Source organism: Pezoporus occidentalis, unplaced genomic scaffold (genome assembly GCF_034315485.1).
Source record: "Pezoporus occidentalis ecotype Australia unplaced genomic scaffold, CSIRO_AGI_Poc_V1 ctg18, whole genome shotgun sequence".
NCBI lineage: Eukaryota > Metazoa > Chordata > Aves > Psittaciformes > Psittacidae > Pezoporus > Pezoporus occidentalis.
In genome coordinates, this window is record NW_026913640.1 from 6,042,755 (window position 1) to 6,172,258 (window position 129,504).

At 40.6% G+C, this 129,504-nt stretch overlaps 2 protein-coding genes across 10 annotated transcripts; one reads left to right on the forward strand and one right to left on the reverse strand.

Moving 5' to 3' along the window:
• Positions 1–22,238: 22,238 nt before the first annotated feature.
• On the forward strand, positions 22,239–24,307 carry GPR12 (G protein-coupled receptor 12). 4 transcript variants are annotated; one of them, XM_062615140.1, is made up of 2 exons: positions 22,239–22,408; positions 22,971–24,307. In XM_062615140.1, the coding sequence occupies exon 2, from the start codon at positions 22,983–22,985 to the stop codon at positions 23,985–23,987; it is 1,005 nt and encodes a 334-aa protein (XP_062471124.1). In that variant the 5' UTR covers positions 22,239–22,408; positions 22,971–22,982; the 3' UTR covers positions 23,988–24,307. The 4 variants fall into 4 exon arrangements, with proteins under 4 accessions (XP_062471124.1, XP_062471126.1, XP_062471127.1 ...); XM_062615142.1 differs by having other exon boundaries at positions 22,241–22,408; positions 22,975–24,307; XM_062615143.1 differs by having other exon boundaries at positions 22,243–22,437.
• Positions 24,308–54,171: 29,864 nt separating this feature from the next.
• WASF3 (WASP family member 3) lies at positions 54,172–119,356 on the reverse strand. Of its 6 annotated transcripts, none has more exons than XM_062615150.1 (11): positions 119,221–119,356; positions 96,356–96,447; positions 95,569–95,640; positions 79,600–79,742; positions 72,393–72,527; positions 70,327–70,480; positions 68,155–68,272; positions 60,497–60,663; positions 59,382–59,645; positions 57,403–57,776; positions 54,172–56,736 (listed from the first exon to the last, which is right to left on the reverse strand). In XM_062615150.1, the coding sequence occupies exons 4-11, from the start codon at positions 79,730–79,732 to the stop codon at positions 56,579–56,581; spliced, it is 1,503 nt and encodes a 500-aa protein (XP_062471134.1). In that variant the 5' UTR covers positions 79,733–79,742; positions 95,569–95,640; positions 96,356–96,447; positions 119,221–119,356; the 3' UTR covers positions 54,172–56,578. The 6 variants fall into 6 exon arrangements, with proteins under 6 accessions (XP_062471134.1, XP_062471129.1, XP_062471131.1 ...); XM_062615145.1 differs by lacking the exon at positions 60,497–60,663 and adding an exon at positions 62,464–62,639; XM_062615147.1 differs by lacking the exons at positions 60,497–60,663; positions 95,569–95,640 and adding an exon at positions 62,464–62,639.
• Between the last annotated feature and the right edge of the window lie 10,148 nt (positions 119,357–129,504).

A 129,504-nucleotide genomic window follows, 5' to 3' on the forward strand; every position in this document is an offset into this window, starting at 1 on the left:
AGGATTTGCCAGTTAAGGTATTTCACTAAACCTCTGGTTTCACAGTTGTAACTTGAAAAGAAATTATATTCCAAACCTCTAGGTGGGTTTGTTATAGGTTGTGCAAATGATAAAGTGATGCCTACACACAGCATAATGAGGATCAAAAGGAATGGAATTCTCAGAGTGAAACACCTACATACCACCTACGTACCACATCACAAGCAGCCCATTAGCAGTAGCAGTGCATGGGTGTGCTCCTGGAAGGCACCTTTCGGTTTAGTCATGTTCAAAGGAATCCAATCTGTGTGCTCCAAAACCAATTTTTGATGTAAACCAAAGCACACTAAGGGGACAGTTGCTCCTAAAGCACACTCTTACTCTGAACTGACATATCGCTGGTACATTGCCCGCAGGCACCAGTTTGCTCTGCTGGGTTCAGAAACGGAGTAGCAACTTAATGATTCTGGCAGGACTTGAAACCAGGTTTACTAGGTCTCTTTGGGATCTCTAATATAAGTTCAATACTCTGTTACCAGAGGGAAAGATCAGGCCTTCAGATGTTTTACTATAGCAAGCTGCCATAGCAAGCCAAGGTAGGCACAAGGGACTTCAGCACCATATTATGAACTGGAAAGAGAAACCAATCCCCCTCAGGCTTTGTACAGAGACTGAAAGTTTCACAAATAATCCACAGTGGAAAGTTTCCAAAAACTGGGATAGGGACTAGAGTTTGTGATTAGAGCACATGGGCATACCCAAAAAATTACTGAGAAAATCATGCAAGGGCTCACTTGCTCTCAGTAAAATTCATTCTTAGCCTTCAGCAGAACTTGGAGGACTGAGGTCTTCAACTGAAGGACAGAAACACAGTGAGGGCTGAAGGTGAGAACCATGAGTGACCTTCTTTGATATTTGAGTTCCAAAAGAGACCAGTGATACAGAATAGTAACTTCTCTAGCAGCAGTAGAAGGCTTCGCTCTCCCCTCCCCACATCTCTTTCCTGTTCTCCTGCTATAAGTTTCTATGTTGGCACTGATGCATGCTAACTGCCTGAGCAATTGTGTTATACATACATGGTCTTGACATAAAAAAGGCTATAAGGATTTCTTAGATTTTATCATTTGGTTTCTTCTAGGGAAGTTTTTGCCTGGCATTGGAAAGACTTAGCCATGGCCAAACTGATGGTGCGTAGAATAAAGTGTTACACAGTTACATGTGCTCAGTGATCAGCACAGATTAACTTCACACCAGTCGTGTATCACTCATCCCACTCGTAATTTACTGCCAGAAATTCTCCATTCCTCTCTGTTAGCTCAGGTTCTGCTCCCAGCGTTCTCTTGCACTGACCTATGAAAAGGGAGCTGAAGAGCGAGGATGGCCCTGGAGCCTGTGGTGCTTCATTGCTGCCTCATTTGTGCTCCCTCCTTGAGGTTGGGCGTACCCCATTTCCCAGCACAGCTGCTGCCTTCCACAGCCTGCCCTGGAATGGCTTATGTCCACTTGTCTGCCTTGCCCCTAGTTTCCCATACCAGGACAGACACCCCACATATGCTCCCCACACAGCTCATTAGTGGGGGATCAAAACAGAGAATTTATACAGCAAGTTTCTAGCTGTAGCTCTCCGAGACACTGTGTTTTCAGGACATGGTTTTGGATACAAACATCACTCTCCTACCCTGGCCGTTGACAACCTTGAATGTACCTTAGCAACACAGCCGAAAATAAGAAGCCTCAGGCACACAGACCAGTTACCATCGGTGACAAGTTGCTGTGTGTCAGATACCCTGCAATGACTGCCTGCACTGACGCTGTTAATAAATGCCTTCAAAGAAAGACTTGTGACTGTGATTTGCTATGCCACAGGCTGAACATGTATACAGTTACTGCGCATCAGCTGATAGGAGGTCATTTCTTTTCAGCTTTCATCCTGCCTGGCCCTGTAGTATTTTTCTGGTTGATTTGACAGTCCCTGTGTAGATACCGCCTGTGGATGGCTGGAAGCTTGTTTCTGTAATTTCCCACTTCCCTCCTGTCTGAAGGACAATCTTGCAGTGTGTATGCAGATGTGGGTCTGGCAGATGCTGGTTGGCAGATAGCCTAAGGAAGCACCCCTGGAGTGGGAAGGAAACTGGCTGTGGTTTAGTGGTTGGGCAGGGGTGGGAGACATAAGAATAGAGAGGGAAAACTTATGCAGATGCTTCTCAGTGCAGTGGAGACAATGAGGGTTCACTGGAGCTGGAAGATAGTAACTGATGGTGTGTGATTGCAGTTCTGAGGGCACTGATGAGAGAAAAAGCTGTCATGTCAAACCAGATCCTCAGCTCTCAATAAAAGCATAAAGATATTGGAGAGGGAAGCAAACCCTTCTTTTTTTTCACTTCCTCTTTGAAGGCTGGTGCAGTAAAATAGGAAATTTAGAAGCACACTGAAAAGAAATTTCAGTGAAGTATCTTGTCTGAGAACAAACTGAATTCACTTGAAGACTAAAGTTCAAAATTACTGCTGCACCTCTTTCTGTACCAAAGATATTCTACCACTACTCAGTGTTTCAAATCAGCACGTTTCAAAGCTTACAGTATTACCTAGTTACATTTCCCATATATTCAGAACCTGCCCACCTTATATATCTAGTTAACGCTTTCAATAATAAAGAAATAAATTGTTTCAGTGGGAAAATAACTATTGCAGATATTTGCTTGCATTACAAAAGTGTTTGGGTCAGAGAAGAACTCCCTCAAGATGTGTGTGTGGGCAGAATAGACTGAAGTAAAACCAGAGACGTACACAGAAACCTGGATTACATCTTTATTTATCACAGTAACCAGCACAAGAGTTCAACAAATCTGCACTGAACAACATCCAACTCAAGATTGAGCATTTTGCATTGTTATTTATCTGTTCGGATGAAAGTGTTGGATTTTTTGCCTGTAATGTTTTAAGTGACTGGGACATGCCTCTCACAAATTAAACTCTCCTGCTCTCTTAAAGATGCTGGAAGGTGCTGGCTGGCAGGTCACACAGATTCCACCAGAAACCTGCACTGACTGCATACAACAGCAGAGATCAAACCAAGCAAAGCCCCATGGGGATAATAGATGGGAAAAGGCACACATTCCAGAATTCACTGGATTATTTACAAGATGTGATCACTTTAAATAAGCTGTTCTTGTAGCAGCTCATGGATCTTTCGTATTTCTGAGATTTAGGTTGGGGGATTTTTTTGTCTCCTGGGTGTCTCACAATATAAGTTGGAGTTTTCTGTTTGTTTGCCTTCTTTCTCCTAATACCAACAAAATGTCTGGAATTGGTACTGACACTCTGGATGCCTGAAGAAGCAATTTTTCAAATTGAGCCATATGCAATTTAATTTATCTTGGGGTCTTAATAATCACAATATTCTTCAAACATAAGGTACAAAGCTTCTTTTCAAAAAGAAAGCTTCAGTTTTTATGCATGTCTTATTCCCCTGCTGAAGAGCTCAGACTCTCAAAGCAACAAAGGCAGAAGCAACTACTTAGTTATCTGAATTTGTATATCATCATTGTTTATTATTTACATCCCAGTGGCATTGTACAATATAGATGAAGACAGTCCTCTCTGCATGATACAGCCTACAGTCATAACTATAGCTAATAACAAAAAGGAAAGGGAAAAGGGTCTCTTTGCCTCAATTCATCACCTTTAAAATACTGGCATTTGGGCTCAGGATTCCTGGTCTGTATCCATGGAAAATAGTGATAGTTACACACTTAAATAGCTGAGATTTTTAGAGACTTCACCAGAGATGTAATTTCAGCACTTTCAGCTTCATTGCTTTATGTGGAAGACCCAGCAAGTCAGTTACAAACATGGGCTACCTATTCCTGTGAATCCTAACGCTCAAAGACAGAGGGCAAGTCAGACAACCCCAAGTTATTACATAAATAAAACAAACAAGCCCCACCTTGTATCATGCAGGTTATTCTCATGAGTTTTAGATGTGCAAGTCATAGTTTCAGGAGCTGCAGACTTTGCCCCTGCATTTGCTACAGCTGCCTCTGAGTGGGGCAGCAGTCTCATCACTGACAGCCTTCTTTAAGTTATTATGCAATGCATCAAGAACTGCGTCATTAAAATCTGTACTTTCAAAAGGATTAATCAGCAAAAATCTTACCTTTTACTGTTATAGAATGTTTAAACAAATTACCAATGCAACCTCAAATGATGGGCAATAAACACTCAGTGAACATTGAACTGGTTGATTTCTGGTTTATAAGAGGTTGCATTGAGGTCCCATCAGCAGGAGGATCAGATACGTCAAGCATAATTAAAAATGTCATTTGCAAATACAATTAACAGTTCCTTTATGATGGGAATTGTTTGTTTCTTACCCCTCAGGAACTTCCACTTGGTTGGCTGCTGAATGAAAGGTTTCTTCATTTTAAGACTTGTATATAGAAAAAGGATCTGTCGTGGTTTAAACCCAGCCAGGTAATTCGTTCGCTCACTTTCCCCCCCTTTTCTTGCCCTCCCCCTGCTCTCGGAGGGACGGAGAGGAAAATCGAAAAGAATACAACTCCCACGGGTTGAGATAAGAACAGTTTAGTAACTAAGGTATAACACAAATCACTACTGCTACCACCAATGATAACGATGATAAAGGAAATAACAAGGGAAGAGAATACATCATCTCACCACCAGCCGACCGATAACTCGCCCCCCAAGCCCGACCAAGCTCTGACCGATACCTCCTCCAACCCTGCAGTCCCCCAGCCCTTCCGGCTAACTCCCAGTTACATCCTGGGCATGACGTGCTGTGGTATGGAATACCTCTTTGGTCAGTTTGGGTCAGGTGTCCTGTCTCTGCTTCCTCCCGGCTTCCCCTCCTCCCTGGCAGAGCATGAGGCTCACAAAGTCCTTGGCCAAACCAAAACATCGCTTGTTATCAGCTCTGTTCCCGAGCTGAAAGTCAAAACACTGCACTGCACCAGCTACCAAGAAGGGGAAAAATGACTGCTACTGCTGAACCCAGGACATTATCCTAATGTATTTTTTTTCATAATCCCTTTTTTTCCTCACTTTTCCCTTTTTACCTTTGCTACATAACACTGTCATCTCATGCACTGCCATTTAGCAAGGAGGAGATGGGTGCACTTTGCTCCAGAACACACCACCACTAGGAAAAGACACATAAGCGCTAACCATGGGGAAAAAAGGACTGAAAAAAAGAAACTCCAACTCTAGAGCCAAGCTGTGTGAATCTCTGTGTGAAATATCTATGCAATTAATTAAACATTAAAAGAGAGGACTCAAAGCTGCCAGCTGGGTCATCCAGTAACAAAAGGTGCAAGAGGACAATAGGGAGTCCTCTATAGTGATCACCTAAACCAGAAGTTACCTTCACTGCCTCCTTGCTACCTAATACATCTCAAGAATTCAGGGTAAAATCTGACTGACAGCTTAATTCTCCCTTCTGTCAGGACTTCCTATGATTCTGCCTTTCATATGTGACATAAGTCCTTCCTCACCAAGCCACTGAATTCCTCAAGACTGAGCTCTGTTACGTAGTCCAGCTCAGCATACACAGCATACTGCTACATGGGCACAGCTAATGAACAGATTTACAAAAACCTGCCGCACTGTCATCTTGTCCCTCCTCTCATACACCGCCTCTTTGCTGGCTCACCTGTTTAGGGTTTTTTTTACCCCATCCATCTGTTTTGCCTTCCACTGTCTTCACTGGTAAGCTCTGTGCTACATCCTTTTACAGTAACTAGCACAAAATGACACCTGCCAGCACTGAGGTATTAAGTTAGCAGTAGGGTGACAATATCAGGACCTTGGTCCAGTACTGTTACCACCTGAATCAGCTGAACTTGCTTACCTAAAGGAAACAAAGGCTGCTACTCCAGCCTTTTAATTATTCAGGGGTTTTATTCATGGCGCAATTAACCATTTCTACATTACATTACAGATTTTATTTGCACAGCAGTACATCTGTCCTGCATTAATCAGCAAAGCAGTGACCTCTTGGTAGGTAACAACAGACGGGCTTGCTTTTGCTCTGTGGCAGTGACAGCTCCCTGCAACGCTGTAATAAGCATGCTGTGATAACCAGTAATGACACCAGCCAGAAGACAATCTGAAAAACACTACAGTAATGTTGAAGTGAATTATATATTTAACTCTGTAATCTCTCTACAGAAAACACAGCACTGAACCCACATCCAGCCTCTCTCTGCAGGCAGGACAGCATGCAGCTGCACAGAGCTATACTGGGACCTGCCCGCTTTGGGTGGCCAGAATAAGGCTGGAAGGGAACTGTGTGAAGGCTGGAGGTTTTGATTCCTTCTCTAGCAAGTGGAAGAGTGTCCCTTGAATGCTACACACAATGGTATGTCTATACAGATATATATTTATGTATGTCCACAGAGGTAATTACCTCAGCATAACATAACTGGGGAACCAGCTGCCTTTTCTCCATATTTCCCAGTCAAGTATGTGTCATATGGCCAAGGCCTGGACAAGTTCCTGTGTGATGTACTCTAGGTTGCCCTGCTCTTGCAGGGGTGTTGGACTAGATGATCTTTTGAGGTCTCTTCCAACCATTGGGATTCTGTGATTCTGTGAAGGCGCCAAGTAAGCAGCAGAGTATTTGTTACCCTCTCATCTAACAAAGCTTAAGCTACTAGTATTTTTTTCTTTTATACTTCTGTGTTACATTTGCAGGAAGGAATTTCTCCTGAAAAGTGTCTGGAAGTCTTTGATTTATGGAGGAAATAACCATTTCTCATAACTTTGACCTCAATTATAAAGCAATCTGACTGTTTGGTCAGGGTTGAAAAAGGCTAGTGAGGAAAACACAGCAGCTTCCTAGGACCATTCAAACTTTTCACTCAGCATTGGCCAAGTAAATCCCAATTACTAACTCCCTTACTGGCTCAAGAATGTGTCCTACAAAAGGTGCATAATCAGGAAAATAACCATGACTGCTACCTTTAATCTCCCCATCATGTACATGCCTAATCAAGGTACTGAAACCCAACAACCTTAGAAAATAAAAAGTACTTATTGGTTTGATGGGTTTGATTTCTAGGGCAGGACTTCACAGGGGACCTGCTCAAAACAGAGCAAAGAGGGGGGACCTACTCAAAACAGAGTAAAGAGAGGGGATGAAACAAAGTGCTCCAAGACTCCCAGCACTGGGTTAATTTTCCCTTACAGCAATGTTGTGATACAAGTAATATTTTTCATGCAGATATATTGGCACTTTTTGAAGTTCAGTTTACATCTGAACAGCTTCAGGTCAGTGCCGCAGAACAAGAGAAGCAAGGTGGGCCAGGGCCCTCTCCCAAAGTCCTGGTTGTTTTAAACAGGCTTTTTTAGTTAGTTACAAAGAAATGGAATTCTCCATTCATGAAATGTTGCAGTACAGACCATTTCTTTTTAGTTACTGAGGACATACAGCCTCTTAATACTTTTCTTTCCCATTCACTCCATCCTGTTTGTAACACAGATTTCTGCTACTTTTCTTACAAACCATGGCTCTAACTTAAGGTTTTCAGAGTTCTTTTCATCTTCATTGTAAATACAAAAGAGCCGATTGCTCTGTAAGAAAATGCACATGAAATAAAATGCTTTTTCCCCGAGTCACACAGCTTGTTCCATGAGAAAAGTAACCAAATGCTTCTGACATTGCTAATAGGTGCCTAATACAAATGAGAGTACACAAAAGAGAAGTAGCCTGCTCTACAAACTACTGGCACAGACACAAGTGTCACTCTGTGCAGGTATTCAAAATGCAACACTAGGGTCAAATCCATATTTGCCTGCAGCTTTGATAAAGTTACAATAGGAATGCTTTTGTCTCCTCTGCTTTCTTTAATTAGTGTCACTTCCATTACCAAGCTGCAGCAATACTGACATTCCAGGAAACAATGTCTGGCTCTCGCTAATCAGAAAGAGAGCTGTAAATCAGAGAGCAAGGAGAGATTGATTTTAATTTATGCTTATGGGAGTCTGATACTGAAATATTGACCTTAAATATCTGTTCCATAGGGAGCTACTGTTGCACATTAATCCTAAACTTACCAGTCATTGAGGTGCAAACGAACAAAAAGAGCAAGGAGTGACATAATGCTGAGTGACTTAGCACTGGGAATGCCATACCCTATGCAGGAGTGCACTCACCAGTATTCACCCCAACACACAGCCTGTACTATTCCCGCTGAGGAGGAACTAGCTTCAGACAGCCCCACTTTAGCACACATCCACTCCCACATGCACAAAAAAGAAAGTTATGTGGAACAGCCCATTAGAGAGAGTTATGAGGTTAACATCAGTTTTGCCACTTGGTACAAGATATTCCTCGGCTATGATGATTCATACTGAGACACTTCATTGAGTCATCTTCCATACAGTCTCTACACCAAAAAAAAAAAAAAGAGAGGTATAAACTTAGGAAAGTTTTCTGGAGTACCTCCCTCCAGTTTAACACACTTTTTGATTATGCATCTTCCTATCTTTATTGCAAGGTGCTATGAGGTCACCATGATCCATTCAAGCTGGTTGTGTTTTACAACATTCCCTGCTGGAAATGGCACTCCAGAACACAGATTCCCTTTGAAGTCCACAGTCAAGAAGAAAACCTCCGTAACATATTTAGCAAGTCTCAAGTTCCTCTTTGCTGTGGCCCATTATACTGGGAGTTTTCATAGGAATGGTTGTAAAATGGATTGCTGAATATTTTTTTAGGTGCAGTAACACAGTTTAAGGGCCTGTCCTTTCTTTAGAAGTCTCAGTAAAATACATAACATTACATTTTGGTTTTTAAATAAGCCTGTAAAAATCTTTCCAATACATATGGGATACTTCCCATATTCTGTATGCAAAAACCTTTCTAAAATCAGATTGTAGAAAACATATCTTTGGTAAATGCAAAAGTACAAGGAAGTCTCAATTGGACAGAGATAGAAGCACTCCTTTTTTCCATAAGATAAATATTTATATTCATATAACGTCTATTATGATTCATTAATATCTCATAATTATAATTAACAACCTTGTGGCACCTTCCTGAGGCATGGTGATGTTGTTTTGTGCACTTTAGAGAGGAGGAGCTGAAACACTGAAAGGCTAAGGTTCACCTCATTAGACTTTAAATCGCTTTGTCTAAAAGAATATCCTGGGCTCCATTCACCATGAAGAGAAAGAGAAGCAAGCACATCCAAAAGGTGACTGGTCCTTCCTAAAATAAGTAAATTGAAATTATTCTCAGGGATTATCTAACCCTAAACTAGATAAAGAGAAAAACTGGATGGCTGGAGAATACAAGGCACTAACTTTGTTCCCAGGTTGGGTCTCATGAGAGTAGAGTAGAGGGAGAGAATTATCTTATATTTCTCAAATGGCAAGCCCACATTTTAACTAGTGAGTAACATAAAATAGTGGGAAAGACACTAAAATAAATGTTTGCTAAAAATCTTCTTCAATGGATTTGATGCAATAAGGAAATTACGAATTTAGTTTATCACCAATTCTATAATACAGCTGTTAGAGATGCAGACTAAAGTGGCTTCTTTGAAAGTGCTTTATAGGTACAATGACATGTGAGAACATTATTGCATCTAAAAATGGTAAAACTAGTGACAAAGTTGAATACTAGAAACAGCTTTTCAAACATGCATGCAGTAAGTCATCAAACAGACAGGTCATGCAGCTCTTGAATCCACCAGAATAGAAAATGAAAAAGTAAGGTCAAAAAGCCTGGATTTTTGGACAAAAACGTACCAGTCAACTCATAATGTGGATTTAAGGAATCATCTGGTTTGTTTGTGAAACATATTTTTTCTTATTTTCCTTTACTTTGCTTCTATTTCCTTAAAATATTCCCGTCACAAATGTTTCCTGGAGCTCTCATATGAAATATGGCAGCTTTTAAGTAACACAAAGGCAGAAGAAAGTGAGCTTGCACCTCAACAGAGAGAATGAAGCTACAAGCGCACAGTTGGGCTTTAAGTGTATTAGAGTCATCTAAGAAAATTCCTGATAGTTTGGCTAGTTATACTGTAGTTTTTCCATAACATTTTTTCCAGAAGAAATGAAGTGTGATACCATGAGCTGTGTTCAAAACCAACTGCTATCGCTGATTTTAGTGGAGTCATTTGGAGGGCAAAGCTAGTGCAGTATTTCTAACTGAAAACAGGTGTTTAGAACAGACAGAAATGGGATGGCCAAACCATAGGTCTATTCAAACTAGTATTAAATGTATTCCACATTTTGGAAAGCAAGTTGCAGCCAAAGTGGTTTGGGTTTAACATAGTGAGCAGGTTTCTGTATTTTACTTTTGCAACAGTTTGATAACATCCAAGGCAATCAATCATGAATTTCAGATAGAGATCTAATTTCTGAAGAGCTTGTTTTTGCATGCTGTGGTGTAGCTGAGAAATCCATGAGGAAGATTCTTTTCTTTTCCAAACCTGGCTGGTTTTCAACATTTGTAAATTCAGATTGACTCACTTCTAATTAGCAGGCTCATATATATCTACTAACTCAAAGAGAAACTGAAATGCTTTAAAATAAATGTATTCCAAATATTGTTTAACTCTGGCAACCATAGTTTATACACTGTACAGGCAGTGAAATGTCAAAGCACTAAAAAACAGACCTAAGAAACCATTCTGTGGAACTGATACACAGCTACACCACAGCAGCTACAGAGCAAAAAAGAGCAGAGTGTTCCTATGGTTTAGAGTAGTTCCAGGCAGCTTCTCAATACACTGTCCACACAATCTCTTGCACTTGTTTTTACAAGAGGGGAAGCCATGCAAGGATATTTAGGTCAAATAAATAATATATATGTCATAAATAGTACAAGTCAGTGGGTGTGTCCTTGGAGGTTTCTCTTTAATGGACAACATTTGTATCCTGAATATAGATACAAGTGTGTTTTAGCCATTCATATCAAGATGTGCTGGCTTTGGATGGTGTAAAATTGATTTTCTTCATAGTAGCTGGTATGGGGATGTGTTTTGGATTTGTGCTGGAAACAGTGCTGATAATTCAGGGATGTTTTAGTTGTTGCTGAGCAGCGCACACAGAGCCAAGGCCTTTTCTGCTCCTCACACCACCCCTCCAGTGAGTGGGCTGCAGGTACAAAAGGAGTTCAGAGGGGACACAGCCAGGACAGCTGATCACAGCTGACCAAAGGGGTATTTCAATGCTTTATGACATCATGCTCAGCATGTAAGCTAGAGGGAAAGTTGGCTGGGGGGGCACCACTTGGGGACTGGGGGGGCATCTGTTGATTGGTGGTGAGTAGCTGTTTTCCATCTGCATCCCTTGTCTTTCTTGGGTTTTATTTCTCTCTCCCTTCTTCATTATTTTCCTTTTGATTATAATAATTATTATTGTTGTTTTTATTAGCAGTATTAGTATTGTTTCAATTATTAAACTGTTCTTATCTCAACCCACAAGTTTGATCACTTTTACCCTTCCAATTCTTTTCCTCCCATCCTGCTGGGGGAGCGAGCAAGTGGCTGTGTTGTGCTTAGTTGCCACTGGGATTAAACCATAACACAAGAATACTAATGATTTGTATCATGCTCCTGTTATTTTATCTATATATCCACAAGGATGCACTTAGCAAAACAAACAAAAACACTGGAAAAATAAAAATTAAGGGAATACATTCTAGGCATAAATGAAAATATCCTGCGTCAGTTACTGGTTGTTAGATCTCTCATAAGCAGGACTCTTATCCACACTTGTCTGGTTACTTAGTGGTGCACAATTTTCTTCTTTCACTAGCCACAGATCCAAATTCATCCTGAAACAAGGACTAAACTTAAGACCAGGTTCATCACTTGAAGAAGAACACCCAAAAAAACATGGCAAGTTAGGAATCAAAATGCAGACAGAGAGGTGGAACCATCCTGAGTACAACGACTGCACATTCTACCTCCTGTTGTATATTTATTTATGGCTTCTTTACATCATATTCATTTTTTTACATTCCTATTCACTGTCAGCCACCTACTATCAGGGATGACCATGCATTCTCTAACTCACTTCTGCTCACAACTTGTCCTGCTTAGCACGCAAGTGAAGAATACAAAAACAGGCTGGTCTCAAGGTGCCAATAAATATCCACAGAATTGCTCAAAAACATCTAGGAGGAAGAAGGACTTAAGCTGGAATGCCTACAGTTCATGGCTTTGAGCATTTCTGCTACAGGAATGTTACAGTTGCAAGGACATAAGCAAAGGTACATTTACTTTTTCTCATACAATAGACTCCATATGGGAATTCAGAAACTTCTCATGTTGCAGTAGGTCAGCATTGTACTCCGTCTGACCACTTAGCTCTCTTCTGTCCTGTTTCATGGGCTATAAACCATCACTGTGCCACAGAGGTTTTGAAAGAGAAAGATGGAAAGAAGAAATGTATCAGTCATTGCATTCATAAATGAGGATGGAGGATTATTATAGCTTCTGTTCAGGCCATCTTTAGAGTGGTTATTGGCACATATAGCAGCTTTCCTGGGATCAGCTGAAACCCAACAGGTTACAGCAGCCTTTGTAGCAAGACTGCTAAAAGCAGAGCTAGTGGAAGTGACAAAAATACAAAAAGCAAGGCTAGATTCTGCAGTGCTGTGAACGAGTTCGTTACAGTGTGTTAAGCTATCAGTATGGGCTAATTTTACACAAAAGCACTAGAACAGCATTACTCTAGATTCAGAAGTGGTGTTTTCCCCTGGGAAAGCTCTCAGGAGAGCCATTTCCGATGGCTTTTGTCCCACCCCCTTCCCTCTCAACCCAGGGAAGGAGTGCTGTATTTCCACCCCTGCCAGAGAGAGAAAAATGAGAGAAAAATCATTCTACTGGGCTTGAAATCCCCGAATGCTTTTAGTGGTTGTGATTTTCCCAGTGAGCAATTTTTAACAGAATAGGCCGATAAAATTACACTGCAAGCCATCAAACTGAAGGATAGAACCTTCATCATAATCAAGCATCATTCTCACAAACGTTTCATCTCTGAATATTCATCTTGAATATTCACTCTTAAAGCAAGGGACAGAGAATGCTGAAGGCATCTACATTCACACTGTATGCAAGAACTATGTCTATGCTTATTGTGATGAAAAACACTGTATGTACTTATTGGGCACGTATTTACTGTTCCATCAGGGTAAGCCAAGGCCTCCCAGTATTCTCAGTGACATGTGTACAGCAGCTGTACAGTTGTGCTGTTTACACAATTGCTGCATCAGCCCTGAGTTCCCTAACAGAACTGTGGGATAATTAAATATCAGTCAGACACTGAACCCAAAAATGTAGAAGTAACATTGAGCAGTTACAGATTTACAGTCGTGTAAATGAAATCATGATGGACTACCAGCTCTGCTCATCACCCTTTTCCTCCTGAACCTGAATCCTTCTTCCTAGTGCTATTTTTTATTCACATGACTGCTGTGAGTAATGATTTCTCTTATAAATCTTCACAGGTTCAGATACTTAATCACACATCTCCTGCATCCATGACCAGGGTAGCACCCTTACAGACCTGACTTTTTAAGGCCAGCTTTCAATTATCAGCTCTATGGATGCATATTTTACCATTCCTCTTTCCTTCACAGTTTCTAAATGTCAGATGTATAAAGCATTTGACATTTAGGGGTATGCCAGCATTATAACAACTCCCCCAAGTTATGACCATGAACCCATTTTTAGACAACACATGCTAATAAGCACATAATTTTCAAGCCTTAATTTCAACCCTAATATATATAATTTTAAATTATCAATTTAAAGCATTTTAAAATTTAAATGTGAACTGTTGCTAGTATAAAAATATCAAATTATAAGCATGATCACTGAAACAAAAATATGAGTGAGCATCTAATTAGCATGCGTGCATATAAATGACATAGTAAGAACTGACACTGGTTACAAATAATTGATTTTTGGCTACATATGTTCTCTGTGAACTTCAGAAATCTGTGACCCAAAATCACTCTCATTACAGAGACTGGCCATCTTAGCTAAAAATATTCTTATGGATGAATAAGCCATGAAAATTAATCACTTTTAAGGCCATAGAAAGAGGTTGTTCTGGGTCACTCCCCAGATAGTAAAATGTTGGAAGCCTGTGATCTAGTTTATTATTCATCATAGCCTATAGTTAGTCCTACAGACATTAAAAATAATTTTCTGTCTCTTCCTGAAACAGAAATTGCTCTTGAGACTTCTGTGGCTCAAGAAGCTTGAATGCAGAGTCCAATAATTTGATTAATACTTGTCTGTAAAATAGAAAATGTATTAGTAAATTGTTTATTAGTATTTGAGATGGGCATCCCAAAACAAAACACATCTCCAAACCTAGCTCTTGAAACTTCAGTATTGCTGCAATCACATGGAAATTCAGAAGTTAATCATTATCAGTATGATTTACAGTACAATTATTCTGAAATACTTGAGCCCAGCAGTTCTTCAGCAAACCTCAGTAGATGCTTTGATAGTGTATGAAGGCTAAAGTTAATGTGTAAAAGAGAAGGGCAGAAATTAGCATATAAACCAAAATCAAATCATATGACTATTAAAAAATGTGCTCATAACTGGCTTGCTCCCAGAGGCATGAAAAGACAAATGAATGCCAAATAGTATATGCAATAATTTCCTCATATAAATTAAAATTTCACTGATGTTTAACACATAAAAATATGTTAACAAGGGAGATAAAATTTTACTGTCTTTACTTCTAATGTACAGGACACACATTAAGCAAACTTCATTATGAATACATCTCTAATCACAGCATTTCTTGGCCTGTGCTAAAGGTATTATGTGAAGACTTCTCCATGATTTTGAACAAGCCCCAAATTATTTCCTTCTCAACCCCAGAAAGTTATTATCAGTGCTTTATATTTTTATCACTTGGAACAATAGCAAAAAATATTTTTAAGCACCAAAAGAAACCTAGCAACATTTACTTCTTTACCATGCTAAAAAAGCAATGCAATATTGCCCATTACAAAGTCTTACTGATTTTTATTATGTTGCTTTCAATATTTAACTTTGGTGAAATTTATACAGTTTATACATTTGTTGCCTAGAGAGCTATTGGAATTGCCATCTCTGGAAATACTCAAACTGGACACGGCCCTGGGTAACCAGCTGTATCACGGGACCTGCTTCCTGCTAGGGTTTGGTCTACAGCACTTCTCAGTACTAAATGTAACATTTCCTGAAGGGTTTTTGAGGAGAAAATGAGCTTCTTGCATTTAAAGCTTGCAAGGCAAGGATCAGTGGAGGTTTGTTAAGAGAGGATTAAAGTGTTGAAAGCACTGCTGTAGGAAAGTGACCTCTGCAAGCAGCATTCTGCAATGATACCAGCTGGAGAAGGCTGCATTTGTTGAGCTTGGATAGAATTATGCTGCAATAATGAGAGACTAGGCAAGACCTATCATCATGCAGGTGGTCAAGAAAGGCAGTATCATAATCTAAAGGGCATAGATTAAGTCTGAATGCGAGGAGACAAACAGATCTGAGTTGGACAGTAATATCTGAAAAACAGGTGGGATGGTGATCAGTGTCCAAGTCAGGAAGTAACTGGGAAAGTCAAGAAAGGAGTGGAGACTAGCCTTGTCAATCTAGGGCAGTTTTATATCATTACTAAATGTGCTCCCTTTCAATAAAGTGGACTGAAAATCTTCTGCTCCTGTCCAGAATTTGTTCCTTCACTCACGCAGCCCCTCATAAATATATACATATGTGTTTATATGTGTATATATCTGTCTTAAAGCACAAATTTTAACTTGTCTTTGTCATCATGTCTTGACAGAAAACTTAAAAGCAGTTCTGCTACTGCTGCTCTATAAACGTGGTCATATATGGCACCCAGCGCTGGTATGGTAGTAAAATTATTAACATTTAAGATTTGAGAGGTCTGGCTAAGAAGTTTATTCTATCTAAAAGAACATTCCTTTCACGTAAAAGCTAACAAAGATTATTCTAACTCTCTGCATCATTAATTATGATCACTGTTAATAAAGCTTCTGCATGAGGAGTGCATCATGTTGGACAGCCCTCACCCAACCTCTGCGCATAGCTAACATTTTCCATGGCATGCACTGAAGTACATTTCACCTGGATAATTTTTTAGATGACATTTGTGATTTTACAAACAGTTTCAGGGATGCCATGCTTTCTTTTGCAGCTTGATCAGCGCAGGGGTTTGTTAAGACACCATAGCAGCGTTGCCTGCAACAGTTGCTAGTTCCTGCATTCAAACATGGTAACATTACCTTTAAGCATTGCTACCACAGTTTCCACCAAGGTACAAGCATAAACATTTAAATCACCCTCTGTATGTCATGGCAATGTAGTCACCTGCCCTTCTGTCAGAGAAGTTGATTGTCTCATCTATTATAACTGAACACGATTTTCAGAAATGTTCTCATAAATATTCCCCACACTCTTAAGAGCCATGATGCCCATTAACTCATTTAAAATAACTAGAATTACCAACATACCTCGAATCATTTTCAACTGTGGGATATTACTCTGGCAGCAAGCAGAGCAAGCCAATATAGCTGGAAGCCATCCTCTCCACTTCAAGACAGTCAGGATAATGGTCTATAGTACAAACTTTTCCCAGGATAACACACACCTTTTAGTATTTTTATTATGCTTGCCTTGTGGGCTAAGAACCCTGTGAAATGAGCGCACTGCTCATGTCCTCTGTGGTCTTTTGAAGAACTTCAAGTACTTTGTGGTGGCCTAAAGGAGCTCAGTGTCTCTTGCATTCATCTTATGTTTTGTTCCCAATAAGCAAATGAAGGCTGTCAGGAAAGCACTTTTTGTAGATGTAATAGCCAAAAGTTGCACACAGAAGTAAAAACAAAGTGCCTTGTCCTCAGTTCCAGAAAAATTCAGCCATGATAGGTCATCCAAAAATGGAAGAGAAAAAGGTTATTCGAAGTACATATGCAGAAGAAGCAAATCAGTAGGTTGTGTTAAAGGAAGCAGGAAACAGTCACAGTAGCTACCAAAAAAAGCATGAGATGTACATGCAAGGAAACAGATTATTGTGAAAACACTGAATATTGAGCTCTTTATCAGACAGGAAAGAAAGCAGAAGACAACCCAGAGCAGCCTTGGATGCTGAGATCATTTGGCACTCAAGGGAAAAAGGTTTCCAGACACTCTTTTCTGTTAAATTCAGGAACCATGCAAAACTCTGGTAAAAATACGCTGCAATCCGCTCATCTCTTGATCTTCTTTTAAACTCACTGAAGAGAGTAACTTCTATAAATCCTTCACCAAGAGACATTTTCTAAGGTATTCAGTATAATTTCTGTGAATTTTTCCACTTTGTCTCTCACTTCTCAGTAGCTTTTTAAAACATGTTGACCTGAACTGCACCCAGCTTTCAAACACTGATCTCATTAGTTCCCTATCCAGAAGCAATATTACCTCCCTGTGTCTGTTAATGATTCTTCTTATACCACAGCAGCCCTCTGTGTCACAACTCTGCACAGGGAACTTGTACACAACCAACTACCTCCTGTGCAATGCTTTCCAGTGCTTGAAACCCCATGATGTAGGTACAATTACATCACCTCTTCTTAGAAATAGTTATGCGTTTAGCTAAATGTATTAAAAAGCAAGTTTTCTGATCAAGCTGTGTGCCCCAAAGCCTCCCTTTCAGTGTGCTGCCTTTCTCTTCACATCCCACTATATCCATCTTTGTAACATGTCCATTCTTTTCTAGCGGTCCTGTAGGTTATTGAGTAATTGTGAGGCTGGCACAGGCTCTGCTGGAAACTAGTGTTGCAAGAGGTTGTAGCAAAACAGGTATTAACCCCCTGCACAAGTATTTTAATGAAAATTGGTACTTGTGTTATAATGACATGTGATAAGACAAGTGCCTTTCAAAAATCTGTTGCATCTGTGGAGGAACAAAATATATCTTCCCATTGTAATAACATCATGTCTGTGTGACAAGACTTATTTTCTATTATACTGATATAGATTGGCAAGTGTTCTTTTATTTTCCATTTTCTTTCTTTCCTTCCAAAATGGACAAAGGACTGATTTAAGATAAAGGAATAAACCCAAAGCATTCGCTACATAACTCTGCCTTTAATTATACTCAGAACTATTTTCAGCTTGCCTAGCAGTTCAGAAAATATGAGTGAAGGCTTCAACATTTGGTTCACCAATGGTAGGTAAAATGTGCTGTGGAGTACTCAGGGTGTTCCATTTCAAAGATTCAGAAAGGTCAGTAGTAACTGCACAATTTTGTGCATGGGCAGAGTTTGGCTCATTACATGGCCTGAGTGTCTAAATGACACTCATGTAACACTGAAGATTAAATCAAAGTGAAGCTAGCTGCCTGTCAAAATAACAAGAAATGGCAAAGAGGAAGGAATTAAAAAGAGGTGACAAGCGCAGTTACAGAACCTCAATTCACTTCTCACTTTGCAGGAGAATATCCTTAAGGTAATTAAAGGCAGGCCCAAGCTAGGGAGAGAGCGTTCATAGAGAAGATGGGTGTGCATCTGAAAGCAAAACTTGCCCATATTTATATTGCTATCTAAAATGTTTAATGCTCAGCGAAAGAGGATTTGCAGAGAAAAGCTCAGGAACACAGTAACTGAGCTGTAAGTACTTTAATACTGCCTCAGTGTGACAGAAAAGAAACATTATAACAACTCTTTATACATACGCCTATAGAATTCTATCGATATGCTACCTTGCCACTTTACTGGATGCTTGTTTTTCAACAAATTTTGTGCTTAATAAGTTCATCATTCAAAGCTTTAATGTTTTTCTGACATTTAAAATTCCTATTTCATACCACTGGGGATACTTAAAGATTTTAAATCTCCTGAAAGAAAATTCTAACTAAAACAATTTCTAAAATGCACACAGGCTGCTGTCATATATTTGGGTTCTTCACACTTCCTTTATACAGCTCACCATTACTACCTAGAAGAGTTGTTACTAGAATATGAACTTTATTAATTTTTTCTTTTTTTAAATACTATGAGACTGTGTATGGGGAAAAATCCAAAGGAAAAATAACTCCAGATAAGAGTGTACTGAGGACTGCAACTTGACCAGGTGCTCCCTGAGGGTGGTTTTGGTTACTATATGGATTAAAATCTAGGAGCCTATAAAAAGGGATTAAGAACGGTGGGGTTTAGGAAGGAATAAGAGAGGTCTGCTGGATTTGCTGAAGGAAGGCCTGATAGCTGGTAAGGCTCCTGGTGAAGAACATACCAATGTTACTTTGGGATAACATTTTCATCTTTGAACTGTGCTGTTTGGTTTCTATGGACAGCTCTATACTTACTGCATCCCAAAGCCTGATGCTCATACTGTTCAGACCAGGAAGTCACTGGACCAGGTGAGGTTCCATCCATGGTACACAGGATCCTGGAAACAGACTTGCCTCTCAGGAGGACATGGCTGGGGCACGGCCCTGCAGGAGCAGTTTCCATGTACTGACAGTCACAGCTACCCAAGGGGAAGAAGTGCATGTGCCTGAACTCATCCAGATCTCCTGGACATGACAGACCACAGACTGCCTGAAGAGTAACCTCAAAGTATGCCCTGAGATAGATAACATCACTACACCTCATAGCTGATGCCTCAGGATATTGCAGTATTATGCAAAGTCGTATTGTGTTACCCAAGATAGGCAGGAGTGCCGCTGTGCATCACCATGGCAGTCGCAGTATCAGGCAGGGATCCTAGCTCAAGCCCAAAAGCCAGCACAGCCTGACCTCTGCTTCTTGTTCCAGGACCAAGCTATTCTGTGCTAGCTGGGTCAGCAAACATCATCTGTAATCAGCATGCCCATGAAAGACAGACAAGAATCAGTAGCAAGGCAGTGGTGCAAGAGGTCTTTAATGACAACCATCACTAATTTTTGCATCTGTTAATATTTACAATGCCTAAAAAGGGATTTTCCTCAAAATTACAACTGTTCTGTAGTGCTACAGGGTGAAATCCATGCCTGTGCCATCTGCCCTAATGACGACAGTCCCCCATCTCACTAAAAAGTGACAAAGTGGCAATACAGTATACAAGCATTAGCTTGTTTATAACGTGTTGTAATTGGAATGGAAATCATCCGCAAATTAACTAAGTGAATAAACACAGCTCTCCAAAGTTATAAATTAAAATATTTAATTGAAATGCTGGTCTTCTCCATTTGTGAAACAAATGTTAAAACAGGATGAAGAAAAGCTTTTGCATTTTTTAATGCCACCATTCTAAATGTAAGAGTGCCAGTGCTGAAACACACCAAATATACTCACTATAGATCACAAGAAAGCTTTTGTTACACTATCACACATAAGAAATCAGTGGATAAAACAGGAAGACAGCAATCAGCAGCAAGGTAATATCCATTTTTAACCCATGTTATAAAGCAGATGGGTCACCAGAAAGATGAACGAATCATCGGGAATCAGCAAGGTTTCACAACAGCTGGGGTAGACCTGAATGGAGGATGTACACATGCTGATGCTGTTACCCAGCAAGGGAGAAAGAAAACTTCTCTTCGGATTCCAGTCACTCACCAGGGCCAGATTCTCCAAAGTGCTTTAGATACATGGTGGTGTAAACGAGGACAAAGCATGTTTTCTTAAAATGGCCTAGGCTCCTCTAAAGACCAACTCATCCCGCTATTTTGATGTATCCTGGAGGACATGCTTGTCTCCACTGACATACAGTGGACCCTGGGAGACTATCCTGTGCATGCAAACATGTACATCTGGTGTTTGAAGCTGTTCGGTGCTCCTCCGACCCAGTTGCTTCTTTGCAAGTTCAGCCTATAACACACTCAAGCCCCACTGGGTTGCCTGCACTATCCAGTATGTAACAGCTCTGCAAATCTGGCCATGTGTCCCTAATATCACCTTCTGAAGAAAGCAGGCATCCCCATGCCCAGGCTTCCTCAGCAGGCTCTCTGCATGCTGTTAGGTGCTACCTGCTCTAGACCTTATACTGTGCATCCCTGCTTTAAATCTCTTATATTGTCATTTTCATATGAATCACAGCATCACAGAACAGTTGAGTCTTTCGGGTGCCTCTGGAGACGGTCTGGTCCATTCTGGTTCTCAAAGCATGGTCAGTCAGGAGCATGCCATCAGGTTTTGAGTATCTCCAGGGGTGACTAAACACCCCCAGTTCCCTCAGCTGCTCCTCATAGCACCTGTGCTCCAGACCCTTCACCAGCTTTGTTGCCCTTTTCTGGACCTGCTCCAGCACCTCAGTGTCTGTCTTGTAGTGAGGAGCTCAGAACTGAACACAGGATTTGAGGTGTGGCTTTACCAGTGCTGAGTACAGAGGGGTCATCACTGCCCTGGCCCTGCTGGACACACTGTGTCTGATACAGGCCAGGTGCCACTGGCCTTCTTGGCTGCCTGGACGCAAGCTGGCTCATGTTCAGCAGCTGACAATCAGCACCCTTAGGTCCTTTTCCACTGAGCAGCTTTCCAGCCACTCTGCCCCAGGTCCGTAGCATTGCATGGGGTTGTTTTTCTTTCATGCGCCTACCAAGAGTGCAAAGATGACAATAGTCTTACAGTGAGTGTTCAGTGCCACTTGACTTCACCTCCATATACTCTGAACACTGAAAAAGTGACTTATGAGAAAAAGAGGCTCAGGGGGAACCTTATTGCTCTCTACAACTGCCTGTACTTAGGATGGAGTGAGGTGGCCTGACTCCTCTCCCAAGTAACAAGAGATAGGATAGGAGGTAATTGCTTCGAGCTGCACCAGGGGAGCTTTAGATAGGATATTAGGAAAAATGTATTCATTGAAAGGGTGATCAGGTATGGTACAGGCTGCCCAGGGCAATGGAGGAATCACCGTCCCTGGAAGCGTTCAAAACCCGTGTAGATGAATCCCTCAGTGACATGCTTTAGTGGTGGTCTTGGCACTGCTGGGAGTCGATGCTCTTAAAGGTCCTTTCCAAGCTAAATGATGCCATGATTTTAACTTCTGTGGGCCACACGGGCGATCCAAACCCTCCTTCGCCTCAGGGCGGTCGCGGCGGTCCCTCAGGGGTAAGGGGCGGGGGGGGGGCTGAGAGGGGCGGGGAAGAGCGGGAGGAGCACCCCCCACCCCCACCCCCCCCCTTCCCCGCCCCTCTCTCCCCCCTTCCCCCCCCCAACCCCGAGCGCGCGGCGCGGCGGGAAGCACCTGCGCAGGCGCGCGCGCAGGGGCGGGGGGCGCGCACCTGCGCTGCGCCCTCGGCCTCGCGCCGTGAGGGCGGCGGGCTGCCGCTTCGAAGGGATCGCGGCAACCCTCTGTTGTTGTTGTTTTTCCTCCTCCTCCTCCTCCTCCTCCTTCTTCTTCTTCCTCCTCCTCCTCCTCCTCCTCCTCCTCCTCCTCCATTCCTTCCTCCGACCCGCCGGGGGAAAGCCCAGGTGACCGCCGCCGGGGGGTGTGTGGTGGGGTGTGTGCTGGGGTATGTGGTGTGTGTGTGTGGTTTTCGCGTAGAGTTTATAAGTTCTCCCCCCTCGTCAGCCCGGGCGGGGTTTCCTCACAGGGGGTCGGTGAAGGATATACCCCCCCCCCCCCGACCGCTCCCTCCGTGACTGAAATAACCCCACTTTGAAATGGTGGCTGCTGAATAACGGGGTTTACAGCGCCCCGCAGCCGGTCCCCACCCCAAATTGCAGCACTTGGGCGGGGGTTTGCTGTTCTATGGGCTCCTTCCCATGCCTGTGCCTTCTGTCTATGCAGGTGAAGGGAATTGCCGTTAGGAGCACTCAGCCTCCGTGTGTGAGTTCTTTTAGCGGGTAATCTCGGGCAGTTTAAAATACCCCTCTCTGTTTTGTTTGTTTGGTTTTTATTGTCACGTTTATGTAACAAGTGCCTGCCTGCACATTTAGGCTGGTGGTGTTGTCTAGGGCATTGCATGCTCTGGGGGTGCTGTGTCCAGTGCTGTGTCTGAACATTAAAAACCATGTCTTTCTGTTGGAGAAGACAGGGGTTAAAATGAATGAAGATCTGAAGGTTAATTTGAGCTGGCTGCCTCAGGATCATGTAGAAGCCAGCTCTACCGAGAATGCCTCAGCCACAGGCTCCTCCCTGGTTCCTGTCGTAGACCCAGAGCCAGAGCTTTTGGTAAACCCCTGGGACATTGTCTTGTGTACTTCAGGGACCCTTATCTCCTGCGAAAATGCCGTTGTGGTTCTTATAATTTTCCATAACCCCAGTCTTCGTGCCCCCATGTTCCTCCTGATAGGCAGCCTGGCGCTGGCAGATCTCTTAGCAGGCATTGGACTGATCATCAATTTCGTTTTTGCATACCTTCTGCAATCAGAAGCTACGAAACTGGTTACGGTTGGACTGATTGTTGCCTCTTTCTCAGCATCTGTCGGCAGCTTGCTGGCTATTACTGTTGACCGTTATCTCTCACTGTATTACGCTTTGACTTACAATTCAGAGAGGACTGTCACTTTTACCTATGTCATGCTTATATTGCTCTGGGGAGCGTCTATCTGTGTTGGACTGCTGCCTGTAATGGGCTGGAACTGCCTCAGAGATGAATCCACCTGCAGTGTTATCAGACCACTCACTAAAAATAATGCAGCTGTTCTTTCGGTCTCTTTCTTGCTTATGTTTGCCCTCATGCTGCAGCTCTACATTCAGATCTGTAAAATTGTGATGCGCCATGCCCATCAGATTGCCTTGCAACACCATTTCCTGGCCACTTCCCACTATGTGACCACCCGAAAAGGAGTGTCTACTTTGGCCATTATTTTGGGGACTTTTGCTGCTTGCTGGATGCCTTTTACGCTCTATTCTTTAATAGCAGATTACACCTACCCTTCTATATACACCTATGCCACCCTCCTGCCAGCTACCTACAATTCCATCATCAATCCTGTAATATATGCTTTTAGAAACCAGGAGATACAGAAAGCACTTTGGCTCATCTGTTGTGGCTGTATTCCTTCTAACCTGTCTCAGAGAGCAAGATCACCCAGTGATGTCTGATTGGCAGCTAGGAGGACGCTCCTTAACGTGTTACTTTCCAGGCGTTCTCGCGATGCTGTTGTTGGTTTAGTTGTATTCATTAAATGGTGTGTGATGGGTTCATATCAAAACCACAGGATGCACTGACCTTTTTATAAACAGAAAACCCCAGTGACCAAAATTAATAGAATGATTTAAGGATGATTTCCAAAATCAAAATCATCAGTGTTCTCACAGATTTATAATGTTGCTCAGGGTCTTTTTGTTATCTTACCCAGACTTTGTCATGTTTGCCATGATTTTATGTTCAGTTTGTTAATTAAAGGTAGATTGAAACAGCATACCTCCTTTGAAATTTTTGTGTGGTTGGGTTTAGTCATACTACATGTTACAGCCTATTGTCATGGTATTTTTTTCCCCTCTAATTCTTTTTAAAACAGGAGGAAAAAAAGAAACCCCAAGTCCTGTTACCACATTCATGTATCATCAGAATATTCTTCAAAATAATGGCCAATTGTACTGATTCATATGGTATTTATTGTAATAATCTCAGTGCAACAAATTTGCTCTGAGGAACTAACTGTATAGCTTTTTCTTTTACATCTTTGCATGAATTAGTTTGGTAATTGTTTTAAAGGGTTACCTGTTATCTCCTGAGTTCTGCTGGCTGTTAAAACAGAAGCTATGCTTTGCTTTCCCTTTCAAAAGTCAGTCTTAAATTTTCACTTAGGTAGGGGACATTAGAGCTCACACTATTAATTTTAAAAGGAATTTAGGAGGGGGATCTTCTAAATTTATGAAACAGTAGGGTCTCTCCTCAGACAAGTTTGTATTTTTAGACGCAAATAAGAAAATATCTAATAAAACAACCCACAAATTATTGCAATGCGTATTTAGCATCTGCCCTAAATGGTTCCTGTTAAGTTTGTTATCAAGTCAAAACTATTGCTACTTGTTTTCATTGTTCTATGTAATTTAAAATACTGGTATTTATAAATTCTCAGCGCATATCTGGTTCATAACTGTGTGCAACCAGAACTGCAATGCGAAACTATTTTCTCCTTTTCTGTCAGTTTCATCCATTACAGATTGTAATTCTTCGCAGTGTATGTATGTCAGTTCATTTCATTGTAGGATGATAGTTCTGGTTTAAAAAGCAGAACTTCCTCTCATGAATGGTTAAATTTCAAACCACTTCTAACCTTTTTACTGAACTCACATTAGAATGCACCAGAAATAATATTTTATTTTCTGATTTGAAAACTTAATTGTCAGAGAGAAAATCTTCCTGACAGATGTTTTTGTGAATCTCCAAGAGTACCATAGTGTCAGTCGGTGCATGGGAGTTCATAGTACCATTTCCACTAGTGTTGATGGGAGCTCAGTGTGTTAATACCCTGCCATCAGCAGGAGGTTATATTCTTTCAGATGTCAAAGTCAGCATACTGTATTGTTGCTTCAGTATCTTCCATTACAGTTTAGATAAAACCAACAAACTCAAGTGTAAAAATAGCAATATTTACAGTTCGATGAAAAAATATACCTGTATAGTATAGACAGTAGAAACAACTGTGTTGCTGGTCTGGATTTTTCCAAATGAAATCTGTCCTTTTCACATGGGCATTTGGATGACTGTAGCTTTTTGTGGCAAAGCTTCTTTGACATTAAGAACCATATGCTATACACAAAGCTGAATCTCAAATGTGAATGAGTTGTCTGTAAACAAGGCTCTGTAGAGGTTTTTATGAGCAATAATTAATTTTAGTTGCAATGCTCAAATTCCATTATTTACTTGGTTCAATCTTCATGATATTTAGTTCTTACTTTGTAATCTGATTAGTTTAATAATTGCATGGCATGATCCAGTAGAGCTGTGAACTTGCAGCTCCCTTGTCTTCACTGTGATTTACAGATGCTCAGCAGAGTTCGGCTGTGACCCCTGTTCAGTGTAGGATATTGATGTTCTTTATCTACTTCTGACTGCTAATGAAATTCTAGTAATTGCTTTTTGGCACAATTTTTTGTATAAGAAACAGCCACTTCATAAATACCCATGCTATGTATGCAAGCAGTTTTGCAAGTATGCAAAGTGTTGGAAACAAGTGGCAGTAAAAAAGTCATGAGCTGAATAATATAGAGAAGCTGAATGATGTAGAGTGGTACTTTTAAAGGCAAAAAAATAAGTCATGCACAGTTTAGCCCCCCTCATTCTTTCCCCCCCCCCAGTTGTTCTTCTGTATCAAATCACTAAGAAGTGCAATGAAGATGAGCAGCTACAACTGGGGCCAAAATTCAGTCCTGAGGGCAACTGTTGTTTTGCTTATGCAGACCTGTTCTCATCCTTTGTATAAGCTCACCGGCACCAGTGTTTTTCTTTCCACAATATATGGGTGGTAGGAAAGCCAGGAAAAAAAAAAACAAAACAGCACAGAGGGAGATAATGTCATCCACTTTTCTCATGCTGGTTCACCTAGTGTCCTTGTCATCTTTCTCGCTCCACAGACTGCTCAAATCTGTAGAGGCTTTCCAGAGCGCTGAGGGAGCAGACCTTTTCCTTGTGCCAGAGCAGAGATATTGTAATTGGAAGCTCCTCCCCTGAGGAGCAGCATGAGTCAAATGGAGGAAAGAAGGATTAATTATAGAAGTCCCACAAAGCTAACTCAAAGGGAAGTGATTTGCCCTCATTTAAGGAGTAGCACATGGTTACCTTTCACCATATGATTATGCATCCCGTATGCCTCCCAGCCTACTGCTGAGAACACCAGCAAGGATGTTGTTTCTTCCAGAAATACATTCTTAAATTGAGACTGTGCAGCACAGGCCAGAAAAGCCCTCTGGAAGTCAGTGACATAGGTTTGCTGTGTCAGACCAAACTTTAACCTGGCTTGCAGTGCTACACAGAGGTTGCATAACACACCTGTGAATGAGCTCTTGGGAGTACAATGCTGCCTACCTCACTTGCGCAAAATAAATGCCTGACAGCTGCTTTTCAGACCCTGCAGAATTAAGCAATTCTCTGCTATAACTTCAGAATTACAGTGTAGGCGCTGGCTCTGTATGATGAGTTGCCAGTATCCATCCAAGATCCCTATGAAACTGGCAGAAATCCAGCTTACAGGAATCCGTCACTGTTGTCCTATCAATCAACACCTGTGCTTAAGATCAGGGGTGTTAGAAACACCATTCTATGTACAGTGAAGTATCTTTCGTATCAATGGCAAAAGACTTCTTAGTGTTACTTCAAGAACTGAAGTTATTTTTTATTTATTAACATGCTTGACCCAAAGTTACTAACAGGTTGTATCTTGATGGGCAAAATTTACTGTATTCATGTATTCACTCTCAAAGCTGGGGGGAAGATTTTATTTTTTTCTTTCCTTAACCATTTCTCCTAACAGCAAGACTTCAGCAATAAGGGGAAATATGTTTTTAGCACAAGAGCAATAAAATCCTCCATGTTGCATAAACTGCTGAGTAAACTGAGCAATAGAGAGGAAGCAATATGTTATTTAGACAAAAAACAGTAACTTCCGTAAAGACTTTTAAGTAAGCAGAAATCTCCCTTTGTTAAGCAGTTGCGATCAGACTGATGTGGGACATTATTTCTGGTTGGTTTGTGTTAGAGTTATTGAGTTCCTGAGTAGAATTACTCAGCAATAACCTTTTACCTTTTTTCCACAAATTTCCCAAATTTGTGCTGTTTGCAGGAGGGAATTCTGTCCTGCAGTAGGGGTTTTTCTTCTTTGCATGGTTTGGCATTTAGTTGCACATCATTCTATGCATAAATTCATTGTGTTCAGGATTTCCAGTTGTAATTTAACACTGAAAATACTCTTCACCAAACAGAAACCTAGAATACCTGAATTTATCATGCCCATCAAGATGGATATGATAAATGGTGCTAACCCATTCTTAGGGAAGCTTGGCTTTTAAAAGAATGAGATTATGGTATCATTGAAGAAAACCCCTACTAATACCCAGGGTATTTGGAAGCAAGCTGAAAGGCCTGCTGCCATGCTTATGTTCTACCATGGGTGCTCAGTGACATAAGCAGCTGCATCCATTCTTTGTTTACAGGGGCCAGCCTTAAGGCATCTTGGAGTCACTAAACCCCCTCCACAGACAGGAGTGAACTTTGGCTTAGACCAACAGCCGTTCTGTCCCCAGAGAGTTATTTTTCTGTTACCTCATTTTCTTAGGGATTGTTTAGCTTTTAAAAATAAGATACTTGTGGATTAATTTCTCAAAAGAGATAAGCAATCTGGTGTGTGACCGGAAGGTGGGATAAAACAGCATTGCTACAAATCAAGCCTCTTGAAACATACATACACATTCATTACTTTTTTAAAAAATGGGCTTCTATAACATTCAGAATCCCATTTTTAAGATGTTTGCCCTGACTTTCATAGAGAGAAAGTGTGTATGGTCTGGGGTTTGTGCATACAATAAAGAAAGAAAAATAAGAATTGGACAGAGTGGCCGGTATTAAAAGAAACCAGCAGCTGTTCTGTCAGTTTGTCTGAGATACTGAATGGTTCTTAGACCTTGAAACAGAAAGCAGCTTTGGCAGCTTTTCAGAAAATCCTGGATACCTGCAAGTCGGTGTAAAAGCTCTATCGCAAAAATAGGAGGCCTAGTGTGATTGCTAGTGCAAAACAAGTAGATGTAACAGCTCTGTTGTGAGTGGAAGTAAGAGCAGTATACCTGCACAGTAGCTGTAGACAGATCAAGTCCTAGGTGTATAGGAATAGCACCAGAAATGGGTGAACAGCATTTCTTTCCATTGTACTCTTCAGGAAGACAGTATCAGATAGACTCTCAATGGATGTGGATCCAGTGTTGTAAGAAGTCAAGAATATTTTAAAGTGCTACTGGCCAGCTTCAAGAAAAGGCATTGTGGTGGTGTACTTCTTGAGGGGTGTCAAGAATGCAGCTTGATCTGTGAAAGAAGTAATTAAGGATGATGTTAAGTATCTGCATGTAGACTCATCACATCTCTTTGGCAGAAAGCTTGAGGATCATTTTGAGGTTTTATTTGGCTGCCTTCTTGGAGCAGCCGATTCTAGAGCAAGAGGTTGCTCCAGTGCATACACTAAATGCAGTAAATAATCTATGCTTCCTTACGTATTTATCAAAAGGAACAAATAGTTATTTGCAGTCATGTTTGTTGTTTGCAGCTAGACAACATCTTTGAATAATACCACAGGAAACCACTTTGTGAAAAGAGTTTGATAAGTTTAGTGGCAAGCTTAGAAAACCAGATTTCCATGTGCTTAGTGTGTTGCACACTTAGCCTACTGCACATTAGCAAGAAACCCTGTAACGTGATTGGTATTAGGCAGCAGGGCTAGTGGAAAGCATGTGAAATTTGGTGCTTAACTAAATAAAAGGCCAGGGTAGGTAACAATGCATTGCTGTAATTGAGAAGCACAATTTAAAATTAAATTTTCTGTTTTGTTTTTTTTTTTAATGGGATTTTTTTTTTTTTTTATGGCATTATATAAAGTAGGGGTTTATCCTAGCTTTCAGTGCCACATCTGCTTTGGCTGAGTGGTAGTCCAGAGATGTACAGTGGAGGAAAACCAAATCTCCTCATCTCTGTTTATAGAGAGGGGACTAAAAGGAAGGGGCATGATTTATATGTTATGAATAAACAATAGTACAGATAAGATAAATTAGGCAGGCCTATCTCCCCCATCTGTCAGTAAAAGAATGATGAGACTCCCAGTAAACTTGAAAGGTCTCATCTCTTGAAGTACTTTTTCGGTACAAAAGGAAATTACCCCATAAAACTGGGTGCTACTGGCTTCTTCAGGCCAAGAATTTGAAATTTCTTTTAATGGATGAACTGGAAGGCTATCTACTTTCATATTAGGTGGGTGCTGAAAGACAAGAGGATGGAAGTCTTTATAGCTTGGTGACTCAGCCAGGTACTCGGTGCTTGAGCTTGGATGGGGAGGATGCTTGAATAATTCATCCTCTGTGGAAAGGTTATTTTGAACTGTCCATTTTGAACCTTATCCGATGTACACAGAGCATCTGAGAGGGTCCCTGGGGCTGCCATTGTCCTGGGGTGTAGTGCAGCAGCCCCACGTCCTTGAGGCTGGCAGTGTTGCTGTTCCTGGTGAATGGTGTCCGGAGAATAGTGAGGAGGAAATATGATCAGAAGTGAGATGAAAACGTGATCTCAGATGTTTTATTCAGATTAGTAAGGGCTTTTTATAGAATACTCTATTTGTCTTGTTAGCACAGTCTTACCTGGCTCCACCTGAAATAGTAGTACGGTTTTGTGGAAAAATGTTGGAAATATAAAAGTAGAACCAACAGTAGATTACAGTAAGTCATTATGTACATTTATGTACATTATGTACATTATGTACATTTCTGTTTCTTTTGAGGAGCAGATGAGTCTGTAACTTTGCAGTAACAGTTTCTTTGAAAACAATATGCCTTTGCACTAAAAGGAAACATTTTAAAAGTCCATGCTGCTGTTTATTCACAAAATTCTTGTGATCTTATATACTAGACAAGAAGAAGAAACAGTTGTGTATTTCACTGACTTATACAAATTTGTGGAAGAGAAGGGAAAATACCAAACCTGAATGTAGGTTCGATGAAATCATTGCAATTAACTACTACATCACTGCTGTGATGCAGACTAATTCAGTGCCATTGAAAGGATAAGGGGGATTTTCCAGTGGAGGTTCTTTGTGAATGGGTTGAGAGAGTAAAATTTATTTTAAAACAAAGGTCAGTTAAACTTGCCATCCCAAACTCTTTGAACTGTCTTTAAGGAAATTGTCCTTGCCTCCCAAACCTTGTGTTTTTCACTCTCGAGCCATTTGGTCCTAACCACATGATCTACCATGATGTCTGAGAACACGCTTAGTCCCAGTTTCCCAAAGAAAAAGCATATTGATGCTGACTGCATGTGCTGAAGACTGCATCCTGCAAGGATTTACCTTAGAAAATGGAGGGGCCTTCCACTTTTAAGAAATAGATGCCAACAAAATAGATTGGGTTTGTTTGTTTTTTTTTTAAGAAGTATAAACTAATTCTTAAAAGGAAATACGTATGTACCTTAAAGAATTAGAGTATTTTGATATGCTATTAGTTAAGTATTATGAGCTTTTATACTTAAATAGTTTAGCTACATATGTAAATATATATATATATACACATAATTGTTTAATTTACTTTTTATATGTATGACATACTAGATAGATACTTCAGTGTTGTCGTGGTCAAAGTGTAACCTCTTCATGGAGGCAGTTTCATACGAATAAAGAAAAACATTGCCAAACTTGTATGAATGTTGCAAACACTGAAAGATTCGGTGATAAGTATTGGTATTTCAACAAAGACAATCCAGAGGTGTTGGAAGGGAAGCGAGTTCTTACGTCTTCAATTTGGACAGCTCCCACTGCCAGCATTGGGATTACAGGAATGTGTTAAATGGGCATGTATGGGACAGAATACAAGAAGGATATTGATTGCTAACATGAGCCTCTATAGAGGTAGTCATATGTTCCTGCACATGCAGTTGCCTGTTCTGTCAGTCTCTCTTTTGATAGGTGCTTTGGTAACAGGACTGCACAGATCATGGGTCTCATCAGCAGTCCATGCAGTCATATGACAGTGCACATTTTGCACTGGCTCTTGCTAAGCTAGGGAATATTACAGTACCTAAAAAATTATACATTTAGTTTTGAAGGGCACATATGCTTCAGGAGCATTCTAAGAAAAAGGGACTAGGACATGTAAGGTTTAGGACCAAGGTGTGGAGCTCTTAATACATTGATTAATTATGGTCCCCATAGAATTTTCCTCTTACTTCAGTGTTTGCTAAGATTAAACCCATCAAAATAAACAGGAACTCAGCTTCTGCTGCTTTCTGGGAAGATATGGTTTATAGAATGCAAATGAAAGCAGCATAGCCTGGCCCTTCGAAAATTGAGATACCCACATCCTGAAAGGGATGTACTGTTGTGTCCTCACAGAGCTTGGGGAGTTTTGCCCCATCCATGGGTTTGTTTTTTGCTGCTGTTTGGGTGATCTCTGATGGTGTACCCCCTCAGTATATGAACAACACTCAGCCTACCTTGCTGTGCCCCTGCCCCAGAGGGTTCTCAATAAAAGAGCTTTTCTACAGTGTTGATAGCAGGATCAAAGCATACTTGGTTTGGAAGCGAGCTCTGCTCTCAAGAGAGAGCTTTCTGAAGGCATGATAGAAAATAGTGAGCCTTCTTCAGTCACATTCCACCTAAATTTGGGCTCCTTTCTTTTGTTTTCCCCTGTCAATGGAAGCAGAGACTTGCCTTAGTCTAGGAGGAGGAGAACAGCTCATTGCTCGGAGCTAGCACACTCCACCATGCAGCATTTTACGCAACAGCTATCCCAGAGCAGAGCGGCTGAATGTACAGTAGTCTGCTCCTGAACTCAGGCTGGTCCCATAGGTTAAAATGCTTAGGAGGAAAATGCAGTTTTCCAGAATGTGGAAGCGGTATATGTGATTTGCCAGAAGTGTATAATAGATATTGCAGCTGAGGAAGCACATGATTTGCCTAGATTATATATACAGCAAAATACTCAGGCGATCTCTAGGGTTACTTGCCTGTGATCAAATATATTTTCTGTTGGAGCCAATAGCAGACCCATGTATATATGGAGGAGGAAAAGAATATGGGCTTTTCTGCTGAGCCACAGCCAGAGCCCGCCAAAGGAAGTGGCCATTCTTATTTTTGTCATTCTTTCTATAAAGGGCCACAGTAGATCTCTAACCATCTTGTATGTCAACATCTTTTTACTCACTGGGGCTAAAATCTGCAGTCATGTCATTTTTTGTTTGGTCTCAGCTTTACCATTACAGCCAAAACTTACAAAAGTTGATTGTAAATGTGTTTACAAATAAAAAGAAATTTCATAGGATAAAATATTATAACTGTGCCTCTGAAATAAAGCTGTAAAACAGTATTTAACTTTAGGCCATAAAATTTTAAATACGCTGGGCTAATAGAACCACTTGTAACTTACTACCTAGACCCCTACATTTTTTATTGCCAAATGCAATTAAACTTAACCTGTGGTTTACCACACTCATCTCATGAACTTCTCGGAGAACTTTTCCTAGGAAGCATTGTAGGATTCATGTGAACTGATACTACTGACTGCAGTGTGGTTCCATGCTGGATTCTAACAGCTTTAGCGAAAGCAGCTGCATGGGAGCTAGTTCTCACGCTACACACCTCGGTAGGAGCCCAGTGGCTTTAAACCAGTCATTTAAATTCTGCATGTTGTGCTTTTCAGATGAGAACCAGTTACTGGTTTAGTATATAAAGGCCTGTGGTTATTTCTTATACTAATTTAGGGTTGTTTTGTTTTATCTTTTTCATTTAACTGTGGTTGAAGTTTGAACCATAGCTTGACAGTATATGAAGTGATTTTAAAAGGAAGTGAAACATATTTGCCTCAGTTTCCCTTAAGCTTAAACCTTTGAATTGCAACTACAGAGCTTCTTGTTGTATACAAGATAGTCATTTAATGCACTTTATTTAAAAAAAGGCACAAATTATTTTGTTTATAAAATATTACAATTGCACTATGCTGTAAGGATCAGTTACTAAATAGAAACTGTACAGTTTTGTAGTCAACATTGTAAGTGTTTAGTCATAAATGATTGAAACAACTACATGTTTCAGTTAAATGTTAATTTTATATGTGGTATATGTAGCCATAAATAAATCTTCCTTTCTAAAAAAAAATAAATGGTGGTCTGTTTCATTTTATTGAATTTCACATCATATTTCAAATACCCAAACAATATTCTTTCTAAAAATGTGAAGTTAAATATCTTCCGGTGCAAAGGGATGGCAGATAACACTAACTAAACCTGGGGGATTAAATTCAGATGTGCAAACTTCAGTTGAACTTCTGTAGATCCCCTGCATCCACTAACACTGCAGGAGGAAATACCAGGCACTACAGTTGTACATGAAGTCTGAAAGAAAGAAGAGTTAACAGGGGTTCTAGAATGTAGAGTTGTAAACAAAAGCCAGGGTGCCCTCCCAAGGCTATTGTTCTTATCCTTTCTTGGCCACCTTTTAGTTCAGTGACACTTCTCTTCTGACCCACTGCCCTTTGTTATCATTGTATATGCTCAGATTTGTGGAATAAATTTACTACAGATGTACAGGATAGTCTGCATTGGGTCTTGCTAAATGGATGTAAACACCTAATATTTCAGTTAGGGATCATTAACTGGGGAAGGTCAGATTTGAAAGAAACTATGTTAATCTGGTTTTATTTTTTATTAGAAGTTTGGTCCTGATCCTCCAGTTAAGTAACTCAATGTCAGATGCATTATCAGAGTTCTGTTCTTCCAGTTGACTGTCACAGACAGGCAAAAAAAAAAAAAAAAAAAAAATGCTGGACTGTATAATTTTCCACTTTTTTAATTTTTATTTTAATTCTTCTGAATGGTTTTCTTGAATACCCAACTTATTTTCCAGGCATATGAATTGATGGAATGAGCTACATCTCAGACTGTAAACCTGACTATTATATACCAAGCCACTGAAATACGAGTTCTGAAGAAAGTTGACCAATGCCTGACAGATACCCAGGTAAGTAAGGGAGAGTGAAGAGTAAAGTCCCGCAGCTCAGGTGTATCCTGGAGGAAACCTTAGCAATGGTTACTTCTGCCAGACCCAGCAGAGGTCCTTCCCACCTCTCACATCAGACCCTCAGTCACCAGCTATTTTATCTGGAGAAGAAGGTTTGCGTCTGCAATTTCCCAGTTTGCCCCTCTGCAGTTAAACTACAGCCAAAAGGACTACAGCATAATGGGGTCGGGATGTATTTAAGTGACTTTTGCTTAACTCAACATGAACTACAGTTACGCAGTATAGACCCTTAGGAGCTATCAGTCATGCAATCTACCAAACTGGAAAATGAATAAAACTTGAATGGGGTAAAATAGTAGAGAGAGAGGGGAAAATAAATGTTTTGCCTGATGGAGAAGCCAATATTGAAATCATATAACCAGGGCTGTTTGGGAATCTCTTTGGATTTAATTGCTGGAGCCTAAATTAGGACAATTAACTGAACCTGTTCTGGCTGTATGATGCATGTTAACCCACTTCTGCAGTAAGGAAGACCAGGAATGAGCTGGGAGCAGCAGGCATGGATGGTTCAAGCATCTTGGTGTTGCTGTGTTGGTGCCCCTTCCACATCTGACAACGTCAGCACCAGCCTAATGTCTTCTGATAAGTCTCATGGAAATACCATTAAGAGGGCAAAATGGTTGACCAGATCAATAAATATAATAATAAAAACCTGCAAAAATTTAATGGTACTCAGAACTGTAAAGGAATTCCTATTAAAATCATAGAATCATAGAATGGTTAGGGTAGGAAAGACTTGGCCACAGTGTTCCAGGTGCACATGCCTGCTTTTACGTTCTTCTCTGGAGGCTCTGTAGGTCACATCGGAGATGAGCTGAGATGGGTTAGGTGACATTTGGACATAGTGCAACAGTTTATCTTACTTTCTTACTAAGTTCGTACAAACCATTTATAGCAGGGTATCAAAAAGTGTCTACAACCTTATGTCTTACAGCATGAATCTGACATCTCTGCAAAGTGTGAGACCTGTGCAGTTTATAATTTTACATACATCACTGAAAACAGTATAGGAAATCAATCCTGCATGAGTGAGAAAGTTCCATTTGGAGGTATGCAGGCTTCAAAAAAGAAACCCCACAAATTCTTGTATACCCTTTAAAGTTATTTTGAACATAAGATCATATGGACCTACATATATTTTCTAGTAGCTCAAATCTAATTTGGTTGGTTGGTTTGGGGGATTTTAATTGAAATGCCATCCTCATAACAGGAATGCTCCCTGGGGTTGTTAATCTTTGCATTCCTCTGACTTGGATGTGAGCTGAGCAAACCCAGTGCTGTACAGCATGTTACAACCAGCACTTGCTTATTGCAGCAAATCAGCTCTTACCTGAGTATCTCCCACTTGTGGGTTTTATTGGATTTTGTTCTTTCATACTTGTCAAAATGGTTCATGCCCTTATTTTGTGCTGGCTGTAAAGGTGGTGCCCTTTCAATGCAGCGCAGTCTTTAATTGACAACAAAAGGTATTTTAATGTACCATACGCTGTTGTCCTACCAGGGGCTTAGCAGAGCTGGTTTCATTTTCACTTTTTATCATGATGGATGGGGTTTAAATGGTGCTTGACAGGGAACCTATATAAATTTGTTTTTAAGATGCATTGAGTTTGCCATCATCATCATTTTGAGCTGTCAAACTCCAAAGCATCCCCATACGATTTCCAGAACAAGGATCATCACACTCCAAATCATTCAGCTTACAAGCGAAATGCAGAGGATGTGGCAAGCTAAGGTGGGAGAGAGCCTGTATAACCCCAGTTTCAGGTGTTAGGTCTAATGGGGAGCCAGAGGATTACAAAATCTCAAACTAACCTCAGGATTCCCCTCACTCCCGTGGATAATTTTACTCTTTCACCTTTGCAAGAGGGGTGACAAAAAGGGGGCTGGTGTTCAGGAAGCCTCCCTGTATCTGCCTTCACTTACATGCCATCCATTGCTGTAGCCTCCAGCTCCTGTTTAGCTTTTTCCACTGGCATTACAGTGCAAAGGCATCCATGGAAATTACTGTTAGCCCAACCGTGCATCTCCAAAGGCATCAGGCAGGAGAAAGAAGCACTCGCTACTTGCCAATTTAACCCAACAGAAAAAGACTTCCTTCCTGACGTCCCAGCAGATCAGATAGACCCAGTGCTCTTGAGAGAAGCAAGGGCAAGCTTCCACTTTGCTCCCACTGACCAAGAGGCAGGGACTATTGGAGTGAGAGGCTGGTCCCTGCACAGCCTGCGCACTCACCCTTGCCTCCCTTAACTCTCTAGATATGGTCAAGTTCACTGGCTGGCGAGGCAGCGTGTGCTGTGCAGCAGCAGCTCATCAATCCCTTGACGCTTTGGCTCGTTCTGCAGCCTAGTTTCGTGTTGAAATGGACTCCAGGATTTACTGTCAGTGCTGGCTTCCCAGTCCCTTCAGACAGCATTCTGTGAGAACGAATAAAGCGGATCTGGGTTTTGTCAGTGGTTTTCAATTAAACATCCTATTTCAGGGTCCCTAGATTTCTCTGTGCTGAGATTGGTTTTGATTTGTTTTTTTTTTCCCTCTTTCTGGGAAGAAGTCACAGGAAAACGTCATGTTTGGTCCATTTCATCCATCATGCTCTTTCTGGACAGTGTTTGTTTGCCTTCTGTCGAGCCACAGCTTGTGCACAGCCTTTACACAAACATGGTCAGCCTTGCCAATAGCTGCATCTGGTCTTAGATCTGCAAACCCTTGTGTCTGCCATCACAGGGTAGCACAGGCTGGCTCAGTGTCAGCAGCTGCATGTCAGCTCTGGGACCGCTCTCACAAGCTGCCCACTTCCCCAGGAGCAGCAGGAACCCTCCTCAGATAGCAACAGAACCCTGCAGAGCATTTGCTAGACTTGGCCATTTCTGCTGTCAGAGGGGAGAACAAGAGAGCGTTCCTGGGGTGCTGGTTGCTGCTGCTGGGGTCACCACATCCCTGGGGCTTCGAGTTGTGTGTGAGTGGCACACAGCAACAGGCACTGGTCAAGGGGGCTGATTTTTTTGTGATACCAGGTTGTGAGGAGGTGCAGGAATAGACATTTACCTGTCCAGGATGTGGTTGCTGCTCAGACATCCTTGCTGCGCCTCCTAGAGGTTAAGAGTCACCAGGCTTAGCTGGGTGTGTGTCATAAGCCAGACTTGTCCCATGGATGTGCAGCTAGGCTGTGTTGGTAGGAGTATGTACACAGCAGACCCGTAGCTGCTTTCTGGATTCCATGCATATCATTTCAGTGTGTTCTTTGCATTTACACTTTATTTGTCTTACCAGGAAATGGTGTATTCTCCTTCAGTGATGAGATAAAGCATTCATCAAAGCCTGGTAGTTTCCCTTATTCTCTTTAGTGTTTTTCTGCTTCTACTTGATTCTATTAGAGGCTGTTTTAATGAGCACTCATTAGACGCACACATCTCTCTCCAGAGATCTAAGCAGTGGAATTTCCATCATTTCCACTGCTTCACAAAATGATGCAGTGCTTTGTTTCAGTCAAGTTGAAAAGAGAACAAAATGCTGCTCTCTGTCCTTTTCAATCATCTCGCCCTCAGCAGTCATTTGCAAAAATACTGTTGCTTTTTCCTCTGCTTAGAAGTTATTTTTTTACACCATTTAAATGACAGCTTAATCATATGATAAAGGACTTCCCCAGGCACAGGTCTTTCCCATGTGTCAAAATATCAGTAGATTCCATATTAAACATCAGATACAGCTGCGCTGCAGCCGTCGGTGAAGTTTCCCCTGTGAATAGCTTCCGTGATGCTGTATCACTGTACAGAGCAGTTCCATTTGGAAAGCTGTTCTGAGACAAAAGCCAGCAGGGCTGTCACACAGCAGCAATAATCCTGAACAGCAGCTAAGTACCTGTAAAGGTGCCAGTATATGGGGAAAGGTAGGGCCATATATAGAATAATTCAAACCATTTATGATAATGTAGTGTTGTTTTCAAAGCTACAGAAGCTTTGGCAAGCACATGTGAAGTGCTTCACAGCAGATGGCAACATAAGAGGTCATATCAAGCATGCAGCGCATACAAATACGTGCTGTTCTTCTTGCTTTTCCCCAAGTGCTTGCTGTAAGGATGCAGAAGATCGATACATAGATGGATAAGACTGGTGCTCTCTGTCACTATGCATTTGTGGGGGTAATTCCTAAAATAAATTATTACAGTGATTTTAACATCTACCTTTAAGCTTTGAACAATTTCTACTCCTGCAGTAAACCCCCATTTAAGTTCCATTGCATTACAGAATCACAGAATCCCAATGGTTGGAAGGGACCTCAAAAGACCATCTAGTCCAACCCCCCTGCAAGAGCAGGGCAACCTAGAGTACATCACACAGGAACTTGTCCAGGCAGGCCTTGAGTATCTCCAACATAGGAGACTCCACAACCCTCCTGGGCAACCTGTTCCAGTGCTCTGTCACTCTCACAGTAAAGAAATTTTTCCTGATGTTCACATGGAACCTCCTGTGCTCCAGTTTACACCCATTGCCCCTTGTCCTATCAGTGGACATCACTGAAAAAAACCTGGCTCCATCATCCTGACACTCACCCTTTACATATTTGTAAACATTGATGAGGTCACCCCTCAGTCTCCTCCTCTCCACGCTAAAGAGACCCAGCTCCCTCAGCCTCTCCTCATAAGAGAGATGTTCCATTCCCTTAATCATCTTTGTAGCCCTGCGCTGGACTCTCTCCAGCAGGTCCCTGTCCTTTTTGAACTGAGGGGCCCAGAACTGGACACAATATTCCAGATGTGGCCTCACCAAGGCAGAGTAGAGGGGGAGGAGAACCTCTCTTGACCTACTAACCACACCCTTTCTAATGCACCCTAGGATGCCATTGGCCTTCTTGGCCAATCTCTTCCTCTCAGTAGCTTGTATCATCTGGAAGAGCACACCACCACATAGCAGTTGTAAAGCTTTACATAAAATTACCATGTTGTCAAGCTTACAAAGTAAAACAGCTGGCTAAGCCTTCTAGTGATGCAGAAGCAAACAGCAGTTTAAAACAGAGCCAGTAACTTGAAAGGCTTCCAGTAACAGAAGAAAGGTATGGACACTTCATGGATCCTGTGCAGCTTTGGGCACTGTGCACCACCTCCTGCTGCTGTAGACATGGCTCCAGTCTGAATCAGTGAAAATGCAAGAGGAGACAGCAACTGGGAGTTCTTGGTTACTGGATCAGGTTGAAGGTATATAAGAAGCTGAAGGTTTACTTGACCCATTAAAGGTTACAAAAAACCTCATCTCCAAGAGAGTTTTACCAGATGCTTGCTAATGCAGGTGAAGAATGGCTTCATTTTTTAACCGGGGAAGACAGAGCCCAGGAGGTTCTTGCAGCCAGCATCCATTGGTTCAACTGCAGCAAAAGTACTGTTTATTTCCTGCAGAAAGGTCACAGGCCATTTGCAGCTTTTTAAGTCAAAACCAATCCTTACAACTCCAGCTAAAGCCACCCAGCAGCTGTGTGAGGCACTGTGTGAGGACCAAAACTAGAAACAAAATCCTGCCCAGGAGAGTTTGCGGGTTCGTTGCTGATGGTAAAACCAGAGAGAATGTGTAAGTAGAGGAGCAGGACTGTCCTTTGTGCGTGCAGACCATGGCTAGAATATGGTGTTTCAGAAATAAATGGTTAATGAGCCTGTGCATTATTATGTGAGAGCTTGTCCTCCTTCCAGTGAACATTGTGAAAGAATCCAGGAAGCAAAGCAAAAACGTCTCCGTGCCTCTGCTTTCCTTCTGGCTCCAATTAGGAGAAAGAGGTCTGAGGGGCTGGTAAGGTGTGGAGAGAACATTGGAGATGACTGCGAGACAAGAAACTGGGAAGCCAGCAGGGCAGCCTGCAGGAAAAGGTTTGAATCTTATGCCTGAGGATTGAGCTGGAGGGAGGCAGTAAGAGGAGAGCACGGTCCTGGAGGTACCAGTAGCCCAAGACAACATCTTACCAGTGTATGGAATTAGATTTAGCAGATGAGATGAATAGAGAGGAACTGATGGGAAGCTTTGACATTTGTATAAAATGTACAGCCATCTGTGCTTTATCCTACAAAGGCTTTATAATACCCGAATTGTGATGAATATGACCAAACTGCTCAACAAATCAGCATTACCTTGTGCTGTACTTTGATGGTGGGCTTTGTTTTGTTAACACACCGCCCCCCACCCATGTGGGAAGGTATAGGTAAATCAGAGGTGGTTCCACCACAGCCTGTGAGGAGACAGTGGGAATCTCGCCTCATTCAGCCTGGTGATGAGATGGCTTCGTGGGGACCTAACAGTGCCTGCAGGGAGGTTATCAAGGTAATGGGTCCAGCATCTCCATGGTGGTGCATGATGAGACAGCAGGCGTAAGTGAAACAAGTGAGGTTGAAGCTGGGTATAAGGAGAAACTATTTCCCCATCAGAGTTGTCAGGAAGTGGCACAGGTTGCCTGGAAAGGTTGTGCAGTCTTTCTTGGAGGATTAAAGACTCCACTGGATAAAGCCCTGAGCAGCCTGGTCAGACCCTGCTTCGAGCCAGAGGTTGGACTAGAGACCTCCTTCCAACCTGCATTAGCCCATGGTCCTCATGGAGAATGAGACACACCTGTGAGTGTCAAACATCTTACCCATCAGTCCATGAAAGGCAGATTGAGGTGTAAAAACAAGAGGGAGTTTGGTTTTGGTTGGGGGTCAGTTGTTTGGTTGTTTTTCCAGAGTTTGATCCAAGTTGTCCCACAGTGTCCTAGTAATCTCGAGTCAGAGACCCATGCTATGGTGCCAAAGGCTTAGACCTTGGCAGAGCAGAAACTCGTAACAAGGAAGCTTAGTCCTGGTGTTCCCACGGGTGGTGTCTATGCAATAAAATGAAGTACAGCTTACACATGCCCGGCAGAGCTGCATACACACCAGCAGGGTGTAGCCTACCTGCCTTTGTGTAGCATGAAGTCTTGCATGAGCTGATCCACCCTGCCAAGAAACCGATTTTAGGATGCACCAGAGCATGTTCTCACTTGAAAGACAAAGAAACTGAAATGAACTGAAGGAAGAAGGTTTGTCTTATGAGTACAGCTCCCAGGACAGCAGGGCTTTTCCTCAGCTCTACAGCAGCAATGAAAAGGAATTACAGAAACTGTATTACTAAAATTATCTTAGGTGCATGCATATTCCTGAAAGAATTAGGAATATATTAAAACCAGAGCAGCGAGGAACAGCGCTATCTCAGCTGAAAGACTTGCCTGCTGATGGGAGACAGATGCTGCATGTGGAGCTCTCTTGAGGAGAAGCCAAGCACCAGGGGCTGAAGGGCCACAAAGCTGCTGTGAGCAGCTCCTGGCAGAGGTGCCCTGACCAAAGCCTAGGGGGCTTTGCTGGACAAACTGCGGTTCCACCTCCCTTCTTGTCCTGGTTTTCTCTTCTCCTCCCCATTCTGGCAGGTGTCTTCTTCACCCTTGTATCTGTGTCCTCTCTGCCTCCTGCTAAAGTAGTTCAGGAATCGGCAGGGGATGGGTTTTGACCTCCTTGTCATTACATTTAATTAGAGTACACCCTCATCTGCTTTCCTTTTGCTCTCCTGCCTGGCAGAGTCATTTGCATTTCACAGGTGATCCTCAGGTCTTGTTGAACAACAGCTGTGTCATGAGCAGCACGGGGAGTTGGGCTGACCAGCTTGGCAGCAGCAGCTGAGGCACAGCCAGAGCCAGCAGAAGGAAGGACAGACCTGGGAGGTCTACAGGATAACTGAAAGTCAGCGAAAAAGGGAAAATGCTGAGCATGTGCAGGGCCTGGGCTGTCCAAGTCAATGCAGACACAGCGAGCATCGTGACAAGGTGATGCACAGAACAAACCAAAGCCCTGAACCCTTCTCCAACATAGAGTGACAAGAAGCGCCACTCACACCACCTACACCCTTTGCTTCTAGTTATGCATAGGCTTGAAATACCTCATGATGGAGAACGTGGTTCTTGAATCCCCCTTTTGAACGGGCAGTGGTGAGGCAGCGCTTCAGCTTCCACACTCCTTCCTCCCCAAGCTTTGACAGTGCTGCTGCCCAGAGCCATAACTCACACTGGATCCTGTGCTCGGTCACTGGTTTGGCTTTGTTGCATATCTGCATCGCCAATATCATAACACATCATCTGCTTTCAGAGCCCAGATAGCTTTGCAGTGCCATGCCCCTTAACAGTGAGTTAATAACACAGCAGCTGTTAGGTGCTCAGATGATCACAAGCACTTACATACTGTGTGGAATAAATCAGGTTTTTCAGGAACAGTTATGTTCTCAGTGGATGCTGAATGCTAAGAGCTTTTCAGATCTCCACTATAATAGTAAGGATTATGTTGTACCATTTCAGACTGCTCTTGAATTCACTTCTATCCACACTTAAGCCATGCTTCCATGGCTGAAACCTCTAACCATCCGTGGTTACAAGTGACATTTCCAGCTTCTGATGTACACAAGCTATTCTTCAAGTCCACTCTTAAACTGATCCCGAATCATTAGAACTACCAGTGGCCAGGAAGAATCAGCGCATCCCCATGGATGTGTCAAACACACCCTTTGCGGCAGGCGTGCACGTGTAGTCACCTGGTTTCTGGTCAGAGAAACTGGGTGTTCACTAGGAATGAATGAGAACGAAGCACAGCACATACAGAGACATCAGATCCTAAAAGAGACTTCTCACAGAGAATGCAATCTAGGGACAGAATGATGAAAACAAGGCTGTCTGCTGCGTTTTGGTGCCACCTGCTCACATGGGGGTTTTTTAGGGGAGTTCACTTCAAGAAACTGCAGTCATCTGGCAGCTGAAATGCAAATACGCATTAAAATGTCAGTCCTGGAGTTTGTTTTGGCTGGAGATCTCCCGCGATGGGAAGATACGGTGATTGTACAGCGTGCAGACTCTCGGTGCTTCAATGGAATTCTCTCCGGATAAAATGAAGTCAATTGCCTTGAAAGAAATAACCCATTGAAATAACTAATTAAATGGGCTGAGTCTTAAAAGTAGTATCAGAATCTGCTCTCTTTCGTATAAAACATCAGCCTGTTTAATGGGATTTGCAGTATCTAAAGATTTCTTCCATATTTTATTTGCCTACCTAGGGCACAACCAAAGAGATCAAGTGACAGCCCCACGACAGCATGAGAAATAAGGAATGCACAGTAGATAAAGGCTTTAAATGCTGCAGCAGACACAGTTTTACAGAAGTAGCCTGTCTGAACATGTACCTGCTGCACACACAGAGGCTGCATTACAGATGGTCATTAACCAAGCTGGCTCAGCAGTAGCAGGGCTCTGGCGCTCCATTTCAAGGCATGGAAATGGTTTGTCTGGGAGGCGCAGACACCCCTGCCCATTTCGCTCACACTTCACCTGCCTTCTCCAACCCACGCTTGCCCCACTTGCTTGTGTGAGTTGCCCTTCAGTTCACTGTCCATACCAGATTTCTCTGGTTTTGGTACCAGGGATCCCAGCTCCATCCTTTCAAACTCCCCAGGCCCCTCCATTCCCCCTGGAGCCTCCTTACCTAGCTGTTCCCCGTCCCTTCTCGGGCAGCTAACCCTACTCCTATCGTGTCATGCACCTGTTTTCCTTCAACTCCCACAGTTTGTCATCCACCTCCTCCTACTTCAGTCCTCTCACACCTGCTGGTTCCTCCTGCACCTTTGCAAGTTAAAGTACAGCAGGTTCAAACAGACCTAACTGGGTTCTGCAAAGCTGATTAAAACCAGAGGAGGAAAATGTGATGTAGAGTCTGAATAAAGTTAATCATGTACTAACGGCTGTGTTCATTACACAGAAGTGAGAGCGTCGGGGAGCAGGAGGAGAAACAGCACCACAGCTTGGACTTGCAGAAGCTGTAGAGATCCAGCTGGGAAGCATCAGTACTCCGGCGCATCACGTTCACTGTGCTCTGCTACTGTGAATCACCATAAACTGCACAGCGTAAGGTTTTATGTATCAACTGTGGGCACTCAATTTCAGTTGTATTTCCTGTTGTGACAAGCCTTTGGAAAGAGGCATTGTGCTGATGGAAATGTTTTCTTTCATCATCACTTTTCCCATTTATTCAAGATCAAAGCAAGTTGTGGAAAAACAGAGCCTGTAGAACAGAATGGCTGAAGCAGATTGTTACTGCTGCTGTCAGCTCAGAGGAACGAACAACACGATCAATTGGCAGCAATGCCTTCCCGAGACAGTGCAGACGGATGTTGTGGTTACCCCATGGGCAGACCCAGACCAGAAGCAGGCTGGACTGAGGATCACACCATGGGCTGTAGGAACACTCTGGCAGCGTGGTCTTTGCTGAGATGCTGGGGGTTTAATCTGGATCCACTCTCTACTTGGTGTCATCACAGCATTACATTGAGAACAGTTTGGTCAATGTCAAATCTCTCTGCTCATGGGTGGGCTTTGAATTAAGAAGGATCCACAGCTCCTGTTCAGGCAACGTAGCTGCCCACTAACCCCTTGGATTCTGGGTAAGCTGCAGGGATCCCCTTTTCTTTCTGTGTTTACACCCCACCTGCACTGCAAGCTTCTGGCCATAGCCTCAAACACCAATAACATACTTCTCATTTCAGAAGAACCAAAAACCCACAAGGAAACTGCAGCTCTATCAACTTCATTAACACAGGATAAAATGATCCTTTTTATGCTATTAGTACTATTGGCTTGTAATCTCTTGGTGCAGTTTAGACATTAGAGTTTCAGATCTAATATTCCATCCAGAGGATGATATAAAAGCCACTATTGATTTCACTCCCTGTAAGCAGGCTTCATCTCTATGTAAATTAAAGATTCTATAACATATTTCACAATATAGATTAGTTGTCATTCAAGCATCGATTTGTCTCATGCCAACAGACTCACTTACCAGCTAGTTCCAGGTATTTACACACCTAATGAAATCTGGTGAGGCCTCTACACAGTGACACCTGCATCGACAGGCACACCATCAAACACCCCAAGGAAAATTTGGGATGGATTTCTTATGAGAGGAGTGGTATAAAGCATCGCTCACTGTCATTGTCCCGGGGGAAGGACTGTCCCCTTTCATTTCACCAGAGGAGCACAGAGGAAGATGCCAGCATCTTCCATCTACCAACCATTCACATCCTTCAAATCCTGGGAGAAGTTCCAGGAGACGGAGGGAAAAGGAAGGTGAATCAGCAGCAGGTTCCCCCTAAACATGAGGAAACCTGTGATGGTGACTGAGCACTGGCTCAGGCACCCAGCCCTAGGTGGCCCTGCAGGGGGCTGGACCAGTTGGCCTCCAGAACTTCCCACCCCAACCATCCAACACTGAGCTGCTGCAGTCCAGCCCCCTCTCCCCACAGGCCTCTACTTCATCTGTGCGAAGTCACATCACCTCCCAACTAGGGCAGGCTCAGAGGACGTGTGAGGACACTCACAGGCAGACGCTCAGCAGAGGTGCAGCAGCTTCCTCAGTGTCAGATCGTATCCATTCAGTGCTTTTAGCTTCGTAGCAGGTTTCCATTTCAGAGCATCTCTGCCTTGTTCCCACTTCCTCAGGGACAAGGGGACCATCAGCCTCCAGCAGCCACCACAGCTGTACATGCACTGAGGTTCTGCTGTATGCCGGCTTTACTGCAGCACCACTCGTTGAGGGGAACAAACAGCTGACAGAGCTGCAGAGAACACTTCCCAGGGCCTTTGTCCTCTTGGAGCTACCAAATCAGTAGAGCAGAGCTCACATTAAATGATGCCTTATTTTCATCTAATAATAGCTGGGTTTCTCTTATTGCGGAATAAAATCTGTGCAGGGCACTCCATTGAAAATGAGTTCCTCAGGGGGAAGGAAGTTGAAGAGATGATCAGCAGTTTTAAAGACGCTGATGTACATAGGAATATCTGCTCTGTGGCTGTATAGTAAAATAAAGGCATTGAGAGTTTGGGGAATAGCAAAGTGCATGAATCTCTGTATCTTGAACTTCATCTCTCGTCTGGGTTCTCATACAGCTAATTAGAATAAATTCTTATGAGTGCCCTATTTGTCCACTGGAGGTCAGTGTCTTCTACAGAAACACAGTCCCTTTTGCCTGGCACGTTTGCAGAATCAGAACTTTCACAGCAACACCTCATTTTCTTGTCAGCCTTGTACCCAGCTTCGGGTAGAAGGTAAAGGCAGAAGCCTAGTAGGGTCCATTGCTGCCAGAGGAAGCCCTCTCCTCACATGTGCCTTCAAAATCAAGCTAACGTTTTAATAAGGTGACACAGAAAAATGAAGTAACCACAAATTCATTGCTTCCCCAGCTGTTAAGCAGACTTGACCAGGGCAAAAGCCACTGGGGCCCTCCTGCAGCTCCCCTGCTACTGCTGCAGCACTGTAGGAGCCAAACACCTAGCTCTCCGCCCAGGTAAAGCAGCATCTACATGGGCAGGGAATGAACGTGCTCAAGCATCCTCATGATTCCTGCACCATCTGGCCTCGTATTCCCATCAAGCACTGCAGTGTAGCTGCCAGCCCATGGATTTGTACTATCTGGTTACTCCTACTTGGCTCATTTGCAGGCCGAGCTCCAAGGAAGGTGCCTGTTTGTGCTGCTGCACAGGCTGCGTAGGAGATGTGCTGCACCACACTGCTCCAGGCGCTCCCTCATTAGCGATGCTCCTGCAGCAACAGCCACCACCATGCCAGATGCTCAGCGCATCAGACACGGGTGTTTGCCTCCCCCAGGCCGAGCTATACATGATGTTGTAGGATGACAACAGTAGTGGACAGGAGTGTGGTGGGGAAGGCAAACAGTCGGGAAACAGAGCTGTGGGGCAGTCACACATCGCTCAGTTCAGGCACTGCCTGCACCAGTATCTCAGTTTGGATCTCTGATCGGCACTTTTGAAGTAGATCTGCTCATTCCCACCCACCATGCTTTAGCTCCCATCACAGAGCAGTGAATGGATCTGATTCCTTCCACACACAGCCAAGTGCCAGCCCTGATACCCCTGCAGCAGCAGGCAGTTAAGCTCACACAAAGCACAGCTCAGTGCTGACCAGCACCCACTACAGAGTTGCTCCCTTTGAGGTCCACTTCTGAGTAACATGGACATGGTCTGAACAACCAGTTGACATTGTGGCTGTTTAGGGTGCAGTAGAGCACCTGTCATCCGTGAAAGTCAAGGCAATTCTAGTGGAAAGAAAGGAACACTGCCAGGCATGCTCCTTGCCTTTATCTCTCTAGTTTAGGCACCAAATGGAAAACATGAGGTATTAAGTCTGATGAGTCCCATACCATGCTGTCCTGGGCTCAGCAGTAGCAGTCGTTTTTCTCCTTCTTGGTAGCTGGTGCAGTGCTGTGTTTTTCACTTTCAGCCTGGGAACAGCACTGATAACACCGATGTTTTTAGTTACTGCTCAAATGTTTGGTCTGACCAAGGACTTTGTGAGCCTCATGCTCTGCCAGGGAGGAGGGGAAGCCAGGAGGAAGCAGAGACAGGACACCTGACCCAAACTGACCAAAGAGGTATTCCATACCACAGCACATCATGCCCAGGATGTAACTGAGAGTGACCTGGAAGGGCTGGGAGACTGCAGGGTTGGAGGAGGTATCGGTCGGTGCTTGGTCAGACAGGGTGGGGCAAGTTATCGGTCGGCTGATGGTGAGGTGTTGTATTCTCTTCCCTTGTTATTTCCTTTATCATTGTTATTATTGGTGGTAGCAGCAGTGATTTGTGTTATACCTTAGTTACTAAACTGTTCTTATCTCAGTCTGTGGGAGTTACATTCGATTCTCCTCTTCACCCCTCCGGGAGTAGGGGGAGGGCAAGAAGCAGGGGAGTGAGAGAGCGACTGCGTGATTTATGGCTGACTGGGTTTAAAACACGACACTTGTATCTCAAGACCTGAAACTGTCAAGTTCTGTGTTATTTTATTTACCTTCTGAGCTAATAAACTCACGGTATCTTCGAGTTCCATCCTGCCAATACCACTGATGCTCTTCAAAGGAAACTTTGCTCCTTCCATCCCACTACCTCTCCATTTCATCCCACATATGCCTCCTGTGCCAACAAATTTTCCCACATCTTTTCTACAGCAGTAAGAGCCCTGTTGCCATTCAAACAGATGGGTGAGGATAAATGGTTGTTGCCCAAAACCCAGAGAGAAGCAATACGGTGCAGCAGGCTGGTAATCACAGCAATTGTGCAAAGCTCACACCTGGAGGGCTTAAAATAGAGCTGCAGTTTAGAAGGATGCTTTACCCCCATACTCCTTAAATAACCCACCCTGAATATTCATGTTTGGCTTTCTGAGCAGAAAACATTCCCAGCTCACCAGACACCTTTAATAATTCCTGTACTCATGAATTTTAAAGGAGACCTATTTACTATTTAAATGTCAACTTAAGTCTATCTATCCTGATCAGGTATCGAGGCCAGCACTGCCAGTGTTGCTTGTACTCTCATGTCTCAACTGATCAGCAAAGGAAATCAATGCTGGAGCAGGCAGATGGCTGAATCAAAGAGAAAGGTCATTACATACTGCAGCTGGTAAGGTGAAGAGATAGGGAAGGTGATCTACAGGGAGAAGGTTTAAATTTAGCCTCAACATTCAGAGTGTATGGAGATAAAAAGTAACATCAATTACTCACCAAAACGTCTCCCATTGTTTAGCACAGGTCTTTCTCTTCTTCCCCATCTCTGTCCTAAAAATCCCAATTTCCCTGCCTCCCATTTAAGAGACAAAAGAACACCACAGACCTGTGATGTTGTTATCCCCACATAAGTGAGGCATCCGGTACTTAAACGCTTTTTCTCTGGTAATACAGTACAAAAGAAGCAACATTACAGTGAGACAACCCCTGTGTCTCTTATCTCAAGTAAATCCTAGTTGTTAGCCACTGCCTCACTATTTGGTGTATTTTAACTAGGTTTGAAAATCCCTAAAGTGAGGATTTATGATGTCTTTTGGCAAAGTAGGAAGTCAATCCATCACACCATATAAATAATTCATATACATTCGAGAAACACAGCAAGGAATATAGGTCAGGAGGAGCACCGCAGGAGAGGGATGGAGCATCCTTCATTTCAAGCATGTTGTAGGCCTAAATTCTGCTTCCTAGACAGACTGAGTCAACTTAGGAGTTGAAGATGCTCTTACATAATTCAAAAAGCAAAGGGTGGTTTGACAGTCACTGGGGGTTGAAGAGAACACAAAGGAGAAACATAATGTAGAGGATTAGTGAGTTTCAGATAATGATCTGTCTGATGGAAGTCAGCTGGGTACACAACACCCATTTTTCTCATCTTAAAGCATCAATGATGCATCACAATGGTGTTTTTCAGTAGTTACAGCAAATCAGTGACTGGTTACTGAGGAGCAATGAGCCAGCAGAACCTATAAACTCCAAATGCGCCTAGTAACCACTGCCATTTGAATAATCAAGATCCAGGTGTGTGTCAGTATCTCCATACACACATCACAACACAGGGCTGCACACTACATACCTTGATGTTCTCTTGTCACAGGTGGATTAAACATTTCCATGAACCTCCAGATTTCTTCACAGCAATCCCAGAAGTTCACCAACTGCTGTAAGCAAGACTTGTAACCCTTTGTTAGAGCAAAATGGGCCATAAACACAAATCAAGCAGAAATAAACTTATGGGGAAACTTTAGAAGTCTAGAAAGCGTTACTTGGGTCACCATGGAGAATATGAAACACACACAAAGAAAAACCTTCTTCCTCAACATAATGGCAATCAGAAGCAGCTTAGGCAGCTGCGTGAAGACACCCTAAGCAAAAGAGTTTTAGAAGTACATTAAATTTGGAAGGAAACCAAACAGAACAGGAAAAGAAACCAATCCAGGTGGAGCTGAAAACATCACAAAACCAGATGTCACAAAATGAGTTGTTTAGGGTCACTCAAAGAATGACAAAGGTATTATTAGCAAGAGTAGGTTTAACATGATTTTAGACAGGTATGAATTAACAGAATTCAAAGGCAAAGTTCACTCTATTACTTATTACATGGATGAAGCATACAAAAGAAAATTGAGGTAAAAATGGTTGATACAGAGACCAAAGTTACAAAGGGTGAGGGAAACGCTCCCGTTGAGTCACAAGGTTCAGAACAGACCCCCTTGCTTTCTGAACCCCTGACAGAGCCTAGGTGCAGCTGAATCTAGCCTTAGTCTCAGACTTGGTCAATGGTTTGTGTCTGATGGACAATAAAAGAAATGTGAGATGATAGAATCAAGTCCTGCTGCAGCAGGGAATGGGGAGGTCCTTGGCTGGCAACACAAACTCCACCTATCAATAACCAGAAGGAACAGATTCGAGAGAGCAGGATGCACAGGGACAGGCTGCACGTGATAATCAACACTGGGTCAACTGCCTCCAGGACAGCAAAGGCATTTCTGCAATGGCTGGGGAACACATCCAGTTGTGAAGGGTGACAAGCAGTGGTCACAAGGCCATTCGGCAAGTCAGAGAAAGGCACCCAATTAGGGACTGGAAAGTTAAGCTCACTAGAGAAGTAAAACACTAACAGCAGGATTAATCAGAAACCAGAACAAGGAACTCATCAGCCCTGGCAGATATCAGGAGAGCCCGATTTTCAAGAACAGATTAAACAGAAGTCAGGCGAGCTCCGCCAACCCCTCCAGTACAGTTGGTAGGACTCCTGGTTTAGAGCTGCTGTCAAAGACAGATGGGACAGACAGCCCAGTATTAACTGGCATTATGGTAACTGCCAGATTCCCAGCCCTCTCCTCCTTTGACCTACACTGCACTGGCAACGTGATTACTGAACAGGGTAGATAGCTTTCATGTGAGGAGAGCGTGTGAATGACTTGGAACGGCAGTTTTCATGTAGTACGACAGCATGTGAGTGACTTGCAAAGGCAACACATCTAAGGCAAGCTGCTGAGACACCTCAGAAACAGGTGCCCTCAGCCCTAACCTCCAAAGCTCTCTGCGTATGACCCCCTCATGATAAGAAAATGAAGTACTCCCTGCTCTGGCTAATCAGATAAGAACGTCTGTCTGCAGCAGTAAGAATTAAGCTCTGAAGAGACTACTATATTTAGCTAAGCTTTCTTAGGGCCTACTCTTTTTCTTACGTAGCCGAAGAAAAGCCCAGTCCAGCACACATGTAGCAGCGCACACCTGCGTCACCCACAGATGAGAACACATTTCTCCAGCAAAAGCTACAGTATTTAACAGCACATGGAAAAAAACATTCTTCGCTTCTACTTATCAGTAGAGAAAGCAAAACATGAAATTCCTTCTCGCTGTTTTGTAGTTAAAGGACATCTTCTCGGTGTTTTCATTCTTTATCTGCATCTCTTTAATTAAAGATGACTGTCAACTGGACATCCACGATCCCTTCAGTTCCCACACTTCCTTTAAGTGCAAGGGAGCTGGGAAGGGTGTTCAGTGACAAGCTCAAGTCACTCCTGACGATTCCCTGTCAGACACTAGGGCCTGAGGGATACTAGCAGGGACCACAAATAATTTTCATTCCCTTATGTAATGCCAAGCACACTGACAATGTGTAAGTATCTGAAGATGGAGCTGCCTCAAGATGATGACAAGCCTTGGGGTAAGTACAAGTGCATGTATGTACACATTCATATTAGGAATGCCTTAAAATCAGAATTAACCATTCAGACTGGCTCCCCCCACAGGACAAGAAGCTTTCCCAAAGCAGACTGTAGCAGGTTGGATTTCTGCTTATTTGGCTTTTCAGGAAGAGCAGAATTGGAAAGGCACCTTAAACAAAAAACATCTCTGCCAAAGCCATCTCTGGATAAGCTGTTCCAATATTTATTTTACCCTGCTGCTACAAAATAGCACCTCAGCTCAAGATAGAACTCATGCAACTTCAGCTTCCAGCCACAAGATTCTAATGAGATTTTCATTACCATCAGGTTTATGCCCAGTGCAGTTTTACAGTGAGATTTTAAATGTTTAGGTCTTACACATCTGCTGTATCCTCAGGAATGTTGTTTCAAGTGGAAGGGAACGCCTCTTCATTATTAAAACAATGCCCAGCGCAGTTCATCTTAGTGCAGAGGAAACTGAAATATCCAAAAACCCAACTGATGGTCGTTCAGCTACAGGGAATGATTTTTTAGCACACAAAAAGACAATCATAAAAGCTGCAGAGGCATTACACTGAGCAATCGACAGTCCTAACTCCAACCCCAACTGATAAATGGGCAGTTATAAAGGCTTTACTAAGGTAGCCTTCGAATCAAAATCGCGAACTCATATATTCAGTTTCTATCTGGAACTGGGATCTTTGCTCTAAATTATCTGCAGCAAGTTCAAATCTAAGATGGAAAATTTCAGCACAGGGACTGGAATTTTCAGCTGAACAGAATAAAGATGAATTTATTTTCCCAGGAAACAAAGTCTAAGATGCATCAATAAATTGTTTAATTTACAATTAGGTTACTATAGCATATAATTGGTTTATATAAGTTCTTCCCAGTATAATGAAAAACCTCTCCTGTTCCATACCAGCTTTTAATCTGACTACAGCTAAAAAGATTAAAGACATTTTTCTAGTAGGCAGATATGGGTTTGCACTTTACAACATTGCATTTGGTGTCATTGACCTAAAAAGACTCTTCCTTATTCAAAAAAGCGTGGAAGGGCACTTGCTAATGCAACTCATGCATTCTGTGCTGTTTCTTCTGGAAGCAAAGCTGCTGCTTAATGCATTTTACTGAAAAATGATAAAAAATAAAGCTACCTGCAGGGAAATTAACACCTGTTGTCCTGGGTTCAGCAGTAGCAGTCATGTTTCTCCTTCTTGGTAGCTGGTGCAGTGCTGTGTTTTGACTTTCGGCCTGGGAACAGAGCTGATAACAATGATGTTTTGGTTTGGCCAAGGACTTTGTGAGCCTCATGCTCTGCCAGGGAGGAGGGGAAGCCAGGAGGAAGCAGAGACAGGACACCTGACCCAAACTGACCAAAGAGGTATTCCATACCACAGCACGTCATGCCCAGGATGTAACTGGGAGTTAGCCGGAAGGGCTGGGAGACTGCAGGGTTGGAGGAGGTATCGGTCGGTGCTTGGTCGGGCTTGGGGGGTGAGTTATCGGTCAGCTGGTGGTGAGGTGTTGTATTCTCTTCCCTTGTTATTTCCTTTATCATTATTATCATTGGTGGTAGCAGTAGTGATTTGTGTTATACCTTAGTTACTAAACTGTTCTTATCTCAACCTGTGGGAGTTGCATTCTTTTGATTCTCCTCTCTGTCCCTCCAGGAGTAGGGGGAGGGAAAGAAGGGGGGGAGTGAGTGAACGAGTTACCTGACTGGGTTTAAACCACAACACCTGTTTACAGCAGCCAAGAACTTCAACTCTGAGCTTCAATTGAGGTTGCAAAAGAAGTATTTATGTTAGGAGCAGCAGTACCTTAAGGAGTGTGGTTTTGTAGACTCCAGACCAAGAAAACCATGTTCCTGGAATCACAGATAGCTTTTGGAAGCCTTACATTTTCATTTCTGTTATTTATTGATTAGGGATAAAGATTGATAGCAAAATCTTACTAATCCAAGGAAGGACAAACAGACTCAAAAGTGAGATTTTATTCGTATTTGTTACTTATTCACAACTCAAAGTATGATAAAACCTATAAAACCAGCCTAGAATAATGTTAGTTTACATCACTAAATTCAATTCACACTTTATTAATAAAATACTGAAAGGAAAATGACAACATTGCAGGTTCAGAAAGACAGGTTGGCTACCATGACTGAAAACCCTATACTATTTTTACTGGTCACAAATGGTTGCTTGTTTAGTGCTTATTATTTAAAATTAACACAAGTTACAAAATTTCAGTCACACCTAACTTCTGTGCTCATAAAATATACCTTCTGTCATATCAAATTCCAGTCGACTGGAAAGAATCTCCTGCTGAGCTATTTCATTTCGACCTGTATTAAAAGAATATCTTGAGTATTCTCCCCCCATACACAATCATGTAGCACTGCAGTCCCAGGTGCATTTTGAGCCTTCCTGGCCAAGAAATTATCTCACAAGTTACTGTGCAAGCACACCATGAGAAGAACAAATCATCTCTCACACAGTGGTGAGAACCATCATCAGGATACAGCTTCACTTCTATCCTCTGTGGTGCACATACAGACCTCAGACTCCAGGGCACAAAATAAAGCAGCTTTCAGCTCTGTATTTTAAGGCAAAGACAAACCCATCTCCAACTAAAAGGGAGATGAGTACCTTGAGCTGCCACAAATTACCAAGAGCTGTAGTTACTCACCATTATGCAGAGATTGGTCATACTTTCCACGATAGGTTTAACACCAACATAGCGGCAGCATGTTACCACCCTACCACAAAGACAGCCACCACTGATTGAAAAATCATACGCAGATTAAACAGCAATGCAGTAGCCAATAGTTTGCATGCAAACATTGTGCTGGACTGTTACAATCTCAGGACTAAAACTGTTAATTGTGTAAACAGAGGTTTGATAATGATCTTCTGTTTCTCTTTTTATTTTACATCCTTTTCGTTAACAACAGATAGGGCCTCACAGAAGAAAGGAGCTTTACCAAATGGTAGACCTGGAATGACACAGACTTCAGTTACAAAGATTAAAACTAATCTGGTAAGGAAAGAACTCTTCCCCTGCTATGAATTTTTAAAAACCTCATTAGGCAAAGCAGCAGCCTGAGTCTCAGTCCGGAAGAGAGGAAAACCAAAACAACATTTTAATACTGTACTGCAGAAAACAAGAAAAGGAATTCTTAAAGAATACAGAGACATCCAAAGCAAACTGTATGGCAGCAACTGCTCCTAGGAAAGGGGAAAAGGGTGTGTATATACATGGCATAGTACCTAAACACCCATTAAAACTGCTTTAACTGCCAATGTTTTATCAATGAGAGGTACTGGGAAAGAAATACATTCAAAAGAAACAGTTTTGAGTACATGCTACAGGAAACAGAAAAGGATCTGTCATGACTAAACATGTACAAATCATCTGCAACAAAACTTATTTACAACCACTTATACCTACAGACATAAAGACTGAGTTTAATACTTGTGAAATGTATCTGATTGCTAGATCTGGACTGTTCCAATCTTTAGGAATAACTGAGTAATATTTTACACTGCAATAACCATATGGCTTCAGTCAGGTCTATCCTCAAGTCTTTGCATCTCCGTTGATCTGTAGCATAAAACTGAAAACTTCCATTTGTAACAGGGACAATACAGCTGCTACCTGAGACCCCCCATCGCACTACCCAACAAGCAGCCAGCAACCTAGAGCTGGCACTGTTACCAGCTTAGCCAGTCTGCTCACAAAGTGTTGATTTTGGATCAAGTGGATTTGTTCTTCAAAGCATACATTTCATCATCTGCTACATTTTTCATGATAAAAAGAAACATTATATAAAATTCTGTATGCAAAAAAACCTAAGCCCAGTATGATTAAAAATAGACTAAGGTGGGCATAATCAGTAACTAATAAAAAAAGCTAAGAGTCATATTTATGGAACTCAACATTTAGTCATATAGTTAACTGCCCTCAAAGCCTAACAACCAGACCAATTCACAAGTACCTACAGTTGCTTACATAATTAAAAGAATAAGATGTGAAGTCAAAAAAATAGATTTTATTCCTTCAAGATCAGGAAATAAAATGCTGGTTCTGTAACAGTGCAACAACTGCAGTGTATTTTGCACGCAGCACATCATTTGCTACATTTAGTGGCACTTGAGTATTACGCAGTAAATACTGGAAGTAAGACAAGTTTCTGATCTGCATAAGCATAATCACATCATTATTACCAGAGTTGCTAAGCTACAGCATTCTGAATAATACCAACTCAATTTCAGCACTTCGATCACTAGCCTTAATAGATGTCAACGTCCTGCTTTACATCTTGCTAAGAAAGCAATCACTGAAGCCAAGTATTTAATGAACTCGCTACGAGGCTTGGACCAAGTTCAATCTGACCAGTCGTTCTCATCAAACTCTGAATCATCATCAGAATCACTGTATTCTACAGCAATGCGTCTCGAAAGGATGGTTGCCACATCATTTCCAACAGGCTCGCGCTTTGCTTCTTGCTCACGTTGCTCCTGCACCTTTTTCAGCTGAATTCCTGTAGAGACAATTATTCTCAAAGTTTTCTCCACAAGAGATTTTAAATTTCCTATTGTTATTGGTGAGGCTTTTGTATTCTAACAATACAGTCAGGAAGAAGGGGAAAAAGAGAAGCCATTTACTTAGAGCCTCCCTGAGCCAGGAAAAGAGACAAAAAGGGGAGATTGGAATCCATTCTCAGAGACTGAATACTTGTAGACTTCTAAAACTCCTATGTTAAAACTAAATATTCAAGACTTTACAGGTTCTTTTGATCTGAAGTTGTGAATAACTGTATCTGGAAATACCATTATATCTACAGCTGCATACTATAAGCCAAATCAGGAGCAGCCACTAGTCATTGGTTAAAAATCACTGGGCTGGTGTTGGATAACTCTGTTCTTCTGAAAAATCCATGAAGATCTAATGGCTATTTTACATAATGAACGCAGGTTTCATTTGATTATGCCCACAGAAGCCACAGAACGTATCTGATAAAGCTGTACATCTTTAGGCATTAGGAAGAGATCCAAAGTCAGGGCTGACAAACATTAGGGTGTGGTACCTGAGGTTACCTAGTCTCTCAGTGACATTCTGCCCAGCTGGGAACAGAAGCCATGAACTCAGTTCACTGGAAAACAGTGCTTTCACTGAAATAAAGAACTAGAAGTCAGTGTCCACTTACCCATTCGAATGGCAGCAAGAAGGTCACTCCGTGCATCACTTATTGGTGCCTGTGTGGGTTCATGACGTTTTGCCTCCATAGCTAGAGGAGCATGCATTGGGGAGGAAGAGAGGGATGAACCTGTAACAGGAGGGCCTGGAGGGGGAGGAGGTGGGCCAGGAGGAGGAGGAGCAGTGACAATAAGCCCACTAGAAGGAGGAGGATGAGTAGCTGCATAGGCAGAGCCAGTCACCGGTCCAGAATGGGAAGGCGGCACAGGAAGTTGAAGGGGACTAACAAATGCAGTTTGCGCGGAAGGAATCAAAGGAGGAGGAGGAGGAGGAGGGGGAGGACCTGTAGGATTGTAATAATCCACCATCTGAGCTGGAAGCATCCTATGTAAAACAAAACAAAAACATTTAATGAATTAAAAGTTGGGACTTACAGAATGATCACCCCTTAAACTGCTCTCATCCAACCTCAGCTAAAACAAAAATCAAAAGGAATTTAAACTGGTGAGTTAAATATGCAAGTTATTATAAACATATAAATTGACAAATCTTGATAAAGTATTGAGATTTAAGGCAAACGAAGTTAAAGGCAATATGCTTTCAGCACTCCACAAGGTAAGATTTTTATATTGATACTCCTGCTAATTAAGTATAAAGCTAAATAATTTATACATCTACCCTCTGAGAATGTTAAGTACAATACTCATGATGAAGAAGGGACCAAGGCAACTGTGGACTATACATATCACTTCCATAGAACTAAGCATTAGAACAGATAGTAAAAGACACAGGCATGGAGGACAATGGAAAGTATGAATGGAATGATTTACCCAAAGGTATATCATGCATCTCATGTGCGCTTTAGTCAAGTTCATCAATTTAAATATGATGTAATTAAATTGATACATTTGATTGATACTTCAAAAAGGAGGAACAGGGAAGAGCTGATTTCTTTGTTAAAATGTCATTAAAAGAATTCTTAAGCAGAAAAAATGGTGATTAATGTAAAAGTTATGAAGCAGGTAAAAAACTAGATATAGGAGACAGGATTTGAAAGGAAGTTACTGATGACATTCAGTGATACATGTCAATGTATGACATCTGTGATACACTGACAGTGGTCATGTACCTGGGGACTAAGCACAAGTATTTCTGCTATAAACTGGAAATAACAGAGAAAATGCAGGTTGGAGCAGTCAATCATGGCATAACTGAGTCATCTACAGCATGATACTATCATGAAGCAAGCAAATGCTATCCCAGGGTGCATCAAGTGAGGCTAAAAAAACCTTGGCTCGCTTAGCCTTGCACTACAGGCAGGAATAATTACAGCTTTCCTGGGGTTACAATTCTTCAGTTTAAGCTGTTGAAGCACAAGAAGACACAGGCACAGAGTGGTCCAAAAGCAGATGTTTGCTTGCTATCAGAGCTGGTACTCTGGCACAAGCCTTTCTTCAAAATGTTTCATATTTTGTCTATGTAGCAGAGAAAACAGCTACACAGATAAATTCATCTCCTGAATTATGGAGGTGTCTGTGGCAGTAGGGAGCTTGATTCTGTGTCTGAGAAGATGCCTTCCAACTCTGTCATAAGCTCCCTTAAAAAGCTATTTCAGGGATGCAACACAGACTGACGTGCAGAAAAAGCGTTGCTGAATGTAACATTTCCTGAAGTTTAGAATAATATTCAGATTATGCTGTAATTATTTTCCAGCTTAAAGGAAAATTAACCACTTCTCAATGTTATGTTAGAAACCCTTAATATTTTATAAGCATATTGATTTCACCACATTCAATACACAGTTCATTACTTCTGCTTTCACTATTCCTCAAGTTCTTACACAGAAATTACACTGTTTTTTTTCCTGTCCTCTTCAGGGAAGTAAACTAATGTATGCTGTGTGTATGCATTATATATTATGGTGGTCATGAAAAACACGCATCCCTCTAGTTTTGTCAAGAATCCACTGGAATAAAACAGGAGTTTTACCCATATTCTGCTGGTACCACAGGTACTGAGCTATGCTGGCCATCAGAAGGCTGGGGTGGAGGTGGAGGTGGTTGCTGAGGTCTGTTTAAAGTAGCATGTCGTACAGTGGTAGAAGGTGGTCTGTATTCATGCTCATGGCTTTGGGATGCTGCCATGTACTGTGGACCATCTCCCGTTCCATATGAAGGCATTGCTATCTGCTGATGGAGGGAATGATTCGGAGTAGCAGGATAAGAATAATCTGTAACATCAGATGCATGGGACCTAAAATTGAAGTAAATGGATGCAGAAGAACAGATTATGTGAGTGTAACAGAGTATTCTCTAAAATAGCTCACAAGAGAAGCTAAAAAGAATGCAATCAGAACTACTTTTCTTGCACCAGGACTCCCTGGTTATCAAGCACCATTCCCTTGTAAGAACACAGAAAGCACAAGAACAAATGCAACAAAAAAATCCCCATGTTTATCTTAACATGACTTGGAAATAAATTAGTCTGACAAGTCAGTACAAGAGGACTGAAACAATGGATTCAGCATACTGCTGCCTGCAGCATGTTCTCTTCTAATGCAGACTTTAAAAAAGGCAATAAAAATTTAGAGCTTTCTCCAGATTTTAGAATTCTTTAGCAGCCATAAGGAGGCATACTGTGTTTGTCAATGATTGTGACAGTCCATTGGTTTAACATGCTAATACTTACCAGGCCTGCCTGAAGTTAACAATGGCAATAGAAAAGGAAAGCAATACTTCAAGCACTGACAATTATGCAGAAGAATACATATTACCAAAGCAAAGAAAAACAATTTCAAAAGTTAGAAAATGCTTTTTAAGTTGTTTGCACAATTTTACTGGAAAGGCTTAGAGAAACTGAGAAAAGTAAATATTAGTTGAGCAGAGAGTTCATAAAGATACAAAGTCTAGGATGTTCTGTCAAATAAGCCCAAGAGAGGGAGCAAATGATCTCTTCATCCCATTACTGCAAATAGTTGTTTTAGTAATGAGCAATCGTGCAGCCTGGCTTTTAGTGTACACAGTAAACTGATGCGCTTATCTGTAAGACTGGAAGCAAGGTAAGCAACAAAAAGCCAGGGCTTTGAGTAAAACAAAATGACAAACCCTTTCGGCATTTTGTCCTCTTTCATGCTTCCTGCCTGCTCCGTTTTCTTTGCGTCACTCATGAACTCAATGCCCATTTTCCTTCTCTCCCACTCTTCTTTTCTTGTTCTTACTTTTCTCACATTAATTTGCTGGTTTCTGTTTGGGTTCAGCTTGTGTTTCTCTCTCTAAAGCACAGTAAGTATAACAAATACATTGTAAATCACCAGAGTCTGGACACTTGGATGTCAATGTTTTATGCACAAGTCTTCAAATTAGCAAATGAGAAGAAACATGAGCTTTCTTACTTTAGCATTAAAAAAAGACTCACAATATAGCACACACACTTCTTCAGAACCGTATTTATAAAGCACTGCTCATGTGGTACTTGTACGTATAAAAACATCTTGTACGGCATAAAAACATCTCCTAAAATGGTACTTACTTCTATCTGTATGGGGCTTCAGTAGCTTAATTCCTACAGCTAAGAGTACCCCAAAGACAAAAAATGGAAAGCATTTTCTCCACCTCACTACCATTTACAAAATCAACCCTTCACGAATATAAAACAGATTTCAGGATTCAGTCAATTCACTGAAATTTACCGCTCTCCATACATCATAAAATTTGAAAGGAACAAGGTATCTGCCACATCACGACATCTATATCAGACAATTATGCATCCAACAATTTTTGCTTAAAAACATTCTACAGATTGCAAACATTATGGATATCTGAAAATGGTCAAATACAAGTTGACTCGGCAGGGAGATAGAAACAAATCATTTCAATATGCTCATTTAAATGCAAGAATCTTGGAAGCAGGTGTGAAGGCTAGAAAATGCAGAACCCAATGAAAAAAATCTCCATCTTGCACTTGACAGCTGAACATCAATGTCATCTTACCAGATCAGCCTATATGGAAAGCACTGCCAACCTGCAATGTTTCATTAAGACTAACAAGAGACAACATTTTGCATTAGAAACTGTAAAAAACCTAATTGGTGATTAAAGGATTTTAGATGGAGGGGTCTGAGAATATCATTGAAACAGCAGCAGCAATTTTCTTTTTTGTTGCAATTACAAGATGATTGCTCTTCACAAAGACCAAACATTACATATACAAAGTTCTGAGCAGATTTTGTTGTTGTTAATTGATCTCCAGGGGACTGTGGACTAAAGGTTTCAGTCCACACTTTTGCTGCTGTGGTGCCTTCTCCCTCAACCTAGCCCTTCAACAATTTGAACGCTAAATTACCACACATTTTTCCCTATATGTATTTCCTATATTTCCACACAGAGGAAATGAAATAGGTGGGAATATCCTCTAGTGAAACCAGCTTAGTGAAAAACCTCAGACTTCCATGCACACCAGGAGAAAGTAACTCCCACTGAGCTCAAAGGGAATCTCAGTCAACAAAGATGAATTCTGCTTGCTGCGTGTCTGTAAGCAGAGATTTCTACTATTTCAAGCAGTATGTTGCATCTGGCTTTGTAGCTTGCTTTTTAGACAAATGTAACATTGATAGAGCTGAACTATTCCCCCATTAAAGCATTGTTAGAGGCAAAAATATGCTCAACTGAGTAGATCACAGAAAAATACTTAAGCTATACGCAGCATAACATACAACAAACCAGACACAAAGGAAGAGGTACTGACATTATCTGGTAGAAGCAGACTTAAATGCTTTTGTAACTACAGAAAACCCCTACAACTACTCAAGATCAAATACAAAGCATGTAGCAAACACTTCTTTCACTACAGTGCATAACATTACGATGACAAAATACTCATCTAAAGCTGAGGAGGAAAAAATTTGTTACAGAATTTATGTTACTTATGCGTTAAAATAATTTTGAGAGGAACTTTAAAACATGCATTTGTTTTGTTTGTTCTAACCACTCCCAGCCTGTAAAAACACCTAATTCTACTCAGCATTTCCAAACATACAACTGTGGTATAACAAACAGCTTTGCTGTAAACAGACCTAGTATCTGGGGACAGTGATCCCTCGGAAGATGCTCCATGGTACACACTTTGAGACAACCTGTTGTCAGGTCTAAGCTCTTTGTCATATGCCATCATATTCCACTCCTGGCGTCTGTTCCTGGCTTTTCTAACCTTTTTCACCTCACGGGTGGTGCCATCTATACGTTTTTGCTCCTAATGTTCAAACAAAAGAAATAAAGCATGCAAAGAGAGAAAAAAGGAAAGGAAAAAAGCTGGTTAAAATGCAATTAGAGTGCATGAAAATAAGACCAGATTTACAGATGAAGCCAAGTCTTCACAAAATTTCTCTGCACTGAAAATGAGTATCTCCTTATACTGTGAACCTCATTAGTAGTAAGACTTCTGCTTTGCCCTTCTGTAGGATGCACATGCTACAGAAGCGCATGTGTGATACCGACCTACTGTTTTTCCCAATACAGAAATGTGACTGATTTTAAAAGCCAACAAGTCTGACTTCTGACATCATATGCCATTGATTTAGACTGTCTTGAAGCCCTTGTAATTTCTTTCTCCTGCAAACCAATCTTATGACAACATGTCAAACACGGCTAGGGTTATTTTGGATATTTGCTAGTGCTGCAATCACCCAAGGCCTTCCGGATGTGTGGAAAAATTAGAAATTTGCCTATTTCATACTCTATGTGAAACTATTTTTGTTTAAATTCCTCTCCTTTCTTAGATCTGACTACCGGAATTCCTTCTACTTTTTCCTTATTGTCTCACATTAGCTTGTTCAAAAATGAATGACAAAAATCCTCTCTGCAATGTGTCAGTACCATTCAGGCCAGTGATCTATTATAGCCTGATAGCTTTGTGCCTGATCAGTCTGTTTAGGTTTTTTTATCTTTCTGTATAATTTCAGGCTCAATGAACGTCAGCATTTATCTACCAGTAAGATTTCCTAATAGTGGGACTCAACACTTTCACACCTCTGAAATGTTGTCCTCACCTACTTCTGGCTACTCAGTATGAATAGAAAAGCCATATTGGTGCTTCAGTAGAAAAATAAAGAAGTCTGCTCAACCCAAGCTGAGAAGAGTATTTATAAGCTACTCTTTTCTCAATATTTATGAGGGTGTTGAATTTTTTTTTAATCACCCTGCATCTTAGAATACTAACTCATAAATAGGTTAATCATGTTTTAGCTATTAAGAAGTCAGTATTAGGCTTTTGGCTGCTAGAAAAATAGTTTCTCAGCAAAGAATTATATTGATATTCTGAGAACAGTTATATCCAATTCTATTTAGAGAAGAGTTTGGCAAGATGCTGATACAGAAGCATTTTATTGTGGTATCTCTACCTTCAAAGTAAGGATAGTGGCTGAATCTATTACATAAGGATAATAGATGAATATAGGCATTTTACTCCAACCGTCAAACAGCACTGAGTAAATAATGCTGAAATAATGTGGCATCATGTATCACAAAAATCTATCAAACTGCTTGCTTGACCTTGTTTTGGATCTCTTGCTTTTTTGTGTCATGTCCATCTGAGGGACCTGATGATCCACATCTGCTAGCATTAAGAACGACAGAGAAAAGTCTTTTTGAAGTTCACCAGCCAAATGCTCTGACAGCACTTGTTCATTTCTGGCCCCTGCGGTGAGCAGGTTTTTGATGTGATTCATGTTCAGTAAAGATCATCACCTCTGTTCTTAATTACTTCTGAGAAAAATCTTTTTCCTCCCCAAACTTTTTAGAATTACAGCCTTTTTTATCCAGGTTATGCAAAGCTTGACCTCACCCTTTAATACTGGTTCTTCACACTAGAATTTCCTAATACAGGAAGAATTGTAGCAGAAGGGAGACAGATTCAGTCATGCTTCATTTTAAATACACCAAGTTTTGGTAATCACCATGGTTGAGTATATGCTTGTTAAAGGCTCGATCGACATCTGCCTTTTTAAATTGATTGCTGAAAAATTTGTTTAATTTATGACTTTTGTCCCGTTTCATTTATTAAGATTTTGTTACTAGATCATGCTAGATTTGAGACGAAAGTACAAGTAACCCTTCTGGTTAACTGCAAATAAACTTCAGGTTTCTCACAGTACAGTAACTCCATCCTTCCAGGGTCACAACTACATATTTCTTGCCAGTCTCTAGATTAAGTAAATAGCCATCTTTTGACCAATGTATGATACTGCTTGGAAGAAAATCATTTTGATACAATTCCTGTACAATCAAGAGTGCTAACATGACTGCTTATATATAATCACCTATTTAAAAGTTTGTTTTTAAAGAGATTAGTATGGTTTTAATGAAAAAGGTAAATACATACCCATGTATAAACAAACAACATAAAATAACCACAAAGCTTGGTTTATTTGGATCAGATTTTGGTTGTTCCAGACTAGCATGTGTAAGTGTGCTAATATAATAACAAATACCCTGGAACATTTTTAACTGAAAGCAGAATTAAACCCTACTTATATTTATTTTATACTAAACATTCCATAATCATATCTCCAAAACATTTAATCCCTCCCAAAACAGTGGGGCAGGCCAATTACTAGCAGCTGACAAAACTACATATACCTCTAACTACACATAGTCTATTTGAGTAGCTTTAAGTTGTTTCAGTAACACTTTCATTACCTTGACAAACAACTGACAACTGTAGCTTTAGTACCTAGGGCAATGCCAAAAGCTGAAGACTTTCAAATTAGCTACAGTTAGAAATACTTCTTAGGAAGGTCAAGCAGTATTAAGAAGAGTTACTTCCTTTAACTGAGTGTAATAGGAGCTGTGGCAGACAAGCGGATGCTGCAGGTAAAGCCAGAAAGCAGGTACATCATTGAGCTGCTGGCAGGAAGCAATTTCAGGAAATACAACAAGCATATCAGAGCCTTCAAACAGGGTTAAGTTAATTTGAAATTTGATATTTGCATCAAGAGTTAGCAAATGATATTTCAAGTATCTTAATAAGGAATTAGAGGTAGTAACAGAAAGGAGCTTCAGCAACTATTTGCAATACTTGCAAAAAACTGGAAGCGTGAGCCTAGAGTACATTCCTGACTTCACAAATTTACAAGACCCTATCAATCCCAAGTCATCAAGAAATATTTTTAAGGTACAAGTCCTCCAAATCTAAAAGATTTCTACTTATTTAAATAAGCAATTGTTCCTCAGAAAATATGGGGAACAATAATACACCAAGTAGAACAACTTTCCTTTGGTTGACCAGTGCTTAACAACTGGTCTACTGTGGTCATTCAGTTCAGAATATTACCAGAGTATATGAAAGTCCAAACTAACTTCATTGAACTCTGAGGCACTAATCTACTGAGAGTTTGACACTAAAGACAAAGCAACCAACCGAGACTACACCACAGATTTGAACTTAAATAAAATTGCAGTTTTCTTCAGACAAAATGTTCACCTAAAAGAGCCAAATTGGAGGAAGCCTGTACCAGATTTCTTCAGTTGAAAACAAACAATAAGTACACTATTTGAAGGCAAGGAAAGGAAGCTCACAAACCTTCTGCTGCAACAACTCGAGCATTTAAGGCAAGTTACCAAAATAATACTGGAAAACTGATGTTCTGGTGCAAGAGTACTCTTAGGCTTCACTGACCACCTATCTGTATTTGATCAGCTGGGTAGGTCTGCATTTGGATGTTTAGTTTGCAATTTGCTACACAAGACACTTCTACTTCACCTGCACAGCCTCTCAAGAACTTTCATATGTTGTGCTACTGTGGAGTACAGACTGCGTTAAGTGTTGCCTAAAATATAGTCTAAATGAAAGTTTTTATACAAAAAAGTTTTCTAAAAATCTCTCTAATGGTATAAAAACCCCCAACTCTCAGTACTTTTGTTTTTTTTTTCTTTTTTAGTATTAAAACAGAATAAAATAAAAAAAAAGCAGCAGCTGGTAATTTCTTTTTATCCCTCTGTAACGAAAAGATCCAAGTTTGAAAGGAAAAAGGTGGGAGGAAAAACCCAAAGGGTGCAATTATCCCTGTATATTTTTCATACAGAAATACTGACTGAAATCTAAGAAACCCCACATAAACTAGAGAATGAAAACTGCTTTATTTCAAGTCTTTTAATTGGATCAGTGACTTATCATACTGAGAATATAGTAGGATTATAACCTTTCCTATATGTTTTATTAAATTATGCAAAATAACGAAGTGACTATTCTCCAATACTGTGCTTTAGACAGTAACTTCTACTGAAAGTATTTACTTAGCTTTTTCAGCCCTATTTAATATGCCAATACTGAGATACCTGTCAAAACAGACATTTCTGACTCATACTCCTAACAGGATGACCTGATTTATTTCTTGCAGAGCTTTCAAAATCATTAAATAGCAACATTTTAGTTAAAGCACATCTTCATGTTTTGTTTAACAATGTTGTAGTCAAAAGTTTTGTCTGGCAACAGGAACAAGGAATTAATATATTTTTATAAAAACAGAATAGTAAAACTTCCCAACCACACTCTACAATTTGATCTCCAAGCAGGTATCATATATATTCGCATATATATACATACACACATGTATTATACATATGATGTATATACACAAATATACATTAGCACATATATTCACATATTGGATAATGTATATACACATGTATATATATGATATATTCTGATAACTGCTTATATATATGCATTTATAGGTATGCCAATATATATGTGTACATATACACATGTATGTGTATATACACGTGTATGTGTACTGAAAACTAAGCAGCTTCCTTCTATTTCTCCTGAGCAATCCTGTGCATCTTATCCAGACTTTTATTTAAGACGCCTTACCTCTCACTGAACCTATCAAAAAGGGCACTTGCTGTCAGATAAAATAGCAACCATTGCTTCAAACTTTGTTCCTTCACTTGTTAGGATTATCTTGAACAATCTTAAAGCCTTCAGATTTGATTAAAAAAATTATCTGCAAAAAGGCTGTGGAAGCAGCAACCGATTTCTTCATTCAAAACTAAAAGCCATTCAGAAAATCGACTGTATCAGAATATACATCTTGGATCAAACTGCTGAAGACACTCCAGAAGGATTTACAAGGCTTTTCTATGACTAAGCCCTTTTTTGTCGGTCTTAAACTTGGAGGAAACAAAGCACATTGCTCCTAAAATTCATCTTCTCTTCTTGCTGAACCACAGAGTTATTTTGAGGTGTATTATCATCTCATCTTACTTACTTGTAACAGGTATAGAAAAGTGAAAAGGTATGATCAAGGAATAAAAAAAAAAACCTGAACAAAATAAGCTCATGTTTTGCTACAGGAGTTGATGTTGCTAGATGAAGAACTATGAAAATAAAGGAAACCATAACTCCAATTCCTTCCTCCACCCCCCCCCCCCCCCCCCCCCCCCCCCCCAAAATCACAGTATCTTTTTCCAAAGCACAACAGGGCCATTTTGCCGAGTACTAATAAGCAGATGCTGGCAAATGTTTAAAGAAATATGCTGGAAAATAACTACAGTACTCTTAAAATTCAATTTGCAACTTCCTGAAATAGACAGGAGAAGTTATAAAAAAAAAAAAAAAAATAACAAACAACTAAACCTACAGTCACATCTAAAGAGGAATAGTCTTTCCATGCACACAAACTAAGTATGACCTAGCAATTTTTATGCCTGGACAACTATACACAAAACTGTAATACATACATTTGCTATTAGGTGTCTGCTTTTACCTTTTGTCTCCTCTTTTCCTTTCGCTTATCTTCAGTATCTTGTAACATTTTTTCTTTCCAAAGATCAAAAAAATAGGAAGGATCAGTATAGAACTTCAATCCATCTTTCTTATCGTCCCTGGAAATACAGGACAAGAAAAACTAAGAAAATACAAATTAGTAATTTTCAAACCAACAAAACTCACCTTTGGCAGTCATCCACGCTCCATCTTTTTTTCATGACAGGATGCCAAGTGCATTTAATGCCACTCTTGGTAGTTACAGCTTACAATTGACGTGATTCATGCCAAGAATTTCAGAGGAAAGGGGAGGAATACACAGCCTTTTGGGCACCATGCTCATCAGAGCTCAGCAGGAGCTCCTGCATCAGCCAGCTCACAAAAGTGAAATTCACTAGTGCTGGAGGAGAATCAATGCCAAGACAGGATGTGGAGGGGACAGAGGTGCATAAGAATGGGACTTGCCTGTCTCAAAAGAACTGGAAAGGAATATTTGGCGCAATCCAGACAGGTCTTACAATTTGAATTTAGGCACAAGGTAAGTCTGAGTACCTTTGCCTGTATGACAGGAAGCAACAGACAGCTGCTGTTCTCAGTGCAACTCTTCTGACTAGGGGAAGGACTAGCAATAGAGTGGCAACTGAAAGCTTGAATCCTACCGGACTATTCTAGGAGGATTTAAAACAGAGTTGACCTAGGCTTGCCAGCAGCAAGAGCTGCAGACACCCAGAATAAGCTACCACCATAAAAGGTATGCTATCAAATCTTAATCTTAATTTGATCCCATGGCCTGGAAATCATCTAATATCCTAAACTCCTGAAAAACAACAGGTGAAAAGGGAATCAGCATGGCAGGGCACCTAGTGTGGTCCAAACAGCTTATGTTGGCAATGCCAGTCTAGCTTGCTAAACTGGTGTCCTTCAGAGTCCCTTTTGGCTGTGGGTCCTAATTTCTTCCTGGGCAAATTTTGAGTGTAGCCGAGTTACGATTTCTACCAGCAAGATCAACAGTGATGGAAATTCAGCACACAAAAACGTTACAACCGCTGGAGTAGAGTACAGACAACAGAGGTTGTAAAATGTCTGTCATATAGCCATAAACCCCTTACTTTTTGTGTGCTAGATCTCCTTGCTAGTAACATCTAACCTACTGAAGGGGGTACTGGGGACACTTTTACACCCCCTCCAGACTACAGTTTGTAGTTCATTTAAGCTTTGTCCAAGGCAAATACAATTAGATTCAGCAGATGTAAAAGACTTAGCAAGAAACATCATTTTAGTCCATTCCATTAACATATCCCTAATAAAGCAAGAATAACAATAAAGGTCACTGACACTGTCATCCAGATGCATATTAGGACATAGCTGTGCAATACAGCTGATCGATAACAACTCTTGCTAACTGTTTGTCCATAAACAAACACCACCATTGTCTGTAGCAGTGGCAAAACCCATGTTCATCAGCTATAAATCTAGCAACTGTACCAAGTAAAAGCTCTTAGAAGTGAGATACACTGCAAATGCTCTGCTATGCCATTCCTAAAAAAACCTAATGATTTACTGCAGACCGAGTGCCTGCTTTACACATATACCTCACAATCTAGTAGCTCTCAGAAGCTGAAAGACACAATAAAAACGTTACCCACAACCTTTCAGACAGACAAATTATGATAGTTTCATGAAAAACAACAGACTTAAAGGCAACAGGAAAAGAAAACAGGAAACAAAGTCCTGCTTGCTGCTCTTTCATTCACCAGTAACCAGGAAAAGAAAAGACTGTGTATGCAAATATGTCTATACACTGGGATAAGAGGGAGAACAGAGGGAAAGCAAAAGCAACAAATCCAACTTTCTGGATAAACAAACCAAAGAAAGCAGTGTAGTGTACTATTAAATTTTTCTATCTTTTACATAATCAATGGTCCTTGATCTCTCAGCACATACTGCCATGTAACACTTATGCTGAAATAAGATGATTTTGTCAGGTACAACTCATGATTTTATGTGTGGTAATAGCAATTTTTGTTTCCATGAACGTGGGGTTTTTTGGGATGTCCCCAAAAAACATCTCAGTAACTAATATATCTTTTACCTTCTGCTGGAATTATTCTCTGCATACAACTAGGAGATAAAGGACAAAGAATAAGAACACAAACAATGAATGTTTCCATACCTATAAGGTGAAAGAATATTCAGAGGTGGTGGCTTGTCACTCTGATTATAAATATCAGCCACTGGGTTAGGAATGCTGTTCTTTGAAACTACCTGCTGATCCTGAATTGTTGAGCTCTTGAATGCTTTCTTCATGTTGATATCCTGCAATGATACTGTTTGAAACAAAGATACATTTATCAGAGGTCCGTGACTAACATAAGTGGATAAACAAAGTCTGTTTTATACCAGCTATTTAAAATATTTTCAGATAAATATAGAAAAAAAACAGAAAGATTTTTCTTTAGCGAATAACTGTTTTAAGCACAAAGGCATATAAGAATTACCATAATCAACCAGATGTAAGTCCCACTTGGTCCAGAACCTCACTTAAAACAATGAGACCACCATGGACTGTCTTGGAAGATGATGCAAGAATCCTGTCACATGCAGATGTCCAATTATCTCCCCTTTTTGAGGTTTAACCTAGACTTCTAATAGCAGAAAGACTGTCTTTAAGCCTGAACACAAGATCTGGTATTCCTCTGGCACAACATAGTTTATAATTACACATGATATCCATACGGATTCAACCCTTTTCTAAGTTTATTTCAATTATGGCACCCACAACCTCCTGTGAGAGTGAGTTCTACATATTTTTATTTTACCATCTTTCAACTCCAAAAATCTTTCCATGTAATTGAACATCACTTGATCTTTAGCTTTCCTCATCTCTCTATAGAAATACCTTCTTTAGACAGTCCAGTAACATACTTCCATTTTATCTTTTCATGTACACAATTCTAGGGGAAACAAGACTAGCCTTTTCGTTCTTTCTCTGTAAATTAAAGATTCAAGTCACTTTAATTAAATTAAGCTTTTAATCACTTTTAGCAAGACTTTCATTCTTAATCTAAGTTTTCCTAACGTGCAGCAAACACTGAAAAAGATCCAGATAATGCCAATCACAACTTGAAAGCTGCAGTAAGCTCTCCACATTATCTTCCATTCTTAGGCAACCTGAAATACACGTTTCTGACTGCAGCTGAACACAGCACTTCACTGCCTTGCCTACAATGGCACCAATTCTTGAATTGGTCCAACTTTACAACAGTGTAAGCTGTAGGAGTAGTGCCAACAAAATGCACTGGCTTGTTTTCTTTTAACTTCCATTAACATTTCATCTAATATTTCTTGTCCATTTATGTAATTCAGAGAGTCTTGAGAATAAACTGAGAATTGCACATGATAACTGAACAGTATTGGGCAAAAAATTAATGTATTGATGACCTGCAGAACCAGAAAGGCATGAAGATTGATACAGACCCTGTAAGGTATGGCTTTTAGAGCCAGGCAGAGAAACATGTTATACTTACCCAAGTAAGTGCTTCTGAACAAATTACACATTTCTAGTGTAAGTTACTTATATGCTTTTGAAAACAATCTCAACTAGTTTAAAATGTTTTTTTCAACTGTAGTTGAACAGTATAATGATGTTACTTAAATCCTTTGTTTTTACTGTGTGTTTATGAAGTGAATGACCAAACATGTAAGCAAGTGAGGATGTAACGGCATTTTAAAGGAAATCCTGTTTCTAGCGACTAGAACCCCCTACAGAATTTCACTTAACTAAAGCAAACACACAGTGCCCCTTTTAGGTGAAGAATGTTATATGATGACTGCAGAACAGATGCTACTAATACAGCGTGTGACCACCCTGCCCTGAAATAGAATTACCACCACAAACTTTTTCCAGTATTCTGACTCATTTCCAGTAAAGCCTGGATTTATTCAATTCTGATTTATTACACTCAAAACCTGCAAGTTTTCCCTGTGAAAAAAGGCATCTTAATGGCTCTATTACTACAGGGGCTTCTTGAAATAACACTAAGTCAAAGATGAAGACAGTTATATGACTCCAGAATATTTTTTACCGCTCTGCTAACATGATTTTTCTCAGCTTGCCTTACTGAGACAGCAAGAAGAAATATCAGTTGAGGATTTGAAAAGACAGAGATCGTTGTGTAATTAAATACTGTGATCTTGTCAACATCACTTCTGGCTCAATGCCTTCATGCAATTACCTACCCTCTTCTACTGTTGAATCCAGCTGTGTAACTTTGACAGCAAGGCGATCAATTCTGTCTTGAAGGGAATTTGCTCTGATGTAGAAGCTGTTGGCTTCATTAAACAATTCACCAAATATATCTTCAGCATGTTTGCCTGTGTAAGAAAATAGACAGGGAAATCCCCTTGCTGAAGGCTTACAAAACACAAGACAAATGGCTTCAATATCATGAAGTTATAATAAAACACAGTAGCTGTAGGATTATGACAGCACAGTTTGTCATTCAGCAAAATTTTGGGCACAGACTTGTACAAAAATCTCAAAATATACCATAAATTCTGTCTGAAGTCTGTTCTGGATGTGCTGGTTAGTCTTCCATATAAAAACAGGGAAGCTTTCGAATTTTAATCCTTATGTAGCTGAACTACTGCCAAGTGACACACAACTGATCATTAAAACCTGCCTCTGTGATGACAATAAAGGCCTAAAGTTACAGCTATCCATGAAAGCTTCTGAAGTCAATTTTGAAGTCTAAAATCTTTCAATCCATAGTGATTAAGATTTAATTATGAGCACAAGCATTAAGACAGACTGGAACAGATAAAACCAAAATCCTCATGCAAGGCAGCCCACTTACCTTTACCAATGCCACTGCATACATGTTACTGTCACTGGAGTCATTCAAGAGACTAAGAGGGCACTGACCATATTTACCCATGGCCAGCCTGACTTGATATACCACAAAAACAGGGCCTACAGCCTTTTCAGCCACTGTATTATCTCAATCACTGTGAGTAGATAGTCCAGATCAAAACTGCAGCCTCAGGCCCTGGCCTTAAAGGGCTATGGTGGACAGAAGTGCTACGTGATAAACTTAACCCCCTCTTGATCACAGATCCCTGTGTTTGCCTAATCCCTTCCCAGATGTCCCACCTCCCAGATTACTAGGCATCCTCATCAGTAGTATGACTCTTCTTCTGCCTCAGTATAAACCTCTCTGGTTCAGAATCCCCGGTTTAACACCTCTCCTGCCCCAGAACTTCTCCTACAAATTTCAGATTACAAGCAAATTCATTGCTCCTGCTCATTCAGCTGACAGCACCACACATGTCTCAGTCCCTCCTGCCCAGATACTGCTGCTTCCATTAAGACCTCCCCTTCCACAATTTCTACAGCCAACAGCCCCCTGGAGACAACCACACTCCGTTAATTCTCCATGCAAAAAGGAAAATCCTGCCTCCTGCATTTAACCATGCTTTTTAAACAGAAAATATATTTTAAAACACCACTTCTGAATTAAATTCATCTTGTTATGACCTATATCAAGAGGAGTCTGAAGAGCAGAAATGGAGGGGAGGGGAAAATACAACTCTTGTCTAATAGCTGGAACAATATGGCATATGCATTAACCATCTAAATGACAGCAACTTCCAAAAGAACGGCAATTATGGACATTTTAAATTAGGTCCTATAACCAACTTTAATATTCTACAAATGAAAGTACAGATGTAATGAAAATTTCAGCCAAGATCCCATCCTGTGAACATCTGGAGACCATGATTCAAAGTAAAAAATAGCCACACTTAGGAAGTAAACAGGATCCACCCCTTTCTTTGATCATTTAACTTGGGGGGAAGAGAACACCGACACTACTGCCAAAACAGTATCTGAAAGCACTGTTTGTGAATTACAAATTAAAAATATATATATATATTAATTTGATTACTGTGCTTTGAATGGAGGACTTCACCACAATAGATTTCTTCACTAAACATAAAATCAGCCAATATCTAACCCAAAATGTTAGATATTTTGGTGTATCCAAGCTCTGCTTCATACATCTGTGGAAGGTATCGGATAGGCAAGGTGTGCTCCCTACCTGCTCCTCATCTGTAGGAGTCTCAAAAACCACAGAACAGTTAGGGTTGAAAACCATCTAATCTAACTCCCTGCCCAAAGCATGGTCAGAGCAGGTTGCACAGGACTGTGCCCAGCTGTGTTCTCAGTACTTCCAAGGACAGAGGCTCCACAACTCCTCTGGGCAACCACTGCCAGTGTCCAACCACCTTCTCACTAAAAGCATTCTCTAAGCGCTTCCCAGTAGCTGGTTGAGATTCAATTATAATCCCCATTTGATTTAGTTGCTGCAAATGAAAAGGTTATCACAAGCTATGGAATAATTAAGCTTTTAAATTCTTCAGCTAAATAAAGCAGGTATTACATTTTACAGCCACCACTATTTAGAGTTCAAAACACCAACATTTTAATGGATGTTAGTTCATGTTAACATATTGAAATCAGCCTGCTGACAGAGGACTACTGCATTCTAGGATTAAACACATCACCTCTAGATAAGTCAAGCAGACAGGTGCTTGTCAGTTATCTTTCAGGAAGCAAAATAAGTCATAAAGTTGATTTGTGGGAACATGCTACTGCTGGTATTGAATCCTCTTTCAAAAAAACAACAAAGCCACTTGCTACTCTAAACCAAGTAAAAGACAGGTTGTCAATCTCCTGTCAGTAAAAACAGTGACATGGTAAAGCAATATCAGACACACTGTTTGGATTAACACAATGCACTAGGTTTTAGAAAGAAAGTAATAAGTCTCTAGTGTTTCCTATCTTACCATCTTTTAAATTGGATTTTTAATAAGACAGAAACAAGCAGATATGAGCATGTACCTTTCAACTTAAGAGTTGAGTTGTACGACTATAGTGACTGTACTATCAGACAGTCATTTAAAAACATGAGGTGTTGCCCCAATATATGGGCAACCTAAATACTAATTTAAAAAACCCTAAAAGGATTTACGCAGTCTTTCCTTCTAAGGCTCCCTCCAACCACAGAAACAGTTCAGGGGAAATACAGTCGTAACACTGCCTCACCAAATCTCCACTCTCAATAGGTTTTAATGTCAATTAATACAAGTGCCGCTTTCTAGCACTTCCACAGGTCATCTTCATAAGGCTGTATAGATTATATATATATGTCTATATATATGTCTATACATACACGTGTGTATATATATGACATATATATATTAGACTGCTCACAAAATAAATTTCCAAGCTCTGTGAGATGCTTCTGGAGATCAGCATTTCACAAATAATTAAAATAATACCTCTACCCAAGTTCTACAGTAATTACATGAAGCATCATCTTGCCACAACAGTTTATGACACCTTTAGCAAAGCCTAGACGCCACATGGATTAGTTGATTTTCACATACTGCATAAAAAAGTGTGCATTAACACGCTGAATACATTACCCCAAAGGTATCTCCTGCCAGTCTTCTGTTCTAGCAGAGCATTTTGACTGCTAAGTCAAACAATGGTGTTGGCTTGTCTGAAGACCAGAAACCAAACTGTGTTGATCACTTTGGCTAGTTTCCTTTCACACAGTTGAGGCTAGAAGGTACAGCTTTCCTTTGCATTCCTTGTACCACAGCACAAGTACATGGAAGAACACATTCAAGTTAATAGAAAGATTTACAGTGCATTAAGAGGGTACCAATTTTTCACACCACGAAGATGTGTTGCCAAAGAAAAAAGGTAGAACAGTGTTATCACACGGCATTCAGGTGTCACTTCTACAGGACACTGGAAGAAAGATGACACTAGGGCCACGCCAAAGGGTCCTAGGTGAGGACTGAAACATCCACAGAACTAGCTGGTGTTTTGTAAACTGAAATTCATCCAGAACATAACTATTTCATCACAACATGGAGCAGAAGACAGATCCTACCCACCCATTTGTAGCTGGATTAATTACCATTAGAATCACACTTCCTCCTTCTCCCACATCCCCTTCTTTTAAATAAGCAAAAGCAGTAGGTGCTACTGACTGCGTCTTGATTCTTACCTGCCTCCTCATAGTACCTCCCTCCAGCACCATACCTAACGTCACAAAAGCTAACTTCCCAACTCAGTCTGATTTACCAGGGGTAAAGAGCAGAGTGACACAAAGCTGGATGCAGTAGGCTGAAGCCTGCATGCAAACTAGTGAAACTGAGCCAATGGCCCGTCCACCCAAGAAAACCCAAGAAACCCACCCAAGAAAAAAAGAAGGCCAGTTCGTGGACATTGCTTTGTGTGAAGCAAAGTCTCCCAAGTCCCCACAGATCACAACTCCTCTGTTTTACATTGTGCAGCAAAAATGTTTGCTATCACTTGCACATGGGACAAAGAAAGTAGCTCTGCACCCATGTACTGGTGGTTTATACCTGCAGAAGTAAGATTTCGGCCTGACAGGTGGTATCTGAATGAAGGGGAAAGCTATATATATGAAAACACAAAATAATTGAAGACTCACAGAAACGAAAGAAGTGGTAATACAACTTGAAACACAGTATGTTAATGTACACACTGAAATCTAATTAAGAAAAGTTCAATAAAGGAGTTTTTAAATACTTTGCTTTTGATGACAATCAGATGTAATTTATTATTTCTTTCCCAAACTCAGGAAGAAAACCACAGTACAACAGATCCCTGTTGTAGAGAGCAGCTTTTTTTCCCCCACACTGTCTGGAGTCCTGCAGCCATCAGACCAAAATCCACTGCCAAAAGGAAGGGAGGATTTTGTGGAAGCTTTCTCCAAAACCTTTACTCCATGAATGTATTTACTGAGTAAAGCACTCACACGTATGAGCTGAAAATGCTCCCAGGTCTGTTCCTCCCCTCCCCCGCCCCCCCAGTAGATTATGTCTTCCCAAGTAGAGGTGAATCCCCTAGTCAAGCTTTTGCCTTATATAAAGTGCACAGTTTCATACTGAATGCTGCTCACTCTGCCTGTGCTCCAAGCCAGCTGGCTACAAACAAATCTGAATCTGAAGACATAATAGAAAAAAGCACCACTGAGAGCACATTCCCTTTGGATAGGAACTTGTTCATGTCTTCTGAAAAGAGCAGAGGCAGAAGCAAGCCAAATCTGTACGCAACAGCACAGACCTGCCAGCTTTATAATCCACGCTGAACAAACAGCACAACATTAAACACCAGTGTGACTGCAAGACAAACCTGTACTTGCTCTCTGTGCTTCAAGCTGTGGGAACACCAACAGGCTCTGATGCTGGCAGCAGGACATACCATGTTAGCTACAGCACAGCATTTTTCTATGATCATTTCCTTGCTCCCAGTTGGCTTGAAACACAGGCAAAACAAATGGTGTCTGCAGAAGAAAACCCTCTGCAAACATGACATTTCAGACTGTGGATGAGCCTGGTGGTAGACTTCACTCATTAAATACCATATATTCATCTGTTAAAACAAAGCACACATCATTTATTTGCACAGATCTTTAACTTAACACCAGTGAAGTACTTCAGGGCTCTCTACAGAGACTTCTGATGACCAGAGAAATCCAAAAAAGGAAAATTTCAGGATATGGATTGCATAAGTACCCAGTTCCTTAGCAACAAGCCTAAGAGGATCTGAATATGCAATGTAACAGGCAGATTAGGCCCAAGACCAAACCTGGAGAAATGAAAGCTAGACATTCCTCACAAGTCAGACAAGTGAAAAGTGAATTATCCACACTTTGGCAGTCATTGTACAAAACCAAAATGTGGTCTTATCAGACATCCTTGAACGCAACTACGGCATTAGCCGTTCTTCTCAATTTTCTGAAGATTAAGGATGTCAGTATTGAGCAACTGCCTGATAAAACTGTAAATGAAACTCAATGACAATACAAATTAGCTATAAATTAACTTTAGACACATAATTGGCAGCTACTGTGCAAGAAAGATCAGAGAATCACTTAGAAACTTCTCCGAAAATATCAACTCAATGTTTAGGAGCAACCGAAACTTCTTAAATTCTTAGTGAGCTAATGACAAAACAGAAGTCTGTTTTGATTATGATCCGAAGTCCTCAACACTCCAGCTAGAAACCCCCCAACATACTCTCACTTATATAGCCAAAGCAGAAACAACATGATCAGAAATGGAATAGTTTCTATTCAAAAAGAGTATTAACAGATGAGGACACTCCAACCTGGAAAGGATATCACTCAGAGAACACGATAAAGACTTAATAAAATCACAGATGATGATGGCAATACATGAGATGAAATCACCTGTCATTATTTTTCATAATTCAAGAACCAGAAGATACTAAAAGGAAGAAACAGATCAACTGCTGTTGTGGGACATTCTTGCCAGGGGTCATGGGGATTGCACTTTTTCTTGACCAATATGAACCCATCTAAGTAATTCTACAGATGATAGGTTCACAAATGCTCATTCCACAGGATGATTCAGATGGACCTCCAGCTCAGAAATCCTACATCACTGTCTGCTGGAATGGGGAACATGATGTGTTTTTTGTGCTCTAAGCATAGGCTATTTCCTATCACCACAAATTGAAGACTGAACTTAGTGGGACCCACAGCCCAAGCTCCATGCAGCCTTTCTTACATTCTTAAACCATTTCAGTTTAAAAAGTGAAGGAAACTGATGAAGCAATAATTTCCTTTTTAGGACCAGAATTATCAGCACAAACAACAGCAGCTGATTATTAAACAGGCTCTGAAGAAATCTCTTTTTCATTCATTAAGAAATATTATTCCTCTTGCAAGCACTCCAGGCATTCTAGAATTGATGGTTGTGGCATCAACTGCCAGGTGTGCTGTGTAGGCTATATGGAGCTGACATAGTCTGCCTCAACAGTAGCCTATAGGTTTGTTCAGTCAATGTCATTTTGATGTATGTGCTTAATTTAATTTATATGATGTGATCACACACATATATACAGAAAAGGCTTAAGAAGTTCTAGCACATTAAGACAAACTGAAATCTCAATCAAATGTGTCATTTGATGCCAAGAGGCAGAAGAGTTTGCTCATTTCATCCTGTACAACTGAAAACCAAAAATAACTCAAGTGTCAGTCCCATTTCTTGTACCAATTTCTCTCACATTAGAAAAATTCCTGGTTTTCTATGCCATGGTCTTTTCGTTGTTTGCTTTTTTGTTGTTGGTCATGGGGTGGGGAAAAGAGGTGTTTGAGGGGTTTTTTTAAACTTATAAATCTTAGAGATTCTTGTATAAAGCCATAAAATAGACGAGCATAAAAGAAATATACTATAGTACAATATACTAGCAGTATATTGTACTATATAAGTGGCAATGTCCTGTATCATAATTTTGTTATTTAAAACAAGCCATCTTAAAGTTTTGTTCAGGTTTTCAGCAGGAGTCAAATACTTGCAGGAAGTTCCAGATACTTACTTAAGCTGCTAAGCTGGCGTATGATAGCAGCAAGGGTGCTATTTGTTACACATTCCAGTTCACTAGTGATTCCCTCTGGCAGAGCTCCTCGGCAGAGATGCCGTGGTTCAATGTTCCTTTTCACCAAAGGCATGGCTCACAACCTAGAATTTAAAGAAAAATATGTATTATATTTACAAAAATGAACTTAAGAACTATGAATTTGTGTAGCACACACTCAGGGTTTTTTCCTACAAAATATACTTCACCTTTCTTCTTTTAAAGCTCTTGCTTCAGCCTTCCTGCTGTAAGATGCTGTACAATTCCTACTGAGGCACTGGAGTCATGCACTCAAACCAGAACATAAGAACAATGCAGATAAGCAGAGGATGCAGGCCATGTAGATAACAAACACTTTTCTCCTCAGATTTGGTGTAAGATTTACTGTATACACAGACTGTGCTTCAGTACTGGAATCAATGGACTTGAGTGCACATTTGCATTCATAAAAACCTGGCAGTGCCTGCAGGAGTGGCAGGAGAGATCACTGGCTGGAACAAGCTGGCTTGCTGCCTTGGTAATCAGGTCACTGATGGACTGTCCATGTGTATAGCCCCTGACTACATTAGACACTGACCTACCCTTGCTCTAACAGTTTTCAGTCAAAATGATAAACTCATCTAACAAATAAGGAGAAGAGCCCTGCTGAAATAGGCTGGGTGAGAATAAGGAAGAAGCTGACTTGTGAGGAAGAAGACAGTTTTCCACAGGTGGTGCTGACTAACAATCTGAACAAAGTAAAAGCATGTATTGAACAGATTTTGGGAACATGCCAGATGTGGGAAGACACTGATTTGAGAAAACAAAGGTTATCAGAACTGGTTTTCTTGGGGCAATAAAAGAAATTAGGATGGGGTGACAACAAATACCAAAAGAGAACTCAAAGCATCACAAAAGGCACAACAGCACAGAAACACTATCCTGCAGAAAGGAGCTTTGAGAGCAAAGATGACCTTTGTCAGTGCACGCAACTTTTCCCCATCACCTCACACAATGCACTGGGGTTAGTCGGAAGCTGGCTGCACGCTGCCCAGCTAATTGCCTGCTGCCTTTTGAAAACACCTACCACTTCAGCAGGAACATTATTTTAAGTCAGTTTTCCTTCATCGTGTTCTTTCTTGCCTGTAAAAGCTAATTTGAAGAAAACACAGAACTGCAGTTTGAGTTTCTCATTTTCTCATCAATTCATTATGAAATGATCCAATGCGTTTCAAAGCTAGCAAGGGAGAGACAGACCAAGACATCTCAATTCTTTAAAGACCAGGTTAAAACACAACAGTGCTTAGGGCAGGGGAAAAGCAACTTTCATTTTTGAATGCATTATTTAAATTAGCCTCATTTCAGCACAAAGTTTAATTCCAAAAGGTAAACTGAGCACTGATGAGTAAATATATGCAACAGATTAAGCAATACATTAACTGCTCCTGATCAGAGGAAGAAAAAAAGAAAAAGACAAAAAATAGGCCTACAATTTCAAGTTTGTTCTAATTTAAAACCTTGAACTATCTGAATCAAACACTAACAGACCTATTCAGCTACTAACCCATCTGTAAGTAAAAAAAGCTCTTTACTATGTGTTCTTGCCATTAAAGCACAGCCACGTTCTATTCACTACACACAACAATTAAATGAACTTAATCTTTCTTAAAGAAAATTCATGAGAAGTAACATGTATTCTGAAAAAAAGAAATTCACCTAGCAGGAGGTTAAACAGACGTAACAAGCCTCTGAATTACAGGCACTTCAGACTCTTTAACAGGCTTGGGGTAGTATGTTATCAGGTACAAAAAGGAGTTGGCAAAAGCAGTTCCAAGGCCTTCCACATTCATCTTCCACTTGAAGTCACACTTCAGCCCTGTTTACTAGAAGAAATATCCACTGTGATATTCTGTCACATATTAAGCATATTGGCATTTGGTAAATCATATTAAATTTTATAACATAGAGGGTAAATAACTTTCCTTCCACCCCAAAATAAATGGAAAACATAGGGTAAGTTATTTTCAAAAACTGTATTGGTTCAGAAGATTGGGACCAATCATAGCTGATTATTTTCTTATACATTTTACCAAAGCTAGGCATGCAGCACAACCATCTGCAGGATAAATAGGTCTAGCTCCGCTTCCTGCCAGCTGCATCTGGCACAAGGATCTAGAAAGATGCTATACTACATATATATAACTGGCTGTATGTGACATGTATGAGACATTTTCATCAGGCCAGCAAAATGGGAGCAGGAGTCAAAGGGGAAAGAAGAACACTAAGAGGGCAAGATGCCGTCACTTAACATCTCACTAAATCCACGCATGCCTCCTTGGACATGGATCAGACACAACATCTGGCTGGACTGAACTCTGACCGGAGCACAAATGGACACTGATCAAACCCTACAGAAATTAGCAACAGCACAGCTAGCCCTACTCGATTTCCACACACATTCTGAAAGGACAGGACATCAGAAGTTTGAATTAACTTGGATTAGACCATTAAAAATTCACATTAGGCATGCTCCCCCAGTGTTCTCATCTCCCTTTTTCTTCCATTTTTTCCCCCATCATAACAAGTTGCGTAACTGCCTTTTGTTTTAAAATTAGAAGGCACTTATTCCAGTAGTTATTGCCGCAGAGGCAAGAGGGTTACAGAAACAGATAATTGATGCATTTCTGCTTTTCTTTCCATAATTCCCCTGCAGTTGTGAGAGTATCTCTCCGTGTCGGCTCAGACCACCCTCCTCTGGGCAACAGCTGTTAAACTGCATGCAAGAAGTTAGACATTGCCTTGGCAAGTCAGGTTTGAAAAAGCAACAAAAAAGTCAAGTAGAAAGCAGATGTGCAGTCACAAACATGAAAAAGACAAACACAATGTACGATCTTCCCAAAAAACAGCAGAGCACAGCTATTACAACAGACAAGTTGGGTTTTCAAGTATTTGAGCAGCTAGCAAAACCTCAAAGCATCAGCTGTTCCCCAAACCTGCATTTTGCCCTTTTATAGCCCCCCTTTTTGGGGGATGTAAAAGGGCAAAATGCACTAAAACTATGAACCCGAATTTCATGGGTAAGTTCTTTGTATATTCACTAATACCACAAAACAAATGCCTCTATAGTTGTGAATATTTCCTTATTACATTTTCTCAAAGACATTGTTCAATCCTTTCTTGAAACTCTTAAGAGGCTTCTTCTCATATCCTCCAGTAAAATATAACAAAGCTGACAATTTTTACCATGACAAAGAGCTTTTCATACATCCAACCTAAATTCTCCCTGAACATACTCTATTATTTTCAGGGAGCTTTATCACTTTTCATTGATGAATCCCATTGGATTTCTATGGGGAATTAAAAACAAGAGACAGAATATGCAGCTTCTCATGAGAAATGCAGCATGTGGGATTCCACCCAAAATTAAGCATCTAAATTTGCATGATTACATATGTGAGCTCCATGCCCATGTCCCCCTTGAGAGCTCAGTAGAAACAGAAAGCACCTAAATCACTGTATTTATTGGCAAATAGAAACAAGAATGATACCATGAGCTCAAATATGCAGCACACTCTGCTATGCAACCCATCAAAATGTGGGTGTTTGAATCCAGAACTGATATTCACCTCTTCAAAACCAGAGAAATACTATCAGTTTCCTCACCTCTAGCCCCACAATCAAGTTACACTACTTTCTACTCACACCCTCTCCATGCCTAGGGCATTTTGACTGTCTGCAGACAGTTACATTTTTCCATACCTCATGTCCTAATACTCAGTTCAAAATTTCATCTCTGAATGGCACCCAATTAGGCAATACTACACATTTTCCTGTTCTAGAATTGTAAGTACAGACAGTCTGCAAACACCCCACCTTCAAAATGTATGTTATGTGCTAGAGAGGAAGAGAAGGGAAAGCGGGAAGATGAAAGATCCCAAACACTGTTTCAGAGATGCTCTCCATCCCCATTTTTTTTCCAGGGAGTCAGTACAATCAGATTTCCCTGTCCTCCAAAGGACCCTCATCCTTTACTACAAGACACACAAAAAGACTACATGGTTCTTTAATATTAAAGTTATTTATATATTCACTAATATCACAAAACAAATGCCAATTCATTATACAGCCTCAAAAGGCTGGTTCTTTTTGGACATGTGGAAGGTTGGCTGGGGACAAGTAGGTCCATAAAATATATTTACATAAACAAAACCAAAGAGCAACCCATCCCCTGTTGTCCTTTCTCTCATCATTGCTTAATGTCTTGATATCCTTATCTCAAAGGAAGGAAAAGAATACACATGCCTTTAATGCATATCCTTTTCTGTTTTATCTTTGTCCTAAATGACAAAGATTCACAGACCTGATGCCTGTGAACCCTTCTTACTTATCTGTCAATGTCATTTTACTACTTTATCAGTAATGACAAGTTAAAAACACGAACTGAAACTAGCATATATAACCTGGAAATCATTATTTTAAGTTCATGATTCATCTACTGTCATTCATCTGTACTTTTTAAAGCTTGGGGGTTTTTAAACTGGCTTCATTCAAACTAAATCAAAGATCTATATACTGCAAAAGTACACAAAATATTCAGCCATCAGTTATTGCATAACACTGCTTCAATGCCCCAGGATTATTTGATATTTCACAGAATCATAGAATAGTTAGGGTTGGAAAGGACCTTAAGATCAACTAGTTCCAATCCCCCTACCATGGGCAGGGACACCTCACACCAAACTATGTCACCCAAGGCTGTGTCCAACCTGGCCTTGAACACCACCAGGGATGGAGCATTCACAACCTCCCTGGGAAACCCATTTTCCTTGCCTATCTTACCAACATGTATTAGCAACAACGAACTGGCACTGAAATCCCTAAAGCAATTATCTTTCTTTATTAGACAGAGCTCTCATTTTATTGTCTTTTGCAATGAGCTATTTCTGGAGGTTCACCAACTTGGAGGTTGTTTCCTATTTTTATTCGGTTGTGGTTTTGTCTATGCAAAGCTCTTCAGGGCAGATTTTATGGTCCAATGATATTATGAAGGAAACCAAGACATTAAGTGATGACAAGAGAAAGGACAACAGGGGAGCGAATGGTGGCTGGTTTTCTTTATTTACAACCTAAATATGTTTTATGGACCTACGTGTCCCCAGCCAACCCTCCACATCTTCAAAAGCTGCATAAGCACAGCAAGAATTTTAAGTGGGTAGTTACCTCTGCTAACACTGTGGGCCTTCAACACAGAAAGTTTACAGAATTTTAAAAGGTGAACATATTAATTCAGTAATTTCCTCTACAAAGTTAGGAGAGAAAAAAGAAAATGGATCTCCATAGCATCAAACATTTGCAGTTACCTTAAATTTAGCTCTCATCAGAAGTTCACACTAAATCTAAACAAGCATACACAAGATGATATTCATGAATGCAGGAAGGAAAAGTCCCGAGAATGATTTAACCTGAAATTAAGTAGCTATTGTTTCCATGAAAGTATGGACTGTAATATAAAAGAGGTTTTAAAATACTATCAGCAATTATGAAGACAAGTCAGAAACCTTATTCTCACTAAAGACTGCTGTATGATCTTTTTTTTGACCTTTGTTCTACAACCCCATCTTTGCAATACCTCTTGACAGAGGTTCAAGCAGTGCATGTGCCATGTTCTAATAGCATTAAATGTCTCATTCCACTGAAGTACCTGTGTCTACAGTTCACCACCTAATACACATGCCTCTATGAACAAGACTGAGGAACCACTTTAAAGTTATTGCTTTAATCTTTTTCTTCCCAATAGAAATTAAATATTCTAAAACTACAATCCCAACAGTAACTATTCATCACAATATTTTCCCTCCCAGTTTCTAAGGAAATAAGAACTTATCATTATGAAGTAGAGACACATCATGATAAATTTTCATTGGCTCCAAAGTAACAAGCATATACATGTCATCCAACTAAATGACTTCACCACTGTCAAAGGAAGAAACAGCTATTTCTTGTTCTCTGCTAAGGAAGCAAGTGTCCAATCAGTAGCACAACTGAGGTTACTGCATTGTTTCATCTCCATTTCCAGGGATACAACTACAGTTCTTTTCAGACCTATCTAAAACATATCTATGGAACATATATATATTTTCCCCCCTCCGTTAAGTTTTTTCATCATCCTATTTAAGAGATTTTGCAGTTTATATTCACAGCATTTTGTCACACTGCCCAATATGCAAAAAACCTTGCCAGTCAAGTAGTTCAGCTATTTTACCCCTCTGTCTTTTAAATCTTTATACTTTCTAGAGATGCCTTATGATTTTTAGAAAAATACAGGAAAATATATACAAACTACACTTGTCAAATTGAAGTATTTTTTAGCACACTAATATTTAATTTCATCACAGAATTTCATCACCAGATAAATCTTCCCCAGAACACCCGTGAATAACCCTCAGCTAGCTGTAACCTCTCTTCTTTTTCTCATACTTATCTTTCTTCTGAAAGCCAAGATCTTTGGTTGTATCACTTTCTTCTCACCTTCTCAATTAGACTACTAGCTTACTGCACTTCAGTCATAATAGTTTCAGTCTTTAAGTATCTCACTCTCAAAAGTAACCTTCTTGAATCTAATGTCAGATTCCCATTCCTTAAAATTCTTTTCACTGAAAGAAACACAAAATAATGGAAGAAAACACTGTGGGTCAACTGAAGCTATTTGTTAAGCTTTAAAATGTGATTTCTTCCTGACTGACACATTTTAATCTTCCTTAGTGCATTTAATGTTCCTGAGATATTTAAGAACAGATTTCTCACCTGAAATCTAACGCAGATTTACAGACTGTACAATATAATAACTTGCTGTCCTGAATACAATCATCCTGCCAGCACTGGATCCACCCACCCTTTTCTGATCATTCTCAAGTAGATCAGATGATCATCTACAGATGATCCAGGACACCTTCACACAGGACTAGATTATCTCATTTCCAGCTCATACTCTGTCCTTTCTCTAACCAAAATTTTGTTCAATATGGCAAAACACTAGTCACACTTTCTCTCAAACGAAATAGGGCTAAAGGGTACTAAAGCAATCCAACTGATTAAACTGTATGACATCCACATGTGGTATACTTGTCACTCTAGAAAAACAAGAAGTGCATGAAAAGCATGAACTGAAAAACTTGTGTACAGAAGCTTTTACACAAATAAGTAAATTTAAATCTGGTTTAACAGAACAATATTACCTAACTGTGTTTAAGGGTAAAAGGTGACTAGTCACATCGACAGAGCATGCTGAATGGCGAAAAAAGTTGATTTGTTGATTTGTGTGGGTCCTAATTCAGACTGACCACCATTAAATGTATTAATTGTTCTATATAAATCACATTTTCATTTTCCTCCCATATCCATGCGGATAATGTAACCATGCACACAGTGACAACAACTCACATTGTAGCTTTCTGCTGAATGAACAGAGGCTAGTTTAAAGTATCAACAAAAGATGCTGACACGTTAATCTTGTTCTTAATGTGATGGCTGCTCATACTGCTCATAGGCCCTTCCAGATGGCTCAGTGTGAAAGGGATGGTGGGATGGGGAAGGAGGAATATTCCATGCTGTTCTGAACATCTGTTCCACTGTGTTTATACATTAAAAACAACAACAGAAACCTTACAGCCACTCTCTATTTTACTATTTGTATCCAACACTACTAGGCTAACACCAAGTACAGTGTAAATGTTACACGCGTACATGAGAAAGCAAAAATATCTTTTCATGTGGCTGTTTTAGGAATAGACTTGTTTCAATAAGGAAGTACTTATGCTGCACTGAACACACATTCTTGTTTCACATGACCTTTCTTGAAATCTGTATTATACTCCAAGAATTTATTATCATCCCTCTCCTGTTCAAGCAAACATAACAGAACTGAATTACCCTTTGTTTCTCTTTAGGTTTATTGTCTTTCCTATAAAGATACACACTATGCATTTGTTGCAGCTTGTTTAAATCCTATTTGAACAGTTTTGAACAGCAACTCAAAATAGTTTCATTGTGCATATACAGAAACAGTGGTAGTTTTTAAGCAGAGTTGAAAGAAAGAAATAAGAAGATAAGTATCTTAAAATATACAGTCTCCTTCTCAGTTAACATTTACCCTTTAAAAATATCATCTTTTGAAAAGAACCAGTCAGCCAGAACAAGGAGAAGGAGCTTGGTGCCGAGTTAAGAAAAAGGAAGAAGCAGCGCTTTGTCCTATAGCACAGAAAAAAAAAAAAAAGACTTAGATCCATCATCCCCTCCCTTTTGTATTATCTTGACATGTGCAAACCATACGGCTGCTGAATTATTCAGCTCTTTCTACTTCGAATAACCAATGATTACACATATGAAAATTTAGAAGTACTGAAACAGATGGGGAAAGTGGCATCCTGTAAAATCTAATTTTGCTTTAACCTTTAGGATCCAAACAGTAACATTCAGTCAGGAGCACAAACTGGATGAAGTCAAAAGGAACAACCATCACAAAGCAGCAGAGCACTGGTTATAATGCCCAGCTAATTAGGCCAGGAACAGCCCTCTACTAGAAGGTCAAAGTGTTCCCAGTTGTCTTCAAGCTTGTATCTTAACCAGGTACGAGCACGGAGTTGGTTGTGTAGACAGAGCCACACAGTTCTCTCTCCATGGCCAAACTCAGCAGCCTAGAGAGCTGACAAAACATCTACAGGCCATTCTTTTAACAACCAGAAGTATTTCCATTACATAGCCAAGATGAATGTAGCTTTAGAGTAAATCATGTTTCAAACATCTTCCTGTGCACTTCTAAAACTAGTGATTCTCACCTATTTAGTACCTTTTTTTTCTAGCTATTTTATGCTACTTTAGACAATTTGGTGCTGGAACAACTTGCAACAAAATATTAGAAGTCTGCAACTATAAACAAGCCTTTTCTTAATATTTAGACTACAATAATGCACAAACAGATCCTGGAGACCATTCGGGGTGCATCTGTCCCAGCCTTCCTCCTTCACAAACCGTAGGTGTTACCAGCTGCAAATGCCTGGATTATTTTAAAAAAGCCTAAGTTGCAGCAAGGCCTTGCTGACTTACCCTGATCCCATTTAACAGAGCCTTACTGGATTTAAAGTGCTCGAAATAACCATCTGGGACACAGCCCATGTGAAAAAGGCCCCGGTAAGGCCTCAGGAGCCTGCCTGCAGTGAGAACATGCTGTTTAGATCCTCAAATGAACTTAAACTAAACCAGTAGCAAACTTAGTCATTTGTTTCTCATAACTCAAATTAACCTGAAATCTGAAGGAAAAGTACAAAAAAGGGATGAAGGGTCCACTTCATGTCCAATAGTATCCATTTTGTGGTAATAACAGTGTTACTTACTTCCCTTGTCCAGTATTTACTATTAAAATCCTTTCAGAACAGCATTTTTTAGAAAGAAAAAAACCCCTGTTCTTCAACTCTTTTCTCCACAGTAGTTGATCTAAAATGTCACAAAGGAAGTGTTAAGTTTTCTCACAGTTCAGTTAATCCAGAACCTAAAATGTCAGAGGAGTGTTTTCTTACACTTTTCCATATCAAAAAATCCTCCAAAAATCATACATACACAAGTACAGTTTGTGTACATAGATGATATATACACACACACAGAGATATTTACAAATTCATTATACATGAGACTCTGCAATGATGGAAGAGAGCAATAACACAGGTCAAACAGAGAAAGAAAAAATACCTTGTACCAGGACAATTCAGCATTAATCTTTGCCTGCCTTGACTCCTAATGTCCCTCCTGCACACCCAGTTCTCACCAGCCAGGAGATAACTCTCTGACTGGGAATAAAACACAATGGTGATGCTTTGTCAGGCTATCCTTAAAATACTATGCAGTTGAACAGCTTCAGTGTCCACCTGAACAACCAAGTTCTTGGAGACAGCAGCAGAAATTTTCTGGCATGCATCAGGAAACACAAAATAAATCCACATCCCTAAAATTCCTCAAGGTGGAGCTTCCCACCCACCAAGGCAATAGAATTTAAGCAATAAACTCAGGATTTCCCCAATTCTCCTGATTATGACACTCCTACCAACATTTTACTTCCCCTTAGAAAGCTGTAAATGGCAGTTAGTCTATGCAGGAGGGTGGGAAGACACACACAGATTTAGTTTGGGTAGGTTTTAAGGAAAAACTGAACAAAACATTTTGTGTTTGGATCCAACAGCTGAGCCTATGTGAAGTGACATAAAAATTCCCAACTATTTTTACCCTGAGCCAAGCATGCCATCTGTTCCCATGAAGTCCATCTTCTGGTGGCTACCATACTACAGCATTATCACAAAGCACTGTGTGACTGAAGACTAGTGCATGAGTCAGAAGAGATACTATGAGTGATAAAGAGTCAACACTCAAGAAAACTAACAACCCATCACCCAACAAAAACCACAAAACACAAGCAGCCTTATTAAGGCTCAGGATTAATGCAGCCAGGTATCCTGCTGTTTTGTGTGTTGTCGTTATCTTGTTCTGGTGCCTGAGGAGGGCTGAGCTCTCTGATTAGAGATTTTTCCCAGGGTGGGGATGCTTTTTCTATCTTTCCTACATGTTATCTGCCTATTGAGCAATAATGATGAGATTTCTCTCTACCAGGTAATCTTCCCCTCTCTTCCAATGGTTAACATCCTCAAGTTAATCACAGAAAGCACTCATGCTTGATGAACAAGAAATTAGCAATTTGTAATTTCATAGTTCATAAAGTAAAATAGATGACCACAGCAGAACATTCAATTATCAGAAGTACAGGAGCTCCATATGTCCCAATGACCAAATCACAAGCAAGTAACACTGGGTCCAACACACATCAAGATGGTTCATATTCCTTATGCTGGCCTTACCAATACTGAAGAAATCTTTAAAAATTGAGCTACATGGACAGATATCCATTTATAATTTTCAGCAAGAACATAATGCAAGGAGAAATAGAATTTCAGTAAAAAAATAAACCTGAATAGATTTGATGTATCTGTTATTAACATACAAAGTACATCAAGACTGAAAGCAGCTACATCTTCCCAAATACAAAACATTATCTTCCCTTGATGTTTCTGACTCATTTGTGACAGATCCTTTCTGTAACTACCATCCCAAATGCAGACGTTCTGCCCAGGACTAACTTCTTAGTAATTCAGTGCATAATCCTTATCTCACATTTTGGTTTGGTTTTTTTCCCTTTTTTTTTTTTTTTTGGGGGGGTGGGTAGGGAGGTGTTATATATAAAGCCTAAAATCAATGTCAGGCTTTAGTAAAAGTATCATGTTTTGATACAGCAATGTTGGCTTGCAAAGCCTTACTTGCAGCATTGAAGAGATTTTCGCATTACACATACAGTAACTCTCATTGTAAGACAAATAAGCTACTATAAAACCACAGTGAGTCTCAGACCAAATAGAGCAGTTAAGTCTTACCTAAAAATCCCTTTTGCAAGACCTAAATGCTGAAAACTTACCTTCCATGAAATCTGGCATTGTATCACAGATCTCCTTGGGAGCTAGCAGGGTAGAAGTGCTCCAGAAACCAACTTCAAGGGAAAAACCCAGCATTCTTACCACATATAATCAATCACCAAAGAGACTTTCTTTTCCACAGCTAAAATCATCAAATCATAGCTAAGATTACTGGGGATGCAGAGATTAAAAATTATTTAGTATTACCATTGGCAAAGTCTGCTTTCTTCTCGAGTTTCAGATCAGTGCATTTAAATATCCTTTGCGAAACCTTTTGCAGAAAAGTCCTTCTGTCTTTCTTCAAGACATATATGTATATATATGTCTCAAAATGTAAATGTAGCTTTTTAAGAGTCTATGGTATTTCAGAACTTAACACTGAACATTTGGAAGTATCTTACTGATTTACAGCTATTTCTCTCTTTTAGTCAATGCCAACTGTAGGCGAGTTGAGAAGAAAAATAATATAGGAGTACTACATAATATAATAAAAGCAGAACTGAACAATATATGTGGAATCCATGAGAAAGAGAGCAGCACCATCCACTGGAGGTTTTCTACTTGTGGCCCCCTGGGGATGTTCAAAGACTTCAAAAGGAATTAGGAAAACAGCAACTAAGCTTAAGAACTGCATTAGCAAGTTGTGTGGTACAACTGGAGCAAAGTCCTGCAGAGCCGAATAGTTGGTTCTGATGATCTTGCGTCTGTCTTAGACACATTCCTTTTTTTGGTAGGGAAACAGGGTTTTTTGTTCTAAACTAGCTCTTGCCTGGACTCATGGGCCATTAGATGACAAATACCATCAGATACGCTCCTGAAGAGCATCTTTTGGTTTTAGACTCATTGGAAAGGAAAAGAGTTCTTCTACTCCACAACTGGGGAATTTGTATCATAAATATTCTCCAGGATCCAAACCAAACATAGTATACTGCACTTGAAAATGCCTGTTGTCTTAACATATTTTATTAATTCATTACTTAAAGGTTGAAACATAGCTCTTGTATTTTGTTTTGTCGGGACAAGGTGAAAGAAAAGAAGTAAATACTGGTTGAAAGAATCCAGTCATCTTAAGGCTGAAAACTTGTCACACAGTGTTTTTTAATTATGGCTCGCTCCAATATTTGTAAACGAAGGCTCCATGGGAAAGGAGGGAACACTACGCACAGGAGTTGGAGCTTTACCTATCCTATCCTTCCCTATAAAGCAATCCAACACCTGGGAAAGGATCTCATCTCCACATAACCAAATTCCTTGCAATACAGGCAACTAAACCCCACCAAGACAGGAAGAGTTTGCCTAAATCTAGCAAGGTTACAACTACAAAGCAGCTTCAGAAAACCTGTTGCAGTGAGGTTACATATTACCTGCGTAATAATTAATAATTACTACATATTACCTGTGTAGTACATATTACTACAATGTATGTCACCTAGACATTACATTTACTCTCCAAACTTGAGAATGGCAAGAAGCAGCATTTGTTACACAGCCGAGAGGCACAAAGCTGCCTGATGATGCTGGCCAGCACACAAGGCCCATAGAAGGACTGGAAACTGGACCTAGATCACACCAACACTTAGCAACAAATGCTTCAACCACAAGATGAGTTACGCTTCCTTCTCAGAAGCAAAACTCAGTTATTGCCTTAGGATCCACTCCATTTAAAGTTGTGCTTTTAAAGACAGATGTAAACCAGCCATTCCTTGATTTAATTAAATGGATTCCTTTCCCCATTCCCTGTTTCAACATTCCTATTATAGCTGGTGCTCCTGGCTACTTCCAGGGCTGGAATCAGACTGGAAGTGAGGAGAACCTAAATCCAGAGGAAAGAAGTCAAAATAGTTTATGGACTTGCTGCCCTTAGAGCTGAGGCCACTCAAGTGATGGTGAGAACAGTCAATCTGCACAATGGAAAAAAAGTAATCAACAATTGAAGCTAACTTCCCATTTCATACTGAAACAGAACAGAGGCATTCAAAAGACTGGTTATGTTTAGTTGCCTAGGTGAATAGCAAGCTAAAGCACACGCAACTACCTAAAACACGGTAACTAAACCTGAAAGATTAGTAACTCCTTTGTGCAAGAAATGGCATCAATATTGTAATAGAAAGAGCATTTAAGTCTTATCATAGAATGATAGAATACCCTGAGTTGGAAGGGACCCAGGAGGATCAAGTCCAACTCCTGACGCCACACATGGCAGCTTAAAAGTTAAACCAGATACCTCAGAGTGTTGTCCAAACACTTCTTCAACCCCTACAGGCTTAGGGCCACAACCACCTGCTTGCAAAGCTTGTTCTAGTGCTTGACCACCACTCTTGGCAAAGAATATTTTCCTACTATCCAATCTGAACTTCCCTATTGCAGCTTTAAGTCAATACTTCGTGTCCTGTCACTGGGGACACCAGAGAGACAAGATCAGCACATCCCTTTTTGCTCCCCCTCATGAGGAAGTTGTCAGCAACGATGAGGTTACCCCTCAGCACCCTCTTCTCCAAGCTTAAACCTAGTATCCTCAGCTGCTCCTCGTAAGTCATTCCCTATGACTTACGTCCATCTTATCGGCAGGAATAAACACCTATGCCACCAAAGAGATCAGAGTTAAGAAATTTTCTTTCACGCTCTACTGCCACATTCCCCAAATCACACAGGGGTGCCAGAAAACTCTGAGAAGTCCAGTGAAAATCTTACTGAAGAAAATAGACATTTCTTACATATTTATTTTTCAGGCTCACAGAGGCATATGTCATGTCCAAAGGACCATACTACATGACCTCCCACATACGTATTACAAATTGTGTTAGCAACACAAGAAGTTTATGTCTGCTTCATATCCATCTTTTTCATAATGGTTTTCATGAATGCTAACATGGTATACACTGATTTTTGTGGTCTACAAAAAGAAAAAAATACACCTGTAAATATTTAAGATCAAATTATTTTAAATTATTTTTAGAAGTATAAAGTATGAAAGGATTTTTTTTTAATTATAAATATACAGTATTCTGAAAGAGAATGGTGGATAGAAGCTGTGCAAAGAATCTGTTTCTTTTTCTCAGGAAGAAGTTACCAGTCTCATTTAAGATAGTATCACATCTAAAAAAGGAGTTGCTCTCAGGTGCTGGTAAATTGTGACAGTCCCTTTTTTTCTTTTCCAAGAAGGTAAGATGGAATCAAGGAAAAACTTCTATGATTCTCAACCATTAATAAAAAAAGGGAATCTATCATCTATATGTTTTGGATCCAAAAATTCTTGCAATTCATACAAATAAATGTTCTACTCTCTTTCCTCTCTTTTTCTGATTCTCAGAGTCATTTAAAGTTAGCTACAATTATGTGGATCTTCCTCCATACACCCCACCAAATTACATAACAAACCTGTCAATACTTACATTGCTCTTAACTACACTTAATAGTCAATGTAATTTACTGGGTCTACTAGCTGCATGTATGGGAAAAAAAGGTCAAGCCATTAGAGACTAATCTACACACAGTACAAGAAGCAATTTAACTATATGAGTTAAATTTAGAAACTGATTTAGTTAATCATAGTGCAGGCAACCAAGATTTAAACCTCATCTTCAAACAGATCTCTATGCATAACTGCGTAATTCAGAACGGAAGTTATTATGCCAGCCAGAAAAAGTTCAGAGAAGAGGCCAGTGATGCATTTATTTGCAGTATTGAAGTAGCACTGAATTTCCCACAGCCTCAGACAGTGATAATGAAGATTATTTCTGAATGCATTCATATCACTATCTTGAAAACATGCTAAAGCTCTCACAGCACAGATGCCAGTTCTACCAAATTACTCCTCCTTGTGTATTAACATCAAACCCATTTTGCTAGGCTGCAATTTAAACATGTAAAGTCCTTCAACTCCACGCAGTCAAGTCCAAAACATAACCCAGTTACGTTAAACATGTTATATTTATCAATCAATGGCTTGATTTAAAATGAAAACGCCTTACTGTGCATGCAAACCTTAAACACCAGACTATTAAACACAAGATACATTTCAGTTAAACTCTACATGAAAGTTGTGCTTAACCTGCATAAAGAAGCAGGTTAAAACCCCTTAGTTTTTCCTAACAAAGTGCAATCTCTTTCAGAACATACATGTTGCTAAGCATCTTCAAGATCATCAAGCATATAATCAGAAGTCAAAATTAAAATAAGCAGACGTGAATTTCAGCTGAAAGAACAAAGTGTGCCAAAGGATCATAGGGTTATAGCCGGAGTCAGCTCCAGGACATCAGGAACGTTAACAGTATCCTAAAGCACTGCTGCATACTTTGCTTTTTTCAGAGACCTTGAAGCAAGGCTGGCTGCACTTTCTGCTGAAGGCAGCACTGTGGTGTGCAATGCAGGAAGAAAGCAGGCTCTCCTGTAAGTAGCTAATACTACTTTTAAGCTCATCTTCTCAGAAGGAAGACCAACAAACCTTCTCTCCAGCTTCTTCCCTTGCTCAAAAAGTTTCTCTTTCCCACTGCAGAAGCAGACAAGCTACAGCCCCCTAAAAAAAAAAAAAGTTATAATAATCAGCTTCACATATTCTAACAAAATTGTCTGCACTTCAACAGTAGTCCTTCATTAGCACTGCCCAGTGTGGCCCACATCTTATGTCACACAGGAAAGGAAGTGCTAGACAGCTGCTTTCAGACTCTTCCACCAACACAACAGATATTCCTCATCTAAATGCCTGTGGCGTGCGTATCACAGCTGAGACTGATTGGGGGGTGGGGGACTTTTCCCCCCAAACCTAGTTTAACATCAATAAATTTATGTCTTCTATTATCCGGTGCACTTTAAGGCAAACAGTCCAACATTTAACCTCAGCAGATTTAGTTTAAATCTAAGATGACACATCAGCAAAGTACAGATTATATGGGTAAAAGTAATTAACAGATGCAAATTCCAGCATCTGTGAACAACCACGAATAAAGTAAATTTACTTCTGTTTGCTACACAATCAGATTAGTGTATAACAGATTCTACTCTCCTAGGCTAGTGGCGCTTTTGACATTTGGTTCAGGACCTAACAGCATAGCTTCATCACCACAAAAATATAAACCTCCTTCTCAATGCTAACTCAAAACCTTCTGGACCATTCCCATCATTGGTCTTCAGCTCAAAGACTTACCACTATTTTCAAGGCTACTCAATAGATGCACACAAATGCAAAGTAAGTGACAAGGTTATGTTCAGTAAGCGCCCCTTGAACAACTTACCATTTAAAAAAGGGAGTAGGGGAATATCCTCTGTTTACACCTTTGAGAAGACAGCTGTTCTGTAACTTGCTAGCACATTCAGGTGGCTTCCTCTGCAAACAAAGACAAATTTCAACTTCACTTTTCAATACTACAAAAAAGATACGCATTAAACAATCAAGTGACCAGTCAAAAAAACCTCACTAAAATATGCATGAGTAGAATCTAGACATACTTTTAAAGTTTTGAGCTAAGTATTATTTCACGTCACAGCTCATTTTTTCAAGGTAAGAAAATAGCTTATGTTATTTTATCATCAATTCCCTTATTTTTTTAACTGGAAATAACTGCAGAGAAGGTAACACTAACCCACTTAGAGACTGTGGTGATGGAAAAATGTGAGATAATGGCCTTTGGAAAGCATAATAAAACATCAAGTTTGAGTCCCTCTGCGATAATCCATGGTAAACTCCAAGTATCACTACATGTAAACACACTAAAACAAAACATACAAAAAAAAAAGCAATGAGATGATCTTGCAAACCCTGAGATGTTTCTGCGAAAATATTACAGATGCCAGCAGTGAGAGATTATAGATGAACATTTAGTCTAAATTTTTATAAATTAAGTTTTGTGGTTGAGACACAGCTGCCCTTTCTGGAAGGACTATACAAAGACAACTTCTAAACTAGATCATTTGATCATAAGAGACTAATATTACAGTCATTTTAAAATGCTATGCCTATACATTCCTTGATGGAACTTCATTAGACATTTTAAACAAAAACTTACAAGAGAAATAACAAAAACTTCTCTATTTCAAGGACATGTTTATAAAACAGGATTTATAGGAAAGTCAAAACATCTAGAAGAGCAAGACACTGAAAGTCACCACACAGATTTTTCTAAAACAAAACACAGACAACGCCTCTTTTTCACCATCACCACTGTAACTTTCCTTCATCCTCCCTCAAAATACCTGAGCTTTAACATTTGAGCTTTAACCTCTTTTTTTCAAGGTCCTACACACACCTGGGTCAGGACAATCCCAGGCACAGCTACAGGTTGGGCAGAGAAGAGATTCAGAGCAGCCTTGTGGAGAAGGACTTGGGGGTGTTGGTTGATGAGAAAATGAACATGAGCCGGCTTCAGTGTGCGCTTGCAGCCCAGAAATCCAACCGTATCCTGGGCTGCACCCAAAGGAGCGTGACCAGCAGGTAGAAGGAGGTGATCCTGCTCCTCTGCTCTGCTCTCATGAGGCTCTACTTGGAGTACTGTGTGCAGCTCTGGTGTACTCAAACCAAATGCAGCTTCACTAACCTGACTTAAAATTATGCCAGAGAGGATCCTATGAACCTAAGTGACATGGTTTAGTGGTGGACTTGGCAGTCCTTTGGTAAAGGGAGGACTCGATGCTCTTAAAGGTCTTGTCCAATCTAGCTGATCCTACGAACCTAAGTGATTTGAACCAACAGTGATTTATTCAAGTATACCTGTGGTTCAACAGTAAACCTGCTTTAGAGCAACTCACACTAGATTTAAAAACACTACAAATGTCATACAGCACTAGTATACTCATACTACCAAGTGACTGGAACTCCATATACAACTCAAACCCTCTATTACTATCGAGGTGGATGAGGATATAGTTACACAAAGGCACCTTAGTTTTCCACATTAGCTACTCATTCCTCTCCATGCGCTGCAGTTCACTGCTTCCATCATTTACATCAGCCCAACACCTGCAGTGGTGCACTACACAAACGGAATCACTGAATCCATCCTGTACTGAAACAAGTCTCCACTCACATCACCAGTATGACAAACCTATACAGGGATGGGCAGGAAGCCAAGAACTACTACATGAACCGTAAGAATGAAACTTATGAACAGCTTTTACAATGAAATGATATCAACTCTCCTGACATATATTCCAGGGGTTACTATAAAGCCTTACATGGTGAAATAAAGACATTAAAACATGGCCAGTGTGAAGCAGTTTGTTTGGTTGTTTGGTTTTTTTTAAATGAGGTTCTTCTGATTTCTAAGTAAAATATTAAAAAAGATCCAGAGAAGAAGCCAGAGAAGAAGTGCTGGACTCTCTCACTACAAGCTCTACATTTAATATACATAGTTATGATGAAAAACAACTATTTTCAATGCATGCAGACACCAAAAAGAACATATATTTGAGTACATTAACAGTCCAGCAATACCTACCTAATAGCATAAGTGATTATACACACTCCCTTTTCAATGGATTCTTTCTTTCCCATACAATCTTCAGGACAAAAGAAATCCTAGCAAAAGCCATTATGAAAAGATTCTTACTCATCACCAAGTACATCACTGACGACTCTGCCCAGCACCCCATTTGACTCATTCACTGACTGAATTACAGAAAATACCAAATAGTTTCAACAGGGTAAGATTTGAGACATGCAGAATGTGTAACACTGACTTCTGGTTAGTAAAATACATCCAGCTGAATTTTGTTTAAAACTGATGTTTTAAAGCTTTCTAAACAGGACTCCTATAACTGAGGAGCTAGTATGCAAGCAATTAGAAGAATAAACTATATGGCACACAGAGGATTACTTCAGGAATCCACAGGGGACGAAAAGAAGGATTTCATGCAAGACAACTTTTATACTGATTGAGGATTAAAAGTATCCAAATGGTAGGTCATCATCAAAATGGTGAAAAAGGTTTTATTTTATTTTAAAGTCTGCTTTCTGGAGAAGGGGGGGGGGGGAGGGGGGATTTTCAACCGTTGTTTCATATATGAAGATACAAAGCTTACTACTGTAGTTTGAATTACTAAGTAACTGTTTTATCAATGCATACACACAAAAAAGGAAGTGGTTTAAATCTTCATTACTGACCTGCCTTGTCAACTTCCTCTGTATATACAATCTTAGACGCATGAAACTACAGTCTTGGAAAGTACTGTAACTGCAACAGACATCTGGAAAACCCAGGCAGTTTCTGGAGTGTTCAAAGAGCAGAACCACACACCAGTTACTGGTTAGGTCCCCCTTGGTCTTAAGTATTTCTACAGTGTGGAAGGGTATTGCTCCTGTAAAAGAGCCATACAATCAATTACCTGAACAAAGGGGCCTCTTGGTGGCCCACCCTAAGCAGCTTTCATGAAATTGATGAAGAGAACTAGGAAATTTCAGGTCTTTAAACCAGGCTTGATGCAGATTACAGTCGGAAACTTGGGCACATAACAGGAGCAACATAAAGGAAGACAGAGCAGCACATGTTTCCAAGTGGTCTTTAATTTAAGACTCAATTGCTGTTGTCTAGCCCAAACGCTGAGCCTCCAGACATGCAAAAAAAGCAGACTTGGTTAGGACACATGCTGTCCTTGGGAGTGTGGAGAGCAATCTGCCTCTGCCAAGCCCTCAAGGGACAATCTTCTACTCTCAATCTTTCCGAGAACTGCTTTGATGGTCAGGCTTAGTCCCAGCACCCACTGTATCCTCTGTCCGATTCCTTCCAAACAAGTTGAAGCTCTTGGAGTATTTCTTTAAAGCACGGGAAGATAACCAAGTAAAAATACCAGATACCCAACCTGTTGTGCAGTATCTCTTTCACTCATTTTCACTCACTGGATTACTGGAGAAATATTCACTGCTTGCCTAAGTACAGCTGTCTTTCACTATTGAACAGATTTACCTAAACAACAGGCTGGCAAAATCCTCAACATCCTGTGGAATTTATATGAAGTTAAACACTTGATGTGTTTACCAATCTACAAAAGACAGCCTGTCAAGCCTATCAGCCAGCCCATAACAGCACTGGTTTGTCAGACATACTTGGCTGATAAGAAGCATGCTAGCATTGACCAACCCTCACATATCTCACCTCTTTGCACCTCAGGTATAAAAGGCTTGTCCAGGACAACACTCTTTTCCATAATGGTTAGCACCAGTTCTTTACTACAAGTGAAGCCAATTATAAAGGTAAGGGCATACCACAAATGACTAGTACCAACTGCAGACAGGAACTCTTTCACACTTTAGCCTTCAAAAAGACTTCCATCACTGCAAAGAATTAAGTCTAGTATCTCTGAGAAAGAAAAAATTTCAGCTGAGATGTCAATATTACAATGTTTTCAAACACTTGAAAACATTTACTGACAGCATTTACCATCTCTACTCTTCACAGGTAACAATCCTCATCTCACAGCACAAGTCACCTGTACCACCAGCCTGCTCATTCTCCCAGTACAGCCCCACACTTCTCCAGCAGTTTGGTGTATATATCTCTACAGAAAGGCCAAAAGCTCCCTCCTAGCTCCACTCCCAGTGCTAAGAGATGTCTCCCTTATGCTCTACATAAAGGAATGCTGCTGGCTTTGCAAGGAAGTGGAGATCCACTTGAGTAACAATACTAAAAATGGGCCTTCCCCAGCCAACAGAGCCTCTGCAGTTTCAGCTGTTGCCTACCTAGCTCGGGGAGGGGATCATATACCATAGTTTATCAGTTAATAAAATTTAATAACATGCTTCTTAAAAAAGTCCCTTAAATTCTATTTTCTGGAGCATTCACCCTCACTTCTTGTGTTCAGCAGGCACTGACACAGAGCATGAACATCTATATATATGGTGTGTATAAGTATATCCCCACACACAGAAAGAGGGCCTGTGTGATTAGCCCAAGGCTAGATGATGGAAAAGGCAGAGGTACAGCCTTTCAAGTTAAATGCTTTGTTAAGAAAAGTGAATATGGTGACAGCAGCAATACAACAATATTGTCAGATAGCTAACAGTCAGCATTCAAGGCAAATAGTGGACTTCACCTTGTCCTGAGCAACACTTCAGATTTTCCTTAGCTCAAACTTCTTCAGAAGTAGTAGAGGGTCATGTAGTTTGTACCCTACTGTTTCACAGTATTAGAGAGAAGTGGCAGAATAAGGGCAGCATGAAACAACAAGGCCACAACTCCACTGGAAAGTTAGTCAAAAATATCACATGTTCACATATATACCCAGAAGATGAGACAGCAAAATACTAAGATTGATAAATGAAATTTAATAGGCTTCTGCATACCTAAGAAAAAAGCTAATTAAACAGATATTATGTACTTTTTAAAAAGGAAAAAAACCCATCACATCTGTAAAAAAGTGCATCAGGGAAGAAAGCAGCAGCAAGGTCATACTTAGTGACTTGGCAATGTCACAGCCGACAGCCGGCTTCAATTCCATGGAATCGGAATTATGTAGTTGGTCACAGGCTGGATCAAGAAAGCAGCTGCTCTCCCTAGAATACTGCACCCAGGGGCAACACATTTTTACATCTGGATCTAGCAGAAAGTAACCACTCACATCACTCTATGGCAAATTCCTCTACAGCTTTTAAGTGAATGAGAAATGGGAAAAAAACAGAAGAGCACTTGGATTCAGAGTTTAGAGAATAGGTGGCACATCCTTCACCCTAGCAGACAGAAGGATGCTTTGTAGTATAGACCTGAGCTCCAGGGGACGTTTAGACTTGACATTAGGAAGGTCCATTAGGTGGCCGAACACTGGAACAGACTTCCAACCTGTCCGTGTTTAAGAGGCATTTCAACAATGCCCTTAATAACATGCTTTAACTTTTGGTCAGCCCCAAAGCATTCAGGCAGTTGGACTGGATGATCATCGTAGGTCCCATCCAACTGAAATACTCTATTCTTCTCTCATTCTCTCACACGTACATACTTAGGTATGCATGTATATTTTTATATATACATATATATATCTGTAGACTGTATAACTACTGCAGTTTAGCTCTCACTTTTTATAAAGCCTTTTATGTCTAAAGATGTATCAATAGATACATAGCTATGTACACAAAAACATCTATACAGGTTCAGTAGGACCCAGACTGGAAGATATTTGTCAAAAGTATGGGGGTTTCTGCAATACGAAAGTCTTAAAAAGCATTTGTATTGTTTTTTTAGACAAATGTAGGTATCATGCAGATTAATCATTAAAGAGCCACCATTTATAAAATTAAAACTCAATGGAATTAAAAGGTTAGTGACTCCTTACCATTGACCTACAGGGTTCAATTAAGGACATTACTATATAAAGAATTAAGGAGGGTGAGAAGGTAGGGAGAAAAATGAAAGCATTTAACAGGTGAAATATACATTTAATGATCACATTTTACACCCCAACTGTAGCTATTCTTGAAAGAGATTAGCATAGACCAGTATTAACGACATGGTTCAAGTTTATCCCCATTTCTGAAGGTTTGGGTTTTTTTCACCCTCTTCCTCCTATTTTTAAAGGGCCAGATGAGACAGGCAGTTTTGTTTATTTCTTTTAGGTCTTTTTTGTTATTAACATTTTTACTTTTAAGCCACTTAAACTAAATCAGTTTTGCATGGATCTGCAAGCTCAAATCTCATTCAATATAGAAGAGTTTAGGAGTTAGGAAGATCAAACAAAACAGACGTCCAGAAGTATGTGAAAATGAAGTCCACCATTTCTTTCAGAAAGAAAGTTGAAGTGGCTTAAAGCCATCATGCCTGCTGTTACCACGATTTTTTTATGTTTTTAATTAAAACCTGTTTTCATAAAAGGAAATGTTAAAACTAATTCCACTTCACAGTGTTTAATATGGGTAAGGAAAAGTAGGAACTTCATTACCCTAATCACATAACTGGTCCAGGTTATCTACTACTTTACCATTACACTCAACACCAAGTAGTTAATACTAACTCAAAAGATCAGATTTGCCTGCTCCCACTAGATATTCTCATAAATCCAATAAATCCTATTCTTCAGATTACTTCATGATCATTTTCACAACCATGTTTAATATTTTCTACTGGGGAGGGAAGCAGTCAGCTGCCACAGATGCAGCATCTTACAAAAGTAATTTCCATTAAGAGATTTTGAAACAATGAAAAAGATCTTTATCTGATAGCTAACTCTAAGAAAACCTAAATTTTTTAATACATCCAATACTGTATTGATATACATCCCAAATCCCTCTTAACAGTTCATAATAATGGGATTACTGGTATACCCTCCTATTCTCTTCTTACCTGTGACCCTTTAGTCTCCCAACAACCCTAAAATATCCATTTCAACTACATTTTCAAGTTCTGCTCCCTTTGCCTTCCTCTACTGCAGATTCTGAAAACTACAAATAATGTAAATTATTCTCAAGAATTAAATACAGATTTATATGATGTAAGATGCAAAATATCTTGACTATATAAAAGCAGACTTTATTATTTTCATTTGCAGAGCAAAAGCTATTCTCTTTAACACTATGTAGACAGGAGGCACAGAACATACTACAGGAAAGAAAGCATGCCATGTGCCAGGGCAATACCATGCATGCCCAGGCAGCAGCTGACAGCTCCAAAGCAATGTGTGGCTTACATTCAAGAATGGAAGCAACTAGGTATTTTGGTTATTACTGACCACTCTGCTCTGGTATGGAAAAAAAGAAAGAAGGGACAGCAGGGGATCTGGCACAGCTTCAAATCCATCTCTTCCCACCTCCATATAGGAAAGCAGAAACCACGTAACACTTCAGGGCTCCAGCTCCACATCCCAGAGGACAGAGCAAGAGCCGTACAGCTGTGACACACTGCTTCCTCTTTCCCTCTTCATTTGACAGCTGCTTGGTGCTGGCAAATGAGCAACAGAGGAATGGACTACTACCAGAAAGGGTGGTTTAATTAAAAGTCTGAGAAATACTGATGACATTCAGCCTGTCAAGCTCAAAGAACACAAGCACATGCATTGCAAATGTGTGGAAAGAGCAAGTAAAGACACACCAGACTGAACTTGGTGCCTCATCTTTACTCTTCTACCACAAGCAGCTTTGGTTTGAAGCGCTCACGTAGCTCTTCATAGGTGACCTCTATGACCAACATGTGGTGAGGTGGTATAAGCACCACAACCCTCTGAACTGACCCCTCATGTTATTACAGGTTAGAAAAAATTCCTGGCAAATCCTGCATCAAGTACAACGAAGTGAAACAGATCATCCAAGAGGGCAGAATCTTGTTTGGCTAGGGGTTAAGGCGGTTTTGTTGTTGGGTTTGGGTTTTTTTCCAAAGCCTCCTTTATGAGGAGCCACTCTAGAAGTATCACCTGATCCCACATACTGTATTTTCTTTTTCAGCACAGATGCATACTGGCTTTCTTCTTTTAGCAACTCTTGCTGCAGATTACCATGGGAATCACTTTTATTAAGAGGTTATGGCCCCCAACACTTTCCAGGTCCTATGTTTTCACAACTTACTGGCTGCAGAAATAGGAGGATTTTCTATTAACTAGCAGCATACTCTAGCATTTCCATAAACTACTGCAACATACCTCCTGTCTCACTAATTTTACTCTTGCCACGCAGCTCTACTTTAGAAAAAAACGAAACATTCTAAACCAGGTTTCATTAATGGTTTTCTCTCTTCTTTTGACACACAGGGAAGATCCAAGCTCAGAATTTCAGATGCTCATAAATTTTTACTTTCTTACATTTACACATTTGGGAGATTCACATCAACTAAAATGTAAAATTGGCATTTAGATGTCCTTGATGTCTTTTTTTGTTTGTTTGTTTTTCTTAAAGTAAAGACATTCAGAAAGCATGATTTAGCCATGCTGCTGACATACACAGAAGAAATCCAAAGGGAGCAAACCCTTCCACCTACCTTTTTTTTTTCCAAGCATGGCAACAGCACAGAGATGCCCGGACCTTGAGAAAGGCTCTGGGTTTGGAGAAGATTATTACCAGATTAACATGTAGTGAACAGTGTTCTCCACCAGAACTACCACTTTAAAAGGGAATCTTGCAAGTTTAAAGTGGACAACTTCAGCTATTATTAAGACAAGCCCATATTCCAGTGATTAAAATAAATTACAAGCTATCAGGACCAAGCAGGTACTCACAGGGAAAGGGCATTTCCTAACCAAAAGTCACAGTAATAATTACCAGCATCTATAGTGGGATCTTTGCCCTCACACAACCCACTGAAAGACTGAAGTTTAAGATTTTATAACTTGGATCAAGACAGCTTTCTACATAGAATCTTACTCATAGAATAGAATCATAGAATTGTTAGGGTTGGAAAGGACCTTAAGATCATCTAGTTCCAACCCCCCTGCCAGCAGGGACACCTTACGCTAAAAGACCTTACTCCTACAAAGATAGCCATGTTCTCCTCTAAACATAAAGCAAATCAAAGAAAAGTAGAATGAAAAAGATCCAGCCACACACTAGCACTACCTTCACTGGTAGGGCTCTGCTGCATTTTTCAGGCAAATAGATCATTGGGGTTGTGAGGAGGAGGAAAAAAAAAAACAAACCAGAAACAAAAAAAAAAACAAAAAACACACACAAAAAAAAAGCACATCACTTGATTTTACAACTAAGTGTAATTTTAATCTCAAAACCCCTTCTCCATTGGACTCCCAGCATCTGATCACTTCAGCTCAGTAACTCCTTTTCGGCTTTTGTTCAAGTAATGAACAACTAGTAATCATAGAATGGTTTGTGTTGGAAGGGCTCTTAAAGCTCATCCAGTTCCAACTCCCCTGCCACGGGCAGGGACATCTTCCACTAGAGCAGGTTGCTCCAAGCTCCGTCCAACCTGGCCTTGAACACTGCCAGAGATGGAGCAGCTACAGCTGCTGTGGGCAACCTGTGCCAGTGTCTCACCAGCCTCACAGTAAAGAATTTCTTCCTAATGTCTAATCTAAATCTACTCTCTGACAATTTAAAGCCATTCCCCCTTGTACTTGTGAGAGGATTTCTTGTAGGCCCGTTTAGGTACCCTTACGTACTCCTTCACATGGACATCATCTGATTAATAGCAAAGAGTACCACAAGACTGCATAAAATTTTGGACTACAGGTCAATGGGATGTCAGGTATCAGCAGAACTCTTCTCTACCCCTATCACCTTCCTTTAACTTGCCCAAAGGAGAGTTAGGATTTGTTCTTGGGAAATATAAACCCAGAATATAAGAGAGTGGTACCGCACCAACAATGGGACACACAATACCTACTCCAACAAATAAAAGACCTCTCCACCCTAACACAACCTTCCTTTCCCTCTAAAACGATTTCGGAATGTGGTTAAACCAAGCCTGGTAAACTAAAATACAACTAACTATGCCTAAACTAAACTTCAAGTTCTTGTAAAGTTATAATACTGCTGATAAACATGAATGTAGTAGAGAAATACTTATTAAATAGGAAACAGACTTATGAGAAAGTAAGTTCAATATCAAATCTTGTACCAGCTGCACTTCTGAAGAAATAAGCAAAATAAGAGGGATTAGCCAGAATTCAAACAAAAGCGCATGAGAACACGCAAGAGGCATGTTTTCAGCTTTCATAACCTTTACAATTCACAGTCTTTGCCAACTCTTTGTGCATAACAGGAGAACACCGATTTAATGTCTGGAAGTGATATTATACTATCAACAATATTTTCATCCCCAAGCACAACCAGCTTTAAAGTAATGTATCTGTGTGTTTGGAACAAAAGGTACTAAAACTAAATAATAGGTGAAAAGTATCATTAGATCCATTGAGTGACTTGCAAAGACTCTTCTTGGCTACCAAAAACCTATCTGGGCAGAGACTACTCATTAATAAGGAAGAGAACTTCACTTTCTCCAAAGCCTTTAGAGTATCAGTATATGCTCCTGTAAAACATTCTGTGTTTGAAGAGGAAGGGAAGGACAGGGTATCTGCAGTTTCTGCATTCTTATGAGCCAGCTGTTCTATGTGTCACGTTCTTTTCTACTCAGAATCACTAAGAGTTCTTTCAAGCCTACAAAAAAACAATGCTCAAACTTCCCATTTTAGCCAAGTTTGGGGTTTTTTAACACCCAGTAAGAATTTGATTTCAATCAGCAAATCCTGCATGCTTTGAACCAGAAGAGAGGCTCAACACTTCATTATACACCTGCAGAAATGAGAAAAAAAATAAGCATGGAAGGCATATTTTAAAGAACACTGCTAATATCATGCAAATTAACTAATCCACAGTGGAATTTAATTATTTCTACAGCCTTAGCTTTCCTACAGTTACTTTTATTTTAGTATTGTCTTCAAAGTGGATTTAAAAGACTCAAAAATACACTTCTGACAAAAGAGCACTTGTCCTTCAAGCTTTCTATTTCAGACAAGCTTTTGTTCCAGTTTCCTCCATATATTTTTAGTTCTAAAATATCAGGTTGGTCATCTTAAACAGAATGTAACAACTTTCAATAACCCTTAATTGCATTCACTGGTTTTTACCTCTCCAGATTCAACACTCCTACTCCCTAACCTCATAGTTAAGTCTCCTTCATGTTTCCCACTCAGTGCTAAAGCACATTATTCTTCTCCATTCTTACCCTATCCCTGTAATTGAATGAACCTCGACCAACTTCTCTGGGTAACTGGGACTGTTCTATGCTGTGTTTATTGCTCAGTAATGAGGCATAAAGAAAGTTACCTTTGACCAATAACTCAAAGCTGTTCACTGTTTAGGCTGTCACCACTTAGGTTCACAAAACTTACTTCAATGTATTATCTAATGTTTCATATTTAAAGGCTTTGACAGCCATAATTCTACCAAGATGAACAAGAGTAAGGATACTCTGACCACAGATTTATAGCCATGGGTCTTACAGTTACCATAAGCATAAAATGAAGCCTTATTTATTTATATCCGAACCTCAAAATTAAAGTTTAGCTTTGAAAAACTTCAAAAAAATTACTACAGGATGCCTGTGTACTTCTCTGGAGCCCAGCAACTTGGCAGAGGAAAACTCCTGCCAAGCTATGATAAGCATTTAGCAGCTTAAGGGCTAGCTATGCTTCTTGTTTCAACCTTGACAACCAACTGTAAGGACACAATATTAAACTTAAGCTTCCAAAAGCATTTAATATTTGCTTCTGCTGAAAATACAGTTTCACTACATGTTTTGAAAATAAAATCACTTTTTCCTCTTTTAGAGATCCATGATGATGCCAGACATATGCTTGTTTTCCAAACAACAACTGTTTAAAAGAAAGAATACTCTTTCTGATGTTCCTGCCAAAAATAACATTCTGTGGCTTAAAGAAATCCGATAGTAGGCAGTTCACTCAGTTGAGGGAAGAAGGGTTTACATTTGGCAAGGATTTACATTTCATGTCTTGCATCTACTTCCCTCCATTTTAAATTTCTTTGGAGATGAACGTGGCAATGGGGAGTTTTTGTTGTGGTTTGTTGAGGTTTGTTTGTTGTTTTTTTTTTCCTACATCTTCAAGCATTTTGCTCTCTACAAAAAAGGCATCTGTGAGTTTTACCAGAAATGACACAAAGCAGAAGTTTATCACAATGCATTTCTTTCTTAGGGGGAACACTAGGTTATAAAAGAGATTTTGAAAGGGAAGTAGAATAAGACTTTAGAAGAAATGCACAGGAAAGTTTGCAGCAGGAGAAAGAGGAACAAAAAATTCAAATGGAGAAGTAGCACACAGAACATCAACGGCTTCATCTTAAAACATAGGACAGAGCAAGGAGATGGACTTGGGGTTTTAGCTGCTGTTGTCACAGGGAGCAATAACACTACCTGCCCAATAAATATTGTTACTTCACTGCTGCCTCAATAGTTTCAGATTAAGAGACAGAAGATGTAACAGAAACATGCCAATTGAATTATGTACTGCATAAGACTTATTTCTGTACATTTCAGAAAGCCACAATTTTTAAGACAAAGGCTCAATCTGCTTGAATATTTGACTTGTACTTCATTAATTAATAACTCACAGAAATAGTAACTGGACCAGTTTGCTAAGTAACAAAAATATTTCATTGACTTCAAGCATCTAAGACAACAGAAACTGGAATTTTCCCTAATCATGGAGTTTTACTTGCTGCTTCCTCACGCTTTTCCCAAATAGTTATAAACCCCATTGAACAGAACCTTGCCATCACTCTCCAAGGTACAGAAGTTCCTGAAGGCTGCTAAACCTGCTCCAACATAAAGCCATCTAGGCAGACAACACTTCAGTAAGGCAAGTGACCAAGCAGAACGTAATCTACATGACAACAAGCTGCAGGTCCATGCAAACTTGGATGCCTTCTGAATTGCTAGTATGGCAACCAGAACAACATTATTGCAAAGTATGTACCTTCTGCAGAACAATAGCAAGTATTTTAGGAAAGTAAGGTCAGAATCCCAATGACCTCACATTAGTATTTCAGATGCAGCTATTTCAGGCTAATAAAAATCCTTAAGGTTAAAAACCCAACAGCTTATTATGTTGATCAGTAACATGGAAGTTTTTCCTGTCATTAGCAATGCAAATCCAGCACAGAAATTCAGCAACTAAACATGAATGTCTTCACAGCATTATTAGCTTGAGCTATGATTAAGTGTTGTTCCTAATCTTATCTATGTGCTTGCATAGAATTACCAACCCCGAATCAAAGGATGCCTGAAATTTCAAGATGGTCTACAAGGGTATGAGCAGTGTTTGATGACAGAGGCAAATGTTACAACTACATTTATTTGAGGGCCAGAAGACCATAACTCCCACATTCTCAGACACTCCTCTTGAAGGCATTTGAACCACATCACTTCAACATTCAGTATTCCAACACTTGCCATGCACAACCTACAACTGTTTACTTGCTACAAAGTGATTGCTACAATGAAGATGTGCAACACCTGTAGAATTTGAAAAACAGAGGGCTTCAAGAGAAGTAAGCCAACAGAGCTGAAGGACACAGAATCCCCTCTATCTTGAAAAAAAAAAAAATATATTAAGCTGTCCAAATACTACTTCCTGGTTCTTCCCACAAAAAGAAGGGTGGATATAAAGCACGTGCTTTGCACATCGGTTTCTCTAGTATAGCCTGGCATATAGCCTTTTTCTACTACACAGTTTGATAACCTGAAGCTGTAACCAAATAGCTTGTAAATATGACAGAGTTAACTGCAGCTCCTGAGGTGGCATGCAGAGGTTATAAGGAACTTCAGTATTCAGGTTGTGCAAAATAACCCAGTAATACATGTATGAAAGCACCTTCAAATTCAAACGTAGGCTTCATTTGAAATGATGCATTATCTCCTCCATGTTTGCAGCTGTTTAAGCATTCAAAGCAGCAGCCAAGCTTTAAAAAGAAAAACAGTACTTTGCCAGGAAATAACTCTACCAGAAACCTGTGCTGATATGAGTTCCAGAGAATTTCAACATTCTATAGAAAATTCAGCAGCAAGCTCCAACTGCTGTAGAACTCAAAAACCACATTTTCACTAAAGCCCGCCTTTTAATCCAGAAGTTCAAACTTAATTTCTTCATTCACATGTAATGAGGCAGAAAAACTTCTCAAAGAAGTGGTTCCAAAGGCTGTTTGAAGTTTCAAAGTAAAACAAGCTTCCCAGGCCTTGTATTGTGGCACACTGGTCTCCAAAGCAGCCTGTTGCTTTGTTAAGGCAAAACCAAGTCCACAGCAGATCAATGGTTTTCCTTAGCATCATAGAATACTGACCTTTTCCACTATGGGATTTCAAAACAAACATCAAGAAATCAATTCCAACATTTGCTAAAATACTGTTAACATGTTGTGATACATTATGCCCACCACCTATTACATACTCAAGCTAACTACTACGTGTAACAAGAAAAGTGGCTGTCACTATGAAGATGTACAAGAAACTTGGGATCCATCAGCTGAAGAACTACAGTCACTAGTTATGAGGAAATACATGCCTTAATGCCATTTAATTGTCCGAGTCACGGGAATCATAGAATAGTTAACGTTGGAATGCAGACGAGAATCTGTTTACACCTTTACCAACCCTTTTAATGAAATGAGTTATGGATCCAATGGTTATATATGTTCATTTGCCCTAACTGGCCTCTCCACTCAGGCACACAAGAGTGACCCAAACACCACTGCCCTTACCTTGCAGGACATCAAAACAGAAAGAGACAACTTAGCCCTTTCTAACCTTTAAAGGAAGTAATTACAACAAGAACAGCATGCTGGGCCCCAAGAAAAAGCTGCTGGAGGAGTAGGCAACAACTGCCTACATCAGCTATGACTGCATACAATAAACCCTCAAATAAGGGAATACTTGACCTCTGATGGCCATTATAGTCATAAGTACTGGAACAAACTGCACTCACTGATTCAGTTTGAACCCCAGTCCCTACTAACCACCCTGTCAACAGTTTCTCACTCTGCAGCAAGTGACAAAACTGGTTAACCAGTCCATGGAAAAAAGTCCCAGTAGTCATATTTTATATGCCTACAAAAACCAGCAGAGCTCCAGTAATTCCCAACTTACATTCACTGTCCTTTACACAAAGCATTAATATTATTTTCTCTCTGCCCTGGCAACCAGACTTGAACAAAACACTTTCTTGAGATTATACGTGTTTTTCAGTCTTCACTGATGAGGTGCTTTGTTCACCTTTAGTTTCTATGAATATATCAACAATAAAAGGAAGTTTTTTTGCACATGTTATCTTCTAAACGGTCCGTGAAATTCTAGTCCTTTAAGGCCTCTAAACCACTAATACATTATGCCATTCATGTTACCATAGAATAATACAATATCCTGAGTTGGCAGGGACCCAGGAGGATCAAGTCCAACTCCTAACTCCATACATGGCAGCCTAAAAGTTAAACCAGATACCCAAGTGTTGTCCAAACACTTCTTCAACCCTGACTTGCTTGGGGCCTCAACCACTTCCCTGCAGAGCTTGTTTCAGTGCTTGACCACCACTCTTGGCAACGAATGCTTTCCTATTATCCAATGTGAATTTCCTTGATGCAGCTTTAAGTCAATCCCTTGTGTCACAGGACACCAGAGAGACAAGATCAGCAAAAAAGAAAAAAAAGTCTCTTTTTGCTCCCCCTCAGGAAGAAGTTGTAGAAACCAATGAGTCACCCCTCAGTACCCTCTGCTACAAAATGACCAAACCTAGCATCCGCAGCCACTCCTCATAAATCATGCCCTCTAGTCCTTTCACCATCTCTGTTGCCCTCCTTTGAACACTCTCTAGTATTTTTTTACCCTTATATTGCAGAACCCAAAACTGCTGGTATATTTCATTCCATGAATTCTCTCTGCCTTCACAATCTAGCAATAGGTTAAGAATATTAAATAAACTTTGTAAATCATGAAGCACAGTAATCCAGACTATTACTGCATGCTACAATCCAACTAATGATCCAGCAAGCTAGATGACACTAAAAAGCATAGACAAATATGGGCAGAAGTAGCAAATTACAGCATCCCAAGAAAAATACACCATCATCCCAATTCCCAACAAGACAACACAAGTGTTTCCTGAATGAGGAATCTGTAACACATTAATGCTGAGACAGTAAGTGATCAGTATTAAAAGACAAGCCCATAAAACTTAGAAGTTCCACTCAGGTAACCGAACAGGAAAATACACACAGCAGCCTTTGAGCATGGCCATCCAAACAGAGCACTTCAACTCAACATGATGCAGGAGCCTCTACATCCTACTAGCACAGCCTGAGCCCCAACAGCACCCAGTTTTAATACTTAACTGTTCAGCAAACAGCTTCAATATACATAAAAGTTACATGCGCTGAAAGCATGACATTACCTTGCAAAGACTGAAAAAGCCAATTTCAAGAAAACCTCAAAGAAAAGCTGAATGACAGTGAAGTATCGCAATATCCTTTATCTAATGAAAATTATCATAACAGGCTTATGCAAAATGTCAAGTTGTAATTGCTAGCAGCACTTGCTACAAAGTTGAAGATTTCTTTATGTATCCATTTCATTTAGATCATGCATTAAACAGCATTTTCACTATTTATAATTTAAATTTTCCTTCCCAGTTTTGAAGTTTAATCACCAACCAACACAAGGCTGACAGAGGACTTGAGAATCATCACATACATAGAACTCTAAAGCAAGTGCATATCCAGATACCAAAAAAACCAATCCATCCCAAAACCACACTAATGCATAATGACAAACCTTATGCTTTTTACACCAGTACAGGAGAGAGGTGATTCTCCCCTCTACTCTACCCTTGTGAGACCCCACCTGGAGTACCTGTGCTCAGCTCTGGCAGCAACAACACAAGAGGGACATGTACCTGATTGAGCCAATCCAGAAGAGGGCCACAAAAATGATCAGGGGGCTGGAGCACCTCTCCTAAGGAGACAGGCTTAGAGACTTCGACTTGTTCAGCCTGGAGAAAAGAAGGCTCTGGGGAGACCTTAAAGAAGCTTCCAGTGCCTAAAGGGGCTACCAGAAATCTGAAGTACTTTTTACAAGGGCACAGAGTGACAAGGCAAGGGGGAATGGTTTTAAACTGACAGAGGGGAGATTTAGATTAGTTATTAGAAAGAAGTTCTTCACTGTGATGGTGATGAGACACTGCCACAGGTTGCCCAGAGAAGCTGTGGCTGTCCCATCCTTGGCAGTGCTCAAAGCCAGGCTGAAAGGACCCTGGAACAACCTGGTCTAGTGGAAGGTGTCCCTGCCCATGGTGGGGGCTTGGAACTTGATGAACTTCAAGGTCCCTTCCAACACAAACCAATCTATGATTCTATGATAACCACTGGGTAAGGCTCCAAAAAGTCTGTCTTACTTGAACTTAATGGTGATAAATATTTTCTGTCAATACAAATTTATCAGTGTGTACTGCTGTGTAAATGAACAATGCTTGATAGAGTTTTACCACAAGAAATTAGTCTATAGTTTCATACTGGGCAGATTTCCACAGCAGAGATGTGCAACGAAAAGCTTGTGCCAAAGAAACAGTAAAATAGAGGTCTGATTTATAGAACTAGAAAGAAAACAAGCCAGGCTGTAATTCTGTGCACAACATTTTCAAATCTCATTTTTTTGTGTCCTGAAAAAGAATACATTTAAGTCAACCTAAAATTCTGGTTTGCAAGATTAATGGAAGTTATGACTGCCTGAACATAGGCTACTTCTACTTATATCAATTATGGTGACTGTAAAATATGAACTCCAAACAGATTCAGATTACCATTGATATCTATGCATACTTTATCTGTGTTACTTACCAACATTTTAAAGGTTGCATCATATTCTGAAGACTATTATGAAACCTGAATATCTACAGAATGCAAGATTAATACAGAAACTACAGCAAAAATATCTGCATGCCAGCCACGTCCAAGACATTTAGTTATATTCACTAATGTTTAGCCAACTCTCTAACTCAGCACTCTATAGTCTATAGTCTGTGTCAGTTCTTTCCAATACTTACTATCAAAGTCCTGTTACAAGGAGGTTTGCAGTTATGAATGATAAGAAGAAAGCCTACACAAAGTATAATCTGCTTCATAGTATACAGATGATGGGGAAATATTTTTCTCTTGTTTTTGTTTTAGCTTGACATCAGCATTACAAACAACCACAAACACCAATCAAGTTCACCCTCAGTAAAACAGTTTTCCTGCTTCTAAAATATGTATTTTAAAATGCAAAAGATTATTAACTCAGGGACAAGGCATGCAAATGGCACAAGTATCGTGAATATCCAAAAATAAAGTACATAAATTTGGCATAAGATGGTCTACACTTAGAGATACATATTGTCTCCTATCACTGCATTTGGCTACCAAATCTCTAAGAATAGAGATATCTGTAACCAACAGGAGGAAGCTCCAACAATCTTGAAAAAGAGTAACAAAAATTCTGCTAAATTGAAAGGTCCACCAAAAAAAAAAACCCAAACACAAACATTGATCAATTCTAGACACAGGAAACACAATTAGTTTAAGGGCAGAATATTTCAGTATATGTGAAAGAAAAACTAATTCATAATGTGTAGAGATACAGAACACTTATAAATCCCTAAAACAAACAAATTTGGGGTTAAAAAAAAAAGAAAACAAAACAGGGAAATCCAACAAATGTTTACCATACTAACAATACTAAGAAGCCTTCAAAAAAAATTTCTCCAGCTATTTCACCTGCCAAAGATACAGGAATGAAACAAGATAAACTCCTAATCTGCAGCCTAAATCAGGGCAAACACTTCCATTTTGATCTCCAGCTGTTTCGACACACAAATTTCTTAATTTCTTCCCAAATGTTTTGCTTCCCTTTTGGCAGAGGAGAGAGAAATGACATCTACCAGCAGCTAAAAATACTTCAGAGTTTTTAAAACAGGGATGAGATACAACTGTGCTTTTCCAGTTAAAAAAAAACACCCCAGTGCCATACTTCAACAGCTTTTCTAACAGGCTGGCTTCTGAACAGTTAGTTCTAAATAACAGCAAGTGTGAAGTAAACCACTCGCAGGTTAAAGTTGAACAAGTAGGTTTGGTGTAGCTTCAGGTTATTTTCATTATTACCTCTAAAGGCAGGCTAAGTTCTCAGCAGAGAATATAAGTGCTATAGCAGTTCTGCTACAGAGCTAAGGCTCAAGATGCCTCAATTTAACTCTTAGTCAAGTCACTGATTTTCTTATATTACAAGTATTCTGTATGTGAATCTTTCACATGGAGAACTTAATACTCACCCTCTGCCTCTATTTGTGCTTTTAGGAGAATAAGCAGATACAATCTGTGATCTGTAGTACTCCTTGTACAGGAAGCTGCTGAAGTCAACGTACAGTTGTGTACAATACTGGAGACATGTATTTGTAATCTGATCCTATTAATGATCTTCATATTCTGAATGGCTTTAAGATTAGAAAACTAAAATGCACCTGACAAAAACAACTTCTCCTCACCTGTACTGTAAGTTAATTACCTCAGTAGCAGAAAGGTACTAACAAAACTTACTACCATAACACACTGGACACACAGAGCATGGTTAGTAACTCATGCTGGTAGTGCAATTCACCTGATAAAGATCCTGTAGCTCAGTATCCTATGCAATGAATAAAATAAAAAGAAGTTGAAGTAATACCACACGTTCAAAAATTTTAATTGGACCCACACATGAATCAGGAAGAAATTAATACATCTCTGAATTGAAAAGGTCAAGAAGTGCTATACTATACAATCTGTATCAGATTCAAGCTCAGTCACAGGACAGTGTCAAGTACACACCAACTAAAGACAGGCCTGCAAGAACAGACTGCAACACTTCTTGCTCCTTCTTCACTGAAAGCAGTTAAGAAAGCTCTGGAAGACAGTGCTATGGGAGGGCTCAAAAGAACAAAGAGTACACCAAAATGTAACTGTCCATGCAGGAAGTTTAATCAAAACGGAAAGACTTGCAAAGGCATAAGAGCTAATTCACTGTCCAGATGACACTGACAGAGTGACTGAAATACTCGGCTACCATCAGCTCTTCTGGGATTCTTCACCAAAGTACCTGCTCTAGTTTGGTTTTCAGAAATCTCACCCTGCTGATCACTGTATATAAGAAACTTCAAAATAATATTCCTATAATCTGTCACACGATGGCTTTTCTTCTCTTTCCTCCATACAGGAATATTGTCTGCAGGCACTGCTCTGTTTGTTTCAGAAAAATATATGGCATGAAACTTCTCACTGAAGAATAAAGTAAATAAACCTGAACTGAAGTAGTCACTCCAAAGAGCAGCTGATCTGCAAGAAGTTTATACTGCTATTCCCAAAATCATAATCCTTTGAGACATGTTGTACAGACAAGGCACATACTGAAAAAGAAAGCAGGTTTATGCTGCAAGTAACTATGAAATGCCTTATGTGTTATACCATATAAATCAAACATGAAGCTTCAATAACTTACTCCTGCTATGAAAATCCCTTGTTAAAGCACAATTCTATTTCTGACATGTAAAGTCCTCTTTTATTACTTCCACAGAAAATAGGAAGATTAGTAAAGACCATACAATTTCAGTAACTGAAACAATAGTCTTGATTATACACAATAGCATCTGATTAAAAAATGCGTTGTTTCTTTATTTGAAAAAAAATAGCCACAGAAAAGGAGAAGAAAGAGAACTGGCTCAATTATATATTCTTTCATGTGCAACAAAACCCCTGTGTCCACCAGCTAATAACTACATTAACAGTGCCACAAGCAATACAAACACAAAACTAATCTTCCAGCAGGCAACAAGAAAAGCTTGCTTTTGCACAACTTGTACCCAAAATTCAGCTGGCAGTAAATCAAGCTTCCACATGGCTCAAGGGGAGCATGGTCTGGTCCTGGTGGCAACCGAAGAGATAAACCATCCTTCTTACAGGACTTACTGAAAGCGCATTCTCGCTGAGTAAGAACAGCTTAGGGTGTTTATTTTTGTGTAGGCAGATAACTGTCCTTCCATCTTAGCATATTTTCTTCTAGTGAGAACTTAAAGACAAAAGTAAGCTGTAATTGAACATAACACTTCAGAAAGCTCAGTTCTACAGCTCAAATACAGGGTTTAATCTTGAATCTTTAAGTTTGCAAGCATTGTAACTTTTAACTTTAATAGATTTCCAACTTGAGTATTAGTCTACATAATTATTCCATATCATGTCAACCTCCAGATGGTAGACCACACAATTCAGCATCTGAGCCACAGATCACTGTGATGTACAGCATGATGGAGAGTAAGAACTGCAGCCTTATTCCATTACTTCATTCCCTTCTTTAAGCACGCACGCTACTAGCTACTATGGAAAACACTTATCAGGCAAAGTCAAAACAACAGCCTTCCTCCTCTAAACATTAATACTTTCTGATACCCTATGTAAAGATTTAAAAAGGCAAAGGAAAAAGGCCAGTCTTGCACGATAGGCAAAGCAAAACAACCACCTCCTCTTCATCCTCAGATCTGAAGCCTCTTGAAGTTCCTGTCTGCTTTCATGATTTGCCCCCATCTTTTTCTAATAGGAACACTTTTCCCTCATTCCCGGGAGTTTACAAAAGATGCACAAAGAACCGCAGCTAGGCAGCTTTTTCCTATTCCTGCACTAACAGCACAGAAACTGAACCATTTGTGCTTTGAAGTATTTTCTATCAAGGAATCTCACAACTGCATCCAATAATCCCATCACTCAAGCATTGGCCCCACTTCACAGATTGTTGTTCAGCCTAAAACTACCAGCCCTTCTTGCGTTAGTTATCTGCAGTGGTTACTGAACTGTATCAGAAACAGGAAGAAAAGGTATTCAATAAATACAGCATTTCTTAGCCGCTTTTCAGCTGGCATTAGACATGCAGCAGTAGCAATAAATCCCTGTCTTCACATGCCTGCACTCACTCAGACTCCAAGCTTCTCCACAGCAACAAATTCACTTAAGAAATAAATGGCAAAAGAAAAATTAATCCACAAATGAGAGGAAAAAAAAAAGCTTTAAAAGTTCCCCAGCGGTTAAGGGCTCCCTACATCGTTCAAAGCCAAAGACTATTATTATTGAGTACTTGGAGACCGCTGGATACCAGAAGACATGCCGGTGTCAGGCCGCGGTGCTGCTGCAGGAGCCACTCATGGAGGGCGAGAAACACGACTGGGGAACAGGTCCCCCGAACCTGAGGGTCCCGGGGATGAGCACCGCTTTCCCCGTAGCCCAGTCGGGGCACACGGCACCCGCGACCCTCAAGTTCGAGAGCCTGGTCTCAGACCCAAAACATGGGGGGCTCTGCAACCCCGACCCGAGACCGAGCGGGGGAAGGGGAAGGCACCCCGCTGCTCCGGGGACTGGCGAGGGGCCGAAGCCGGCAGGAGGGCTAGGAACAAAGCTTCCCCCCGGCTTAGGCGAGAGGGCCCAGGACGGGCTGCAGGACAGGGAGCAGCCCCGCCGCTACCCTCACCGCGGCTGTGAGGAGAAAGGCACAGCCGCGCTGAGGGGGCTCCCATGGCGGGATTATCCCCTCAGCGACACACCGTTAATGAGCGGCTGCTCCCCCGCAGCGCCCCTCCCGGCGGAAAGCGGACCGCCCGGGGACCGCCATCCCTCCACCGCGGCCCACACACCCACCTGACGCCGCGCTCCGTCCCATCCCGCACCACCACCGCTGCCCGCCCGCTGCAGCCGCCACGGAGCCCCTTCGCGGGCTAAGCCTCCGCGCCCATCACCGCCGCCCCGCCCCTTCGGCATTTAGCCCCGCCCCTCATCTCCCTTCTCCTCCGTGCCAAGAGGGGCGGGGCGGGTGTGAAGAGCCAGCCAATGGGAGCCGGGGCTCTGAGCACACACTGCTGATCGGCGTGAGCAGTAGCCAATGAGCACGCGAGGGGGGCGGGGACAGCTGTCAATCAGTGGCCCCTACCTGCGGTTCGCGAGCGGCCGGCGGCGGGGGGGGCAGTTTCTTCCCGCTGACCGGCTGTCCCGGGCTTCCGCCTCCCTTCTCTCTGGCGGAGGGACCGCTCTAAGCCGTGGAACGCGGGGGTTGCCTTAGCGGCTCCCGGTGCCTGGCCGGCCTGGGGCTGTCTCCGTCCCCAAGATCTACGTGCCTCTCAGGGGCAGCCGCCTCTTGCCGCGCCGCGGGGCTGGCCTCACTGCGCTCTCCCAAAAGCTGCTCAGCAGGCGGGCCCCCTTGGTCGGCAGCGCGCAGGGACCCCTTTCACCTCAGGGCCGCGCTCCCCCGTCGCACGCAGAGGCGAAGTGCGGGCTGTTGTGGCCCAGCGGCGGGCCCCGGGGAGCCCATGATTCGTATTTCAGCCACGACGGCCGTCTGGCAGCTCCCCGCCTTGCGATGCGGCCCGCGCTCTCACCCCTCGCCTCCACGACGCTTTTTCTGCCCGCGAGAGGCCTGCGCCGCGCCCCTGTCCCCAAGCCGTGTTACCACACGCGTCTTCCTCCACCACCGCCGCCGCCCCTGCCCTTTGCCTGCCTTTGCGACCCACTTCCTACCGAATCCAGCTGCTGGTCATTCCAGCCTATAAAGATGTATATTTACACAACCTAATGCCGGCGGGGTCTGAAGGCTTGGTTCTGGGACGGCGGCGGAGCCTTTGCGCAGAGTGTGCATTGTGAGGGCCGCAGCTGCTGTCCCAGCCCGAACAATGTCCCCTTTCCCGCACTGCCTGAGACTTCATCCTTTGTGGTTATCCCTATAGCGGGACCTTTTGTTGCTCGATGCAAAGCTTTTAGAAAAAATAAGTCGGACTTTATCACAAGAATGAGGTTGAGCGGGGGCAGGCGGGGTAGAACAATCGGCAAAGGAACTTTAATGGCTCAGGGCGCTTCAATAGTCACACTGAAAGTACAGGTTACAGAATGCTGTCTTGAGTCTATCGTCTTTGGCAATCGAAAGTTTACTGAACTCAAACTCAATTGTACCACTGCCTCCCGTCATCCACACTTTGCCTTACAGCAAAGACGTGGACTCCTCCTTTCCACAAGAAGTAATATGCAGTATTGCTATTAATATAAGAAAACAAAATCGTATTTAAGTTACCGATACTGTTCACGCTAAGAAGCAGCAGCTGAGAGCCACTGCTGGATTCACTCTGGGTTACACAGCAAAAAGCAGCAAGCCAGCTTTGAAGTGCAGATGGTGACAGTTTTATGATAGCTCGCAAAGAAAACAGGAAAGTCACTAAACAACATAACCCCAAAAGAAGGATGCAGCAGCCTTTTTGCTCCGCATAAGGCACACTAAGACAAAATTCATAAGAAGAAAATAGTATCTTGAGAAAAAGGCATTCTGTATTCAAAAGGAGAGTATTTTCCCTAAAACATGCATGCAGTAAGAAAGAGGAAACTCCTGAGAGACTGTAAGATAAAATGGAGGAAAAACGACCTGATGTTGTTAAAATGCAGCTGCATTCATGCTTACTCAGTGATACTTTTTTCATGCTGAAAATGGGATCTTGAAGATTGAAAAATATTAATTTCAAACAGACCTATCACTACCAGTAGTTTTATTTTTCTCCATCAGTACAAGTCAGTCTGAGTGATACAAGGTATTAATTAACATTTATTTTGTTCCAGCTGCTTTCCAGGTTCTTAGATTTGTTCTCAAATCTCTTTTTCTTCTCCTCTTTATTCCTGGCATTTTTATGCTATTTTTAAAAATATCTACATCTTGTAAAAAAAAGGAACTCAGGCAGATCTTTATTACTGGTGTTTTGATCTTGCTTTCGAATTTGCAAGTAAGGCAAATTTGCCAAACAATTTGAGTTTAATCCATCCTGAGTTTTCATTAAGAGACAATAAGAAGGTGGTTGAATTATCTGCAAGGAATAATCAAATCAGTTTTTGTCTGAACCAGAATTATTTTTCAGAAAAGCTACAGGAAAGTCGTTTGAGGGCAGTAGGTACAGGTTGGACTGACACACCAAGACATGTCCAGGATTGATCTTTCTTGTATTAGTTTCACTTGTAGGCAGAATGAGGTTTCAGAGTGTAATGAAAAGGGAGGGGTTATTGGATGCTGAATCCAAGATGGAATTCCAAGTGGAATTGAGTGTGACTTTTCTTAATATCTGCTTATAATATCACTGACTTAGATCAGATTTCAAAGGATCTCCTTTTCTTGAATAGTTAATTTCACAGCACAAAAAGTATAGCATAAGAAGAAGCTATTTTTAAAGTCTGTTATGCTGCTTGTTGCTTCCTGCTGCAGAGCGTATTTCATGATACAGAGATCTTTTTGTCTTTCAGGAGACACAAAATTGCTGAATAATGTTAAAATAAGTAATGTTACGCCCATGATTTACAACGCCACTTATAATCATTACAGCATCTCTGATTATTAGTGGGACATTGACAGGCCTATGAAGAGTTTCTTGCTGAATCAGCTTTTGAAATAAATCGCTTTCCCTCCAGCCACAGCAGCAATCCAGAGAAAGGGGAACCATGTCTTGGCTGAGGTAATTGATTTAGGATCGCTGTCGGATACAGGCAATGCACAACATAAGATGCTTTATGAATTACTACATCTCTGTTAATGGAGTGTATTTTCCATTAACACAAAACTACTTAGCCTTGATAAGGCTGTGTATGTATTTCTAATACTATTCATATTTTCAATATTATGGGTATTTCCATACTATTAATATTTTTCAGAAATACTTTCGTGAGACTGTTAAATACTTTGCTTCTTTTTTTGGTTTTAATTTGTTTCCTTTTCATATCCCTATATTGCTGGAATACTGAAAAGACTGGCAAAGTATATGAGATGTAAGTAGATCCTCAAAGGAAACATTCAATATAAGTTCAAAGAGGCACTGTGTAATCAATCTTGAGAAAAAAATGCAGGGAGACAAGAACAAAAGGAAGCCTAATAACTTTTCAAGACAGCTACTTTCATCAGCTAAACAAGAGTTGTAATTCTGCCACTTAATAGTTAGGCCCATTAACTGTAAGTTATAAAAACTATTTGCTATGCAAAGCACTCATTTTTCTTTGCTGGCTCTGACACTTCGGTAGGGTAGCAGGGTATCCTATGAAAGAGGGACTGGTGATCTGTATCAGGAGTGGACATAATGTATTAATGGTTTTACAGCATTGTCAGTTTATGAAAATAAACACATGGAAGACATGATTTGGAGTTCCTGGAGAGATTAAAAAATGATCTACAGAAAGCTGTAGCTAGTAATAGACTCGATTTAGCAGCTGTACGATGCAGGGCATTGCTAGGACTAATGGGATGAAGCTATAAACAAGAACCATAGGGTAAGTATCTAATCCAAAAGAAGAAAAGGAGAGTTCACAAAGGTAGCTGGCTTTCTGCAGATGGGCTTTGTGAAATGTTTCAACCTGTGCTATGTCAAATGCTTTCCCATCAGCTAAGGATGAGCTAAATTTTCTTTCTCCTGGCTGGATTTGTTATAGCTGTAGGATTTTTACAGACCCAGCAGCCCTTTCCTAAACTTCTATGCCTTGTTGTATTATCACCACCAATCGTAACAAAGGTACAAGGGGGGGGGGGGGGGGGGGAGGAGGCTTTTACTAGGTAAAAATAGGGTCTCCTGGATAAAAATAAAAAGGCAAGGGATAGCAACATGCTGCTTAGTGTCAGAGGATTTATGTAGCTGAGTTCTGTCCCAAGCTGCTTTCTCATTCTACTGAGCCCATAAACAGACATGGATATTGAAAGATTCATGGTAACTGTTTGATTGCTCCTAGACTGATGTCCAGCAGTTAATGGCAGACTCACTCCATCTGATTTTTCTGTCTCTCTTGTGGTAGCATGGGCAAAGTTTACCAGCACAGACTGAAATCATCCACTTCCCACTGGCTTTCAGCAAGAGGGAAATCTCTCTTCTTGTCCATAGAAGCACATAGAAGAGCGAGTGCATCAGTGCCATATTCCACTATCATATTTGACTTTAAGTCAGGGGGGACAGTTAGACACAACCAGAGCATGAAGATGAGATATCTGACCATCATGTGGTTTTAACCACTTTCTTAGAAGTCCTATGACAAGTGCACTATTATATCCTGTTGTATGGTAGGAGAGTGACGCAAGGCCAGTGAGAACATCTTCTTTCCTTGTTTCTTGCTTCCAAGAAGCATGTTTTCCCCTCTCCAGCTCCTTGACCCCAACTGCTAGACACAGCTGGATCACAAGTTAGGCTTACCCAGTGGGCTTGGCATTTAGTGTCCCAGAGTGGAAGAAGCTGAGAAGTAAATGACTGAGGTAAATTAAATGCATGAACCTCATATAGTTTGGATTAAGTGAAACAGATTTTTATTGAGACCACCTTTCAAATATATATGTAAATTAACTGCAAATAGAAAAGTTCGCACTAAAATTAAATAAGGAGAGTAGTAATAGAGACAATGGGGCCAAAATGAAATAAAAAATCTTAATGCACCCTCCTGTGCCAAGGCTGATTAAATGAGAGAGATATGGTTATGGACTGACCTATGGTTGATTATTTTAGGTGTTTAATCTAAAGCAGAGAATTCTACAATTTCCTCCTGCATTCTTGCACAGTGCTTATTGTCAGAGAGTTTTTACTAATATCTAATGTAACTCTTCCATAATGTAATTTTAGCACATTTTCATGCTATCCACAATGGATGTGGAGAACAGATGACAACCTGTGATTAACTGAAAGCTTCTCACATCTCTCCAGTCATTCATTCAACAAAACAAACCCCTAGCTTTTTCATTCTTGCCTCACAGGACATGTTTGTTAATTCTCTGGTCATTTTCCTTTCTTTCTTTTGGATTGCCTCCACATTTGCTGAAGTTCACTGCACAGAGCTAGACACGCAGTACTCAATAGCAAAGCCGCATGTTTGCTTTTACTGTAATAGTATGACATTGTTGATACATATTCCACTTGTGAGTCACTGTAACCTCAAAATCTTTTTCAGCAAAACTTCTGCCTAGTCAGCTGTTTCCCATCCTGTGTTAATGTGCTTGATTTTTCCAGATTAAGTGCAGACCTTGCATTCTCCTTTTTGAAGTTCATCCTGATTTTTTGGACCAGCTGCCCCATTTGTCAGGATTCTTTAGATTGATACTCCATCAGGTTTGTGACATCTGCAAATGTGCTAAACATACTTTCTACTTCTGTGTACCAGGTCACTGAATGCAAAACATTAGCAAACTCAGGACACATCTCTGGAGAATTTCAGCCAGCAGTTTTCTGTTGTAACAGTGAACCTTTGATAACTATACTTTGATTACCGCTTTCCAATCTTCCCCAGCTCCTAAAAAGAATGGCATTCAGACATGTCACACAGCAATGTAAAAAAACTCTATCTATACCAACATTTTGAAGGGAGCTGAAGTTAAACATTTCCTTAAAAATCATGCTTTTATTAAAGTTGATTGCTTATCTATTGATTTTGAGTATAGAACACTTACAGTTGCACTAGAGACACAAAATGATGTTTTAGAATTCTCGGTGAAAGACAGGCATTTTGGACACCAGGCAGGCCAGATTTGGATTTTCACACATGTAAGGTACTTAGATTTTGAGCATCAGTAAGTAATTCATACTTAAATGTTTGCTCACATGACTGAGGGTCAACATCGTTTTTAATCCTGAAAACAACAGTCTTTCTTTGTAATGAAGTTTGGAAGTGCTGTATTTATTGGATTTCTTTCAAGAAGTATAATCTTTAATTGTCCTTAGCAACATAGTTTCAGCATGAGAACTCTCTAGCTTTTATTCTTCTTTTTGGATGAAGTTAATATGATTTAGCTAGATTTTACATTCGAAAGCAAGGGAAATGATGCTCTTCCTCAAAACACAATGCACATTTTTGTTAGCGGCGAGGAGAAGCAAGACACGGCAACCCAATATGGGTGATAAGCAAGCTTCTACTTTATTTATGGCGCACTTCGCTTATATCTGTGTGGAGTTTAGCCAGGTCTACTAGTCACAACAGTATTGGTTAGTTCTACACAGCTTCCTTCACATTCTCCTCCCCCGTCCGGTTTCCGGTTACCTGTGAGGCCTACACCTTGCTTTGCTCGCACAAGGCCTCTAAGGATCCATGGCCTTGCTCTTGGAGCCGTTCTGCAACACATTTCATTATGCAAAGTCGAAGAGCAATCACCACGTTAGGTTTCATCTTACGCTTTATATCCTCAGCTTCCTGTTGTCTGAAATTACGCTTGGGTACCCACAAAGCATGAAGTATGAGTCTCTTCAGATATCGGTCATGAGTTCAGTCCTGCTGACTGCAAAACTGCCTCACCTTTGATTTATTGTAGGACCTTTTTGGTTGAGCTACATGGGGGTTTCAAAGTTCCACCCCTACTTTCTGGGTCAGTACACTCATTTTTTGCAGGATGAAACCTTATATGAAAAGAGCATGAAAAGTATCATTTTCTGTGGGTCTGAAGTTTGCCTGAAAGCTGCATAAATGCCTACAGTCTTAAGGGAAGATGCCTACACTCTCCATTCATGTACAGTTCATATACAAGTGCCCTAATGCACAAGCAAATCTTATCCATGTGCATGCAAACTGGAATAGGCAAGAAGCATTGCACTGCACTCTGAATGCTCATGTGTCAAAAGGAACAGGAGTACACACTCCCAGTGGTAATTAAGCCTTGCTGGGAAGTCAAGCATATGTCATATGGAATAAGCTGTCTCCTCTGTTTTCCTTCACTCTCTCCTCTCTCAACTGCATTTTGGGTAGAAAGGAATCAAAAACTGGAATGAGGGGGAGATTTGAAGTAACAGCAGCTTTTCAGTTTTCAGAAAATCTGTTGTTTGTATAACAGCATTAGAGGAGGAATTTTTAACTGATACAGGAGGGAAATAAAATCCACCACAGCAAGACAGAACAAAACCCTAGCATAATAAAGAAATCATAGTCAACCCACAGCAAGGGTGGTTGGGAGGCTCTGCAGGAGAAAGAAAGTGGCAGTTCCCTTATGCAATGTGGATGCTCAGAGAGGCAAGGCAGAAGGGAGAAATAGATGCTATTTACTCACTCAGCTTTAGCTGGAATGGGAGATGGCTGTCTTTCCTACCATACATCAAACTGAGCGCTGGAACGCCGGAACAAAAACAGTTCAATACAGCCTGTCTGCAGCTATGTCTTTCTGATTCTCCTTTTTCAACCAATACCTCATCAGAAACGACACCCCCTCCAAAGGAAAAAAAAAAAAAAAGAAAAAAAGAAAAGAAAAAGAATAAAAGTCAGTTTATAAACAACTGTCATTACACAGCATATTTTCCTCATTATAAGGCACTTAAAGAACAAGAAAAAGCCATCTGCTGTAGCTTGGCTGCCCTTTCCATTTTAGGTTAATCCACATTTCTGGCTTTTTCATCATCATTCCCAATTAAATCCTTCTCCAAAACAAATTTAGATGGGTTTACAATATTTATTTAAACCTTCTCACTCAATTCCAGTCCTTTTGGCAGAGCATCTGACAAAATCACCATATCTTATATGAAATATTTCTGACTAAACTTTGCACCCATAACTGAAATTCCATTTTTAGATTGATCCCTGGGGAAGAAGAATGCAAACTCCCCTGTGACTAATAGCTCCAGTTTTGTTGTGGATGCTGAAGTACAATGCCATCATAACACACCTTGAATTTTAAATACTTTCTTTCATGGAGTTTTTGTGTGGAGCTTTCTGTTCACTTCCACTTGACATTTCTAGGAGGCTACTAGAAAAAGCTCTTGTACTGTGCTTCATACAGTCAGGGAATTGTACCATGTCCTGTCTCTTGGGGAGACATTTGGTTTTCATTCTGCCTAGTTCTATCGATTGTGCCTTAATCTAATACAAAAGTATCTTTGTAGAGAGCAGAATGATGGGAAATGCTTGCCCCAGAGTTCTAACGCTGCCTTTCCTATTTCCGTCTTGTTAATGAAAATCAAAACAAAACAATAAGCTAGCAAGTCTGAGCTTCTCTTATATATCACAGCAGGCACATGGAATGACTTCTCCCAAGCACAGTGATAGCTCTTACCACAATCATAGTACTCTTAATAAATGCTGCTTGGAGCTGCTCCAGGCAATTGTAATTAATTCTCAGTGGGATGCTCAGAGTGGTCACCCTGGATCAGAAGGTCAGGAGTTTGTCTGTGCCTTTACAACATCAGTAAAAATTAAATACCCACTTTCCCCAGAGGTCATCGCAAGCTGAATGCATGAAACGCTCAACCTCGATCAGTTTCCCATTCCCTGCTGTTTCTCATTATTTTTGCAGTTATCCTAAAAATTAAAAGTAAGCACATAAACAAATCAAATCAGACACCGGTTTTAGTGTTGATATAATCCTCTCTCCTGTGCAAGCAACTAATGAAGATGCGAAGAGGAAAAGTGAGAGAGACACCCTGAATATGTGTACAGCCATTCACCTATGGGGACTCGGCCTTTAATTAATCTCCCTGCCTTCTTAGGGTGGCTAAAAGAGGAAAATCCAGGCTGGCAAACATCTGTTGCACCGCGTATACAGCAGTAATTCAAGGTAAAAGCCCACGAAACCTGAAGAGAAATGCCTCCGCTGCTCACGACGGGGCCCAGCGTTGGAGCGGGGTGAGGGGCGCTGCCGCCGCTCAGCACCATGGACAGGGCGCGCCCCACCCCGCCGCCGGGGAGGGGATAGCCGGGGAGGACACGGAAACAGCCCGGGGGGAGGCTGCCGCACCTCCGCTCCCCTCTCTGCGGGACCCCGGTCCCGGCCGCTCGCTCCCATTCCGCGGGGCAGCCTGCCGGGAGGGGCAGCAGGCTTGGCGAGACGCGTCGTTATGCACTGCATGCGTTTCAAAGTCTGGGCTCGGCTTGTTTTCCATAACTCGTCATGCCCTTTGGAAAGATCAATGTGGAATTGGCTGTGAGATCTCTTTCTGTTGTTTTTCTTTTTTTTTTAATTAATGCTGCATATCTTGAATCCTGGCACTTCTGCAGAGGAGGAGGAGGGAGGAGACCAAACACAAGAGGAGAACAAAAATAAGAGAAATAGAGCAGTGTGCACTCAGTCGACTAAGTTATGCACAAAATAATACTGGTTCTGGACCATTCTAACCACTCAGTTACTTAAAACTACAGTCTTCCTGATGGGGAGAACATCAGTCAAATTTTTCTTAGTGACACAGTTGTAAATCCAGGTGCTTTTTTCAATATTATTGGATTCTCTTTTCAGTGCAAGAAAGGTAAAATTCGTGATTTTATAAAGAAAAAAAAAAAGTTTTACTGGATTTTTTTTTTTCCTGCATCTTCTGCCATGTGTTTCCTTTATCTGACAAATCGTGGTTTCTTTCTCTGGCCTGGTGGAAATCCCAAACATGACATTGCTTCTTTCAGAAACTGTGTAATTTTGCTTGTAAATGTCAAATCCCATTGTTCAGCATGGGAAGTGCCAACCTCAGGGCCAAGGCAGACAAGTTGGCTTAAACAAGTGCAAGAAACAATCTTCAAAGACAATTGGACCCTCGGTGTCATTACACTGCTGATTTCCTTGGGGATACTCTCCATCTCTGCTCATAGGCTTCTTGCAAACGCCTGCGAAGTCTTCCCAGCCTCCCTCCCCTTATATCAATCTCTGCCTCCTCCTCCACCTTATCCCCACTTATGTGCATCATCTCGCTCACTTTGTTTTTCTGTTTAGCCATTGTGCACCCCCATTAAAACAGCCAAGAAGCAGAAAATGTTCAAGCCTCACTGTCTTTTCTCAATGCCCTACTTCCCTCAAAAAGCCAGAAAGCCAGAGTAAGGTGGATACTGTCACATTCTACCTGATGTTCTCAGGAGCATCTCTCATATATTTTACTTATCTTGTCTGCAACTAGTTGGGCAGTCAGACTCTGAACAGTACAATCTTCGAAGATCTTTGGCTGCTGCTGAAGTACAAATGAGAAGAAATTATCTGTCTTCAACTTG

Bases quoted from the DNA above. Each gene is read 5' to 3' on its own strand.
- WASF3 (XM_062615147.1), bottom strand. From the start codon at position 79,732: ATGCCTTTGGTGAAAAGGAACATTGAACCACGGCATCTCTGCCGAGGA. The intron at 68,273-70,326 runs GTATGGAAACAT...CTGTATTTCCAG, and splicing joins AATATTCTTTCACCTTATAG to GGACGATAAGAAAGATGGAT. The intron at 57,777-59,381 runs GTAAAACTCCTG...TGTTTTACATAG, and splicing joins GTGGTACCAGCAGAATATGG to GATGCTTCCAGCTCAGATGG.
- GPR12 (XM_062615140.1), top strand. From the start codon at position 22,983: ATGAATGAAGATCTGAAGGTTAATTTGAGCTGGCTGCCTCAGGATCAT.